The sequence below is a fragment of the Salvia hispanica genome, chromosome 3 (genome assembly GCF_029641045.1).
Source record: "Salvia hispanica isolate PSC_SH4W2 chromosome 3, Shi_PSC_v1, whole genome shotgun sequence".
NCBI classification, from domain to species: Eukaryota; Viridiplantae; Streptophyta; class Magnoliopsida; order Lamiales; family Lamiaceae; genus Salvia; species Salvia hispanica.
In genome coordinates, this window is record NC_142694.1 from 21,395,803 (window position 1) to 21,522,418 (window position 126,616).

The window sequence follows — 126,616 nt, forward strand, 5'->3', positions numbered from 1 at the left end:
TATACATTACACCAAAAAGTAGTTTTACTCCAACCATTTACACTAAATTTAAAATTTACACCATTTTTGGATTTGTCTCACAAAATTTTTGTTGTAACACCATATTTGGTGTTGTTTCACAGAAAACACCAAAAATGAGTTTGAGTTTGGTATATGGTTGAAGAAGATTTATACACCAAAACTCATTTTTGGAGTACGATTTGAGATGGTCTAAGACATACAAAATTAACAGAATGTATCTCTTGTTGTGAGACAGTTGTAATAGTAATCTTTTATTAAAATCTGTAGAGACACTCTACAGGTAAAAGGAGGAAATTGATGGACGTTACAACATCACAAATCACTTACTCGAAAATTTCTAACCATTTATTGAATGTTGGCAACCACTGTTATTGTTGTTGCTACTCTCATTGTCTGTAAAAACGACCTCAACATCACAAATCACTTACTCGAAATTACACAATCGATTGACTGATCTGATCACTTGCATCAATTTCCATCTCCAAAAAATTTAGAGATGGAAATATATGTGCAAAAATTTATTGTTAATCAGTTGCAGTCACCAAGAAATCTTGACTAGTTTTCACTAGCAACGAACTTCTTCAGCCTCTCAAAAATTCTTGCACCTCCAATTTCCAATCCACTCCCTCCAATCTGCACCACAACTCCCAAAAGGCCAAAACATTATCTTTTTACAAGGGCATGTGTAACACGTGACACAAATATTAAAATAAAATATGAAACACTATTGTGAAATAAACTGTCTGTCCACATTGGTACGAGTTTTAAGAAAATTTAAGAAATATCTGAAAAAAAATAAATGTGGAATGTGAATATAATAATGTGCTAGTTTTAAGAAATATATGAAAAATAAATGTTGAATGTGAATATAATAATGTGAGAGTTTTAAGAGATAGTATATGAAAAAAAAAAATGAATGTGGGATGTGAATGTAATAATGCAGTAGAGTCTGAGATCAACTTATCTAAGATAAAGAAAAAAAATGTAGACATTATTTTGTGGACAATCCAAAATAAAAATGTGAAGATTAAAATTTATCCCTTTTCGATTACCTCGGAATACACATTGTGAAATACGGTCCCGTCCAGCACAGAGAGAGCCGCGTTAGCAACATCAGCACCTTCCTCGGTTAGAATCCTAATAATTTCCTTGAACATAAACCGGTGTTCGACTCCAGTCACCAAAACGACGTCAAGAGTCGAGCCGTTGGCATGAACTTCGAGGGACGACGGTTGGTTCGGCCCTCCACCAGCTGCATTGGACTCACATTCACCCCTGAAACTAAAACTGGAGCTAACAGATTTATGCACCTTCAAATAATTTCTCTTCTGCTTCAGCACCTCCAGCCTCTCTTGCAGCTCATTTATGTACATTGCAGCTTCTCCTAATTGATCAGACATGCTACCTATTTCCTACAAAAAAAAATATTAAATTAGTTTTAAAAAAGAAGAATAAATGGAGAAATGATGAATACCTTTGAAGACTGGGGAGGAAGGAGAGAGCAGAGTTTGAAGTAGAGAGCTTTCATTTGATTTCTTCTGTTTTTTTCAATAGTTTTTCTATCATATGTGGATGGGGAAATGGGGTATTGATTCATAATTTTAGGCTTGATAATTTTCTAGTGACTGTGGGAGGTGAAGTGGTAGACGTTGTGCAACATTTATATACTTGAAAACTAAATTTGTTTGGGTTTTTTCAGAAAAGAAAACAAATTAGTTAATGTCAATTTTGGAGAAAAAAAGGCCGTGTGTCTACAAAAGTTCACATGACAATGTGTATATTCACTTGAAAAATTGTGCATATTTGTAATCGAATAAACGTAAAATTTTCCCCAGTCTTAATAATAAGTGGGAACGATTAGTAAAAATCATAGGGATTGAAAAAGACTTTTCCTCACAAAGTAATTCACACACACTATCTTGGATTTATACTAGAGTATATTTAAATAAATAATTCGAAAAGATAATTTATATTTCGATTAGAGTCGGACAAATTATTTTGATGCAAAATTTGAGATTTTCATTATAAAAAGGGAAAATTAAATGGAAGCCACCAACTATGAGGTAGTCATTAAAAATTATACAACTTGTACGAATAGTCCTTTTTTCGTACAATTCTAGTAGATTGTTGAATGTCACGATAATACTGAGGTAGTTTTATTCTAAAATTATACTCTCCTCGTCTAAAAAAATAAAAAATAAGGACATTTTTTTATTTGGGATGTCCCATAAATATATCTCTTCTATTTTTGATAATTCCTTTCTTTTTAATAAGGTGAACCGCATTCTCTACTAACAATACTATAATTAATTTTTCTATCTAGCTCTTTTTTACTTTACCAATTTTGCATTAATTTTCGTGGCATTTTAAATGTTCATATTTTTTAAGGACGGAGGTAATATGTAGTAATATTATGTAGAGTTTATTAAAAGTAAAGATCAATGAACGACATTTCATTTCTAATTCCCATTTTAAAAAAATTTCATCATTTATTAGCTCATTTTTTGAAGTCGGTGAGAATTGTAGACGACTTTAATAATGTGGACGGTGGACTATCATAATTTAAACGTGCGACTATTTTTTGTCGTAAATGTTGGACTAACATAATATAAACGTGCGACTATTTGTTCTGTCGATCCTTTAAGCATTTTGTACTAATGTTATCTACCAAGTGTGAAATCTAAAGGATACTTATAAGTAATGCTCGTGGAAGTAAATACAACCACATCTTAAGAAAAAAACATTTAATTTTTTCTGGCTTCACGTTCCAAATTTGTGAAAAACATTGACAAGTTGGCCTCGTCTAATTTTTTTTATATATCTGTTTCCTAACTAGATATTTTATAGTGTTCTCTTTTAAGTTAAATGAACAAAATAAAATATGAGAGAATAAAGTATAAAGAGTGATGTTTTTATATTTAAAATTGTATTTTTTTCATTTCAGGGAAGATGACTCATTCTTTGGGTAGCACGAGTTTTTATGTAATTTTATTTTGTGTGTTAAGTGAAGAGAGTAAAGTAAGAGAGGATGAATAAAGTAGCGATAAACGTGTTTTATTTTTAGTAATGAGTCATCTTAGTTAAGATAAACCAAACAGAAAAGTGGATCATATTTAGTGAGACAAAGAAATTATCACTTTTGAGGGAGACATTCAAAAATAGAAAATGTAGTAGCTAGAGAGGGTCTAATCATGTCGGAACGACAAACATACTAAGCAAGAAACATAACATGATTCGAATCAATGAATTAGTTTAATGTCAAAGCCCACTTAACACAAATCACGAAGATAGAATTGTACGTAGTATTCAGACACTTGATTTGCACGTACCATTGACAAATTGAAAACAATTTAGCAGTAGTATATGGGTTTTAAATAGTGAGCAAGATGATAAAAATATTGAAAATAATATAGTTAGCAGTACTTATCTGTGTTTCGAATAGTGTGTAAGAAATATTAAAAACATTTTAATTAGGGAAGCCAATCGGGCTAATTTGTTCGGGTTCGGACCAATCCACTCGAGTTGTCAGACTATTTAGGCGCGAGCTATTCGGATTATAACTTTTTCGAGGTATAAATTTTCAAATCTAATACTAATCCACTAGGTTTCGGGAAGACCCATCGGGTTATTCGGCGAAAAAGCTTTCGAAAACAAACTTTTGGAATCAAAATTTTCTTCTGTAAATTGATTATAATTTTTTTTTTCTATATTTAGTTTTAGAATCACATAATACCTTCAAATTTTCATGACTTTCACAAAAATAGTATTGGAGATGAGTCTTTCATCCTAATCTACTATAATATAAATAAAGTTAAATTAAAATTGGAGCGATCGATTTGAATGTAAAGTTTTAATTCGTGTCATTATTTTGGCATTAATGTTCATAATCATTGTTATAACGATAAATAAAGTTGAATTTTGATGGGTTATTTATCAATTTTGTATTGATTGGCTTTGGCGGTGGTCCACCATACATACATCCATTTATGTCATTCGCATGTCGTTGTTGTTTTTCTTCTCCCTTATCAAACCGCTCCCACACGATAATCACCGGTGTCTAATTTTAGCACTCGTGTTTCAACAACTAAAAAGCAATCGAGTTCAATAATGAACTCCTAATGTTACCATTACTACAAAGATTTTTAGATAAAGTTTGTTTAGCAGATGAGTTTCTGAGCTAATTACGTAATTGCATAAACAAAGTTGATAGGTTTATTTGAATCATATGTTTTCAATCACTTCTGTACTGTAATGGAATATATTTACATGTGTAGATGCGAGTTTTAGTGAGAAAATGGCAAAAATCCGCAAAGAATACAAGTAGGAATGTAGAGAGTAGAGAAGATGAAAAAAGGGTTCTGCAAGCTGATGAGAATGATCAATTGGTTCTTGATGCCCATGCCACGAAGTTAGATAATTTGCGAAGATGAGCTAAACAAGTCAAGGGTTCCATCCGTGGACAGAAAAGGAAGATTTTTTTATAGAAGGGGTCATTTACTAACACGTGTCGCGCGTATGGGGTACTATTCTGCTGCTTTGTGGAGTTAATCTAGTTTAATTTTAGCTTTTATGTTTCATTCCTTAGTTCATAACTTAATTTTCTCTCCATTGTTTGTTTTTACTTTCAAATTATATGTCTCCTAGTTCTAAAACTCTCAAATTTTGTTTTTAGTTAAATTTCTGCTTTTGCTTATGAGTGTGAACGCCTATCTACTTTGTTGTTATGAGTTTATGATGTTTTTGCTTTTGAATTTCAAGCACATTTATGGTTAAGTAGTTAGGTATGTTGTTGGTGAAGTAAATATCTGTAGCATTTACTCTTCTTATTCCAAGTGTTCTGTCTCGTTAATTGTCCTTCATTTATCTCTCAATACCCTTCTTAAGAAACACAGTTGTTCTTCATTTCTTATTCACCAAGTTCATCTTTATCCTTGTTTAATACTCCCTCTGTCCTACAATAAAAGTCACATTTTTTTATTTTGGTCTGTCCCACAATAAGAGTCACATTCCACTAACTCATTTCACTCACATTCTATTATAAAACCAATGTATAAAAGTGGATCTCATATACCACTAGTTTTTTCAATCCACTATTCTTTATATTTCTTAAAACTCGTGCCCACACCAATGTGACTCTTATTGTGAGACGAACGAAGTATTAATGTATTGTAATCGGCATGTTTCGTGCACTTTCTTAGACCTGGAAAATATTATAAATCAAAATGAAACTCAGATTACTCGTTATTTTGGAATCAGACAGAAAATCAATATTATTTATACAGTGGTACGATATAATATTCCATTGCATATATGTTAAATTATGAGTTTAATTAATTTATATTCAATGGGTTGGCCCAAGTTCAACCTCTATGGATCTCTAACCTAGCATATATTCAACTCTATAAATAGGGATGGAATGGAGACAGAAATATAACATCCACATTGGAGAGAAATCCTAGTGTGTAGAGAGTAGAGAGGCAGCAACACTATTGTGTGAGAGAGAAATTTTGATTCTCTCCTGATTCATAGGAGAGACGGAATTCTTTTGTATTCTTCTTTACTAGATATAAGTTCTTGTCATCATGCCCATCAACTCATATTTAATCTGAGATTTGCCTACGCAAATGGATGCACATAAGTTTGGCAATACGTTAGAAGTTTGCCTACGTAAAGTACCGACACGATACGTGAAGAAGGTGCAAATCAAAGGTACACATTCATATCTAATTAATTTGCCTTTGTGTAAATTTCGTGTGAATTTATGTGATATATGTTGTGATTTTTATGGTGCAAAATAAGTATACAAAACAAGTAATAAATCCCTAAAAATACAACCTTTGCAAGGATACAGACGTGCAATGCAGTATAAAAGGTGTCGAACCCATAGGAAGGAGATTAATTGCTAAAACTAGTAAACCTAACTAAAAGGCAGTAAAATAGTTGAATTTTGGGTTTTTGATCAAGAGGCGATTGAAGTACGAAACGAGAAGAAAAATACAAGGGAATCACGATAAAGAGGGAAGACTACTCCTAGCTAGTTTTGGGTTGCTTGTTCACATGAATCCTAAAGTCTAATTACTTTCCGTTATTTATCAGAATTGTGTTAATTTTATGCTCTCACGCAACTATCATGGAGTTTTACACCTAGGATAAGCTGATCACGTCTCATAGGCTCTACTCACCAACCCCTCACTCCTACAGTTGCATAGTAAGCTCGGGATTGGCTTCTACGAGGTTCAACACACAAGATCCACCCCGGACTATCCACTGATTAGTTTTAGCCTAGCTTATCTATGTTAGCTCACTACTCCAAGTTAAAGAGACATTGAAGTTAAGGCCATTACCTGATTAAGTTTTCTAGAAAAACCCAACAAGGATTGAAATAAACACATAGACAAGAACCAAAATACGGAAATCAATCAAAACACAATCATGGATTCATATTTACAAGCATTTCTAACTAACTAGGAGTAATCCCTAAAATCTAGCCACTCATAAAGGACAACAATACAGGAAAACAAGTAAATGCTACCATATGGGCAAGATTAGGGAATAATTAGCCTCAAGCTTCTTCTTCTTCCTCCCAATAATGGACTTCAAGCCTCTTTCTCTCTCTAAAAATCACCTCCAGTCGCCAAAAGATGCTTTGGAATTCAAGCCCTAGCTATTTAAATAGTTAGGGCTTAAAAAATAGGTCCAATAACATTTGCCCGGTCGGGAGTTTTGTTGCTTAGAAATCGCCCGATCGGGCATTTTCTTTTTTTGTATCGCGATTTGCAAGCACAGTTTTTGTAAAACAGTTGTATCTTCTTCTACCGGACTCCGATTGAGGCATGCAAGGTATCCACGTGAAGCTCTTTCGACGGTGAATGCAATGGTAGCCTTGTAGAAGCATTTTAAATTAATCTTGAAGGGCTGATTAATGTTCAGATTTGGACTTTTTTTTCCTTTCTCCTCTCTCTCTTAGAGCTTGGTCTTTTGTCCTACAATATAAAAAAAATGAGTCCATTTTTCATCTTAAAAAATGTGTTAAAATAATACAATAAAGGACTACAATTTGATTCACATCAATATATTCGTAGATCTATGTATTTTACACGTAAACCGGTTTTATTCTCATAGGGATCTGTTTGCTTTTGGCGTGTTTCTGTTGTGCAACACTAACAGGATTCACATCACATTTTCCTTAAATACTCCTCCAATCCTAGAACAGTACCACGTGCACGGCACATATAAGTATGTAGCACGCTCTTTAAGAAGTAACTTTTCCGTCTTTCGCAAGCTGGAAATCCCTTCATTTGTTTATTGTAGGCCCACAGATGGGCCAACTTAGGCAATATGGAACAATTAGATCCATCTTCACAACTGCGCCACCCTTCTTCCAACTTCTCTATTTCATGCGCTCCCGCTTATCCTTACCAATATCACACCGAATCCCTGCCAGAAATGCATCTACACATACAAACCAACCCATAAAACATATAGAAAGTGATCGAAAATACGTAACACAAATCAACCTATCGAAGCCTCAGAGAATCTCAATGCACATATTTCATATTCAGATCGATATTCATGACAGAGTTACAATCTCCAGTCTTAATTTTGCCACTGACAACGATACTTCCAATTCGTACTCATGTTGTGACAGTATTAATTCCAACTCTCGTGGAACTAACAAAGACACCTATACCATATGTCATTCCAGACTTCGTTTCTCTAAATGCCAGAGTTCGAGCTATTGAATAGAAAAATAGATCGAACCAAGAAGAAAGGTTCAATGAGATGCCCTAGTCTTTCAAGATGCTCATGAGATGTGTTAAGATTCAGCTACGAAAGTTATATATATGTAACTTGCATGTTAGAGGGCCGAAACAAGACAAATTATTTAGTTGAATCATGAAGAAGTATTTTGGTCGCGATAAGGAATACTATACATGGTTTGAGGACAACTCATTCTGAAGAAACGAGTAACGATGCATACATAGAAATTAATTAGATTAATATTCTTCCCTTCTATAAATTAGCATTTCCGAAATTCATTAATTGTTTTGGTATTTATTTGATTTTCTAAATTGTAGAGATATTAGTGTTGGCAACAACATAATGGAGGGTTAAGAATAGGCTTTGGTAGATCGAAATTCTACCTAAAGATGTTAATGATGCACTTTTTATTAGAACTAAATAATCCTGCAAGTATACAGGGCATATATAGCATAGCTAAATGTTAGTATCGGATATCGAACACAAGGAACACGAACACAAATTGACTATCTTCTACCAGGCTTCTTCTACTAGTTGGAAAAACAAAAGGTTTTGGAATTTTTGAAAATAAAACTTGTAAAAACAAAGATAATACGAATATAGATAAAACACAAAGAGAAATCAAATGAGATAAGGCAATTACAGGATGTGCTTTCACAGTTATAGTTATACAAATTCCAACTACAACACCCTAGCACAATTCATACTTCACTAGAACGAGTCACTACTATATTGTCCGTGCGGCACAAAGTGGATTATAAACACTAGGGTTGTCAATCCTAGATTAATAACTCTTAAAAGCTCCTAAGCCTCTTAATGCTCTCGCTCTCAATTAACAGTGCCGTTTTAAGGGAAGCTAATTGTAACGTCAACTAAGCTCGTCTAGTTCGACAACCACCTCTCACGATTATGTAGCAAGTCAATAGATCATCGCAGAATGTGTCACTCAAACATGAAGCAATTATCCAACACTTAGAATAAAAGCGAAGTAATGAACAAACAAATATTAAATAAAAAGGGATTGTATAACCAAAGTCGCTACTAACACATCCCTAGAATTCTATGAATTTAGTTACACATGGCAGAATAATCTAAAAACATAGTTTGTAGGGTAAACAAAGAAAACAGAAGAACTAAATTGATAAAACCCAAAGGTTGAATCTTTGTAGCCTTGATCTTCTCTTGAATTCTTCTTGAAACACCTTGAACTTGATGAACAATGGAAGAACTCTCAAAATATTCTTGTTCTGGAATTATGCTGCAAAAGATCTCTATTGATGTCTTTCTCTACTTAACACACAAAACATCTCTTAAAATCTCGTGTCCTCACCCGAATATGACATCTAGTATGAGACAAATGAAGTATTTAATCATGTTTGAATCTAATCACATACCCAAAACTATCATTATTAAATGTTTACAATTTATAATGTCCCTAATTTTTATCATTATGTATCAGCCTGATGAGCTAGCTCGGCACGCAGACATTTAAGGTTAGGATTGAAAATTTCCAACTCGATTAGCTCGTACATGACTAACCCACAATCCGAGTAGGGGTGACCCAAAACTACTGGATTACCCGATTTATATCCCTCTATCCTTGGATATATTAAGGTTAGGACTGAAAATTTCCAACTCAATTAGCGATTAACCCACAATCCGAGTAGGCTGACCCAAAACTGCTGGATTACCCGATTTACATCCCTCTATCCTTGGATATATGCAATTAGTTCGGTAAATTGTAATTATTGACAGCTTAATTCTTACTCCCTTCGTTCACCGATAAACATTCCGTTTTGCCATTTCCTCTGTTCACTAATAAAAGTCTCATTTACCTTATTTTATTTTTGGTAATGGACCTTACATACCACTACTTTTTTTCACTCATATTTTATTATAAAACTAATACTTCCGTCGTCCCATAATAGATGACATACTTGGGGAATGACATGGGATTTTTAGAGAGATTGTTTTGTGGGTTAGATGGAGAGAGAAAATAGTATATTTATATTATTGTGAGGGAGAGCTATTTTCAAGAAAGAAAATATAGCATCTTTTGTGGGACAAACTAAAAAGAAAGTATAACATCTACTATGAGACGGAGGGAGTAAATAAAATTAGTAATCACCATTCACTAAGGAGTATCTATATAATCTTTACTCTCTTATTTAATCTGTTTTCACCTTGAATCCAAACAGTATGAAGTTAGACTATGTGTAGTAATGACAGAAACAAAGCCACGACATAATCAAGTTCAACCCATACATTTCTCATATCAATAGCTTCTTCATCTCTCTCCATCTCCAACTGCAAACTGATACAGTTAAAGAAATTTCGATTACGTTCAAAACTCCAATCAACTGCTACTCTCATCCTAAAATCTCGCTTAAAAATCTCATCTTGATAAAAGGGCTTCAACCCAAAATCAGGTATATGGGCGGCGAAGGAGAAGGGCCGCCGCCGCTGTACCAACCGAAAGACGACCACTGGACTCACTTCGACAACTCCGTGAATGCAGTTTCTTTCGGCTTCATCGCCACCGCCATTCTCGTCTCCATGTTTCTTCTCATGGCCATTTTCGAGAAATTCCTCCGAACCACCTCTCCGGAGCTCTCACCGTCGCACCGCCGCCGCCGCCGCTCTGTAATTGAAGCCCAGAATCATGTTGCTGCTTTCAATGCTAAGCTCAGCTCATCTCACAAAGTGAGTTAACTATTACTACTAATTATTCGCTCCGTCCTTCAATATGTGTTCTACACTACATTGATCCAGCACGAGAAGAAAGTGAGTTGAAAAAGATAGTGTTATGTGTCCTACTTTTATCAGTGTCTCACTTATAGTGGGTCGATCCAAAATGGAATACGCTTTATTTATAGTGAGACATAAAAAGTATTAGTTTTATAATAAAATCTAAGTGAAATTAAGTTAGTGGAATATGAAGAACATTACCAAAAGTAATAAAAAAAGTTAGTGGAATATGAAGAATATTACCAAAAGTAATAAAAAGTGAAGTGAGACAATTAATAAGGAACAGACCAAAATGGAAAACTGGAACACATAAAGAGGTACATACGGGTAATTTTCTCTTAAAATCATTTATAGTGCATATTTAATTGCTTGCACTATTAATTAATTAGATAAAGTAATTTAGGAAATTTTATTTTATACTCCTAACAAAGAATTTTAATTAGAATTCATCTTATTGCATCAGATAAGAGGGAATCCGAACCTATAAAGATCCCAAATCTTACTAAGAAGCTACACAAGTACCAACATTGTTGAAAGATTAAATCCTGCAGCATAAACATGGGGCATATGTAGACAAGTAATTAAACAATGGAACTTTGTGTTTTAATTATTGTTTTCCATGTCATAAAGCTCACATTTTCTTGGAATAAAAATTAATTTCATGTGCTTGACCATGTGATTCTAGTACAGTGGGAGTCCTCTTTGTATATGTTAGCTTATAAAATGGTCCCATCTGCAAGTTTGGTGGTTTATTGGTCCCTACCCGCCTTTATAGTTCTTGAATGGGGATAAGCCTCGCGTTGTCGTACGTGACCTCTCTATTCCTCGATCGTTTACTCATTTATGATCACGATTGTCGATCGCCCCCTCCTTGTTCCGGGGACAGGCTACCATGGCTTTAAATTCAATTGTTTCTTGCTATGGAGACTTTGTTTAATTTTATTTGGACTTTGATATATATTAATTGGAGAATGATAATAGACAGTGAGACAGTCTTAGTTGTATGTGTTTGCTAAATGATGGTTGTTGAGATAAGGATAACACTTTGCTTTTGTTTATGTTGGCTTATCCTAAAATTTTAAAGTGTCTTAGGATTATAGAACATCTTGGACTAATTGATTCTTCAATTTGGTGTGATTTATTTCCTCACCCATCATTTTGTACTTGTAATCTTGTAATATATTACGTGTATTGGTATAATTTCTTGGGAATTTGGAACTAAATTGCAATAGTAATCATGTAAATGCGTAGATAGTTTGAACTTTGAGGTCTATTTGATTATGTTGGTGACAACCTTAATATTTTAGTAAATGGTGTACAATTTATTTCCTTAGGCCACGGAGGTTTCTGTGGTGATGCCGGGTGAGAAAGTGCCGACCTTCATCGCTCAGCCAGCTCCGGCTCCTTGCCCTCCGGAGCGTGGCCCATGGCCTCTGCATAATCCCGATGCGCCTGTCCCCGACTAGGTAAAATGTCAAGACTTGTAGAGAGGCCTAATTTCTTTAATTTTTTTTCCTATGGTGTCACGGAGAGAAAGGGTTTTTGTTGTGTGTGTTTTTTCAGATGTTTTTTACAAGTATTTGGCAAATAAATATAAGCATTTAGAAATTAGAGGGTACTTGTGCATAAAAACTATGTATTACTATTATTGCTCATTTTTGTGGATCATTTTTGGCACTTCTTTTCAAGTGTTTTCATATCAATTTCAAGTGTTTTCATATCAAGCAACTTACAGCAGTATAGTTTATTTTTCTTTCATTGGTCGTATAAATGAATATCTGGAGTCAAACTTCATTCCTTTAGATCTTATTTCGCTGTAAAACTAGTTGATGCAAGTATTTTGTTTTAAGAGGATCACAATTCACAAGCCTGTTTAGATTTCAGTTCAGATATTTGCTTATTGAACCAAATTGAATTGAATTTATATTTTTGATTGATGAGTCTTTTGAAAGCATTTATAATTATCAAAAAGGGATTACGATATGGAATGTGACCAACTTTTGGATAAGCAAAATAGTTATATCAACATACTCTCCTGTCTTCAAAGAGTATGAATAATGAGTTCGGCACGAGTTTTAATAAATAAGTGGAAAAAGTAAGAGAGGGAGAGAAATGATAGTGGAAATAATGTTAGTGGAGAGTAAGGTCCATATTATTATAATGATATAAGTTGTTAATAGTAATGGTATAAGTTGTAAATAAAATGATGTGTAGGAGTAGTATATTGTTTGACTTTTTCCAATTAAGAAAGTTCATACTCTTTAGAGACGGATGAAAAAGGAAATAGTTCATAATCTTTGGGAATAGAGGGAGTGATACTTTATCCGTTCTATATTACTTGCACTTTTCTGTTAAGGTTCTCCCCAAACTATTTACACTATTTCCATTATAAGTAAGAATTAGAGTATTTAATGGAGTAGATTATACTCCATCTGTCTCTGAAAATTTATCACTTATTTCTATTTCCGCCCATCACTAAAAATAGTTCCCTTTCACTTTTAACATTTTTGGTAGGGACTCTCTACGTTCCACTAACTCATTCCACCACATTTTATTATACAACTAATATATAAAAGTAGAACTTACATGTCAGTGACTTTTTCAACCCACTTTCTATTACATTTTTTAAAATTCATGTCAAGTCAAATGATGGCAAATTATCTGGGACAGAGGGGAGGGGATAGTTATAAGAGTTTCCTTATTAATTGATTTCTCATTAAACTTAAAGTACTACAGTAATTTATTTATGCAAAATAATCAATCCCAAATTTACGATCTAAAAAAAGTGCTAATAACATGGAACGAAAGGAATAAATCCAACTGGGAAAATATAATGTCCGATTAAATACGTTTGAAAGTTCAATATAATTCGAATTCGAGAAAAATAAATTTCTATTCTATTACTCCCTCCGTCCCACAATAGAAATCACATTTGATGTGGCCACGGGTTTTATTAAAACGTAAAGAATAGTGGGTTGGATATTGGTTTTATAATAAAATGTGAGTGAATTGGTTAGTGGAATGTGTGACCTACTTATCATTTATATAAAAATAAAATAAGACTCTTATTGTGGGACAGACTGAATGGCAAATAGTGACTCATATTGTGGGACGGAAGGAGTAGTACAAATCAATAGTAGTCGTACGGTCTCACCGAGCAACAAGTTCTAGGGCAATGCTTGCGGGTCTAACCGAGCAACAAGTTCGAGGGCAATGCTTGTGATCCAAAAAACTCATCAAGTCTTCAAGTACCATCATGTTCATGATCACTACATCCATTAAAAACAAAAACTATTTTGACCGTGAAATATTCTCCCATTTTGCTACTTTGGTATGTCTATGAACTAAAATTATATTTGCCTTTATCCATTTTTGGTAAAGGAACTCGTCATTCACCAAACTCATTACACTCACATTCATTTATAAAATTAATATATAAAAATGGAGTCCTCTTTCTATTTACTTATTTTCAACTTTCCTTCATAAAATTAAATAATTTCTTAAAACTTGTGTCGAGTCAAAATAAAGAATATAAATGGTAGACCTAGGAGTATAAGCAAGAGGCACATCCTAGCCTTCGAATTATATAAAACGAAAAATATGTTATGATGAGATTCACATGAAACAAAATTTTATCATAGCTTTTCTTAAATGAGAAGTCATAATGGCTAGAATCAATGCATATCTCATATCCTAAAATCCCAAATTCCAATAACTTTAATTGAACTTTACTCCATCAAATAAGGAACCACATATAAATAGTTCTCCGATCCACACATAAATCTTTTTTAGCCGTCTCTAACTTTCATATACAATTTTCAAGGAAAACTAGAAGATTGTAGATTTTTGTAGGGCAAGTCCTATTGAAATTCACCTTTAGGATTGGTAAACATGCATGCATGAAAGAATACGTAAACTGGCCAAAAACATTCTTAGATTATTCACGTGTCATTGAAAACTTAATCCAAACATTCAAAACCTTAACCCACTAGCTATTGACTAGTGTAGGAAAATAAGGATTGATCCCACAGATACAAATGAATTGTAAATACATGTGGAATGCCATTTTGGAAGAGGTTTGGCAGCCGCCTCGGACCAAGATGGGGTTAAGAATTAAACTACTTATGTTTCGACTGAAAACAAGGGACTAAACCGATCAGTTGCCCAAAAGGGTAACATGAGAAATAGATTTGCTAAATACTCCCTTTATCCATAAAAAATAGACCATATTTTTTATTTAAGATTGTCCCTTAAAAATAGATCAATTATATTTTAGCAAACTTTTTCTCTCTAAGAGCATCTCCAAAAAGAAAAGGTAAATGAAAGAGGTATATCCTTTATTTACTTTCTCAAAAAGTGAAAATACCTTTTCAAAAATTGGCACATTTCAAAGCAAAAAGGTATATAAAAAGGTAAATTATTTTCTAAAACAGAATAATAGTACAACATGCATTCCAAAACATAAAGTTGTAATACCTTCTCAAATATCTTCTCCCTTGGAGAATAATTTTTCATGAAAAGAAGACAAATATGGTAGTTATAGGATGTTACCTCTCCATTGATGGAGAGGTAAAGGTACCTGATAAGACTCATTTCGTGCATTAATTGGTCGTGACATCCTTATATCAAAATATAATTTATTAAAATATCTGATCATCATTTTATATCTTATTGTTATTTGTATTATCGATATATTAAGCGAGTATCACAAAGGATAATATTTAGTGTTATGATCAAATCAATATAATAGAATATACTATAGTTTTGAATTCTTAAAAGTGCTTAAAAGCAAATACTATAATACATAGAATGTGTAATGCATATATAATACTTAAAATATTAAATAGTTCATTTAAGTATTTGTATAATGCGTGTATGTGCATGGTATTATTGTGCATGAAAGTATATATATAGGTATGTATATGTATTTGAACATAGTGATTATTAAATTAATACAATAGTATAAATAGATAAGTACCAAATGAATTTAGTTGTAGATAAAATAATTCTAAATAGAATAATAGTAAAGGAGGAAAATGTATGTAGAGCAATAATAAAGAAAAGGATACAATTACACGTATTCAATTGGGTGTATGCGTGTTTACGCGTATCACCCATGCAATAATATTATTCTTTAATAGTACCCTTTTTATTTAAAAGTATATAACATATATTTTCTCACCAGTAGTTTTAACCGACTTGGAGAATTTATATATAAAGGGGGAGTTAGGTGCAAAAGAGAAAGGAAGGGAGGTATCGAAAAGAGAGGATATATATTTCAATAGTGGGAAGTAGAGTACGTAGTAGGAAGAAAAGAGAAAAATGAGCGGTGAGAGTGCTTAGAGTGTCTGTTTCATGTTAAAATATAGAAATTGTGACGGAATAGACGAAATGAATAATTTGGAATGGAAATTCACGGTGCAATAATAAGGAGCATGAATTGTAAAGCGAGAAGCAAAATCAGAAGTCAGATTATATTATTTTTCATGATCGGGTGTGTGTATAAATCACACTCTTATTTTATACGTGTTATGCTATTTCATATGTGTTATGCTACTCTTTTGCTATATGTATCATTAAAGTAATTTATTGGAGTATAAAGTGGGTTAGATGATGTGAACTTAATTGGTGATGTTATTTCATGTGTTATGCTACTCTTTTGCTATATGTATGATTAAAGTAATTTATTGGAGTATAAAGTGGATTAGATGATGTGAACTTAAGAGCATCCCCGTCCGTGCTCTTAGCTAAGAGCACGGAGGTGGGCCCGGATCCATTTTTACTCCTTGTCTTTAGCTAAGAGCACAACACCCACATCCATGCTCTTAGCTAAGGACAAGCTCAAGGGTCCCACCATTCTATTATTCAATTTAAATACTCCAATTATTAAAAACATTTCTACATTATAAAAATACATTAAAAAATAAAAATTACATAATTAAAATCCTAAAAAATAAAAATTACATAATTAAAATACTAAAAAATAAAAATACATAATTAAAATCCTAGAAAATAAAAAATACATAATTAAAATCCTACAAATTAAAAATTACACACGTGGAAGACTAGTCCTCTACCCAATTGTCTCTTGAGACCCCGGATCATTTGCTCATGTGTTGCAAGTTGATCCGGAGTCATCCGAGACGTATCGTTCATATATAGTTGACTCAAGATGGCCCACAACGTGTTGTTCGAGGGTGGAGGAGGCACAAAGGGAACGGGGGCGGCGGGGGCGGATGGAGTCGAGGCGCGACGGCGCGGGCGGTTGGCTGCCGCCTTCTTCCTTCCTTGCGGGTGGGAACTGCTCGGGCCAGCGTCGGGGCTACCCAAGTTAGCTCCGGCAAGCTGGGTAGCCACATCATCGAAGGCGCCGTCGGATAGGGCAACCGACCTGGACCGTTTGCTAGAGGAGCTGGACGAGGATGCTGCTATGCCGCCCCTATACTTCGGATGTTGGCGCCCCTCCTGCCAACAATTGAGGTACTTGAACGGTTTGAACTCCTCTCGTTGGTATGCCGTCAAGGCGGCAATGATGATGTCGAGCTCATTCGTGCCGCTCTCCGCCGACCGCTTTTCCTGGAGGTAAATCCCCTGGAACTTCCCGATTGCCTCGTTGCATCTGTAGATGCAATTGCGAACCATACTATCATTGCGATAGATGGTTCCCGCCGGCCGGGTTTCATTGTAGAGGCGAGTGATGCCACCAATACGTATCCCCGGTTTGGTTCGTGCCGACGTCCGGATCTTCGGAGACTGCCAAGTAGGCTTTGAACATCGCCATCATCTCACCCGGAGTGTACGGGATGCGGGTGCCACGAACAGGAGGAGTAGGAACAGAAGTAGGAGTAGGAGTAGAGCTGTTGCTCCCTCCCGATCCGGGTTCGGGTGCCCACCTGAACCCGGGGGCGTTTAGGTCGTGCAACGGGTAAGGACGGTAGCCACCCGGAGCTTGCGAACCTTGGGTTTGAGGAGGGGCCGTAAATTGGGTTTCCGGACTATATCCGGCCTCGGAGTCGAACCAATCGTGGTTCCAACCGCGATTGCCGGAGGGGTGATCGCCGGAGCCGGACATTGTGTAGTGTGGTGGGAATTTAGATGAGAGAGTATGAGGAAAAAAGATGAGAGAATGTAGATGATGATAGAATAGATAATAGATGAGAATGTGATTTTTTTTGTGTTGGAGTGAGGGTATTTATAGATGAAAATGTGAATTTTGGGGAAAAAAATTTGAAAAATAAATTAAAAGTGGGTAGAAAACGGATATATTTTTTTGGGAAGTGGGAAAATATTTTTTTTAATTTAAAAACATTTTTTAAAATAAATTTCGAATTTAAAAAAAAAACGAAATTGCCAACGGCTATGCCGTTGGCCAATCAGAAGCTGCCACGTAATGTTGCTCAGCGGCACGGACGTGCTCTTAGCTAAGAGCAGCGCCGTGCCGTTGGCACGGACGGACGAGGCTCAACGGCGGACGGACAGCTATGTGCTCAGCGGCACGGACGGACGAGCACCGTCCCTGCTACCACTGCGGATGCTCTAATTGGTGATGTGTTATTGAATATTGATAGTGAAATATGATATGGATATGTTATTGATGCAATTGATATAGTTTACATGGTATTAGAATTATATGAATCATATGATTAAAAAGGATTTGTGACAGTCTCGCTCTGGATCTGAAATCACAATGGAACCTTCGGGTCAATCATATTGGGACCTTTGAGTCAATTACAATGGGACCCTTGGGTCAATCATATTAGGACCTTCGGGTCAATCATATTAAGACCTTCGGGTCAATCACAATGGGACCTTCGGGTCAATCAAATTGGGACCTACGGGTCAAATCACAGTGGGACCTACGAGTCAAATCATATTGGCATATTGGAAATCCTGGGCAAATACCGGGCTTGATTTGTCACAGAATAATAAATTGGACAGAGATGCAAATGCATATGGATCTGAAATTGTTTATGATATTTGATGTTTATTTATGTGTGCGGATTTATAATATTTGTAAATAAGTCTAATAAATGACGGAATTTGCAATTATAGTATTTTGGATTGTGAAATGATTAATATGTAATTTCTTTACTTTAATTTGTATTTGTTTATTATAAATATATACGTAAAATAGGAGGGTGTGACATTGGTTATGGGGTATATTTTGGTGATTTCAATGAACTAACACACGTTTATAAATTTAGGTGCATAGCGAATCTGCTGGACCCAGGAAGCTGATACAAATTTACCAGGCAGATGGAATCAAAGGAAAATCGAAGTGAAGTATGCCAACTCGCAGCCTGACCTAGGAGATCACAGGAGCGATGGCGGGAGCAGTTGTGAAACAAAGAGCAGCTTTTGAAGGATCTTTTAGGAAGGGCAAAAATGAAAAATCAGCGAGGAAAAGCGCCCTAGGGATCCGAGCCGCAACTATAAATAGAGACAACTATCTTGAAGAGAGGCAGCTCCACTTTAGTTTTTGTTCTTAGCTCACTACTCTTCATAATTCACTTTACAATTTTCTCCGTGTACTTAGCTAGAATGGGATGATAATCTGGGGGTTTTGGTGGTTTCCGTTCAGTTTAGTTGTGTAAAACAATCTCGTGGAGGCGAAGATACAATTTAATTTCAGTTCTGTTGTTTCACGACGTGAACTTCATCGTTTTAGAAGCTCGGCGCTGAATAGTTGTGTTCTGAACTTGATTATGATATTATGGCTATTTCAGTTTTTGTTTTGCTTGATTCTGGTGCGTTGACGTTTGGTTTTTACTGATCTAGATGCGTTTAGCAATTGATGGAGTTTGGGTTTTGAATCGGTGAATTCGAGTTGGAGTTTTGTTTATCTGAAGGAAGTAGGGCGAATCTGATGGTAGTGATGTGTAATCCGGTTGAATTGTGTTGTTTTGTATCTGAATTGTGTTGTTTTGTATCGGAATTAAGTTAAAGTTGGTGGATCTGAACGTCTCTGTTTTGTTTCTGCATGATTATGGTTGTTTACTGTTTGTTTTCGATTCTGCTCGACTTAGTAGGTTAGATTTGGTAGTTTTCCGTTTAATCGTCATGTTTAAGTTCGGCTCTGCAATTACTTTGTTCTGATGCTCTGTTTCGTTTAGTTTACTGAAGAAGATGAAGTTAGTTGGTTGTTATAGGTCAGATCTACCTTTTTGCAGCTTTTTTGTCGCAGTAGTCGACTCGGGAAAATGGTCCCCACTAGTTTGCGCAAGTTTGTTCAACCGTTTTAGAAAATTCGCAACATGACCCAGTAGTTGTAGTTGTTTAGATTTCTCTAGTCAAGTTCAAGTTCCTCGAGTCATGCATGCATATTTACGTTCCATGTTTCCTAGGTCTAATAGATACATTAGTTGTCTTTCATTTCCTCTGAGTCTAGTAGTTAAAAAACTTAACCCATGAGTTGCATGGCAGCAGCCAACCCTTTTCCAAGTCATCTTAATACTTTCTAAACTCCCCCATCTCTGTGGGATCGATCCTTACTTCCGTATACTAGCCAATATTATAATGGGTTATGGTTTTGAAGTGGTTTGAGAGTGCACCCAACGACATTCCAGATAGGTTTATGATCTCCTAGATCCTGCGATTTAGTGATTTCCCTAGACCTGTTTGCCTGCTAACACGTAACAACAATCACAAATCCCGAGCACTTCAATACCTCCTCAAAATAGAAAATGTATAATACCTTCTCAAATACCTCTTCCTTTGGAGAATGAATTTTCATGAAAAAAAAGGTAAAATTTTACCTCTCCCCTTGGAGATGCTCTAAGGAGGTGGGTCGCATTCTCCACTAACAATCCTCCAATCACTTTTTTCTTTCTACCTCTCTCTTAATTTAACAATTGTATATTAAAACTTGTGTCATTTCAAACGTTATCTATTTTTTAGGGACGGATGAAGCAATAAGAAAAACAAGACTTTGGACTGGACAAAAAAAAACAATTTACCCGACACACAAAAGTACTAAAAATCAAACAGAATCAGACGAGAGCACCTACTCTAACAAATCTACAAGAATTTATCGCGAATAAACCTACAAGCTGGAAAAATAACTTTGGACACTTAAAGGACTAAAAAGCTGAAAAGCATGCATGGTACATAAAGCCTAAAGTAATTTCAGGGATGATTTATTCTTCTTCAAGTAACAGATACGCTCGGATTTTGCACTATTTTAAGACCGTTATTTGCAAATTTTGGTATTTTGACGTGTTTTGTGAGAAATGTGCATAATTGAGACGAAAAGGGAGCCAAAACACAAAGTCTGGAAATCTGGAGTCAGACGGCGACCGGTGACCGCCGCGAATGTGTGCGGCGACGGACGGCGCCCGGTGGCCTGATCAATGCAGCGGTCCGCCTCGGAAAAATACGCTTGGAAGGGAAGTCTAGCCCGGCGACCACCGGAAGTCGTGCGGCGGTCCGCCCGAAGAGACAGACCTCTGGACTCCAACGCGGCGACCGCCGGCCAAGATACGGCGGCCCGCCGGAGAGGGGCGGCGAATCCGAGATGCCCTGGATTTGCTCCAAGATTTATCATATTTTGAAGATCTTTTCCTTCTACAACAAGGATTGGATTTCCCCTATAAATAAGACCTCAAGCTTCATCAAAAATAGAGAGCTTCTACTTGCAAAATAATTCATAGAGATCAAGAGCTAGAGTACTTCACTTGTGCAAGGAGTTGGAGAAGGATTTCAAGAACATCAAGAACGACAATGATTCAACCTACGGGTTTTATTTGCTTTAGTTTTATGTTCAAATTGTCTTCCCTTTAATCTATGTGTTTAGCTTATTTCATTATGTGTAACTAAACTCATAGGATTCTAGGGATGTGTTAGTAACGACTCTGGTTATACAATTTCAATTTTCTATTTAATATCCGTTTTGTTTTTACTTTTTTTCTTTCCTAAGTTAGTCTTGATGTTGCATGATTGAGTGACACAATTGTGTATGATTTAATATAACTTGCTTCATAACTGTGACAGAGTTCTAGCGAGTTAGATCCACTTAGTAGATGCTACAGTTAGCTTCCCTTAAAACGGCACTGTTAATTGAGAGTGAGGACTTTTCAAGGGTCTTAGGAGCTATTTGGAGTTACGTGTTAGGACTGACAGCCCTAATCATGTAATCAACGTTTGCATCGCATGAGCATAAGCTAGGTGACTCGTCCTATCAAAGTAATAACTGTGCTAGGGTATTGTAGTTTGGAATTTGTATAACCATAACTGTGAACGCACATCCCTAGGATTCCCTTATCTCTATCGATTGTCTCTGTGTTTTATTCGCATTTAGTTGTTAATTGCTTTTTATTGTTTTCTGTTTTCAAAGTTTTCCAAAACCCTCTGTTCTTCCAAATAGTAATTGAGTCTTAGTAGAGGATAGACACTTTTTGTTTGCCTTCCCCGTGTTCGATATCCCGATACTGACCTTTGGCTATACTATATATACTTTGTATACTTGCACGTTTATTTAGTGCTAAAAATAGTGCATCAGTAACCACTAAAAACAAGGAATATGAGCGCCATGGATGAACATAAAAAAAGATAACAAAGCTTACTTCTACTAAAGAGATAAGACTCGAAAGTGGAACACCCTCTAACAGATCTACGCAAATTGACCAACTAGCATGGCGAATGGAACTAGAATGAACTCTAACATGCATCCAACGTTAAATAACTCTAGATCTAACTATTGAAACAACTAACAATTGCAAAAGGCATATAACAAATAGAATTAAAACAACACATTTTGAAACAAACATAAACTTCCAACCAAGTAGCAGCAAAATAACTGAAATTCAAAGCTCTAGAAACATCTAACACTTAAACTACTTGGAAAATGCAAATAAACATGCGGAACTGAAACAAAAAGATTGTATCTTTGCTCCTAATAGCGGTGGAACACCGATGGTGAACTGGCAACGGAAAGAACCTCCCTTTCAAGCTAGGAGGCAGAGAGCATTTTAAGAGTGAAATGAGAACCGAGAGTGTAGACAGTGTATCTTCAATGTTGATTCCCCTTTTATAGGACGTCTCTAAGAAGAAGAAGAGGCCTAGATTCATCCCAACGGAAAAGACGGACTTCCGAATCAAAATCCTATCCCTTATTATCGAGATGAAAATACTATATTTCCCTCCCTTTCTACAAATACACTACTCCATCCGTCCTATTGAAATAGGCTAATTGGGGATGACACTGGTTTTAATGCATAATTGGTAAAATAAAAGAGAAGGAAAAAAAGTGGTTGGAATAATGTACTGGATAGTGAGGCCCATAAATGATTAGGTAAAAGTGAAAGAGAAAAAGATTTTCATACATAGATTTTATGAACTAGTATTTCTCTAGGATGGATGGAAAAGAAAATTCGGCCTATTTCTATGGTACGAAAGGAGCATTGTTTAATACTCCCTCCGTCCCAATAAATATGAAGCGTTTGCTTTTTTGCACAGGATTTTATGTAGTGTTGTTTTGTGAGTTAAAGAAGAGAGAGTAAAGTAAGAGAGAAGTAAAAGTAGAGATAAAATTATTTCTATTTTAAGAAACGTTTCATTTTTAATGAGACGACCCAAAAAGGAAAACATTTCATTTCTAGTGGGACAGAGGGAGTACTTTTAACATAAAAACATGAAGTGGTCTAGTGGAAAAGTATTAATACTCTGATGCATGAATCGATTTGTTCAATTCCCACTTTTGTCATTTGATTTTATTATATTTTTATTTATAATATATTTTATTTAAGTATTAAAATGAATAATACACTCTTCGTCCCTAAAAGTATAAACATTTTGTTCGGCACAAATTTTAATGTATAATTGGTAAAGTGAGAGAGAGATAAAGGATACAGTCACACCCCAACCCCTTTGCCGTAAATAAAATAAACAAATACAAATTAAAGTAAATGAATCATATATTAATTACTAGGGCTGGGGAAAAATACCGAAATACCGGCCTTATCGTATCGAAAAAATACCAAAAATACCGAATTTTCGTATACCGTGACTTTCGGTACGGTATGATACATTACTGAAAGATTCTGGTAAGGTAACGGTATGAATTTTCAAATACCGCGGTATACCGCCGCATACCGAAATTCGGTATATACCGTAAATTAAGGCATATACCGTAAACTAAGGTATATGCCACAAAAATATAAACACAATTATATATAAAATATATTTTATATATTTTTAAATTATAAAATCTATTGTGAAATATAAATATAATTATGAATAAATTATATTTAATTTATTTTTAAAATTATAAAATATAAATAATATTTTAAATACTCTAATTTTCTATTTTAATTGATGTTGAGAGTCAGGTATACCGAAAAAGTAAAGTATACCGAACTTCGGTACAGTATACCGAAAATGAGGTACGGTATCGGTATGAAAATTCGTCATACCAAAAATAAGGTATACCGAAGTTCGGTATACCGAAAACTTTGGTAAGATAAAGGTATGACTTTTTCGCATACCGTATTTACGGTAAGGTATACGATATGGTGGTTTCGGTAAGGTATACCGTACCTACCCAACCCTATTAATTACATCACCATTAAAATTATATAATGACAAAATGCATCATTATCAGCCTTATTTACAAATATTCTAAACCAACATATATAACCATAAATTTAAAAAACAATTTCATATCCTTATGCATATGACTCTTTGTTCAATTTATTATATGGCTGACAATTTTCGACACGACACGATAATCCGACACGAATCCGCACGAAATTATTGGGTTTAGGTCAAGCCTTATTGGGTTCATGTCATTATCGGGTTGACCCGTTAAGAACCCAATAATATTATTATTTTTATTATTATTTAACAAAAATTATTTTACTTTAATTTTTTTAATTCATGTAATTCAGGTTTAAATGGTATAAAATGGATTTTAATTGTGTAGTTAACGTGTCGTGTCAACCCATATTATATCGTGTCGTTAACGGGTTCGTGTCGGGTGCGGGTCGAGTTCGGATTTGAAGGTAGCAGGTCGGGTTCGTGTTAGGATTTACAGTTCCCTTGACATGTTAGGTTGGGGTTATGCCTTATTGGGTTGAGTAGTTATCAGGTTGACCCGATAAGACCCAATTCGCACGCTGTAATTTATTATTTTGTGACAGATCAACCCTGATATCTACCAGAGATTCTCTCTGACCCGAAGGTCCCTCTGTAATTGGACTCATAAGTCCCTCTATAATTTGATCTGTAGGTCATCTATAATTGACCTGAAGGTCCCTCTGTATTTGACCGGTAAGTCCTTTTGTGTTTGACCCGAAAGGTCTCATTTTATTTGACCCGAAGGCCCATCTATAATTCCAAATTTAGTGCAAGACCATCACAGATCCTCTTTAATCATATGATTCATAATTTTATATAATTTCAAAACTTATCAATAAAACATATCAATTGCACCAATCACATATTCCTATCATATTCAACTATTGAGATAAAATAATACCCAATCATATGAATATTTACTCTAATTCAACACCTCACAATCAACCACATAAAAGAAATAAAATAAAAAATGTGATTTACAGTTGCTAATTAGTCGCAGACTATTTACCATTGCTAATTTGTTGGTAATTTAGTAACAAAATTTTATGTTGCTACCTACTAGTGAAAATTATTCTGTTTTTACCAACAACATTCTTATGTTGCTACTTACTAGTGAATATCAATTCGCTGCAATATTGTTGGTAATTTATTACCAGTGACATTTGTTCGTTACTACTTACTCCCTCCGTCCCAGATTAAGAGTCACTTTTTGCCAAAAAAGTTCGTCCAAGTTTAAGAGTCACATTTAGAATTTTCCATATTTGGTCATACAATTTTACCCCATTGTTCATCAAAATGCCATTATCTACATTAAAATAAACCAAAACAAAAATAAAAATTCACAAAGTCAAACGGAACTCACCTTCAACTAACTCACTTCATTTATTACACACTTCACCATCTCACTTCATTTATTACACACTTAAACTCTTTCTTAAAACCCGAGTCATAACAATAAGTGACTCCTAATCCGGGACGGAGGGAGTACTAGTGAAAATTAGACTGTTGTAATTCTTTTGGTAATTTATTTACATTTGTCTGTTGCTACTTCCTAGTGAATATCAATCCGCTGCAATATTGTTGGTAATTTATTATCAGTGACATTTGTTCGTTGCTACTTAATAGCGAAAATTAGACCGCTGTAATTTTGTTGGTTATATATTACCAACGACATTTGTCTGTTGCTACTTACTATTGAATATCAATCCGCTGCAATATTATTGGTAATTTATTACTTGAGACATTTGTTCGTTTGAAGATATTACTCCCAAGTGAATTGTCTTCCCCGGCAACGGCGCCAAAAACTTGATGCACTTTTTTTTAGCACTAAATAAACCTGCAAGTATACAGAGTATATATAGTATAGCTAAAGGTCATTACCAGGATATCGAATACAGGGAAGACAAACACAAAGTGTTTATCCTCTACTAGAACTCAATTACTATCTGGAAGAACAGAGGGTTTTGGAAAACTTTGAAAACAGAAAACAATAAAAAGCAATTAACAACTAAATGCGAATAAAACACAGAGACAATCGATAGAGATATTAAATAGAAACAAAACGGATATTAAATAGAAAATTGAAATTGTATAACCAGAGTCGTTACTAACACATCCCTAGAATCCTATGACTTTAGTTACACGTAATGAAATAAGCTAAACACATAGATTAAAGGGAAGACAATTTGAACATTAAACTAAAGCAAATAAAACCCGTAGGTTGAATCCTTGTCGTTCTTGATGTTCTTGAAATCCTTCTCCAACTCCTTGCACAAGTGAAGTACTCTAGCTCTTGATCTCTATGAATTATTTTGCAAGTAGAAGCTCTCTAATTTGATGAAGCTTGAGGTCTTATTTATAGGGGAAAGTCAATCCTTGTTGTAGAAGGAAAAGATCTTCAAAATATGGTAAATCTTGGAGCAAATCTAGGGCATCTCGGATTCGCAGCCTTTCTCCGGCGGGCCGCTGCACCTTGGCCGGCGGTCGCCGCGTTGCAATCAATCACTTTTCTTTACTGTTTTATACATGTCATTCCATCAATTTTTTCATTATTTAATTATGCTATATATATAATGTGTGTTGATGCACTTTTTATTAGCTCTAAATAAATATGTAAATATACAGAGTATATATAGTATAAATAAAGGTTAGTATCGGATATCGATCATGGAGAAAATTATTATAGATTTGTTGTCATCTACTAAGCTTCTTCAACCATTTGGAAAAACAAAGGTTTTAGTTTTGAAAAGTAAAAATTTGTAAAATAAAGTAAGCAAATAAAAGATCCAGATTGAATCATAAAGATAAATATATGAGATAAGGAAATTTCAGGGAGTGCTTTCACAGTTATTGTTTATACAAGTTCCAACTACGACACCGTAGCATAGTTCATACTTTACTAGAACGGGTCACATAAATATTGTCCATGTGGCAGAAAGCAGATCACATATACTAGGGGCGTCAATCATAGATTTGTAACTCTTAAAGGCTCCTCAGACTCCTAATGTTCTCGCTCTCAATTAACAGTACCGTTTTAAGGGGAATTAATCGTAACGTCAACCAAGCTCTTCTAACATGCAAACCTCCTCTCACTATTATGTTGCACGACAATAAATCATCATAGAATGTGTCACTCAAACATGAAGCATTATCCAACACTTAGAATAGAAGAAAAGTAATAAATAAAACAGATATTAAATAAATAGGAACTGTATAAACCAAAGTCGTTACTAACACATCCCTAGAGCTAGAAGTCTATGAATTTAGTAGGGAAAACATAATAACTGTAACAATAGAACCCAAAGGTTGAATCTTGTAGCTTTGATCTTCTCTTGAATCCACTCTTCAAACTCCTTAAGCAATGATAAACAGTGGAAGGAACTCTCAAATATTATGCTCCGAAAAATATGCAGCAAAAGGTTCCTTTAATAAAAGCTTGAGGGCGTATTTTAGCCTTTAAGTCGTGTGTCATAATATGATAAATATTCAGCATAGTATGGTAAGTCTTAGAGAGAAAATAGGGCAATTTCTGTGTGTCGCGTTTTTCCAGCGGGCCGTTGCACTTTGTTCAGCGACCGCTGCTAATCATTCTGTAGCTAATGTATCTCGATTAGCGGTCGCTGGCAATCATTTCGTAGCTACTAGATCTAAATCAGCGGTCGCTGGGCGTGTTCTTCTTTTCAGCTCTATTTTCCAAAGCGGACCTCTATAAGGGCATCTGTAGATGGCGGCCAGGGTTCACTGGCAAAGGTGCATCGGACCGCTGGCAAAGGTGGAGCAGACCGCTGGCTGGCTCAAATAGTCCAGATTTCCATCTTTGACTTTTTGCTATAATTTTAGGCTTTATTTTGCATATTTCTCACAAAACACGTCAAAATACCAAAATAGATAATATATGCAAATAATGGACATGTAATGCAATTTTGACAGTCAAAACAGAAGTCTTAATTCAGTGCAAAATCCGAGCGTGAATTAAAACTATAACTATGTTGAATCGATCAGTACGCTAAATATAACTTTAAGGTTCCCACTAAATATATCTATAACATAAGTGAAAATACAATATACAATAACAGTAAAATATGTTAATGTGCAAAATAATACATGTTTCGGGTTAGGATGTCACAGGTACTGTAAGAAATGTTAATGGATAGTGAGCTCCACATCATTAGTAGTATAGTATAGTGTAATGGTATAAATTGTAAATAAAATATTGTGTAGGGGTACTATATTGTTTAACTATTCTAAAATTAGAAAGTTCATAATTATTTAGGGATGGACTAGTAAAAAAATAGTTCATAATTTTATAGGATACTTTTTAGAGGATGAAGTATATTCTATTAGAATTGAACTTTAACCAAATCGGTTCTATTTTTTTTTTTTTTGACGGATCTCATATATTATCTAAATAAAGTCTTATCAAACTTCTACCCAATTTGCTAATTTTAATTTTATTTTTCTTCTAACAATGAGTGATTTTCCTAATTCCTTGTGACTTTTTTCATTTTGAAATAATTTAAATTATACTTAAATCTCTAGATATGGTGTTATTCATCTTTATTTTAATTTATGTAATTCATAACACATCTTATTATGTACTAAAATAAATTCTTAATATATTTTATAAGAATTAAATATTTACTATATTACTTCTATTCATACTTTTATTTTTTACGGATCTTGTATATTAGGCAATACTAAAATCTTATCAAACTTCCATGTAATATACTAATTTTAGTTTTATTATTCTTTTAATAATTAATGAGTGGTTTTAATTCTTTTTAAATTTTACTATTTTTTTAATATTTCTTATAATTGTATCCTAGTTTTACATTTTACTTACTTCAGTCACATTTGTATCCTATTTCTTCCAATCTAACAAGATTTCAATTCTACATTATTTGTCATAACTAATTTTGCTTTTTTATGTAAAACTTGAGAGTCAAAATCATTCTGACTTAATATTTAATAACTAACTAAACTAAAGTTAATCTGATTCAATACAAAATTATAAAAACAATCTTGGGCCGATTGGCCCAACAGTTGTCCCAAAATTAGAATTTATTATTGAAATGACCTGCAATCGGATAACCCAGTAACCCAAATGGATTGGTCTCATTGGCATCCCAACGGTAATTTCTGCCCCCGTCATTTTCCGACTATGAATCCGCCACTAAGAGGATTAGCAATGGTTGGCCGATGGAGAGGCTCTCCCGATCGGCCCCATCGGTCAACCATTGCAGGAAGAGGGTCGATCAACCGTCCCCCTCCCAAGGGATGATACATCGGTCAAAGCCAATGAAGTGGAGCAATGATTGGCCATCCATCATGGAAGATGGGCTGAGGCCTGTTCCCTTCTTTTTTTTTTGTTTATTCCATTTTTTCTACTATAAATATTGCAACATCATATCTTCTCTCATTGTATTTCAATACACTTTTGTCTCTCTAGTACAGTATCAATGTCTTCCGATAGCGATTCCGACGACGAAGTCATAAACCGAGTGGTGCAACGCGTGCTTGCAAGGGCGGCACGACGTTGTGAAGAAGCAAACCAGGAGGCGGTTCAAAGGCCAATCCGCTGCCGCCAATCGGTCGACTGTGACCCCACAGTGGGGCCCGACGTTTTTCCATCAGTATTTCAGAATGCGGAAAGAACTATTCTTGTGCATCATTAACGGGTTGTCGGTGCATTACCCTGACTTCCAACAACGTTGGCACGCCGACGGCAAGCCTGGACTGTCACCATTGCAGAAGTGCACAACTGCAAATAGGCGGTTGGCATACGAGGATGTGCCGACATGTTCGACGAATATCTTCACGTCGCTGGCACCACTTGTCGCGATTGTTTGAAGAAGTTTTGTAAAGGTGTGATTTAGACTTTCGGCCCCACCTATCTGCGGAAGCCGACCCCACAAGATTGTCAGTTCCTGCTTGATTTGCATGGGAGGGTGCACGGCTCCCGGGAATGCTGGGAAGCATAGATTGTATGCATTGGCAGAGGAAGAACTGTCTGACGGCTTGGAGAGGCCAATTTACGACCGGGTTCAAGGGCACACACACAACCATCATTCCGGAAGTTGTTTCCAACCAAAGCCTGTGGATTTGGCATGCGTACTTCGATGTGGCCGGGTCGAACAACGACCTAAATGCCTGCACTCCTCGCCTCTGTTCAACGACCAATGCCAGGGAATAGGCCCCTTGGCTGACTTCACCGCCAACAGCAACCAGTATCATATGGGGTATTACTTGGCCGACGGCATATACCCAACTTGGCCCGTTTTTGTGAAGACGATAAGTTATCCAACTGAATCGAAAAGAACTTATTTTGCCCAACGGCAAGAGGTGGCGTGAAAGGATGTGGAGCGGGCTTTCGGTGTGCTCCAATAGTTTTGGGCATTGGTCAAAGGTCCAGCGCAGTTCTTCTATGAAGTTGATATCACTAATATCATCTACGCCGCCATCGTATTGCATAACATGATAGTGGAAAATGAAGTTGAAGACGCCGGTGACGTCCTCGTTGAACACATTGCAGGCGCTAGCCACAGTGTTGCTAGCGAGTCCCACCGTCAGGGTGTCCCTCACGAATCGCTGAGCGTCTTCGGGCATTTGTTGATATGCGCCAAAAAGAAGCCCACAATCGTCTACAGCACGATACGATTGAAGAAATTTTTGGCATAGAGGCATAAGCACTGTTGCTTAGTTTAGTTTTATGTAAACATGCATCTCGATGTATTCTTTTTTCCAATATTGTAATACAACGAAGATTTGCGTATTAATATTTTTTGCATTTAAATCTATTTAATTTGATAACATATTAAATATAGAAGTGCTAAAAAACTAAAACAAAATAGCGATGATATGGAAATGAAATGAAATGGGAAGGTCCTATGAAAGAACCCTTCCATTGCAGGAAAATAGACCCTTTGGACAAATGCTGATGTGGAATAGGAGGTCCTCCCCTTTCATTATGAGTGCTCTAACATCAATCACACGAGTCTTGCAACAATGTTAACATGGTAGCAAGAAATCCATCTAAACTGATTAATAAAAAATTCATTGAATTTAATTACTGTACTATTTATCTTATAATATATTTTTATGTAATATATAATATATACTCCATTCATCTCAAGTTATTTGAGTCGTATTCTTTATTGGATTGTCCTAAATTATTTGAGTCATTTCTCTTTTACTAAAAAAAAAAACAAAACATCTAATTACATTTACTTTATTTTTTTCTTTTACTTTACTCTTTCTCTTCTCTCTTATTTTATTCTTTCTTCTTCTTTATTTAATTCTCTAAACACTATTTTCTTAAATCTCGTGCCGAAAAGAAATGCCTCAAGTAACGTGGGACGAAGGGAGTATACACTATTAAAAAGTAATGTTTCACGATGAATGATTGTATATCTGTTAGGTCGCCACTATAGCATATCCGTTAGATCGTCACTATAGCAATGGTGAAAATATATCTTTGTAGTAAAAAAATTTCATGTGATCACTTTTAGATATGGTGGTCAGTAGGGAACAACTCTCATCTATCGTCTAGTAAAAATTTTAAGAAGTAATATATTATTCAAATTTAAATGTTTTACTATTATTAATTTAAATTTTTTGCATCAGCTTTTATAGATTTCTGGATCAATCACTATTTTGTTTACATCTCTCTAATTCCTAATCTTTTATCAATCCTTACTAATAGTGGTTATGTCATCTTCTTGCTTATATCTATCCTCATTCGGTAGGCAGAACACTATCAAATAGAGTAATTGATTATTTTTTGTTCACCTCCAAACTTGTTATTTAATTTCGAAGTAACTTTTATTGGTCGCATTTCTTGAATAAATTAAAAATCGCATCAATAAAATTATGTCAATCTCCTAAGTCCTATCATATGTTCTTTTTATTTAACAATACATTCGGCTTGACGAAAATACATTGCTAAAGCTAGTAAGTGGATTCGGGCCCTTATCTATAAAATGATATTTAGCGTGGCATCTCAAGAATTATTACTTTATTTAATTTAAGCACCACAACTATTTTATTTCCAAATAGTATCTGGTGGCCACATCGTATTAGATCTACTTGCGGAATCTTCATGCAAGTAGAATTTTATAAATTTATATTTTCAACAAATATAGTAAATAAAACCGTGATGAACTGGCTTATATTATGAGTATTTACTATCTAGTGAGACTCTTACTATGGTGTGCATACTTTCAAAGTTTATTAAAGTAGATTGATGAACATTAATGGGTCGATAAATCAAATAACATGGATGCAATTAATTACACATCAATGACATTAATATACCTAAGGTCCCAACCTACATAATTTTGTACTATGATATACTCTTATGTATAAGCATCTTAAGGTATGAAGCTGTAAAACTAACTTATTTAAAAAATAATTGAGGTTGTGGATATAACACATAAAAACAAAAGGTCATTCATTGCCTACTCATTCCACCTCACGCTACCAAAAGAAAACCATCGTTCCAAGCACCAAACTCCGAGCAGGGGCGGTCGCAAAAAAAAATATCGATAGAGACAATGATTTCTAAATTTTGTTCCAAAGTTAGATTTTTGGTATTTTAGACTTTTATACAATAATTTATATTAAACTTAGATAAATTTCAAATAATTATAAAAACAAAATGTTTAAAAAATATTTTTATTGAGGGTTTTAACCCCACCCTACTTCTACATGGGTCCGCCCTTGCCTCCGAGCACCTAGACTGCTTGCAAATTTTCAACAATATTTTGAGCACATTGCGAACAACAATAAACAATAATACTCCCTCCCATTATAAGAAATTTCTTTTATAACAAAAGGCAACACTCTATTTCTTTTATATTTTCTCATCTCTCTTTTATATTTTCTCCCTATTTATTTTCACTCCAAAAAATTTGTGCCTAAAAGAAATGTGTTACATGGACGGAGGGAGTAAGTATTTTCCAAGCGTAACTATTCCGAGTACTACTATAGTGTTTAGAAACCGTTTCAGCGTGATTATTTTATTGATCAATAAATAATCAATTGCATAATCTACACTTTAACAGTCAATAGACATTACATTATATAGTTGTTTGTATAATACTCCTATAAAATGAAAGAAAACATCTGAATGACAAATCAAGCAAATTCAAAACCAATTTTCACCAATCATTGAGCATATCAATGTATATACTGATATTGCGACAAAGTTACATGTTTTATTCATTCATTCTACATAAAGTAGAAATTGAATTACATGATTAATTTGACATAAAATAGAAATTGAATTAAATCCATTACAATGATGAGACAGTAGTAAATACGAGGAAATGAATAAATCTTTCCCTCCAAAGATTTATCTTGATTGAATTGGAAAGTAAAATGTCCGCCGACTATGCCAAAGATACCCCTGATCCGCTATAGAAAAATGAAACACTCCAAGGACACAAGAGAACTTTCCAGCAACTCAATATTTGTCGGTGGGATCCTCTCCTCCTTCCTGTCGCCCGACCCGTAATCCGCCCTACCCGGATGACAACCCTTTTTCACAGGCGATCTGCGACCCGTTTTGGATGACCCGGAATCCGACCTCGGCCTCCCCCGACCCGGTTTGGCATCGGACTTCGCCTTCTCTCTCTTCAATTCAACATTTTCGTTTTCTCTGTAATGAAATGTTGGAATGGGGTGTAGGGGAATCTCGGAGAGGACTTGTTTGACTGTTTCTTCGTAAACGGGCGGAGGGGATTTGCTGCCGCCGTCGACGGAGGTTGTGTTTTTGGGCGGCGGCGCGGCGGAGTATTTGCCGAGGCAGCTGCCCATGGCGGGAGTGATTGTAAAGAAGAGGTTGTGATGGCTTTATTTACTTGAAGGAGCTCAGCTCAGCTTGGTGGGTTTGGCAGTTGGGAGAAGAGACAAATTCATAAAGTTAAAATAAAGACATTGCATCCTTTTTTTTGTAACGTTTAGCGTGAAACAATCCCTTAACCTTAATCACTCTACACCTCATATCATCAACTATCCTATCTAATATTCCTTCAATCCCATCTAACCAAAACACGTTACTCCAATTAATAATTTTAATTAAAATATCCTACTTTTCTTTATCTCTTCGTTAACCAATTAATCATAAAATTGTGTCAACTAAGAACTAATGTCATTTTTTACGGGATGCATGGAATAATGAGTCATATTTTCTACTAATAATACTTCAACTATTTTTCTTTTTATATTTCTCTTAATTTATTAATATATAAATTTCAAATTTTGTTCCAGGAAAATGCTCTTTGCACATTTTAATTAGACCCTAAATTAGGAATAACATCTCTGAAAGTCTTTAAATTAGAAAAAGTATCATTTAAGGTCATTAAAATTGAAATATTAAATTCATATTTGAAAAGAGTCCAGCATCATTTAGTTTAATGAATGATATTATTATTATTATTATTATTATTATTATTATTATTATTATTATTATTATTATTATGTTTTTGTAGTATTTCTTATTCTTTAAGCAAGTATAAGTGTAAAATCGTGTATCTATTTACATAATACTACTACTATTGAGACATCTAAATTGATGAAGGGTAGCTAAGTTTAATTTGGATTGATAGTTTTCGCATTTATAGTAATACTAGTATCTAGTTAGTATAGGTGTAATTCAAACTATTTTGCTTTCTCTTCAGTATATTAATGACAGAGTAAAGGCCAAAACTGGTCCTAAATATATGATATTTTAATATTTTGGTCATAAACTTTATCTTTTCGATTTTTTGGTCCTACACATTTCAAATCGAATCACAATTGGTCCTCCATTTGCAATTCCGTTAATTTTATAACGGATTTATAGTACTAAAATTATAAAATTGAGTTAAATCCGTTGACCGTTATAAAATTAACGGAATTGTAAATGGAGGACCAATTGTGATCCGATTTGAAATGTGCAGGACCAAAAATCCAAAAGAAAAAGTTTATGATCAAAATTGTAAAATGGTCATATGTTCAGGACCAATTTTAGTCTTTACTCTTAATAACAATACCAACTGCAATTATCAATTTTAGAGACCAACCAAAATCACAACAAATACAAAAATCATTAGGCATGTATTGGTCTCATGGCCCAAGGCAGTAAGTATCAAGATAATAGACCAATATTTCGTCGCTGTCTGCAAATTAAACCTGAAACTTCAACGCCCCAAAATCAAATTCAAAATTTAAACGAGAGTTTTATTTGTTTTCCCATGGAAGGAAGCTTTATCAAAAATCTCTCTACACTCTGCACAATAATTGAAAAGCCTACTGCATTTAATTGGGAAGTAAATTACATTGAACATTCCCGTGATCTTGTTTTCTGAATGGCAAGCCCCCCTTTTTAAAATTTTTAAATATTAAATAATTATTTATACACGAGTCGGATAATATAAAAATATGTATTCTTATTCGACCGTGAGAGCATTACACAGGGGTGAAAGAAAAGATAACAAGTATCCGATATCGAACACCTAATCCGATACCCACATTTATAAGTTCGGGTAGCACTAGGGGTGCTTAAACGGTTCTCCGGTTCTCGGTTAACCGGAACCGGAACCGGAATCGGAAAATTCAGTTCCGGTTCCGGTATCGGTTCCAACTTTTTAAATAACACCGGTTCCGGTTCGGAACCGGAACATACCGGTTCCTAACCGGGAACTGGATTATAATTCAATTTTATTTTTTTATAATTTAATATACTAAAAAATCTAATTTATTGAATTAATTTTGAATTAAAGTAAAATAGTTTGAAACATTGAGTGATTTTTAGATTTAAATGTTTAATCTGTGATACTTTGAATCTATAATTATTTCCCTAATCCATTTTTTATGAACTAACTACAATGAGTAGAACATCGTAAGTTTGTTTTTAGTTTTCAAAAGAACTTATACAAATACAATATCATTTCATATGATATATTTATTACAAATTTATGTAACAATTCATTTAACATACGATGTTAACATATTTGTGAATAATTTGTTAAGTGTTCTGGTATAAACCAAATAGTCACAACAATATCAATTAGTATTGGAAATTCCAATGAATACTATGTTTAGCCAAAAAAGGGAAAATGAAATTCAATTTTAAAACTCTTTTTTTAAAAAAAAAATTTGCTAAAGTTTAGAACTCCTATTTTTGTATTAGTAAAAAATTGCCAACATAAACTAGTCCGACCCGACCTACTACACTTGGCATCACTCTTATCCATATATGAATATTATTGTATTGTTGGTTTGTATTTTGTGTATTTATTTTAATTTTTAGGTATTATTTGTTATAATTCTAGATGTTGGATTATTATTTTTTTAGTATTGAACTATTTAAAATTATAAATAAATTCGGATTAAAGTTACACATCGGTTCCGGTTCTTGAATTAATGAAAATTTAAAACCGGTTAACCGGTCAACCGGTCCGGTTCCGAATAAGCAGGCCTAGGTAGCACATTGGTTAGAAAGATTTAGGGTGTTTCGGATACTGATGAATAATCCGATCGGATATACACAAACCAAAATGACTCGTTTATAATAGGACAGAGGGAGTATGATTTATCATCTATATATACCCCCGGTCACTTCCAACTTCCATTTCCCTCGGTTAATATAAGGATGATTTTTTTTTCATTTCCCCAATTTTACTGAAATATCTATAATGACATTTTTATTATTTCTCTCAAAACTCTCTTTTATATATGTATAGGTATAATATCAACTATGAAAAATTAAAATTGAGATGTTACAATTACTTTAATTTTGGTAAAACATATGCATTTTATTTTATTAGATTCATTGAATTTTTTATATTATTTCTGGAAATACATGAAAATGTTAAATAAAATACCAAAAATGAGTACTATAAAGACCGTCGGATATGGTGTGTTCGACGTGCAACAAGGAATTCGGCGACAGAGGCGATGCTCATGACTTCCGTGACCTCTGATTTAGATACATTTTCTGCTATTGTAAGACGGTGGCAGCAGTCCGTATTCTCACCAGCCAAGGCAAACCTACAAGAGGGAAGCTTTACTTTGTATGTGAGAGGAATTAAAGCAGTTTCTTCATGTGGTGCAAGTCAATTCACGAGGTCAAAGCATGTTCTTCGTCAACCTCAGTAGGTGGTTCTGATTTTAAGGGTTTAGCTTTGAATTTATCAGAAATTAAGAACAAAATTCAAAAATTAGTGAATGTATTGAGTTATGGTCTATGTTTTTTATGCATTTTTTGTTAGCACTAAAAATACCTGCAAGTATACAGGGTAGATCTAGTATAGCTAAAGGTCAGTACTGTACTGGGATATCAAACACGGGGAATATAATTGCAACTGGCTATCATGTACTAAGCGTCAAATACTATCTAGAGAAATAAGACAATTTTGAATAAAAACAATTCAAAGTATGTAAACAACTAAATGCAATTAAATCACAAAGATAAAGTATGATAGATAAGAGAATTCTAGGGATGTGCGTTCACAGTTATGGTTATACAAATTCCAACTACAATACCCTAACACAGTTTATACTTCGATAGAACGAGTCACACTAGTTATGCTCATGCGGTACAAGCATAGATTACTAACACTAGGGTTGTCAATCCTAGATTCGTAACTCCTAAAAGCTCCTAAGACCATTGAAAAGTCTTCACTCTCAATTAACAGTGCCGTTGTAAGGGAAGCTAATTGTAGTGTCTATTAAGTAGATCTAACGCCAACCTCCTCTCACGATTATGTAGCAAATTATATTAAATCTTCATCGAATGTGTCACTCAAACATGAAGTATTACGGAACAATTTGAGGAAGAAACGAAGTAAAAACAAAACAGATATTAAATAGAAAAAGGATTCGTATAACCCAATAAAAGTTACTAACACATCCAAAGAATCCTATGAATTTAGTTAAACATAAATGAATAAGCTAAAAACATAGATTGAACTGAACACAAATTGAACATAAGTGTTAAAGCAAATAAAACCCAAAGGTTGAATCCTTGTAGCTCTTTGATGATCTCTTGCTTCTTTCTCCAACCCCTTGCACAATGAAGAACTCTCATATTTATGCTATGGAATTAACAAAAAGAAGATCTAGATGAAGAACTAGGGTTGGAGGAGGAGCCATGAAGGCTCCCCTTTTGGGCGCTATGGAAGGGTGAATTCTATGAATGAGGTTATGGGGTATATATAGGCATAAGGAGGATTTAAATTTGGTAAAAAAGTCTCCTCCAAGCAATAAGAAAGATGGAATTTTCGTTCCCCATAGTAGAAGGAAAAGATTTGGCTTCACAAGGTGATATCTTCTTTCCTTCTTTAAAATTTCCGCCTAGACTGCATTTGACAGCTTTGCGCGACTTTGGTAGAATCGTCATACCACTCTCCAAAGAACTCCGATTGAGGTGATCTTGGTACCAACGTGAAGCTCTTTCGAAGAAGAAGATAAAGACATATAGAACACCCTGATCGGACTTTAGGATCGCCGGAAAGTTGAGTTTGAACACAACTATCGTGCGTCGCATTTTCCCAGCGGTCGCTGGCAAGGGTGTAGCGACCGCTGGAGAGAGTCAGAGCCCTCTGGAGTCTTTGCAGCGACCGTTGCGTTTGTTCTAGCGGCCCGCTGGGTGTCTCTTCAGTTCCAACTTCCGGAAATTCACCTTTTTATGCCCTTTTTCTGCTCTATTTTGCACAGTTCTTACAAAACACGTCAAAATATCAAAATTGATAAAATATGCAAATAATGGACATGTAATGCAACTTTGACACTCAAAACGGACCAAATAATGGCCTTAAAACCGTGCAAAATCCGAGCGTATCAGTTTTATTGTTGTACACTTGTTTGTATGTTCAAGTAACTTGATAGAGTGAAATGAAAACCCTAATTTTTTGTTCCAATTTGAATTTTGAATCTGAAAAAAAATTCTATAATATATGTTGGTACATTAGGCATTATTGTGGCAAGTTAATGTGATTGCTTCTTCGTCGACAATGAGACAATAATCTATATAAATAAACTGATATCAAATTGAGCCAATAAATGGACAATAAATTACAAGACAAAAATAGTTCTTCATATTCATTATCTACTTCGAATTGATCCTAAACATTTAACCACACCCAGTGCCGAATTACAGCAAAAAAACATGTTGTCATGCCCACCTTTCTTCCTCTTCTTTGTCATGGAGTTCACCGTCATCGGGCTTAGTCTCGTCTTCAATTTCTAGACTCGAAGATGGATGGACTTCCGCGTGGGAGCTAGGGTTCGGCAAACCCAGATACCCCGACACCGCCGACGGGCCTTCTTCGTTTTGCTTCGAAGAATCGAGCCCGTCCTAACTAAGGTTTGCCGACGAACCTTTTTTGGCTTCATTTCCATGCGGATGGGGTGGGTGGACTTCCACTTCTTCACATATGTGGCTTTCACGTTGACGAGACTGCCGATGGAACGAAAGTCTGGGTGCGGCGATTGCCAACTAATGGCAACCAACGCCGTAATCGGTCGAAATCGGGCTGATTCTTGGTCGGAATTAGGTTTCCTTAGGAGAGTGATGAGAGAGAAGAGAGACATCAACGTTTGGTTTTTCTCTCAAAAGAAAGTGCATAATCGATTTTAAGAAAAGAGATTTTAATATTTGTTGGAAGATTTTTTATTCACATTCAAATATTAAAAATTGAGTTTTAAGCAAAATAATTAGAACATAATTATGTGACTAATAATCTCATATTAAGGCTAATTGAGTCATATTTTCGCTAGTTCATAATTGACTGTCAGAAATTGACGGAACAGTAAAAAAAGGACCAAATCTATAGTGTTTTCGTACGTTTGGGAGTTGATTTCAAAAAGTGGATTTTTTGGATCAACGCCGTATTTTGGTCATATGTTTTGGACCAAAATAATAGTTTACTTTAGATTTTAATTAACTTTTTTGTTATTTATATTTATTTATTTTTCTTTTGGTTCTCTTATTTATTTTTTAAAATGAATTCAGGTATAATATCAACTTAAGAATTTTAAAAATGATTTATGAATTGATAATGGACTATATTAATAAATTTTTCATTTTTTAATGATTCTTGAATTGATATTATAACTGAAAATTTCAAAGTAAATTTAAAAAATATTGACCGATAAAAACAATTAATTAAATAGTATCTCTTAACTTAAAATGTATTTGTACAAAAAATTATTTAAGGAGCGAATGAATCAAAATGAATTGGTACACAGATCTATTAAACCAATAATAAAATAACCTATATATATACAACCTCTAATGTATTTTATATTTATTTGTTTTTTATTTGTGAGAGATGGGTAAATTTCATAGATTTTGAAAAAAGAGTAAATTTACATTTTATCTAGTACTGAATAATTAAATAATTTATTTATTTTAAACTATATTTTTTATATTAATTTGGAATATTATACCTAAAATCATGAATTTGGGCTAGGTTTTGGTATTTATTATAAACTTTAAAATTAGTCTAAAATATCACAAACTTTACATTCTGTTTGTTATTTTTCACACTGGATCATTCATCATATTCGACTAACGTACATGGCGTTTTTTATCCTACCAGGAACTACTAACTCAACATGATTTTTTTTTATCATATTTACCACGAACGTAAAGAGTGGTTTAATATAAATGTTTCACAATTTCCCACGAGGAATAAGTTTTTCGCTGAAAATATATTATTTGAATCGAGTTGGAAAATAAGATAAATGATGCAAAGTTAGTGGATATGTTATACTCCCGTCGCAACTAAGTTGGGTCACTTTTTTTGGATACGGAGATTAAGAAAATGTGTTGCATGAGTTAAATGATAGTAATAAAATAAAATAAGAGAGAGGAAAAAAAATAGGAGAGATAAGTGAGAGGAAAGTAGGTGATAAAGTAAAGTAAGAATAATTAGATTTGTTTTTTATCAAAAAAAGTAAATGACTCAACTTTATTGGGATGTCCTAAAAAAATATGACTCAACTTAGTTTGGGACGGATGGAAGTACCAATTTTAAAGTTAGTAAAAAATACTAGAATTTGACCAAAATTTATAGGAAAGTTAGTGGAAATACAAGAATTTAACCAAAGTTTATAGTTATAGGAACCAATATACCATTAATTTTAAGTGGAAATTATCATTTACTCTCTCCGTCCCAGATTAAGAGTCACTTTTTGCCATAAAAGTCCGTCCCAGTTTAATAGTCACTTTTAGAATTTTCTATATTTGGTCATACAATTTTATCTCATTCTTCATCAAAATTACATAAAAATGCCATTATCTACATTAAAATAAATCAAAACAAAAATAAAAAATCAAAAGGGACCCACCTTCAACCAACTCCACCATCTCACTTCATTTATTACACACTCTACCATCTCACTTCGTTTATTACACACTCCACCATTTCACTTCATTTATTACACACTTCAACTCTTTCTTAAAACCCGAGCCATAACAATAAGTGACTCCAAATGTGGGACGGAGGGAGTAAATCAGAAATTTTGGTTCATTTCATAAATCCAATAACTTATAAAAAAAGGTTTGTGTTAAAATGACAGCACCTCTTAAAGTGACACCGTGACACCACATATCCAGCAATATTATAAATGCTACACAACAATTATATAAACGCTACACAGCAATCTATAGATTGTTGTATAGCGTGTTGGATATTGTTGGCCGAGAAAAAATTGTTGTATACAGTGTTGTATATTGTTGGCCGAGATTTTTACACTTGAGAATTTTTTTTTATTGCCACATGGCAACTTATTATTCGTCCACGTCTACAAATGATTGGTTAAGAATGGTGGTATGATGTTATTTTAAGAGATGTTGTCATTTTAACGCACCCCTACTACTTAAATCATAATTTTTGTACATTTTTTAAGTATCCCATTCAATTCAAATTTTAATATAGTAAAATTTATTATTTGATTTATAATTTTTACTTAACTTCTGAATAAATTTAACATCATTCTGTGATGATTAATTTAGATGATTATTAGTTAAATAATGAAGATATAATAGTAAAAATAAAAATAAAAATAAAAATAAAAATAAAAATAAAAATAAAAACACATCTAATTTCATCAAAAGTTGAAGTGCATGGATAATTGAAAATTGTACGAAAATTGAGATTTAATTGTCCACTCCTACCACTTATAAATGAGACTGACGAGAAGTTAAAATTAAGTGATTTAAATAACAATTTTTCCTAATTTTAATTAACTAACCAACTGAACTAAAAATCTTATCCCGTTTTGCACCTCCTACGACGTCGTTCCATATGTCCTTCCCCGCCTCTGCAAAATTTCTCTTCTCCACTTTCAGCCTGCTTCGATTGCAATTACTGGAATTTCGGCGAGAGAGAGAAGTGTGAGAGAGGAAGAGAGAGAAGGTTGTCTATGCTCAGCCTGAAATTTTCTCACTCTTCAGGTACGCTATGTATGTCCCTCGCACATCACGCCTATGGGAAGAATTGCACGTTTATGAGATTTCAACGAGCTCATGTATGTAATTGCTGATTTTTTCTATTCCATTTCGCTTATAAATACGAATGATAACGGCGGTGGATCACGTATTATGATACTTATGCCATGTTCCCTCTGAAACTTCGCAGTTATTGTGAATTCGAGTGATTTTAGTTTAATTAGGGTTTATCTTTCTCGGGTTTTACCATCGCAACATTGTGCGTCTCTTGTTTCATGGTGGCAGTTTATCATGCACTTGATTTTTTTTATGGTGTTTTAGTTATTGAAGGAGAGGACGTTGTTGTAATTCTGATGCAATTATCTCATGAATTACAATTATAACTATCTTGGTTAGGGTATTTTGATTTATCAAAATCACACCTCATTTTTTTTGTCTATTTTGATGCTACTGATTTGAAATGTAAGAATTCGTTTGTTGGTGATTTTGTAGAATAATTGTCAATGGATCATTCACGTTCCATCTCTGGGGGAGGCGAGGACAATGTCGCAATTCCCGATGATTTGCGTTGTAAGAGGTCTGATGGGAAACAGTGGAGATGCACTGCCATGTCCATGCCTGACAAGACGGTATGCGAAAAGCATTACATCCAGGCGAAGAAGAGGGCAGCTAATTCCGCAATGCGTGCAAGTATAAAGAAAGCTAAGAGGAAATCTGTAGATGAAAATGATGTATACTTGGAAAGCAAGAGTGATGATATGGATCTACCACTCAGTTCTCAATTTGGGGATTACTCTGGGTTGTCTGGGAAGAAGAAGAAGGATAAATCAAAAGCCCAAGCCAGTTACTCACCTGAGATGCCTGCTGGTAGGAGTCTTTCGGGTCGAAGCTCTCTGAGGTCAACTGATGATCTCGATGGAGATGGGTCTGACTATGAGGACAGTAGAAGATCGTATAGAACGCCCCCTACATCTGCTGCAGTGGATTCAAACAGAAGCAGATCGCAGAAGATGTTTGAGAATAGTCCTATGGTGAGTAGGGAATAAGCTGACAGCATTAACTCCAATTTTCTCTCTGTTATCAGTCTTTCATGGTTTTGAGGCTAAGTCTTTACTTTTGTGAAGTGCTAACTTAAAGTCTCTAGTCAAAATAGAAGATGACAAATTTTGGAGAAGCTCAAACACATTACCTCAAATATTACTAGTCCTCCCAATTATGAAAATAGACAAGGAAATGATGCTTACCTGCATATTATTTGTCATCTTCTTTTGGGTAGGGTGTGGTGAGGTGGGGTTGGAGGTCTTATGTTGTGACTTAGATAAAGAGATGATTCTGGTTTGGCGGTTGCCAGTTTCTGATGATGGAGATTGAAACCTAGTTATTTGGCTGGGAAATACATGTTACCTGCTGACTTGAAGCTATTGCTTTCTTTTAACATGTTGTGTGATTTTTGTAGGAGACTTCTGATGTAATTTCAGAATCATCTGATGATACTGAGGGACAGCCTTGTCATCAATGTCGGAGCAATAACAAGGATAAAGTGGTTTGGTGCCTTAAATGTGATCAAAGAGGGTATTGTGAGAACTGTATTTCAACATGGTGAGAGAAAATATCATCTGATAGGTTTATCTTTTTAATTTTGTTTTTATTCTTAAAAAAATAGATCCTGAGATGGTAATGTGATACATCGTCTCCTCAGGTATGCGGGCATCTCCATACAGGAAATTCAGAGGATTTGTCCTGCATGTCGTGGTACATGTAGTTGCAAGGTGTGCATGCGAGGGGATAATCTTATTAAAGTATACATCTTTTCCCTTTTTGTTTGACTGTCAGTAGATTTACTTTCCAGCTAGTTGTAATTTTTTCTGTTAAAGCATACTCTTATGTGAATAGATTTTATATTTTCCTCTTACAGGCAAGGATTCGAGAGATATCCCCACAAGACAAATTGCAGTACCTTTACTGTCTTTTATCAGCGGTGCTCCCAATTGTGAAACGGATCCATGCAATGCAGTGCTCTGAGGTTGAGCTGGAGAAAAGGCTTCGAGGTATGCTATTATGCTTGTCCAGTTGTTGGAATTAGAGTTTTCATGAATTTTTGCTTACATTATTGACTTCTTTGTTGTCTTTCAGGAAATGAAATAGATCTTGTCAGAACTAAATTAAATGCTGATGAGCAGATGTGCTGGTGAGATACGTTTTTGTTGATTTCCATAAGTTCAGTTATTTTCCTTATCAATGTCCATCTTGATTCTTGACATCCTTATGACAATGGGAGTGGCTGCAGCCATAAGTCATTCTCACTATTGTGTCTTTTTTTTGTAACACAATTGAAAAAATTATGATGACTTGTGCTCTTTTCCTCTCATTGCAGTGATTTCTGCAGGGTACCTATTATTGATTATCACCTGCACTGCACAACATGCTCGTACGATTTGTGCCTTAGCTGCTGCAAAGATATCAGGAGAGCATCCAAGCCTTCTGTCAATGAAGAGTTAGATGATATTTCTCTTGCAACGAATAATAGTGACAAAGAGCCTAAGTCAGCAAGATTAACACGGCTAAATTTCATCGAAAAATTTTCCAGTTGGAAAGCTGATCATGATGGAAGTATCCAATGTCCCCCAAAGGAAAATGGAGGCTGTGGGTCCTGCATTTTAACTCTAAAGCGTATCTTCAAGATGAACTGGGTTGCCAAATTGGTGAAAAATGTTGAAGAAATGGTCAATGGCTGTAACATAAATAATTGTGGTGATTCAGAGGAAACTGGAGGTAGTCTCAATCTTCTCCAGGCCGCAAACAGAGAAAATGATAGCGATAACTTCTTGTATAATCCATCTTCAGAAGATCTGAAAAGTGAAGGGATTAAAAATTTCAGAATGCAGTGGAGCAAACGGAAGCCTGTTATTGTTAAGGAGGTTTTTGATGACTCTGCAATGACAATGTGGGATCCTATGACTATATGGAAAGGAATTAAAGAGACCGCAGAAGAGAAATCGAAGGATGCTAAAAGAGTTTTGAAGGCTGTTGACTGCACTGATGGGACTGAGGTGTGCCGTTTAATGTTGTAAGCTGGCATTGGTTTAGTTTTTCTTACCTTTTAGTGGGTTTAGGGTTTAGTGCATGATGTGCATCTATGCAGAATCATGTTTAGTTCCATACTTATGATGTTTCCTCCAATATGTACCTCTGCGTATTTCGGTTGACATAATGCAATTTCAGGTAAATGTAGAACTTGAAGAGTTCATAAAAGGTTACTTCGATGGTAGAGTTGATGAAAATGGGAGACGTCAGTTGTTAAAGTTGAAGGATTGGCCTTCACCTATTGCTTCAGAAGAGTTTCTGTTATATCAAAGGCCTGAGTTCATCAGTAAACTTCCCCTGCTTGAGTTCATCCATTCCAAGTGGGGTCTTCTAAATGTTGCGGCAAAATTGCCTCATTATTCCTTGCAAAATGATGTTGGTCCTAAGATATTTATTTCTTATGGCAATGTAGAAGAAATTGGCAAGGGTGATTCTAGGAATAATCTTCATCTCAACATGCGCGATATGGTATGGACCAATGCCTATTTTGAGCAGTATTATAGGTTTTTGCATTAGTGTGTGAGTATGCTGTGCGCTTTATTGGGGAATTTTGTTGTATAATTGCGATTGAGGTCATTCACAAACATTCATTCTGATAATCGTGTCAATCTGGATATATTAGAATGACACTATCTCTTTTAATCAGGTATTCCTTTTGGTGCATTCATTTGATCCGAAGTTAAAAGGTCTGCAGAGTACACAAATCGATGTTCAAAATACTGTGATTCAATCTGATACAAAGGAATTGCACAGTGATTCTGAAATTCACCTGAACAGCGGTGGATTGCCCAAATCGTCACCTGATGGAATGGATTTCTCTGTGGCCGATGCACAGTCAGATAACTCTGAGAAAAAGGATGATAAAGGAAATGAAGAAAGCAGCATAGTTGAAGAGAAAGGTGACAATGATTCTAAGATTAGATCCAGCGATAATGTTCTGGTAAATGTCCAAGCAGGAGCTCACTGGGATATATTCCGCCACGAGGATATAACCAAACTAATGGAGTATGTAAGCTTGCACAGGGAAGATTTTGGGAATGCTGATGTTATTAATGATAATTCTGTAAGTTACTCTATTTTTTTAGATATAATTAGATCCCTAGTGTTACATTTTTTTCTCTTTGTCGCTGAAACTGCACTTCAATATCATCAGGCATCTCGGCCTCTATATGATGGGGTAGTATTCTTGAATAGGCATCATAAAAGCAGGTTGAAAGATGAATTCGGTAAGTGCAAATTATAGTTGTTCTTTATGATGTTCTTCAAATAGACTTTGTAGAGCAGATAGCAAACTTGTTTCAGTTTTTTGCAAGTATAATTAGCCCCGTATTATGATTCTTTGATAGTACATCAGTTGAACTACTGAAATTATGATATACTCCTATTAAAATTATTCAATGATCGTATCTTTTTATTCTTGCCCCCAGGAGTTGAACCTTGGTCGTTTGAACAGCATTTAGGAGAAGCAGTATTCATCCCTGCCGGAATCCCCTTCCAAGTACGGCATCTTCAGGTGAGTTACAGATAAACACCCCTTAATGATTCGCTTGTTTACATGGTGAAAAAACATTTGTAATTCTTACCGTCTCTGTTTCTTTTGCCTCTTGAATTTCCAGTCCTCGGTTCAGTTGGGGCTTGATTTTCTCTCTCCTGAAAGTCTGGCTGAATCTATGAGACTGTCTGAGGAAATCCGTGGACTTCCACACGATCATGATTTGAAGCTTCAAAAACTGGAGGTCAGCCATTATTCTAGTTTATTCTGCTCTCAGTCCCCGGTTTGCTCATTGTTATCCAATGAAGTAATCTGCTGGTTGATTCAGGTTGGAAAAATATCATTATATGCAGCAAGCTCAGCCATTAAAGAAGTTCAGAAGCTGGTTCTTGACCCAAAGTATGCGACTTATTTTATCATCTTCGCACATAATCTACATTGGCCCATGATGACGTGTAATTTACTAGTAACATAGATTATCCTAGCTCTCTGCGTGCTAGTGTTGCTTAATTATCTCGATAATAATGCAGATTTGGTCCAGAACTTGAATATGAAGATCCGAATCTGACTACGTTGGTGTCGAAGAACTTGGAGAACATGGTGAAGCGCAGACAGATTTCCTGTAGCTAAAGAAGAAACTCATGCTTGTCGCTTCAAGAAATGCCTCGCTCGTGTATAATATGAAACATGATCCGACTCTATTTGTGTTGTACCGTAGATCATTTTTAAGTCTTTCAAATATTGGCCAAGAATTTGTTCAACCAAGTCTTATATAATACCGCCGTTTCACTTTATGTTTGGCTCCTGATTTTGTAAATTTCCCACATGTCAGTTTTCATTATTGTTTGTGTATATAAGTTTGTGTTTTGTATAGGCAAAACACATCTATAAGCCTTTATATTAATACTCTCTCCGTTCTACTAAATACTAAACATTTGCTTTCTGACATTAGATTTTACGTAGTGTTATTTTGGGAGTTTTAATGGGATAATCTATTTTTCTGTGAGAAAATAGAGTTGATATTGGAAATGTTTCCGTTCTAGTGAATGTCATTTTAATGGGAGAGAATATATTTTGTTTTATTAAATCATTCTACAAATTTTTTATTCATTAGATTTTTGTACTTTCGCATTTTGTTTATTAGATTTTTTTAATTTTATATTTTTATTTAAGAAGTTCTTTGGTTGGATCACTATTTAACAACATCAGAATTCAATTAACTTTTTTTTGTTAATTAAATTTATTTATTTTTCGTTTTTCCTCTTATTCATTTTGAAATTATTTAGCTACAATACAGAATTAAAAACCATTGAAAAATGGAGTAAATTATAAGATGATGGAGTACTAGACAATATTAATAAATTCTTTTCATTTTTTCAATGATTATCAAGTTAATATAGTAGAATAATTAATTTCAAAATATATAAGAAAAATATAAAAATTTAATCAATACAAGCAAAGTTAATTAAATTCTGAAGTATGTTAAATAAAGATCCAAACAAAAAACCTGTTAAATGAAAATGTATTAGTACAAGTAACTAATAAAACAAAAAAATTGTAAATAAACCCAATAAATCAAATGAAAAATGCATTTTGAAAAAAATGAAAAAATGCATTTTGAATTTATCTCATATATATATATATAGGGGTGCGACCATATCATAACTCATATTTATGTGATAACCTAATAACCCTATCATTTTATGGGTCAAAAGTATCATTTTTACTAAAAATTATATTTATACACGATAAAATGATATTTTTTCAGCATTCATAAAATGTTACTTTTATTCCATAAAATGATATTTTGTTCCATAAAATGATATTTTTCGTCCATAAAATGAGGGTTATTAGGTTATCACCATAAATATGGGTTATGATATGATCACATCTCTCTCTCTATATATATATATATAGGCGCGCGATCGTCCATAAGTGAGATCCTGTCAAAAATCAAAGTGAATCTCAGCCCTTGGATCCTTAGATTGGATGGTTGTGATCATAATATCTAAGCTACATTATTACAGTATAAGCGTTACATTATTAGCTGAGCTACATTATTAGATTACACAATCTACATTTTAGACTAAAGCGCGTTACATTATTAGCCGAGCTACATTGTTAGACTACACAATCTACATTATTAGATGACACGTGACATTAATCTAACGGTTACATCATAAGATCCAATGACTGAGATTTGCTTTGATTTTTGACAGAATTTCACTTATGGACCTGATCACATCCTTCTCTCTCTCTCTCTCTCTCTCTATATATATATATATATATATATATATATATATATATATAGGGATGTATTCAGGTCAGAACGCTAAGTATAAGTAAAACTCAAAACACTTGCAGTCCATTGGATCATATGATCTAATGGTTAGATTAATGTCACGTGTCATCTAATAATGTAGAATTTTAGACTAATAATGTAGCTCGGATAATAATGTAGCATTTTAGTTTAATAATGTAGCATTTTAGTTTAGAAATGTACAGTTTTAGTCTTACAATGTACATTTCTAGTCTAATAATGTACCTCGCCTAATAACGTAGATTTTTAGTATCATAATGTAACAAATCACAGCCATCCAATCTAATGATCCAAGGGCTGTGATTTGTGCTGTGTTTTACGCTAAGATGCTGTAAGGACCCTAACACACCCCTATATATATATATATATATATATATATATAGGGACGTGATCAAATGCAAACTCTAAATATTGTACAAACTCCAAACTTTGATCTGGACCGTTAGAAAATATCAACAGATCATGAAATAATAGCAACAAAAAATGTCAACACAATGTCAACGGTTGATGTTGTGTTGAAATTGTGTTGACATTATGTTGATATCAAAATCTTGAAATTTTATACTGTGTTGACATTATATTGATATTGTGTTGAAAGAGTTTGGAGTTTGTACAATATATGGGTTTGCATTTTATCACTATCATATATATATATATATATATATATATATATATATATGTTTGTGTTAAAATGACAGCTCCTCTTAAAGTGACACCGTGACACCACTTATACAGCAATATTATAAACGCTACACAGCAATATTACAAACACTACACAACAATCTATAGATTGTTGTATAGTGTGTCGAATATTGCTGGACAAGACAAATTGTTGTATAAAGAGCAACAAATTGCTGGCCGAGTTTTTCAGATTTTTTTTTCTTTTTTTGCCACGTGGCAGCTTATTATTCGTCCACGTGTACAAATGATTGGCTAGGAATGATGGTATGTTGTTATTTTAAGGGATGGTGGCACCCTAACATGCCCCTATATATATATATATTTTAATTTATAAATTACTACTATATTAATATAGATCTAACATATATGTACATTAAATATAAAATTGAAGGTTGTTTTTAAGTTATATACATTATAAAATTAATTAATGAAATGTTGAATTAAATGTTAAACATGAAGAAATAGTAGACAATAGTTGTATCTAGGTCCAACCTATGGAGTAAGTCCATCTACGTTCAGAGTAATACTAGTAATATTATAGTTATGCCCACAATAGAAAATAAAATGATAGAATTTCATCCAAATAAATTCCACGAGAGATTTTACACACTTGATTTTCCAAAGATTATCGCTTAGAATTCATTCACTCTAAATTTTCAATATCTTCTTTTAAATGTATATAATGTAACATAAAAGATTTTATTTTATTTTATCAATATTCACTGTTCATCATAAATATAACCATAATATAGTACTCCTGTATCTCTTTGTTGGGTAAGAATCACAAATAATAAACATATGAATTGTTAGCTTAGTAGTACGATATTTTGAAAATGCTGTCAAATCTGAATTTTACTACGGGCCGTTTGATACATAGAATTAAAATTAGAATTCGATGAAATATAACTATAATTCAATTCCACGAATAAAAATTTGAATTCTATGGAGTTAGATTTTATGAATTTAATTCTAAATCCTATGTTTAGTAAAATGAATATACTGCTAATTGATAGTATGAACTTAATTTGAAGAGTTTATGCACACACATGTCATGTATGTTTATACGTGTGTGTGTGCAGTATATGTATTTTATGTATGTTCAATGTGTGTATTTTGTGTATTGTATGTGCAATGTGTGAATTATATGTAGAGGTGCCCACGGTTCAGGAACCGGCGGTTACGGTTTTGGAAATTGTTGAACCGGAACCGAACCGCGGGGGTGTTTCGCGGTTACGGTTCCGGTTCCAAAACCGCCGGTTTCGGTTCCAAACCGACGGTTTTTCACGGTTCCGAACTGCCGATTTTTTGTGGTTCCGGTTTGGAACTGTTCGGAATCGGCGATTCCGGCACGGTTTCGGTTAAAAAAATTTTGTACCTGAACTGAACTACGGTTCAAAAATCGACGGTTTCGGTTCGGGAAAATTCTCACAGTTTCGGTTCAGAACCGTAACCGGCGGTTACATATCGAAAATTCCCAGCAGCCTAAAAGGGCATTTTTGGGTGGAAAAATGTCGAAAGGATCGATTTTGAAATAAACTATTAGTTCATGGACTACTATAGATATTTTTAAAGTTCAGAGACTATTGTCGAAATAAATTCATAGTTCAGGGACTATTTTGTAATTCATTCAAAATTAAAACACGTGCAAAAAATAAATGTTTCCTTTCCAATAGGAAATATTACGATTACTTCTTAAATACTATTTCCTCTGTTCCATAGTTTTGTCATTTTGGTATATTCAATAGTAGTGGAGTTATTTTCTTTTTAGTAAAAGTTAACATATTTCTTTTCACTTACTTTATTCTTTTTTCGTTTTTCTATTTTTTTCCCTTTTCTACTTTATCTTTCATTTACTTTAACTTACTTAATACAATTTTTCTTAATTCGTGACGAAAAGAAATGTTTACTTGGAGAGAGTACAAGCTAAATCAAATAGAGTGGTGGAATGAATTTGAGGGAGTAAAATATATAAACCGTGAGCATACACGCTGTCGCTGACCACAGACCAATCTTCTTTCTCTATTGATTCTTTTCAACCGTTTTGAGTCCCGTACACATTGGTATTCTTCTGTCATAAGCTTTGAGCAATTTTTCATTTTTTCTATTGTTATTGGAATCGCACTATTTGGATCTACAAAATCTGCTATTCAGTGTTTGTGAGCGGATTCAGTTGAAGGAAACAGTCGATAAGGACATGGCAGGCCATTACGATCGGAATCCATTTGACGAGGAAGAAGAAGTGAATCCATTTTCTGTAAGTGTTTCGCCTTCAATTTCCATGAATCGTTGAATGTTTGGTGTCGGTCACGTTTTGTTCTTGCTTTTAATTGTTTGGGGATGTAATTCCGTGTGCTCTTCAGTTGAACAATTTGAATTTGAAGTTGAAGGTAAGGGTTTCGATGATGATTTGACTTAGGTTGACTGATCTTTTAGTGATTTGTTTTAGGGCTTTTGTATGTGTATTACTATCAAATGATTTCACAGTAATTGACTGGATCTAATAAAAATGCAATTAAGAGATTCAGCTGATGCAGTTAACTTGTAGAATATCTGAATTCAAACAATTTAGAATGATGAACAGAGAGCTCTCACATTATTATGTATCAGAAAGTGTTCCAGTGATTTGTTTTTATTATTATTTTAAGTTCTTTGGCATGTTTGTAAGTTTTGTTTACTTTAAAGAATTGACATGCTTGTGTATCTTCTTATATCCAGAATGGAGGGAGAGGAAAGGCATCGGGACAACAATTTAGTGGAGGCTCATTCTATACTGTGAGTTTCTATTAATTCTCTTCCTTTTGGAATTTGGAGAGAGCTCTCAGAGTTCTCCTGCATTTATAATCACACCTCTAGAAGGAAGAGTTCTTGTATACTGGTAGTATGATCTGTTCTATAAAATTTATGTGAACTAAATTCTAGTGCATCACCATGTTTTCTGGCAGGGGCTGGAGATGTGTAAAAATGGTTGTGTTGCATGTGCATTCAGTGAGGATGCAATTTCTGTTTCTAGTTTCTACTCATGAATGATCAAAGCCATTTTTTTATATATTTGGAGTTATGATGAATGAAATACAGCCTATTTATTTGGGGAAAATCTTAAATGCCTGTTTTCTGTATTTAGACATCTACCAGTTATTATTTTGCGATCTAATCAGCTCCCCATCCAGTTAGGTTTCCTATGTGGTGGTTCACTTACTCTGTAGGAGACATACTGTCTGGTGGCAGTGTAATCGGTCTGACATATAGTATCATATTTATACTCACCATCAGAATTTTGGACAAAAATATGTTTGGATTGAATTGTTTCTTAATCATATTAATATGATTTTTTCAGACTTCTGGAAGTGTTCCTCCTGCTGTAAACTCAAGGCTCTCACCCCTCCCTCCAGAGCCTGCTGATTTCTACAATCCTACTGCACCAGTCGATATTCCTCTCGATAGTGCTTCTGTATGTGCCTTTAAGTAAATAGTTTAACATGAAAGCATGCAATGGTTATTTGTTTCCACATTGGAATGTCTTCCATGACTTCTAATGAAAGAATATTTTAAATTTAGGACCTAAAAAAGAAAGAGAGAGAGCTACAGGCCAAGGAATCTGAACTCAAGAGAAGGGAACAGGTAAATATTGATGGTTACCCATGCTCTACTGAGTTGTAATACTATTTTCTTGGTGAGCTAACATTCTTGATGTTGTTTTGGCATGAATGAATGTAGACTAACTCTTCCTGGCCATTAATTCCTTGGAGAAGCAGTTTCTAAATATTTAAGGATTTTTTTGCTGAAGTTTATTTGTGTTTTCTGAACTTTTAATAGTACTATTTTATCAGTCAGGAGTCAGCAAGCATCTCAAACTGCGAGCTATGATTAGTTGTCTTTCTGGGATAAAAGATTCTTCATACATAGTGTATAGTCTAATTTATTCACTTCCACCTTTTCTTCTGAAACCAAAAAAAATTCCGTATCAGTCCATATGCTCCCAAGTTCCCTGCATTTTCTGCAAATCTAATCATATAGCTCTTTGAATGCATTATTTATCTGTGTACAAAAGTTAATGTTTAAGGGTAAGGATCACATTGCCTGTTATGGTTATTCATACAATGTCTTACATGATGCTCGCTGGACACAAAAATGTTTAAGTCCAAGAACTTATCCTCTATTGGACGACAGATGTGCATAGCTATTAGTTCTGAAAAATGTGTCCTAGGATGAAACTGCTGCACAAAGATTGATTTTTGCATTTAATGTTTAAATACTGAATGTTATTTTCAATTTCTGTTGACGCTCTGCAGGAAGTTAGGCGGAAAGAAGAGGCTGCTGCACGAGGTGCTTTATATTCTCAATTTGAATGTTCTTATAACCATATCTCAGCACCATTAATTAAGAGGAGTCTGCTTTTCTTGACCATCTTGTAATTGGAGCAAATCCAAGAGGAGTTCCAGTGTTGCACTAAAGTCTTTTTTTCTTTGCAGCTGGTATTGTTCTCGAGGAGAAAAACTGGCCTCCATTCTTCCCTATCATTCATCATGACATCGCGAATGAAATACCGATTCATTTGCAGAAGATTCAGTATGTTGCATTTACAACCTTTTTGGGTATGTAAACCTTTGTACATATGATGCTCTGTTGGCTACTTGAATTTGTAGCTTTTTCTCGTTTTCTACATCCTTCATTCACAGACTTGGAAAATTAGCATCTTAAGTCAGACAGCTGACTTTTTTCATACAGCTTGAAGTAACCTCCAGAAGATTGTGTTATGGAAATTTAGCATATTGAATCATTGATTGTGCATAGTTAGGCATATAACATTAACTTTTTTTGTTTTGTTTTTTCCCGTTGCATAAAGCTAATGATTATTTGTGGCTGCTAATAACTTATGGTTGTTGGAAGAGTACCTTTGGAATTGTGCAAGTATCTTATAATTTCAAATAAATTAGAGTTTCCAAATTGTTTCCATGCAATACATGACCCCTGTCTCAAAAGGTTATGTTTCCATGAAGTAATTGGTTTAATTTCTTTTACATGTTGCTGGTTTGTTCACTCGGTCTTGGATTTTGGCCCTTGGCATGAGGCTTCTGGTATCACTTCAAAGAAGATCTTCACTGAATATTCTTGTTGCTAATCAGCTAATCATGCTTTTTCTTCCTGGTGAACAACAGGCCTCTGTTTTGCCCTTCTCTGGAACGTTATAGCTGTAACTACTGCATGGATTAAACTGGGAGGTACGTTTTATATGAGCTCATAGTCTTTCCTTTCGGTATGTGTATTTTAAGTGGTTTCCTGACCAGACCTGTATGTTTACTAGATGCAAAGATCTGGTTTCTTGCTATTATCTACTTTATTTCTGGGGTTCCAGGAGCATATGTGTTATGGTATCGACCGCTTTACCGCGCTTTTAGGTTGGTAATATCTGTACCCCTTTTAGTTTTCTTCTTCTTCACAAAATGGGGAAGAGGATATTGGATAATGAATTATCGGAATTCCATCTGATGATGAAAATCGTCTTTTGAGGCTTTGAGGATAGAATGCATTACATCTCATCTCATCTCATCTACATATAGTTTGACTGTATCTATACTATATGTAACAGGACTGAAAGTGCTATGAAGTTTGGGTGGTTTTTCATGCTTTACATGGTAAGTTGATTTTATTATATTCAGAAATGGATTTCCATCTTCTAGTGAACGCACAATCATGTTTGATTAAATTGATTTTTACAGCTGCACATTGGCTTCTGCATATTTGCTTCAGTTGCACCTCCTGTCGTTTTCAGAGGAAAATCTCTAACGTAGGTCGCCTCACTTAATGTGCATAAAATCTGTTAATTTTTCGATTTCATGGAGCCCCATGTGTTTTACGTTTGTCTTTCTTATATATTGTCTTATCTAACCCCGTCTGTTGACAAATTTTTAGAGAATCGGTCGAAATTGAAACTCCAATCTTTTTCTTCATTTGGTAAGTTGTTATCTCACGTTGTCCTCAACGTTGTTTCTGCAGAGGTATCCTCCCAGCGATTGATGTAATAGGCGACCACGTGCTAGTTGGGGTAAGTTGGCGTTATATTATTGTCAATACATACGCTGTTCAGATCTTGAGTTATCAGCTAGAAAATGCACCGCTACTTATTCATCATCGTTTTTGTTACACAGATTTTCTACTTCATTGGATTCGGGCTATTCTGCCTCGAGTCAGTTCTCAGCATTTGGGTCATACAGGTATGAGCACAACATCACTTACAGAAAATGGAACGGTCTCACCTCCTATCTAATAATGCTCTCTCATTTCACAGCAAGTCTACATGTATTTTCGAGGCAGCGGGAAAGCTGCAGAGCTGAAGCGCGAGGCAGCGAGAGGAGCGTTGAGAGCAGCAGTCTAATACCTCAAGTGCCATTTCATAGATGAACATATGTAAATCATATTTTGAAATTTATGGTATTAAAATAATGTTTTTGAGAAGATTTTCTGAGGGAAGGACTAGGAAGGATTAAAATTTTTAAAAAATATTGGATGTAGAAGCTGGATCCACCTGCTCTGAGTTTGATGATTCATAGATTGTTTGTTTGTAAATTCATTCTTTGGCATTTCTGTTCCATTTATGAATACAATTAGGTACACTTTCCTTAGCTGAATTTTCTATACCTAACCACCTCAAAGTAATGCTTTTAGTAAGAAATCCACTTCAGTTAGCCCTAAAACTTGTCATCATCATAAATATTCCCAGAAAATTGCGAAACTGTTCAACCTAACTACTAACTTCAACAAGGCTGCAAGGCCACAAATTTGACCTAAGCAATGTTACTTTTAATGTCTGACGCCTTGTTGAGATATTTCCAGTGAAGAATCAAAACAGCATTGTTGTCCAGTTATGCTTATGCAGAAGTGCTCAAAACCTCATCTCCTACACGAATGGATACGGGAGTGGGTCTGGACTCAGCAGCAGGTGGCATCGGTGGAGGCTTTGTTGGTCTTGCATGAACTTCTTTGAGTTTCTCTTCAGGAACATCGAACTGCAAATCGAAAGAACGAAGCAATACTTGAGGCATTGTGTTAAATATTTATCTTGACCGATTAGATTCCGAAGTGAGCTTTACTTACCTTGTAACTGCAGCCAGATACGCAAGCACGAAAGCATTCCTGAAAGCAAGAATGAAATTAGGCACAAGCAAAAAGAAAGAAATATTCAAGAAGTTGAGGTGGCATGAACCTCTGAGTAGGTGACAGAACCAGGGGAACGATCAATATAGGCGCTCCACTGCTTGTCCTTGAGGACAGGGTCTTTGTAGCATATCTCGTCGCACTCTCCCACACCTGAGTTTATACATCACTAGCATCAGAGTTTCCTACTAAATTCATTACAAAGCAAGAATACCAGTGTGTTTATAAGGAAATAAATACAAGTGCAGATTCAAACTTACATTCGTCCCATGTGTCACCATCAGCATCACATCCCTTTTTGCAGAATACTCTCCCTAAACGAAATCAGTACATGGTTAATCAGATAAAGACAAATTCATACAACAAAAGGCAGGATTAGGAACAGAAAGTTCTACTCGAATACAGGCTACGTTGTATATTAGCTGACTTATAAGAGAATGTTTTCAAACAATGAGCCATTCTACCTATTTTGTACCTGAAACCATTCTCCCTAAACCCTCACATATATGCATCCTTTATCATCGAATGCAACTGACGATACCCAAAATGGTCATCCGAATAATTAAAAGATACCCTAGGGGCAACCATTCAGTTGTTATATGTCTCTTTCAAAAATATATACCACAATTTTAAAGAACACTAATGTGTGCTTCTAAGGATAAAGGCATGATTTAACTAAGATACAGTTAGAAACATCAGTAAATGCCCAACTGGGAAAAATACAATAAATCATTCACCATCACAATTATCCTTCCCAGGCTACAACATATGGGGCTCAAGAGCATCACGATTATTACAAATTTGAGGTTATACATTACAGAAATATATCTATTGTTATGATGATATCTCATAACTTTCCCACAAGCATCAATTTTGTCTCTCTTATACAGAATTAAACCAAAATGGCACTCATTTTACATAACAACAGCTTTTACAATACAACCCCTCAAACACTTAGATCAGAGGTTCTAAAACCCAATAGCAAAATTAATGTTATAATTAACTGTTGGAGGTTATATAACATTATGAAAAAATCATCTACTCTCATCTCACGACAAAAATATCAATCCCCGTTATCTACATTCTTTGAAGACATGATGACTGAAACGGAGAGATCCCTCGCCGGCCCTAACTACATCAAAATTCTCCCACAAAGAGCAATGATCTCTACCCTATAAAGATTCAAAACAAAATAGCCCCTTTTCGCATAAACAACACTTGCTGTCACAATACAACCCTCAAAACACAGTTTTTACACCATTTTGATCAGAGATTCAAAAGCCTAACACTAAAACTAATGATAAACAAATCTCCATCTTCTCACTGGAATCGGCATACATAAACTCATTATCATTAGCCAGAAATGCAACAGGAAATGGATGTCGTTGATATCAAATTGAATCTCACCATCATTCGAGAATAATCTAACAATCTACAACTATGATCTGACACAAACAGGAAAATCAAACATAGAAAAAGTAATCAATTTCGAAAATAGAAAAGAGCAAAGCTTCTTAACCCTAACATCCAGAATCGACATTAACATGGAGAAAAAACAAAAAAATTAAAAATTATTCAAACAAAAAAAAATATACATGGAATTTGAACGAGAGAAGCGTATTTGTGGGTGCATTGAGAGTTGCATGGAGGCGCCCATTGTTCTGGAATCATTTCTTCGAAATTGAATTTTTAATATTTTGTTGTAATGAAATCTGTATTTCTTCTTCCATAGCGAAGAATGAATTGAAGAAGCAAAGGCTAATTTGGTAAGTTTGCTTGTGCTTTTAGCTGGGCTTCTGATTGGGCTTGATCGAAATGTTCTTTTCCGGCTTAATTTCATTTTTAGCAAATTGACACAAATATCACCAAATTTAATTTTAAAAATTATGTCATAATTGTGATGTTTATTTTAATTTTCCTATTAATTTAATTAGAGAAAAACTACACTTCCTCCATTCTCCATTAATTGACATCGTTTAATTTGACACGGATTTTAAGAAATGTAGTTTTTGTCCCTTAGTTTTATTCTACTCCCTCGGTCCAATATAATTTTACACACTTTGACCCAGCACATGTTTTAAGAAATGTAATAGAAAGTGAGTTGAAATAGTTGGTGGGATGCAGGTCCTACTTTTAAAGTATTGGTTTTATAATAAAATATGAGTAGGAATGAGTTAGTGGAATATGAGGTCCACTACCAAAAATGGTAAAAGTGAAATGGGTAGTGAGACGGCCCAAAATGGAATACTGGGTAAAATTATATGGGATGGAGGGAGTATGTGTCAATGTTTTAAAAATCGAACGGGTGAGCAAACCGGTAAAATTACTAATTTACGGTTCAACTGATCTGGCCGATTCAACCACTAGTCTGAACCACAATACTATAACAATAGTATACAATTATATCAAAATTTATATATAAAGTGTTATAAATATTTGGTATATGGTAAGATATTAATGGATTCAGCAGATAATTAGAATAATTATTATAAGCAAGTATAAATATAATTAAATAATATTAAAATATGTAATTAAATATATAGGTATACGAAGGAACTGGCAGCGGAAGCGTAGTCGCGAGTTGATTATCATAATTTTGACAATTATTAATCGAGCAAATAAATCACATAATAATCAGATCTATTTAGCAGATTATTTAGACAAAATCTATTCGCGTAATTCTCGCATGTATCATGCTCATAACTTGAATTAATCATGCTTTAAGATTATTGAAACCTAAAACATGCTTTTCTACGGAGCAGAAATAATACCTAATTAATTCTCCAAAGAATTGAAGATGGCTAGCAGCTTCTCCACGTGACGCTTTGAATACTAGACCACAGATCTTCTCTCTGGTTCCCGAACTGTGCTCTGATATCAGTGTGGGCTGATCTCACCGGAATACTAGGACTTAAATAAAGAAGACAGAAATTCTACTCCTATGAGGAGATGAAAAATTCGAACCCTACTCTATATGGGGGGAACGAAATTTGGGCTATATAAAATTATGATTTCTGTCTCATTTATTCTCCTATTTATATTAAGTTCTTTTTGGACCCAGACAGGGATCTATGGAAGGTTTTGGATATGTGCTCATCCAATTTACTTTTTACTAATTAAATTGAACCCACAATTTAATATAAGCTTTAATTGGAATATTACGAGCAGCCACTACAAAAGTAATATTGAACTCTCCCCATCCAAATCCGAAATTATAAGTAATCCGGGTTTCCGTTTTAACTTTCATTTCCCGCGCTTAAGATAAAAATGTCATTAATTAATTAATGTCTGCTATGGACTTAATTAATTAATTTCTTATTAATTCCAAGAGTGAACTTAGCATGAAACGCTTTTTTATTATTCATAGAGTAATCAAACTCCAACTAGCTAGGTTCCGAATAATAAAACCTTGTTTCGCGCTCCTCTTGAGGACATGATCAAACGAGACTCACCTCGCGCACGATTCAACATAATAGCAATCCTAGCACCGCTAGATATTAATCACCACTACCCAATATATCAGGATTATTGGGTTACGAAAAACCCGCACCATTTGATAAGTCAAAGTAATGCATAATCAATACCGTATGCTCAATGCTAACCTACATTGATTAAGAAACAAATATTTATCAAGACCTCGCCTTTCAGTAGATAGCCCAAGGACAAGTCTTGCTGTTAGATCCGTTCAATGCTTTACCACACCAATGTCATCTTATTTCAGTAAGGCTTAGAAATATGTGGACTGACATTGCAACCTTTCACAATGGATAGTCTAATTCCATCTAGGTTGTGAAATTCTTCTTTTTATTTGTTTAGGACTGACCGTGTTACCTTAAAGTGGACGCCGCCCACAACCGGTCTATTAAAACAAAGACTTAGACTTTGTTAAGTTAACTTATACATTTAAACATGGAATTAATATCCATTAAATGTAAAACATAACGACATTATGACAAAAATAATCTGTTTTATTCATTGGAAAATAAAATAAGAGTTTTACAGTATTCAATCACTCGAAACGTGATTTCTAGTATACAAACTCTAACAGTGTTGATCAAATATATGAACTTGGATAGAAAAATTATTTAAATGTTATGTATCAATAGTTTTTAATCATCTTTGATTTACAGTAATTCAGGCGTGACATTCGCCTATTCGATGGTCTTCTAATTAGGTAGGGAGTGTTACAAAAAGTGTCTCGTTGAAAAAGTTTCCGGTGAAATGACCAAAAAAAAAGAGAGTGAAATCAACATAGCTTCATGTGACCATGTATTTTGGGCAAAAGCAAGAAGTTGACTAATTAATAGTACTTCCTCACTCATTCGATATGGGATGGGTTTGTAACCCAACAGTATAAGACATACGAATTGCTCCAGAGTGCTGACACTTGAATGTGATTTCCTTATGGAAAAGATTTCAGTAAATAACTACCATATTATTATTTATCCTGCCTATTTCATTCCAGTCTCGCTTTCTCTGCTACTCATCGTTCCAGTCTCTGGCTTCGTGAAATCGAGTTCTCGCTTTCTCTCTCGCGAAATCGAATGGCGAAGGTAACCATTCTAGTCATCATTTCCACCATTTCCCTCTCAAGCACCACCCTAGGTTTCCAACAACCTGGTGCTTCTCGCCCAAATCTCCCTGATACCCTTAATCCACCAGTTCTTGGTGTCATCCAATCCCCAATTAACCCAATTCTAGGGCTTGGTCACCAACCTGAAGTTTCTTACCCAAATTTGCCAAATCCACCGGTTCTTGATTTTATGGAAGCCCCAAGTATGCCAATACTTAGGAGCCCAAACTCTCCGATTATTGGTTTCATGGAAACCCCCATTCAGCCTATTCAAGGATTTTGACAAACCCCACTGTCTCACTTTAATGTTGATCAACTGAATCCTATTTTAGTGGAAGATCCTCCATTACCCCCATTTCCTAATTGTGGGCTCGATACTGGGTTGTCTCCTAGTGAGACAATCCATGAGGCCAATTACTTGAGGGATTTTGATGTTGCATATCCTGGGTTTGACAATTTTGAAACAATATGGAGTAGTGAAACTTACAACTTCGAGTCTGATCGTTTTTGTGTCCCTTTAACAATCTCTTCTGGTGTTATCTCCGGTCTGCCTCTAATTGCTCCTTTTGATAATGAAGTTGTACTTCATGAGGAATCACTACCCTCATCCTCCATGCATCTCTCTTCCTCCACTTCCTCCTTCCAATCCACATTGCCAAAGTCGCTTTCGCTACTCGAGGATTCCGATGCTTCCTATTCCGACATGCCACCACTCGAGGATGTCGATGCTTCCTATTCTATTTCGACATGCCACCACTCAAGGATGTCGATGCTACTACACCAATGTCATCTTATTTCAGTAAGGCTTAGAAATATGCTGAGTGACATTGCAACCTTTCACGATGGATAATCTAATTCCATCTAGGTTGTGAAATTCTTCTTTTTCCTTGTTTAGGACTGACCGTGTTACCTTAAAGTGGACGCCGCCCACAACCGGTCTACTTAAACAAAGACTTAGACTTTGTTAAGTTAACTTATACATTTAAACATGCAATTAACATCCATTAAATGTAAAACATAACAACATTATGACAAAAATAATCTGTTTTATTCATTGGAAAATAAAATAAGAGTTTTATAGTATTCAATCACTCGAAACATGATTTCTAGTATACAAACTCTAACATTATATTATGTCAATACTAAAATTTAGTGACTGATACTACTCTATCCGCCTGCCATAAGCGATTCATATTTCATCTTGGAGCGTCCTACATAAGGTTGGTTGGTTCATTTTTGGCAAAATATAACACAATTACCCTATCTTAGTTTATTTGCTCTCCAATCTTATTCTCTTTCCACTTAACTCTCTAAATATCATTTTTCTTAAATCTCACACTCAAAATAAACACATCGCTTATGACAGGACGGAGTGAGTTTTAAATTTTATAATTGATAAAAGATAATTAAATATATATCACACTTAGAAATTAAGGGTTGTGATAAATTGCTAACTAACTAGAAATTCCAAATTAAGATCAATCCTTAGCCATTAGATTTAGAGATATAATGTTTGAAATAATACCAAGTAGATTATATTTTTAAATAAAACTAACCACTTTCTCTCTTCTCAAAATCATCTTTAAACTTTAAATTTACATAATTCTCCCGATTTAAATTATTTTTCATAAAAAATATATAAATTAAAGGTAATTTTATAATAATTCTAACGAGATGTCAATTGCATATATTCCGACGATGATCAGATGATGAATTTAATAATTTCTATTTCCGTTTTTGTATATGTTGATAAGAAGATTTTATATCAATAAATCCATAAAAAAATCTCAATTTAATGCATGTACAATATCAATAAAACTATGTACTTGTGTTGAAAATTTCATGTTATTATGTTGATATTTGTAATACACTGTGTTGATATTTTGTCTACTATTAATTGATATCCGTGACCGTGAACTTTAATCTCATCAACTCATTTTAAGATCAAATGGTGTAGAATTGGTTTTAGTTGTGGATTGGAGTAGTGCATCTAATTTAACATAACCCATAGAATTAATTAATATATAATTGAACATTTTAGTTTATAAAATTATATAATGCCAAATTATTAGTTAATCGATTTGGGCAATAACAAACGACTCAATCATCTCCAGGAGTAGGCCCAACCTCGGCTAGTTTGGGCTCACCGGCTGGGGTACGCCCAAACATGATCGGAATAGGACTAGACTTGGCTGGAGTGGGGCTTTCTGCTTGAACAAGAGTAGGCCCAGCAGCCATGCCTGGATCGGGCTCTCCAGCTAAGATAGTGCCTGACTTGACTACAGTAGACCCGAACATGAGGGGAGTAGGGCTGGACCTAACTGGTGTGGGCCCATCAACTAGGGTAGGATCGGAATTGACTATAATGGGCCCCTCCACTTGAACTAGAGTAGGAGCTGGAGTGGATCTCTCTATTTGAACAGGACTAGGCCCAAATTTGACTCAAGTAGGTGTTTTTACTCCTATTGAAGTATGCTCACTAGCAGAGGTAGATTTGGACCCAATTGCGATTGGGGTGAGCCCCGTGGCTCGGACTGAAACGCACCAGGTAGGGAGTATCATGGCGGTTCAGGCCACGAGGGACCATTTTAGTGCAATCATATTTGAGAAGATTGGAGGGGATTAATGTTGGGAATATTTTTTAGCATGAATTGGGATTATATATATATATATATATAATGAATCGAGTTTAATTAACTAGTAATAGGTTACATGAATTGAAGGTGACTTATTTTTCATGTTCATGGATTTGGGATGCATGGATATAGTGTGTTGATAATATACTTTTATTTATACTTATCTCAATATGGTATACTTTAATTAAAACTCACACCTTACGCCATTTTGCGGTTGAAATCATACATATTTACACCATGCCCATTTTTTTCCGCCAATGTGAAGATTTGAAGATGGATTGATGAGAATTGAAGTTTGAAAATTTTCTTCATGATTTTATTCTTTATAGTTTATTCCATACGTTGTTCTGGGTGACTAATTAAAAAAATACACGTTGGTACAAATATAGGTGGCGTTTTGGTCAGTTTGTGAATTTAATACTAAATTTTTGTGGTTGAAATTATTACAAATTCAAGCTGGGATTGGAAAAATGACCTAAAGGTCTTTGCTTTTAAGGTTGCTAAGATCTAACTAAGCCTGAAAAATAAATTACTTTTTTTCTAAAGTTGATATCAGTATATAGTATACTGTATACAATAAAACTTGTCCTTTTTTAAGATTGGAACGCTTACATGATAATTATATCCAAAATCTGAATCTATGGAATTAGTAAGAAAATTAAAGCAATTACATGAAACTATAATTTCCATGTCTAATTGAAATAACTTTTTCGTCTAGTTCTATTCTATTACTCCATCTGTCCTATAAAAAAATATATTTTGGGTTCTATTCTATTTCTCTCTCGGTTTTACAAAAATAGACATTTTGGGTTGAGCGCGAGTTTTAATGCACAATTGATAAAATAAGAAAGATATTGAGAGAAAAAGTAGTTAAAGTATTGTTAGTGGAAAATAATCTCAACTCATTAGAGAGAAAAGAATTTTTAAAATTAGTAAATTCTCCGTACATATTTTGTGGGATGGATTAAAGGAGAAAAGAGCTTGAATTCTTATCATAAAAAAAAAAAAAAAGAAATAGTATAAAACTAAAAAATACACTTTTCGATAAACAATGACTTTTTTAATAATGCACACTTGGCATTTTTGTCCCAAAATATATCAACTTGCCACATGCATTGTTAGCCATCAAGTCCACCTATTGAATTTTTGTCTCTTCATTTACACAATTCCAAAGTTGGGAATTTCTAATGAAAAATCTACCAAAAGGTGTTAACGTTGAATGTTAAAGTCGCCAATATTAAGTCATAATATGTTGATACAAAATTCACCACATCAAAAAACATTGCATCCCATACTCATATACCACTAATTTACATATTGCAAAATACATCTACAAGTCTTTATTTTAATCATTAGATTCTTTAGTAAAAAAATTTGTTTAATTATATCTGCATTTTTTTATTAGATCTTTTCATAATTTTTTTTATTTCATTAGGTTTTTATAGTAATACATTTTGATTTGAGAAGTTATTTGATTGAATATTTATTTAATAAATTCATAAATTAATGAATTTTTCCTATTTTAATTAAATTAATTAATTTTTTCTCTTATTATTTTGAAATGAATGCAGTTGTAATATCGACTCACACATCATTAAAAAATTAAAATTTATGAATTGACAACGAACAATATCAATAAATTTTTCATTTTTTAGTGATTCTTGAGTCAATATTACAAATAAATTAATTCCAAAATAAATATGAGAAAAAATAATAAATTTAATTAACACAAAAAAGTTAATTAAATTTAGAATTCCATTAAATAAAAATATAACTCAATAAAAAATTAAAGTATAAAACCTCTTAAATCAAAATGCATTAGTACAAGGATCCAATGAAACAAAAAATTTGTAAAAAGATTTAATGAAACAAAATGCATTGGAACATGAATTAGAAGAACCTAATAAAATAAAATCAACTAATACAAGGACCTATAGATGCATTTTGCCATTTGCATGCACTTAATTATATAAGTAAAACATACTATTAAAACGTATATATTACGTGTGCAAAATAAAAGACAGTAAAGTTAACCTAATTAACCTCATAACTTTGTCAAAAGGCCATTTTCATATTTTTCAACCTTACATAAGTTTTTCGAAATTTTTATTTGGCAGCCCTTTTCTTCAAAAGTTTTTGATTTTAGCTCCCTCTAAGATATTTTCCTGCGTCTGCCCCTGGCAATGAGTGGTCATGTAGTGTGAAATGCATCCGAGCAGCCTCATTTCCATAGTCTTGAAATGAGATATTTGCAATTTGAGTTCCATTCTCTCTCTTCTTAGGGTTTGATTTTCTTTCATGAGGGAAGTGATCCCATCCCGATGGCCGCCTCTGGAAGCTTCTAGAAACTGCGGGAACGTGCTCGGCTCGACCTTCTTGCGGCTGATCTCCACCAGCAGGTGCTTGAAACCTTTCAAGAATTTATCGTGCTTGAATTCCCATCGTTTGGATGCTGTTTTCTTGAAGCCCTAGTGTGAAAATGTTAGTACTTCTTTATTCAAAAAGTTGAGAGAAATGCTTTCCCCATGTAACTCATATTTTATGTAGTTTTGTAAAAATATTCAATTTTGTGATATGCAATACAATTATATAGCCGATACATATTAAGTACTAGACAAGAACCAAAAGAGGACTATTATCGCATAGGTTCCTCACCTCTCATGAAGTTACCAAATAGTACTTATAATTTTGCATCTGAAACAACATCAAGTGTTCAATTTAATTAAGAAATCATAGCTTAATATTTGTTACAATTATACTCCCTCTATCCAACGAAGATGACCTTTTTCTTGGGTAGCACATAATTTTATGTAATGTAGTTTTGTGTGTTAAGTGAAGAGTGAACATTACTCCTTCCACTAACTCATCACAAAAAAATAGACAAAGTTGTAAATGTTACGGATTTTAATGCGCAATTGCTAAAGTAAAAGAGATAGAGGAAAAATGTGGTAGAAGTAATGTTATTGGATTGTGGAGTCTACATTAGAATTCTAAAACTTTTCATTTTTAGAATTAGTTCAATTTTGATGGACGGGCCAATATAGTAAAATTGATTTATTTTTTGTGGACAAGGGGGTATTACCTTAAAAATTAATTGGAGTATACAAAAGTATAATTCACGTTCTCTTAACTTTATGAGCAGTTTCCTTTAATAAGGTCAAATATCCATTTTGAGTCAAAATTATGTCTTTACATATTATAGAAATATAGTAACACATATTCCAACTATATGCCCTTCAATTCCAAAGAATGAAAATTCTTTGACTAACCCTAGTCCCTTTATCCAATATACGATTCAAAACAGTAGCATAACTATTTTGACTAAACAATACATTATCTTTCTCCCAAAAACTAAACAAATATAAGACAAATCTATTCGACCATAAACTTAATTTAATTGGGTAAATACATAAAATTAATTAAGAAAAATAGAGATGACTCACGTAGGTATTAAGCTGTCGAACGAAGCTAGAGAAATTGTTGTGTTTGAAATATTTAGGAAGCATGAGTTTGGAGAACTCCGCCGGCGACCATACCACGAATCCGTTTCCTCCCGAGTTCCACGAAACCACGCTGGCCGCGCCACCAGCCTCGGCCGCGTCAAGGAGGTCGAAGGTTTTGGATATAAACGGGGCGGGGCACTTTATTTTTTTGGGCCTTGACCCGACCCGGCAAGCTGCATGTGGAGCGGCCATGCTACCCCTTTTGTGTTTTCTAAAGTGGTGAAACCCCATATTGTTAACTATTTATATCTATATTAATTGCCTCTTTTGACCTTTTGTTGTGTATGGAATTTTTTAAAATATTTAATTTGAAAGATCAATTATATTCCACATTATTGAAACTTGATGGTCAAAATAGTTTAATTAAAATATTCACAACCAAGGAAGTACCGAGGATCACACCTTATAAGAGGGAGGATTATCCATTCATATAAATAGAAATGATCATCACTAAATCGATGTAAACTAAGATTTAAGAGATTTTTAATACGCCCCCGCATGTATGAACCGGAATGAACATCGGACTTGCACAAGTGAAATAAACAAGACAAGATAAAAGAGATAAAGAGATACATAATCAATTTGGGTCCGCTCTAATACCATATTAGGAATAGGCCACTTCGATCAGTCTCATTGTCGGCCGATTAGTACTGTAATAAAAACTCCATTAATCGGCCTCCGACTCCACGACATTAAACTCTACTTCTGCCCCAGCCCTTCCATGTTCAATTTTCAAGATTTCATCATGGTGTATGTCAGGATACATTACAATAAAATTGCAATTTCATGAATAAATATCTATTGGCCATCTTCCGAGATTCACACAATCTTTTGGGATCACCTTAGTTTAAACGACTCTGTTGAATATATAATTTAGTATATTCACATTCGTTTTCATCTCTAATTAGAAGCAACGACACCTTTAAGTGGAAGTAGACATAATTATTCTTAATTTAAGCCAAATTAAAGCTTTCGGCGGTTATGAGTTTTTTCTACATACTTTTTTCATGTGAGAAGATATTGCTCCATACTTTTCTTTTATTACAGAGCTTTTGCACGTGACAGAAACAAAGAGAGATATAACAACGAAAAGGAAAATTACTTGATATTATATTTGGTATGATCTCATTTCACAAAATGCAATTTACGATTTTTCATTTCCCATGTTTTATTTATTAATTTTAGTCAAGCATGATTATTGTTTAATGGTTTCTAATTATTGATGATGACTTTCTCATGACTTTGATTTATATGGAGTATCATTAAGATTTAAATTTTACTACAGTAGTTTTTAAGTTTGTCATTCAGATATAAGCTTTTTTCTGTTGTTTGAAGAGCTTATTTGAAATGAATACGACGAGTAGTAGTTGTGAAATTAAAATGGTTGTATGAAAGTTCAAGGCAGTGTAAATTTACTCGAAAATTTAGTAAACCAAGATAGTATAAAATAGTAAAGTTTTTTGAAACGGATAGAATTGAGACAATTTTGACCAACACAAATAGGTGTCAGCATACGACTTAACTAAAAAAATTTTAAAATATAAATAAAAAGAGTCACATTTGATATAAGCCTAAAGTTTAAAAAAATATTAAAAAATAGTGAGTTAAAAAAATTAATAGAAATTGCAAAATCTAATTGTTATTGTGGGAAGGAGAAAGAATCGGTGGTGACGTCAATCCTAGTTATCTCAAAATTTTATTTGTAAGTAAATGGTAAGTACTATGCTGAGTGAAGATCCAAAAACAGAAACACGAACTGAGACAGCAAGGATGAGTTTGAGTGATGATTAAATCCAAGTTAGGATCAAAGATGAAATATTATAAGAACGCTTGTCAATTAACAAAATATAGTCATTTTAAGCTTTACACAAAAATTATTTTCATCTCATTTTACACTAAACTTCAACTATTTTTTATTGATATCCCTCTTACTATCAATTTTGAATTAAAACACACACCAGCCACTACCAAGACTATTTTTTTAGACAGGAGAAAATAGACATTTACAACAAAATTGCCATTAAAAAGTTTTCCAATTAAGTGCCGACTGAAAACAGTTTGTTCAGGTAGAAAATACATAGATTGTTACAGCCTCACCTCACAAATGTATAACGCCCTCTAATTTGTGCATTCAAAGACAACACTCATCTTCTATAATTAACTTACCATGACAATTGGGGATTCAACAAACGCCTTGATTCTCACTCAGTTGCGCAGCAATTACCTTGAATGTTCCATAGTCTGATGAATTGGTGTGTCCAAGTCCGACCAAATTAACCGCCCTTCTTCTTTAGATCTTTGTTTTGCTTAATGTCCTTGGTTAGCATTCTAGGAGCTATAGCCATAGACATTAGTTCTTGGAATAGCAGCTTGCAAGCATATGGAATATGAACCTGCAACAAATTACGTTTAATATAATCACCATGTATATCTATTCGGAATTAAAAACAAAAAGCTGCGAGATCCAAGTTATTTCTTACCTGTACGATGTCAGTTTTGTTTTTGCACCCTCTGCATTCGAATGAATTCTTCTTCAGGTTAGCGATGGCTATTAATCCACATCGCTCGCATACATGTATCCTGTATGCGTCACTTTGATCAAACAACCTTTCCTTGAGAAAATGAGCTGCTCCATGTGCAATCATGCAGTCTCGTTCCATTTCACCAAAACGCAGACCACCATCACGCGACCTTCCCTCAGCAGGCTGCCTCGTCAGAATCTGAACAGGGCCTCTACCCCGAGAGTGAATCTTGTCATCAACCATATGCTTCAGCCTCTGGTAGTAAGTGGGACCCAGGAATATCATAGACGAAAGACGCCTGCCAGTGTGCCCATTGTACATGGTCTCATAACCACGCATCTGATACCCACACTTGTGAAGGGCTTTGCTGATATTGTCCACGGTTACATCAGTGAAAGGAGTGGCATCTCCCTCCTTCCCCATATGTGCAGCGACCTTCCCCATGATACACTCAATAAGCTGACCAATGGTCATACGGGATGGAATAGCATGAGGGTTGACGATTATGTCGGGCGTGATGCCTTCCAACGTCCATGGCATGTCCTCCTGCGTATAAGTCATGCCCACTGTTCCCTTCTGTCCATGTCTACTACTGAATTTGTCTCCAATTTGAGGAATTCTAACTGATCTCACCCTCACTTTGACAAATCTCAACCCATCAGCATTTGTGGTCAACAGGACTTGATCCACCATTCCGGTTTCACTGTGCCGTAAGCTTGTACTGTGATCACGTTTCGTGTAACGAGCAGCTTGCCCTTGGGCATCGTCAGGAGCTATTGGAGACGTTTTTCCAATAATCACATCCTCGCCAGAAACTCTGGTTCCCGGGGGTGCAAGCCCATCGTCATCCAACTTATCATAGGAGCCGTGGCGCATGCCCATGGTGTTAGTTCTATCAGGACGTCCAAAGTCCTCTTTGACTAATGTCCCCATCTTCTTTTCTTCATCTCTATATGAACGGAAAAATAGAGACCGGAAGAAACCACGGTCAACTGATGACTGATTCATGATAACTGAATCTTCTTGATTGTACCCGGAGTAGCATGCAATGGCAACTATGGCATTAATGCCAGCAGGTAGCTGCCTAAAATGCAAGTGCTCCATAGCCCGAGTTGTAACGAGTGGTTTTTGAGGATAGTACAGCACATAAGCCAAGGTGTCCTGATACAAAAGAAGCAAAACACTAAATACAAGAAATCGTCAAGCTAACAGCCCCGCCGGATGAATTTAATGGAAGATAACTGTACCATTCGAAATTGGTAGTTTGTGACGTAAATGCCCATAGCTTGTTTACCCATAGCTGACTGATATGTGTTACGTGGAGACTGGGAAAGAGGAAACATATCAGCCAACTGAAGAACAACTACAGATGTGATAAGATTGCCACAATATTTACCTGGTTGTGATCCGGGAAGGGAATAATTGAAGCACAAACGCCTAATATCAAGGAAGGATGAATTTCACAGTGCGTATAAGTATCTGAATAAGCCTCCTGCGGTCTTTCCCTTGCTTGAACCAGATCCTAAGAAAAGAAACAAAATTTTCATCATCCCGTGAATGACATCTATAGTATAGAAACTGGCTTGCTTGATAATGGCTCACGTGTATTGTCATAGAAATCATAGTTGTTTCCTCTTCTTCTGTATCTATGTATTCTATGAAGCCCTTTGAGACTAGGTCATGCCAACCACCATCATCAGGAGATTCCTGGGATCAAAGCGCATGATATGACAAACAGCCCATAAATATAGAACACGATAAAAAAATTTCAGATGACAAATAGCCCATATAAGACTGTCAGACATACTCTCTGTTGCAAGGCCAGGATATCCCTCTTTTTTATAAGAAGTCTTTGCTTTTCCACAATAAATAAGGGACGACTGCAGCGACCATAATCAGTGTATATCCTGAGTTCTTTCAAACGAATATCTCGGACCACTCCAACTTCCGTGTTGACATCGACCTGTAAGCAGAACAATAACGTCAACCTCCATTAGCTGGTATATTGCAATAACACTATACATTACATTGTAGAAATCATTCACAAGTGAAACAAGAACAATTCTAGTGAACTAGTCAGGTGTGATAATGACATATGTTAGAAAATACACCACCATCGAAGATCTGGAAGCCAGAATTCTTCATCCTGCTTTACAAATCAAGGAGCCTAAGAACAGGAGACGATGACGAAAAACAGAAGTATGAAAGGAATACTTACACGCCTCCTCAAGCGTCTTAGTGTAGACACCAACATATCAGGGTTGCGATGAATACCAACCCAACAGCCATTTACAAAGATCTTAGTGGCTTGAGGAATGACGGCAGGAGATATTTCCTGAAATATAACCGTAATATATAGTGATTAAAGATATATCGGCATGAACATCATAACCGAAATTGAGCTTCATAATGGCACATTGCACGCAGCACCTCAAAATTCTCAGTTCCCCATTCCTCTAAAAATTCCAAAATTGGATATGCTGCTGAGCCAACTGTAATATAAACCATCAATGCAAGGTTCTTCACCAACCCACATGCCTGTCAGAGGCCAAAGAAAAGGTAGATTCAGAAGGAAACCTCAAAAGAACTATAGCCCAACTAATACCTATGCACAATGCACACTTACCTGTCCTTCAGGTGTTTCTGCAGGACACATCATTCCCCACTGGGAGTTATGCAACTGCCTTGGTTTGGCCAGTTTCCCTACAAAGATAAACAAAAGAGGTTATATAAAAGATAAGAGTAATTAAAAGGAACAACAAGAAGGGAATGACCGCCAAAGCATTTTATAATGAACCAAGATAGGCCAGTTACCTTCACGGCCTATAGGAGAGTTAAGCCTTCGCAAATGGGACAAGGTAGAGGCATAAGTCAAGCGATTTAACACCTGTGACATTTCAAATAAAACAACTCATCCACCTTAGCACTGGATTTGGACCACAGAAAACTAAATGGATGTTTAAAAAATGGCTTGAACAAATGGAAAGTACGCAATTAAACCTGAGATACCCCAGCTCTTGTACCAGCTGCATTTGCTTGGCCCCAGTTACCAGTAGCAAGTGAGTATTTCAAGCCACTAGTGATGGTTTTGGCCTTTATTGCAAATTGTAAATTCACATCCTTGCCATTGTCTACACACTGCCATTGTACAGAAACACGTAAATATATTAAGAAACATAAATTGCATTTGCATTGCTATCCAAGTAACAAAGAAAATCAAGAAGGTAAATAAACCTTCTGCACGTAGGACCTAACATCCCTGGTTAACTTTCTGAATAGCTGCACCGTAGAGAGAAGATCAAACTTCACATCAACACTTCATTTCTAAGGTTAAAAGACTGCAATAAAATGTATATAAAAAAGAAACCATTCGGAAGAGGCCTCCCAACAAAGGACCAGCAAGATCTAGTCTTTTATTGCCATAGTGGTCTCTATCATCCTCTGCTCTTCGGCCTAATGCACATAAAAGAAGCCGATGGATGATATACCTGGAGAGAACAGAAAATGATAATGGTTCAGGAGCAGCAACCACAGACATGTAAACAGAAACTTACAAAAGAACTCCTTACCCAAAGTAATAAGCCTTTTTTGTCTCACAATACTCCCCAACACCAACATGAGGAAGCATTTCTTTCTGAAGAATCTCTTTGGCATACCTGCATAACAATTGGATATATAGATTAGATGAAAATAAAACAATAAGGTGAAGTGTAACAATTTCAGCAACACAAACTTGATTCTTTTCTCTTTGGTGACACCAACAGTGGCCCCTCTTTTCCCAATGTAGTCAAGAGCAACCTGCATTTTGTAAGAAGGTTAGATTATTACAACCCTAACAAAGGAAAAGGTTGAGGCTTATACTAGGTAAAACATCCCTGTACAACAATCAGATGCGGTAAACTAATAAAGTTCTGCAATGCCAGAAAGAATGATAAATGAAAGAAAACGGACTGAGCTGCAGACAGATTTCAAAGCTTTGCAGAAGAGTTCGAATTGAATGTCAGGTTACCCAAAAATGTCAGTACTTAACATTCCAATGCATTCATGCTCCCCCCTACCCAAAAGGAGAGAACCCTAAATCCCTACATGAATTAAACTAGAGGAGAAAATCTATTCTATACAACGACCAGATATGAAGCACCCACGTAGACTAGATGCAGAGAAGAGCAGCTGATGCAACAATGCATGAAGAGTACCTGTTGGTTCTGGATAACAAATGCTTCTTCTAAGGAAGGCCGAAGCAGTTCCATCATTTGAGTATCTTGAAAATTGTAGCAGATATGCTCTAATATATCTTTGTCGGCAACAAATCCTAGTGCTCGAAACACAATAATGATAGGGATCTCAGTGCGTATGTATGGGAGGGTAGCACGTATATACTGGCCAGATGAGCCCTGCAAGTAGAAAAGCATTAGACTCATAAAAACTGTGTTAATAATATGATAACTAACACTTCATTAGAAATGCTATTACCCCTTTGGCACTAGTTCGAGAAAGCATGCGGACAAACATGGTACTGGGTGGCCTGTTTTGTGTCTCCGCCATGGACCTAACTTCAGCCACATAGGCATACTTGTTTGGTTGCCTCTTTTTAAATACATAGACGTGATTAGTGCTCATCTTCTCCTGAGCAATCAACACCTTTTCACTGCCGTTGATGATGAAATAACCACCTTGGTCATATGGGCACTCCCCAAGTTCTGTCAAATCTTTCTCAGAATTCTGATATAATGTGCAATAACTTGACCTCAGCATTATAGGAACCTATACAGACCAGACAAAAACCATGGTGTTACAAAGGCATGTTTACAAGATCATAAAGCACCCCTCATCACCACAAAATGTACCTTCCCAATAAAGACTTTTGTGAAATCCTGAGTCTCAGTAACTTCCTCCCCATCATGACCTTTCTTTATGACTTTCTTGGTCACATCAACATACAATGGGGCTGAATACGTCAAATTCCTAAGCCTTGCAGCCTTGGGAAACAAGGTAGCTGTTTCTCCATCAGATTCCGTCATCATCGGTTTACTGAGGTAAATCTGACCAAAACTGATCTTGTATATAGTCTGCATTAGCAGATTAAACAACATACATTAGTTCCTAATTCTGGAAATCACAAAAGTTCCTCTAGTTGTAAGCAAAATGCAAAATAATGCTCGAACGTTGAAAATAAACAAAATCACCAAGTTTCTCCCAAATTACAAAGAAAGCTACTAGTACTAAATTCCATCAATTTAATTCCAAACTGACAGTTTAAAGTAAGTCCACGGATCATTGCTCTATCAATTCCCCCAACATATCTCTAACATTTTGTTAAAGGACCCCTTTCCACTTGTCTAATTCCAGCAACAACCTAAGCCCGCAGACAGCAAGAGTCATCAAGACATCAAAACCAGATTCAGTAACTAAAGCTTATACGAAGTATAGAATCAATCAGAAATTCAGAACTCACAACAAAAACCTACTCAAACAACCAAAATCCAAAAAATAGTCTCATAGCTAGGGCCTCAATCTCCTTCTGTACCCTTTTCTTTCTAAATCCAGGTCTAAAATTTCAAAGCTAAAGGCAATCGAATCTCAATGGATTTCTCACAATCAAACAACCAATCCAAATCTGCTTTACACCTCTTACTTCCACCTTACTTCAACTCACCAATAACCTTTCTCAAATCGCATTACCACACAACCACTAATTAAAACTCAGCTAAACCCTAACCACTGAACCACTCGCTCTCATCCCCTAAAACCTAACAATTTCCTCACAAACGCAAAATCAACACAACCGCGAAGTAAACAACCTCAGCGAAGTCCGGCTGGTGTCCGGGATTGTGCTGCGACTCGGGACGGATCTCGATATCGGCCGACTCGTCGACAATCTCCTGCATCGTGTTCTGGATAAACTCATCGAATGAGTCGAGCTGCTGCCGCACCAGACCTTTCTCCTCAAAGTAAGCGCTGATCACCGCCCAGGCATCCTCCTGCGTGATATCCTCCTCGCCGTCTCCCTCGCCGTCGTCGTAGTCCTCGCCATTGTTGTAGCCATGCTCCTCGCCGTTGTCGCCCTGCTCGTACTCATCATCCATATACATTTTTGCCGAGTGATTTTAACCGTTTAATCTTTGAGTATTCGGATTTTGGAAGTCCAATTGAAGTCAAGCTCAAAAACCCCTCCGATTTGGGGGAAAACTGAAGCAGTTTCAAATGGAATGAATTTCGAGCGAGGCGGCCCTTTTATAGGTGGAGACTTTAGGGCGGTGAACTGATGCCAAAAAGAGTAATTAAACTATACACTGTTTACAATCCCACTCCACAAAATTCAATTATTTGAATCAGGATTTGAATAATTTACAATCTCACTAAGAAAATTATAAATCACTTAAATTCTTATTTCCGAATAAATGTTCGGTAAAAAAATTTTAATTGTAGTTTTAGGTCTTCATTATATTCGATGTGTTTTTAAACAGCATTTTATACTAAAAGTTGATCATCATTTCTTTATTTACTGTACTCATTTTCGGACAACTCACTCCACTGCTTCTCACCCACGCCTCTACGACTGCTCGTCGACGTCGTCTTCCCGTTCACCTTTCTACTTCATGACCCATCGGTAGGCTCCTGCCCGATGCTAACTCTATATGAAAACTCTCATCTACATCGGAATGAAAATTGACGCAATCGGCGCCCCTGCTTGCTAAGTATTGTCTAAAGGTGGAGGCTTGCGTTCTTATCAGATCAAATTCAAACTCCAATTTTCTCAGTGAACTTCGGGTGATCCTTAACAATGTATTGCATGTCTCGTACTTAAAGTGCTTTTATCTTCTTTACAAAAGGCCTAGAGAGCCTTTTTTTCGTTGATCATCCTAGCTTACATCGCTCGATCTAACTTCTGCAGAATTACATGTGTATGCAATTATGATCTTCTCTAAGAAAACTTTGACCATGCTATCGATAAACGAGTTTGGAGATGTTAACGAAGAGACGTACCACTCCTTTTGTTTGCTCCAAATAATAATTTTTGTAGTTGGTGGTCGGATTATATATCCTTCTTCCTCGTCGTTCTCGTTGTCACGCGACATGGGCCCCAAGAGGCTGAGTGGACTATAATTTGAGCCTGGGAATATATTTGGAATTATCAAAATTTTAATGGTTGAGATTGTTTGAATACATATTACTTTGTTGATAAAACTGCATAAATTGTTGTTGTAGTCTTTGGTCGAGATAGAATTGATAAAATTGTAAAAAAATAAATTCACATAAGAATCTATTTTGGTGATTATTGGATTAAGTCAACTTACATGTAAATCACATATTGCATGTCAAGAACGCAATTCATCCATAGAAATTAAATCCTAAAAATGACTCTATGGAGAAGATAACTTACGGTTTTGATTCTCCAAAGAATTGACAATGACATGTCACTTCTCTACGTGACGTTCTTCGTACTCTATAGTGAATCTTCTGGTATTTGTCTCAACTCCAAGTATAATTTTTCGTGTGGGAAAAATTCGATTGTACCAAAAGGACTTGACCGTCTATCCTAGACTAAAAGTACGAGTAATCCAGACTTCCTATTTCATTTAATTATTTCTCGTGTTTAAGATTTGTATATTCATTAATTAGTCTATGTCTACTACCTACTTAATTAATGACATCTTGTACGACGAGTAGTCCAGTTCATTTTAGGATTTGAGTATGATGTATACGGGTAATGAGTCACAAGCCATTGCATAGAGTTGATGTCACAACCATTGTCAATATGAGTAATGAGTTGGAAACAACTTTCCATAAATGAAAATGTCCATATTTTTGTGGGACGGACAGAAATGAAAATTGCACATAGTTTTATGAGATGGAGATAGTATGTAATTTCAATGTTTCTAAGACCCAAATATGACTCATTTTGAATGTATAACAGCCTAATTCATCATTAAAAACCCTAATTATTTCCTAAAAGGGAAATGACTCTATTACCTTGGAACTTCCTGAAATGAAAAAAACGACTCTATTAATGCAGAATGGAGAGAGTACTTTGGTATTTTGATTTGTTTGTTAAGTTTTGATAGTTGAAAAACTTTTAAAAAGGTAGATATTAACGAATTGGAGCCACTGGTCATACTTAGTTGTCAACTGAGTTCATATTAGCGTAGACTGGTCAACTGGGTTGGGCCAAACCAGGATGGACTAACCATTAAAATAAAGCGGGTCTGGCCTGGACGCATTAGTTGAAGTGGAATCTGATTGAGCCAATTTGTAAACATCAGGCTTAGCCTAGGTCCCATCGGAAAACCCTGTGACATGCCATGCAAACTCTCGTCTTATATAATTGATTTTTTAAATGTAATAAAGTAAATAACCTATATGTAAAAAAATGGTGGTGAAGTTTATCTTTTAGTATAAAATTACTCATGTTTTGATATTCAAAACTCAATAATGAACAATTAGAGGATTTTTAAAATTTGTTAGTTAGTTTATATTTCTAGTATTAAAAATACAATATCAATTACTATGTCATCTTCTACTAACACCGGTAATAATAGTGGCTATTCATCTTGTTATGCACTTTTAGATTAAAAAAAATAAAGAAGATGAAAAATGATGCAAGTAAAAAGTACACAAATGAACCCAAACATTTACTTAAGTTTAGATTTGTGGAAAATTCTGAAGATTTTTATATCTTGCATTGATGGAAAATGAGAAAAGAAAATTATCTAATTTTATCTGCAATAGCAGGAGATCTACTAACATATCAAATGTCTACTGAAGCATACAAAAGTGTTTTTAATGGCAAGGACATTTACGGATTGAATAAAACGATTGACCCAAAATCTATCAAATTTTGCATGCTCTCAAGGAATTGGTTGATAGAGTAAATTGAATGAACATGTCGAAGTGCTAGAATGATCCTATAAAATAGTATAGAAAATTATAATAGAAGATGAAGATGGTGAACCAAATTTAATAATTAATGCACGAGAATATCAAGAGCATGCTATAAAGAGATTTTATTTTTCTATTAGGGATTATCACTATTTTAGTACTCCGGATCCAAAAATTTATTTATGATTGACAAAATTATCCGAATTAACTAATTTTGGTAAGTTTGTAATTTTGCAATTGAAAGAGAACATTAATACCACATATTATATGTTTTATTTTTAGATTATATTTATGATGTTATTATTGAACAAAAACACTCTTTTCGTCTATAGAAAATAGTCTCATTTTGCTATTTTGGGATGTCGATAAAAAATATCTCATTTCTAAAAATAAAAAGTTTCTCTCTCATACTTTACTCACTTTTTCTCACATCTATTATATTTCATCTATTTTTTTTCTATCTTTCTAACTTATATTTTCTCCTTATCTCTTACTTTATCAATTTTCATATTAAAACTCGTGCTGTCTAACTTTTTTTTTGGATGGGGAGTAATAATCATCTTTTTGTTAATTTCATATATTGCACTCATTAAACAATTTTTAGTTTGTTAACACAAAAAATAAATGAGTTTTTTAATATTTTATTTTATATTGTGTGTGCTTTATTTAAAAATAAAAGAAATATATTTATATGAGTTTTGATGTATAATTTTATTAGTGTCTAAGTGATTCAAAAGGAATAATTCTTGTAAACCGAGATGAAAACAATACAGTAATTTTTTGTATAGAAAGAATTTTGAATTGTCTTCAAAATATGGTTACCCAGAGAAAAAATTCCTCAGTAAAGAAATACAAAAGTGACAATACTATTTGGTATATCATATTAATAATTTTTTGACAAATGAAAATATAAATGTCTCCAAATCCAACTAAATATAAACTATGGAAAAATATAACCACACACTATTAAATTATATGGAATGTTTTATTCACATCCCATGTATAATAGTGTAATATAAGCACTGTATTTACGCATATCATTGTATATATTTAGGGATCACAATCACTTTTATTATTTAGTTTTAGTTTTAAAATTTTTAATTTAGTTCTATATCATGTAATCATCTGTCAGTATTTTGTTTAAGAAGTTTTTTCATGATACATTGCAAAATGATTAATATAATAAAATTAATTTTAGATCATCTTATTATTATTAACTGTTTTTATAATTTAATATAATGTATAATATTCATATAATACTGTGCAATGATAAAATAAAACAAGAACTACACTTTATAATTATTGATATTGTTAGTTTAATTTATACGTATCATCCATATTGTTATTTTAATTTATAGTATTCGCTAACAAAACTAAAGTTATAATTACACTTTTATTTGTCTAGATTTCTTTTATATATATATTTGAGTAAAATAATAAATTCCTAAACTCTTAAAATGGGTGACTTGGGGGGTCATTTTTCTATATTTACGTATAAGATGATTGACAATAATTGTAAAAGATGTTTAAATATTTAAAATATATAGAATATTAAATATTTTTCTATTACACATGAATGTGCATAAACTTCCATATAATTTAATTGTGTGTTTTATTATATTTAGATTGTTTCCATAGTGTAAAAATGATATTATTAGTTAGAATTAGGGTCATATATATTTCAATTTCTCAAAAATTAATTGGTAAGGCATACTAAATAGTATTGTCATCTTGGTATTCCTAGATTAGGAAATTTTTTCTCGTTAACCATGAATCAATTCTCGTGCATTACGTTCGAAGAGTAATTAGTTTTTATTGTTATCATTCCAAAAGTAATTAGTTTCATTATTATCTTGTCTACCAAATCGAACATTACCTAATTATGTTTTTACAAAATATATTAGTGAGCTAGCTGTATTTTGTTTTAAGCAGGGTGTCATCCGATCATCCTGAATCGTTTTTTAATAAATAAAAGCTTTTAAGTGAAATTAGATCCCGGATCCAATTAGATCCAATTTAAGTGAAATTACAAATATATAACAAAATACTATATTTGATTCAAAAAAATATTGTGCACGTAACTCGTTCTGGTTGGAACAGTACATACATATACAGAACATGTTAGTTAGTTCAACTATAAAATTCAAGTGGCCACATTGGCATCATAGTAAATAAACTATACCCCAAAATTAAAACCATTTTAATCAAGACAGGTATATCAAACAAAATAGAACAAATTACCATATAGGCTACCTACTTTGCTGCAATTTTGTGTTAAAAAAGAAAATAGGAATTGGTAGTTGGTAGAGTTCACAAATGATATTATCAGTAGGTTACCAAGAACATGGGAACCAAAGACAAACCTCATCTAACACAACCATGTTTCCCAATCATTCTTTACTCCCTTTTTATTTCCCAGAAACTCATCCAAAATCTCAATCAAATTTCACAAAAAATCATGAGTTTATCCAAGAGAATTCCCATGCTTTTACTAAGGCTCATAGCCTTGGGAGCAAGTGTCTGTGCAATAGTGATCATGGTCACGAGCCGCGACTCTGCTCAAGTCTTCGGCATGAGTATCAGCGCCAAATACTCGAACATCCCGACGTTCAAGTAAGTCCCCGGTCAATCAGCGTAGACGCTACACCGTTGTATTAGTATATCATGGTTTATGATTTTGTGCAGATATTTTGTATTGGTCAATGCTATTGCAAGTGCCTACACACTCATATTGCTGTTTATCCCCACCAAGAATTCATGTGGCCACATGATCTTGGTCCTTGATCTGGTAAGAATGATATCTAGCGAAAAAAAAAGATGGGATATATGCTCATATATAGATGATAACTATCTAAAATTAATAACTAACAACTATGTCAATAACCTACGTTATAGATGTCAACATAAAGACATTGTATATCAACAAAATGTAGTTGGCATACTTATGTCTTATGTTGACATGTTGACATAATTATCAGTTATTAATTTAAGATAGTTATCAAATGATCATATATCCCTATGCTCATATTTCAATGAACACATCCAAAACAGATCATATTATTTCTTATACATATTTCTTGATTGTGTCCGGATAAACGAACAGGTCATTGCCTTGCTGCTCGATTCGAGCATATCAGCATGCGTCGCAATAGGGCTAGTGGGGAAGAAAGGCAACACTCATGCAGGCTGGCTACCTATCTGTGGACAAGTTCCTAAGTTCTGCGATCATGTCACTGGAGCCATTGCTGCCGGTTTTATAGCCGCCATAGCCTACTTCCTCGTCGTTCTCTACTCACTCCACAGCGTCATGAACCTCTTTGCCCCCCGGGACTAGAGACGAGTCCATGATCGCGTTTTCAGCAGTCGCTAAGAACAGGGAGAGAAATATGTACTAGTTTTTTGTATTTTCACAGAGATATTTGTCAAAATCTCATTTTAGCTAAATATTCATTCAATTTCATAACTTTCATGCATATACAAGCCCTCTTTTGTAGTATTACAATATGTGAAACTACTAGGTTTCTGTAGTCTGTATGATGTAGAATGTATTCATTCAAACAACCAACATACATTCATAATTTCATATAGATAGCGGAGCAAACATAATAAAACACCACGAGAAACATGGCATAATTTCCCAGATATTGGTAGATAATTATCATGAAACCTGGTCCGAGAAATCAGAGGTGTCGATGCCCTTGCCAGAGAAGGTATCGACGAGCCTGGTGTAGAGCTTGGCGAGCAATATCTTGAAGCCCGTTGAGCTTCCTCTCTCGGCTTCAGGTTTTCCACAGTCGAATGCGTGCCCCATCGGAGCCTAACAAATCTGTTTAATTTGGAGGCGATCCCAATTGCAATAAATTATAAAACTAGATATGGATTTGTTGCAATTACTTTACCATGGAAGGCTAGGTACCATCGGAAAAGTGATGATGCCAATTCTTTATCCATGCCCTAATTACACTTAATAGTTGCCAAACTAGTTGAGATTATTACATTATAAAACTTAAGACTTTGAGTTGTGTGCATAACTAGCAACACCACCAAATTTGTGGGCCAAGTGAAGATTTAAGCCTTTAAATAGGTGAATACGGTAGTTTTTAGTTTTCCAATAGAATAGAGTAAGTGTGTATTGGTCTCAAAAATTGTTCTTAACATTACATATATTGCTTTGAGAACAGAGGGTGAAGTCAATACAAGAAACAATAGTAGAATATACATGAGCTAATGACCACACAACCATCATTCACTTCCATGTAACCACACCAAATGTACATCAAACAACTGAATCTTCCAAAGCTGCAGTAGATATGTTGTTTATTCGAGGATAAGAGGCTTTCTTGTCTAGCTGGTTTTGCACCCATATCAACATTTTCAGTAAGCTCGGCAGCTTTGGATCTGTAGAATCATCGCGCAACACTGGTTAGAGTTTGGAATTTTATGCACTATCATATCCATCACTTCCTCAAAAAGGAAAAACAAACTTTCCTCCAAAAAGCAAGACAACGATAAGTAAACAATCTTAACCTGGAAAGATATGCACAAAGACAAAATAATGTTTTTGCAAGGTTTCAAATTCAAAATTTCTTTAAACGGTATAAAAAAGCTGAGAGCAAGCATAATATATTTTCCTTAACTCAGTTTAGAGCTGAACTAGTTTTAGCAAGTTTCATCAGAAACAGAGCGAAAAGCATAGGCAAGCTGCATTTCAGTTTCATGCAGGACCAACTTTCATACCAGGATCTGATAGTTGCAAAAAGGAACATAAACAGACCGTATATCCATATAATAAATTACATGCGATTAAATTACTAACTAGTCAAAGTTGAGATGCATTCTGACAAGGTAGTATTTCAAATGAACAGCTATCATCATCCCAACACCGAAAGTGTGCAAGCAATCAATATTAGTAGAATGTCCAGCACAATTATAACTCCCTCCGTCCCCAAAAAATAGTAACTTTTGAAACAACACGAGCTTTAACGCAAAATTGGTAAAGTAAGAGAGATAGAATGGAAATTTCCTTAAATACAAAGTTTTTATTTTTAGAGGACGGGCCAAAAAGGAAAGAGTTTCTATTTTTAGGAGACGGAGGGAGAATGTAAGAACTGAAGCAATTATTAATAAAAATAACATCTAAATCCAGATGACAAAAAATCTATAAATCTTGAGAATCTCTAGATGCAGATACAATGTAATCATAGTTATGAGCAAAGAACTTCCACAGTAGATGAAAGCACAAGAAGCTGCTAATGAAAGATATATTAAGAAGAAAATTACATGAGAACAGAGGGGTTCTATTAATTATATGAACTTCCAGTTGTTCTCATCAATTTTTATAGCTTAGGTCCTATTCAGTCTCATCTATAATTTTCCTGCACTCTAGTTAAAATTGAGGAAATTGAATATTGTTTTAGATAGTTAATGAGTATATACTCCACATCATGAATACAGACAGTTTAATGTCAAGACATTGAAGCTCTGGAACTTGGACAGTAATGACTTGGTAATAATAGGGTGTTATTTATGAACCAGATTTGACATTGTAGAAAATGTAATACATCTTCTATTTGCATCTACTTGTAATTTCATGCAGCCGAAGAACTAACCTTTTTCGTGACTTTGACTGGTAAGGATAGCTGCATTGACCTCAGTGGCAGTCTTCAGCCGTTGGGATATATCGAGCAGCTCACTAACAGGACAGTTGGCCACATCTTCAAAGGCAAGCAATGCAACGGTCCTTTCCAACTCCTCTAAAAAGCTTTGCTGCAATTACAGATATTTAAAGTTAAATCAATGTAATAATGAAATTCTGCATCAAGAGTCCCTATAATGATGACAGCATAAGAGTTGGGAAAGTATGATTCCTGTGCAAGTAAAGAATAAAAAAAACAGAATCAGGTTATACAATTTTTCAAACCAATCAAATAAGTACATTTTCCTCTCCTCTGGGGGCAAGTTCCTCTTGTGCAAATTCTAAAGCTGCCTCAACCTTCCCATTCCGGATCAACTCTATCATTCGCTGCTGTTGGAGATGAAAAAAGAGGAGGGGATTTGTATCCAATATCTGCAAGAAAAACAATCAATTTTATCTACAAGTTATTAAAGCAAATTAAGATTGTACTCCATATACATAGCTTATAGCTATAAATGTCACTATCGTCCTTTAGTTCTATTTTCACACGAAGGAGAGAACAAAGCAAAAATATTCGCACCTCAGGGTTCAAATCGTTAACCTTCTCGATAGCGTCCTCCACATTACCACTCTGCACAGCTTTCTTAACTGCCATACGATCAGTAATGGTTGCAAGATCTATCTCCGCTATTTACTAATAAGGAAATCCATATGTGCTTTAAAACTACAGACAAATCATGTAAACACAGAGATAAAGAAAGCTGGGCACTGAAAATTTCAAAGAGGATACGCTCTGTCCCAGATTCAAGTCGAAATTTTTCAGCAACTTCCACATAACCCTCAGTAACAAGAAAGTTCATAACCAATTTATTCATATCGTCTTTTCTAACTCTGACATCATTAAGTTTTTTCTCCCATTCTACTCTGGTTATAACTTTCTTCGAGGTAGCCTGCAAAGAGCAAAACAGTTAGACAAGTAAAAGGCATTGGAACAAACAAGTTTATATAACAGCATAGGAGCTACAGAAAAGAAACAAACCTAACAAATTAAAAGCCCACTATTGCAGAAACGATGAACTAAAAAGTTCATGAGGTGGATTTCCAAGTACATTGCGGGTTAAATTCAATCTAACACATTTATCATAGGCATAATCCAATCCCTAAAAGAGGCGATTTCTTCACATTCTTAAAATAAGAAAAAGCAAATACTTTCAGCACTTTCTTTACAAAGAAACCTAGTTGAACTGAATCATTAGAAAACAGTGCAATAAAAATCCCAAAATTAAAACTAAAATTGAATAAGAAATGCCGCTCAAAATCAATTTGCAAACACCCGCATCAGGCCCTGATGATTTAATCGAACATCATATGAATCCAAAGGAGTAATTTTGATGAACAAGGGGCACATATTAAACCAAAATACTTATAACGAAATGTGAATCTTCTACAATTCGCGAGAAATCAATTTTCTTGGGCGAGGGGAAAGAGAGTTTATTTACCATAGCTTGGATTTCAGCGAGTTCGCGAATGACTATCCAAAACAATGACATCAGGTATTAATCACCACCGCTGTCCACGCCTTCAGCAGCCATTAGTAAAAAAATATAGGGTACAGTAACCCTAATTTTTTCCCCAAATTACCTTCGTAACATAAACCATTCCACCCACACTGTTACTGTTACAATTAATTACAGTATTTGTTTAGAAAAGTTGATTGTAACGCAATAAACAAGCCACTGAATTACTGATAAATATCTGGTACGAGTTTCTAGAGTGGTTGACGCCATTTTTGTGTGATTTTTGCATTAAAATAATGTACACAATTATTATTATTTTTATTTTTTTATTATTATTAATTATTTATTATTATTACTACTACTATTATTATTCTTTTTTAATGATGACTCGCTCTAAATGACACATTTCTAAATATATAAATACTTTATCTGTTTCATAATAAGAGTCACATTTCAATTTTATCATAAATAGTAAGTAGGAGGTAACAATATGAGTAGCAGGTAAAGGGTAATTCCCATTGCAACCTGATACTCGCCGGGTATTGGGTACCCGCTATCCGGCATTAACGAAAAACAGGGCGGGATCATGTAGTATGTTTTAGAGTTTTGCGGGTATACCCGTTAATCCCGATAATACCCAATATTATTAGTATTATCTATCCCCCCGTCCCATTAAATATGCAACATTTGGGAATCGGCACAAATATTTATGTAGTGTTGTTTGTGAGTTAATGAAAAGAGAGTAAAATAAGAAAGGATGAAAAAGTAGAGATAGAGATATTTTCATTTTAGGAAATGTTTCATTTTTAATGCGACAAACTAAAAAGGAAAACGTTTCATTTTTAATGGAACAGATCTTTTAATACTTTATAGAATCTAAGTGTTCTAAGAGATCTTTTAAAATATTTTTATATTTCAACGAATATTCAATTGTAAATTCACCGGAACTAGGCAACTAGCTATAAAGTTTCCCCTCACTTTTATTCCTAATCAATATCAAAGCTTACCATCAAAATAAATAAAGTAAATTAATTAGGAAATCTTGTCAACTATTAGGATTTTCAAATTTTCTATTTTAGTTGATTAGTAACAAATATATTATGTACCATAAATTTATTCTCTTACAAATTTATTTTTTGGTCGGGTACGGGTACCCGCAATGTCGGGTACGGGATACCCGACACGGATAACGGGTAATCCTGATATATTCTCGGGGGGAGGGGGGGGGTATTGGGACAATAAGTTTGGCTGAAATCGGGTACGAGTATCCGACTTGTCGGGTGCGGATACCTGCGGGTAACATGTTTCGCCACCCCTAGGTAGGTCACACATTCCACTAACTCATTTCACTCACATTCTATTACAAAATCAATATAAATAAGTGGACCTCATATTTCATTAACTTTTTCAACCCACTATTCTTTACTGTGACTCCTATAAAAAGACAAATGCATTAAATTAATACTTGCTGAAAGATTACAAAGTGCCTTACTTTTTACTACATTGTTTCCTATTTCACAAGATAAAGTGAAACTCCCTGAATCCTTGTGTTTGACTCGGCTGATGATGAAGAATCCAGCGGGCCGCTGTGAAACTTTCCAGCGGGTCGCTGGGAATGGTCGTCAGCAAGCTCTGAATCGATCTGTTCATTAGCTTTTTCTCTTCTTACCCTGCTCAGCTCTAATGGGTTTGGGGACTCATACGCAGTCCCACTGCGCAATTGCAACGCGTGACAATTCTCTTTGGGATTAAATTTTGGTAAACAGGGAAATTGCCCCGGTGTGTACTTAATCCCTATTGTAATGGCTGGGATCCCCTTGTGGTATTCCAAGTCTCCAACCTGCAAGACAAGGTGAGATAAGCTTTGTTAAAGGAGTCTAGTGTTTCTTTCTAAGTTATTTAGTCACTGGTTGGTCACTTTCCGATTTTCTTGCATTTTTCTAGTAGGTCCTCCCATTTAGAGTGAGGTTCTTCTTCCATATCTGCACATAATTCAATATTTTCTTTAGAACAGTAATCTTGTGCAGAATACAAGTAATCAGAGCAATCATTATAATAATATTCCCCTCATTGGTTGGGATCATAATATTCTTCGTAGTATCCTCCTTGTCGCTCTTCATTGTAATAGTACGAATTTTCCATTCTTGTAGGAAAATCCATTGACATGAAAATTAAATAAAAGTAGTAAAATCCAAATTAGCAAAATGATATGTTGAAAGATATCAATCACGAAACGTGAAAGTAATCCCCGACAACAACGCCAAAAACTTGATGCAATTTTTATTAGCCCTAAATAAACCTGCAAGTATACGAAGTACTATATATAGTATAGCTAAAGGTCGGATATCGATCACAGAGAAAACTATCACAGATTGGCTATCCTCAACTAAGAGTCTTTTACTATTTGGAAAAACAAGAAATTTTGCTTTGAAAAATCAAATTTTTTTAAATAAAGAAATCAATTAAGCAAATGCAGATAAAAACACAAAGATAATCATATGAGATAAGGGAATTCCAGAGATGTGCTTTCACAGTTATGATTAATACAAATTCCAACTACAACACCCTAGCACAGTTCATACTTTACTAGAACGAGTTACATAAATATTGTCCATGCGGCACAAAGTAGATCACAGACACTAGGGGCGTTAATCCCATATTTGTAACTCCTAAAGGCTCCTAAGACTCCTAATGTTCTCGCTCTCAATTAACAGAACCGTTTTAAGGGGAATTGATTGTAACGTCAACTAAGCTCTTCTAACATGCAAACCTCTTCTCACGATTATGTTGCACGTCAATAAATCATCATAGCATAATCTTGGAACATGTATATTAAAAAGCATTTTTCGAGTTTGTTATAAATTTGATAAATTTCTTATATATCGTAAATTCTCCTTTTATGTGAATAATACATGTTTTCTTCATGCTGTGTATTTTACTTTAATGGGCATTGACCGTTTTAATTATGTTCAATTAAACACCGGAAAGTAAAACAGTGTAAGTCTTCTCTTCTTCTTCTTCTTCTACATTGAAGGTTGGGTCGTGGAACAGGTCATCACAGTAGGTGACTCAGTCAGAACCTTATAGAAGTAAAATTTATTCACAATCTAGATAGACTTAGGCTACCTATCGCGAAAGGTAGCAGTGTCCATCCGAAAGTCATCTTTACCTTGAGAATGACTAGTAACATGGGGTAGTACAACATTGAAAGGATCTAAAGTATAGACACGTCTTAATTAATATCTACTGAAAGACGATGTTTTGGAAACTTAACATTTCTTAATCATTGTAATTATATATGACATACGTTATTAATCATTCACAAACAACTTAAAGAATTGCATAAACAAAAATATAACTAACAAAAAAATAATATATCAAGTTAATGTAGAGTCAACAAAATAAATTAATAAAAAAAAACTCATCCTAACAATTTAGTTTTAAAAAATGATGGCAAACAACACCAACACAGGTCAAGTTAATGATGGCAAACAACACCAACATTGGTAAACAGAACAAAAACTGATCCCAAAATAAGTCTAAGATGAACAATCATATGAATTCAAAAAAAGTCCTACAAGAAGTTCAACAAATCCACTAAAACTCGGATTCTGAAAAAAAAGTATTCCAGCCTTGTTAGTTCCCAAATCTTCTAAAGAAATCTCAGCCTTATTTTACTTCAAAACTTCATTATCGCACCCTTCAAAATTCAGATCAAGACATCTTTTGGTTGTGCATTCCTCCATCAGCTAAAACTCAACATCATTGGTTAATGTTGAAGATATAGGAGTAACAAAACTTTCTTCTGCAATCTAACAAACACTGAAATCGAAATTCAGAAGAAACATTTACATATAATTTACATATAGATATATGAAAGTAAGTAAACAACATAGAAAAAGGATAATACCTTAGACAACTCTGATCCAAAACAAAGATCACTTAAACCTATATCAAAAGTATATTCTTGAGAATCCAAATTTGGAGGAACAAACTTGTTAACAATATCAACCAATGTGCCAACTTTATTAAGGTGATAAACCCTAAACTCCATATAACCCTAAAATATCCTGGAAGGAAAACTAAAGCCATAAATTTCAAATAATTGAGTCCTGGAGAACATAATGAGTCGGTATTGATGGCTTGTGGTACGATGTCGAAGCCTATTAGGCCCAACAAAAAAAATGTCTTATGCAAATCAAAATGGCTTCTTTAAGTTTAAGATGACGACGAAACTTCTCAATCGAATTCCTTGGAAAAGTGGCATGTATCCTAAGGGGTGCGTAAAAATACCTAAAAAATTGTATAGCGATCGTATCGTACCGAAATATATAAAAAATTATCGAATTTTCGGTATATAGTAATTTTCGGTACGATATAATACCGTACAGTAAGTTTTCGATATGGTAACGATATGAATTTTCTTATACCGCGGTATACCGTGTTATAATGTAAATACGATATATACCGAATCTTCGATGTATGCCGAAAACTAGTATATGCCTATATACCGAAATAATATGCGTTGTATATATTATATTTAATGTATTTATGTATAAAATTGAATTAAACAGATTAAATAAATAATAGTACATTTTTCTATTTTTAGAATATATGTTTTGGTATAAAGGTATGTGAAATGGTACGGTATAACGGTATAGTGTACCCATGCTTGGCATATCAAAATTCGGTACAATATATCGAAATATCGTTACGATAACGATAGTGATGTTATCCATACCGAAATTTCGATATGTTGAAGTTTACCCTACCGAAACTTTCGGTAGGGTAACAGTACCATAATTTTGGTACGTTATACCGTACGGACCTAACCCTATGTATCATAACACCCTACAAAATATAGATCTAGATGTCTTTTTAGCTTGGTAGAGCATAGTATTTGAAACATTACAAGATATAAGTGTGTGAAGTTATAGTCTTAAGTAGGGATGTCAGTGCAGCCTGCAATCCGTGGGCTGGCCCGAATAGCCCGCTAAATTTAGAGGTTTAGGGTTGGAAATTTCTAGCCCAATAAAATGATAACCTATTTAGTCCGACACCCGAATAGTGTTAACCTGAAAATCCGATATGTTGGCCCAGAAATCCGATAAAATTTCCATTGTTCATTTTGTTTAACTCCTAATTGACACTTTATTGATTATTTTTATAATATAAATTACTTAAAAATAACCTTCAATTTTATGTTAAATATATATACTCCTTCCGTCCCGCGTTACTTGAGGCGTTTCTTTTCGGCACTAGATTTAAGAAAGTTGTGTTTAGTGAGTTAAATAAAGTAAAATAAAGTAGAATAGAGAATAAAGTACTCCCTTCGTCCCATTCAAGATGACCACCTTTCCTTTTTTGTTTGTCCCAATCAATATGACTACTTTCCAATTATGGAAATAACCTCCTCTCTTCTCTCTCCTCATTAAAATATTCAACTACCTTTTTTCTCTCTACTTTAAGCCACCTAACAATACATCCTATCTCGTGCCACTAAAAAATGTGGTCATCTTGAGTGGGACGGAGGGAGTAAGAGAGATGAGAGATGGTAAAGTAAAAGAAAGAATAAAGTATGTGTGGTTAGATGTTTTGTTTTTAGCTAAAAAGAGAAATGACTCACGTAACTTGGAACAACCCAAAATGGAATACGACTCAAGTAAGTTGGGACAACCTAAAATGGAATACGACTCGAGTAAGTTGGGAAGGAGGGAATATATTACTATATACTATTAATTTTTTATTATTACTTTTTTAATATAATAATAGATAAATAAATTAGAAACTTTAAATTCTCTAAAAAAATATTTAAATTTCTAAACATGCTTTAAAATTCTTGAAATATGTTTATGTTTTGCTTTATTTATACAAATCGTAAAATTAGTATTTGATCATGTTTGAGTGTAAGCATGTATATCTTATAATTATCATAATTAAATGTTTTATATCCTATAAATATAACTCATTTTTATCATTATGTATTGGATTGATTATGTGTTAATTTTATCAGCAGAAATCCGATTAGCTCGGTGGGCTAGCTCGAAACCCGAACCTTTAGGGTTTGGGTTGAACTTTTAAACCAGATACAAATCACAACCCAATTAGTCTGCACCCGATTGACCTACAACCCGAGTAAGGTTGGCCAGAAACACGCTGAGCTTACCCGATTGACATCCTTAGTCTTAAGGGCGGGTCGTTGATCCGGTTTCGAAATTAACCTAACCATGCATCTATTGGAATGATAGGTTAGTAAATAGAGCCTAGGAGACATGATCATTTTATTATCGGTGCACAATTCCTCGAACAACTTATCGGCTATGGGGAAGTGTAAAATAATGGTAGAATCCTAGAAAACAAAAATTCATTCAGGAAATATGAAACATAATAATAAGCAACTCGAACCAAATTAGGAGTAGTTCTTCCTTCTTTCGTTAATCACAAGTCTTTGCCTTTTAAAAGCTTTCTAGGTTAATGTCAACTTCTTCAAACAAACGAATTTATTACTTTCTTTTAGTTTTAATAGCTTTTATAGTTATTGTCCTCTATGTGGTCTCGATACCTATTACAAAAATGTCTATTTTAATGTAGATAATGGTATTTTTAGGATTTTAACTATTTGATTATGTGAAACTGAGCTAAAGTATCCTTTATAGCTTATAGTATATACTTCCTCCATTCCGCAGTACTTAAGCCATTTTTTCATTTTGGAACATTCCACCATAGTAATACATTTCTCCCCTCTTACTTTATTCAGTTTCTTACTTTATTCTCTCTACTTTTATCCCTTTTTACATTAATATCTCTTCCCTTACTACATTTAATACTCTCTTTCTTAATCTCTGTATTAAAAAAAATTGACTCTACTATTGCGAAATAGACAGAGTATTAGGAAAAGTAATGTTAAAAGTGCAAACTTCATAAATTTTTTATTTTTCAGGGATCTAAATTTATAAATAGCAAAATTTTGGGATCATTGTAATTTACTTGTTGTGAAATGGCCTAAATCAAATTTTGATTTTGATACTATGAAATATCCAATAACTTTATATTTAGCTTGCAAAGATTCCATACGACAGTAGCAAACTGGGAGGAGAGACAAGTAAATATTACAAAATCAGAATATTAATTCACATGCCCCCTCTATTCCAAGATTATTGAGCCATTTCTTTTAGATAATAAAAAATGACTGCGTCTCGTCTACTTTGAGAATCAGTGCAAAAGTCAAAAGCAGTTCCCTTTATTTATTAGGCCAAACCGCTCCTTTCTTTTTTTTTAAGCCAAGTTGACAAGAGACACGTGAGGCTCATGCGTCTATTACTTTAATAAGTACTTAAACAAACTTGGATTTTAAAAGAAAGTTTTCCGACAAGAAAGAATATCAGTGATTGAATGCTCTCAAAGCAGAATTTAGCCCGCAGAGATAAAGAATCTAGCTTTGAATAGAAGAATGTACAGTTGCAGAGAGAGATGATGATTTCACAATGCAGTCTTCCTCGAAGAAATGCAGTTCAAATTGAATATGACTCTGATTTTCTTATCTCCTACTTTCCTAATCCTTTCCAATTCCAAATGTGACCGCGCTTCATCGATCCCCTTTTCTAATTGATTGTCCGTTACAAATTCTCTCTCTCCTCAATTTTGTACCGACACTTCCTAATTCCGCGTTTTTGGTGGAAATTTAGCTGTTGTTTTTTTAATCTCTAAAGAAGAAAGGTGAGTTTGAGGTGATGATGGTGGAGGAAGAAGGGGGATCGCCGGAGAAGGGGGAAATTGGGGACGAGTTTGATTTATTAGAAATTGATACTCTTTGGAGAATCATGGAAGAGCCTTCTAATCCTCCACTGGTTAATTCTGTCTTCATTTTTTCACCTTTGATTTTATTGGTGGAATTTTGCTGAAATTCTAAATGTAGCTGTAAAATTGAAGGGTTTTGGGGTTTGTGATTTGGTGTCAGTGAATAGCTTGATTTGGAACTTGTTGTGATATGTGAAGTTTGGTTTTGGTGCAATTTTGTGAATGATGTTGCAGGATTTCTTGTTTCCTGAGTTCATAAAAGACCATTGCATTGTGTTCAATCCAAGCTGAACAGTGTACCATTTGCAAGATCTAGTGGCGACATTTTCCGACTGAATTGGGGCATTCGTTGGCCCGTCGGGATAGTGTTCACAAAACTGTCTCAAATGGCTTTTCTGCATTGTTTCCCATCATTTTAACATCTGGTTTTTCCTTGCATTATGACTCCCTGCCATGCTGTTAATTTTCACGGTGGCATGTCAATCATATGATCTTATTTGAACATAGAATGTTGTTTTGATTTTAACAATGTTACTTACAATTTGCAGGATAATAGGTTGGCTAATTTATCTCGTGTTAATGACTTTACAGGTTGGTAAGCATATGTTTCTCTTCTGCATCTCTTTATTCGAAGTAATATTTGGTTTGTCTTCATATTTGTAATGGGTGTGGTTGGAGTCAGCGGTTCCCTTTGGTTCTACTTGCGTTTTTTTGTCAATAAGGTTAAAGATTCTATCTTCATGTACCTCATTTCATCCTAGTCAAACGATCTAATGTTACTTTGATAGGAATGCAAACTCCTGAAGACATGTTCTGGGTTAACGACATGCATAACTCTGAAGCCTCGGAATCTAAAAGGGGGCTTTTAGACGGTTTTGTGGAATCTGCTTGGAATCCCTGCAATCCGGATGGTGAAATGCTTGGACCTGCACCCCAGTTTAGTCAAGGCAATGGCTATTTCGATGTGCCTGAGATACTGTGTGCAGAAGACAAGATTGGGCCCTCAGAATCTAGGTGGGAACCTTCCAACAGTTTAGTGAAACATGATTGGAATTCCAGCTTACGTTATTCTGAAATGCTTGAGCCTTCATCATCCCAGATTAGTCACGATGATAAATTTTCCTATACGGATATGCATGGTGGTTTTCACTATTCCTCACCTTATTACAACAACAATTCCGAGGAAGCTCCTTTTGAGACACCAAGTCACAGAGAACAATTTGATTTGAATAGTCCTTATATTGTTCAACAGTCTTCTGATGAAAAAGGAGATGACTTAGCTCCGGTTGAAACACCCAACTACACTGGAACATCTTCCTGCAATAGTTTCCGTAATGCTATTCATAACCATGATTTTTCAGATTTCTGCCAAGTGAATCGTTTTCAAATAAAATACCAAGATATGCCTGCCAGTGGAAATGAGACCGAAGATCCTTCTAATATCGTTGCCAGAGCTTCTGAAGTCAATTATGTCAGTAATGGGGGCCAAGGCACTGAGTGGTCATCATGTATGAATTACGGTATCAATTCAAAGGTTAAAACAGAGGAGCTTTTTCAGTTAAGGAGAACTCACCCTTCTCCTGGCATGTCTGGTGCTATTTCTGTTAAAAGTTCTCCCGCTGTTGCTAAAAATCGGAAACCTGGCCTGGAGGTTTCAGAGCATCCTGGAGTTATGCCATGCCCATCAGTCATCCCAGCAACTAATATGATAAAGATGGAAAAAGAGGTGCCAAAGTTCCACGACTGTCAGAGTAAGACATCTGATCAAAGCAACGCTGATGATGATTCTGGTTTGCGTGTTCTTGAGGATACGAGTGCTCCAGCACGTCCAAATCATGTTGCGATGAATGAAAGCTCGGTCGGCACTAAACAGGTTATGACATCTAGGAGCCCCTGCACCCAAATGGTAAAAACACATTCAAGGCGGAAACCAACTGACGAAAGAGTAATTTTCCGAGTTGCAGCGCAGGTGAATCTCTAATCAGCCTTGTGCTGTCTCTGCAAGCTTACATTAAGTTGTTATACTGTTAACTTTCTTTCTCTGTACCTAACCACTAGTTCTACTATATCTATATTGTAGTTATAATTTAAAGCATCAAGAGATATAGTTATTAGTGGATGTTCTTAGATTTACAACTGAATGAACATTTTATTTTTTGGTCTCTCAGATGTACACTTGAATTAACATTTTGTCTTTTCTGAGTTCGTTGTTGCCATCATTATGTGGCTTCTAATTCATATAGTTCCTCCGTCCATGAAAACTATATAGATAGCATTTGCCTCATTTTTCGTCCACAAAAGTTTTTTTTTTTTTTCTCATTTTAGGACATGACCAAACACTTTACTACTTCATATTTTCACTTTACAAACATTTCTTATTCATAAAAAACCACACTTGTGTCTACATAGTGAGATCCTTCTCTTCTAAATACACATCCAGCAACATCATTTTAAACACCTGTTCCGGTCAAATGTTACTCCCTCTATCCCAAGTTAATTGATTTGTATTCATTTTTGAGACGTCCTAAGTTAAATGTGTCATTTCCTCTTTTAGCAAAAATCAACACTTTTAATCCCTCTTATTGTATTGATTTATTCTCTCTTCATTGATCTACTTTATTCTTTTCCTAATTTATCTCTCTCCACTTTACTAATTAAACATTACTTTCCCAAATTCCATGCCAAAAAGATACGCCTCGATTAATTTGCTATGGAGGGAGTATATATTTTTTCGTAGACAGAGGAAGTATATCTTTTCTTTCCTTTTACCGGAACATAGTATAACATCTTATGCAATACTCTGTTTAGACTAGGTATTTTGTCTAAAGTAACAATCATATTCTTCGACTACCTCACATTTGAACTAAACAAAACAATTTTGATGTGTTATTTAGTTTGTGGAGACTTCAACCTTAGGATGTGGTTATAAAAGAAAATCTAAGTTAGTATCTTCTTCTAAAAGTTTTGAACTTTATCAAGCTTTTAGTTGTTGGTATTGATTGCTATTATTTGGACTTCAGTCTTGGGATATATATCTAAGCTGCGTTGTTGCTGTATTTTTCTCGTACTGAACTTAATGGGTAAAAAGCATGAAAATTCGTTGTGATAGTAAAATATTGCATGGACCAATTGTGTTAAATACATAGTGCCAAATCCTCTTGTATTTTATACAGAAAATTTGTGCCCTCAATTGGAAAGCCTTTTTCGGTTGAAAAAGGGAAAGTAGAAGTGCTGCATATTTTTCAGTACAGCATTCCTATATTACAAGGGATTCATTTTTCCCATACTTGCTCTGACAACATTCCATTTTGTACTGACATTATTTTTCCGTTATTGGCTTTCTGAATACTCAGCGTTTAATTTCCTGGTGTGATAGTATTTTATTGGTTGCAGTTTCATGGTTTGACACTGAGGTGTGAACTTGCTGTACCTGAAAAATAACATGGGACATTTCTTTGAGAGTGTTTGATCTTGAGTAGTTTGAGATAATACTTATACAAGATTTTGTTCCATTTCAGGATCTTTCGCGGCAAAAATTTGAAGCTTGTCCACCAGATGGTGCTTTATCTGTGTCCCTGCTGAAACACCAGGTAACAACACATAATTTCATGTTTATTTGATGACAATTTTGTTGTTTTGTATTTTTGGTCAAGGAAAAAGCTGCATGTAGAAACTGTGTTGTGTGGGTATCCTTATCATGGATACTTTCGTGTTGTTTATATTTTTCCAGTGTGTCTTCAACCTCAACCTCAAGAGAGTCTGATGCAAATTCTTAATTTATGTCCATTTAAGAATATTGTTGAAAAAAAATCTTTCATTTCACCAAATGTTGCTGTAGTTAAGACCCATCACTTTGTAATTGTCAGGCTGTCAGGAATTTGATTCGAAGTTTGACTCTTTATGGTAGAACTATCTTGGTTTTTAGACTGCCAAAGATAGGGGTGACCATGAATATCTCCTGTAGTTAAAAACTTAAAATACTACTGCATCTCTTTAATTGTACATTAAATTACTACTGATTTTATTTGAGTTTCCTTGCAGCGAATTGCTTTATCTTGGATGGCTAAGAAGGAAACAAGGAGTGCGTGTTGCTCTGGTGGGATTCTTGCCGATGATCAGGTTCCTTTGGTGGTGTTACTTATTTACTTTCTGGGTATATCCCGTGGTAATCTCCATGAAACCATTCTTATATTTCGATTTTGGCAGGGACTTGGAAAGACGATATCGACAATTGCACTCATTCTAAAGGAGAGGGCCCCTTTGTCCAAAGCTTCTAAAACTAATGTGAAACAAGGTGTGACAGAAATGTTTGATTTGGATGATGATGATGGCGTTCTTGGAAAGGGCCATGCTACCGAAGGAGCTGAGCATATCGTGGTTAATGGATATCCTATCAACAACTGCAAGATACCTGTGCAAGCAAAGGGCAGGCCTTCTGGTGGCACCCTTATTGTGTGTCCAACGAGTGTTCTCCGACAGTGGTCTGAAGAGTTGCACAACAAAGTAACTAAAGAAGCTGATCTCTCTGTTCTAGTATATTATGGAAGCAATCGTACAAAGGATCCACTTGAGCTGTCCAAATACGATGTGGTGGTTACAACATATGCAATTGTGAGCATGGAGGTGCCAAAACAGCCTGTTGTTAATGAACATGATGACCTCATAGGTTCCTCATCATATAAAGACTACTCATCTGGTGGAAAAAGGAAGCTTCCTGACAAGAAATCCTCTAAGAGCAAGAAGAGTCGCAGTGGAATCGACAATGAATTGCTTGAAAATGCATCTGGACCTCTTGCCCAGGTTGGATGGTTTAGGGTTGTACTGGATGAGGCTCAGAGTATTAAGAATCATCGAACTCAGGCAGCTAGGGCTTGCTGGGGTCTTCGTGCTAAAAGAAGATGGTGCTTATCAGGGACTCCTATGCAGAATGCAATAGATGATCTTTATAGCTATTTCAGATTTCTTAGACATGAGCCGTATGCCGTCTTTGGGACTTTCTGTGAGCAACTAAAGGAGCCAATCAGTAAGAATCCGAGGGATGGTTACAAAAAGTTACAAGCGGTGCTGAAGACTATAATGTTGCGTCGAACAAAAGGTAAAAGTATCTTTGGATCTGGTTTTACTGTAAGTTAAGCTGTCTGCAGTGATAAAAAATTGTTTGTCTTCCTCCATAGTATAGATTATACTTAACGGGTGCATTTGCTTTGAGGTATAAGGAAAATGAGGGATAAGAAAATCCTCTCCCTTTAAATTCCTCTCTCTTTTCTAAATTTATCTACGAAAAAGGATTTCACCCTTTCCTATTTCATCCTTTTTACTCCAATGGGGATAATCATGCGCTATTGGCGATAATATCTCTCTCTTTGGACTTTGGAGTGAAAAGGATGAATAAGAAAGGGTGATATCTTTTTTATAAGGATGGAAAAGAAGGAATGGATTAAAGGAATATACACCCTACTTGTTAACCTATAGGATTGGTTTTAGGTCCACGATAGCCTGAGCATGATTAAACACATCTATTTTGGCTTAATATTTGAAAACCGTGCTAGCTTTATTTGGTGATACATATTAATGGATGGGAAATCAGTTCTTCAGTTCGAAGGTCCTGCTTGGCTCTGCAATTATGAACTATCTTTAACCGGATGTCATCCTTCTAGAGGTTGATATTATTTGGATGTATTCTTTTTTATCCAGGTACTCTTCTTGATGGGGAACCGATTATTGATCTCCCGCCAAAAACTATTGAACTGAAAAAGGTCGAATTTTCTAAGGAGGAGCGTGATTTCTACTGCAGCCTCGAGGCTGATTCACGTGCTCAGTTTGCAGTATGTTTTTAAACTTCAATCAGACCTCTAGTTACACATATATTAAGCTGATATAGGATATTAACCTCTTTTTCTATGCATATAATAGGAATATCAAGCAGCTGGCACTCTGAAACAGAATTATGTCAACATATTATTAATGCTTCTACGACTTCGACAAGCTTGCGATCACCCTCTTCTTGTTAAAGACTACAGTTCTACTGCAAAAAATACTTCATCAATTGAGACTGTAAAGAAGCTTCCTCCGGAAGAACAAAGTTTCCTTCTAAATTGTTTGGAAGGTTCTTTGGCAATCTGTGGAATTTGCAATGTAAGCAATTTTTTGTGGGTCATTTTGTTATCTAATCTTTCTCATTTGAGGTTCTGGTCATTTCCTTATTAAAAAAATGCTTACTTTTTCTTGCTTTCCTTGTGCTTCATGGTTGCTATTGTAGATGCACTAGTTTGAGTTTTCGGTCAGACTATCTTCTTTTAAATGGTATATGATGCCAAGCTAAAACTGCTTGTTAGATTTTTCTTTATTTAGGAAGGTACTGGTAGCTTGCGAGCACTACTAATTTACGAATCTTCCTAAATCTCTGTTTATTTTATGATGAAAATCTACAATTCCATTTTTTTTTTCAATGGACCTCGATTCTGATCCTTACATTGTAGTGTATTACAGATGGTTCTCCTGTTATATTTGAACCAATGAATCCTATCTTCCATTCTCAACTTAATGGTTCCAAAATTTTGTCTATATTTATTTTTATGTTATTTGTAGACTACTCGGCTTCTCTTAATTACTAAAGTTTAAAGTTGAGCTTAAAACGTTACTCTTTCAGGATCCCCCCGAGGACGCTGCTGTAACTGTATGCGGACATGTCTTTTGCAATCAGTGCATATTGGAGCGTATATCAGGTGACGACACCGAGTGTCCGGCCAAGAAATGCAAAAAGCCTCTTAATATGTCTAAGATATTTTCTGTAATCACACTACGGACTGCTATGTTTGGTCAACTGAGTACAGAAAGTACTGCCGACTGCCCTGGTTCTGGAGTCGCTGACTCTTCTGTACCTCAGATATTAAGAAGTCCTCAAGGTTCTTCCAAAATCAGGGCTGCTCTCGACATCTTGTTGTCCCTCTCTAAAGCACATGATTGTGCCACAAAAACGGGTTCCTCAGATAATATCGGAGGAGGCTATGACTCAGAAAATTCGCGTAGTGATTCTGGGGATGATAGCAGAACATCGAACGTACGTAGAGACCCGAACAATTCGGTCGAGGCTGTGGGGCAGAAAGCCATCGTGTTCTCCCAGTGGACTGGGATGTTGGATTTGCTAGAATCGTGTTTAAAAAGTAATAACATTCAGTATCGTAGACTTGATGGTACAATGCCTATTGGTGCTAGAGATAGAGCCGTTAAAGACTTCAATCTTCTTCCCGAGGTTTGTATGATTATTGGCAGCCTGATAATTGATTCGCCTCGTGTCATCTTGATTTCAATTCTGTAAATAAAGCTTCTTTGTTTCAGGTTTCTGTTATGATCATGTCTCTGAAAGCAGCGAGCCTCGGACTGAACATGGTGGCAGCTTGTAATGTGCTCCTTTTGGACCTATGGTGGAACCCGACGACTGAAGATCAAGCTATAGATAGAGCGCATCGTATCGGGCAGAAACGCCCTGTTTCAGTTTATCGGCTAACTGTGAAGGACACAGTGGAAGATCGCATTTTGGCCCTACAGGTACATTTTCTTTTCAAGATTTTGTTTTGGATTGTATGTTTGATCATGTCATCATGTGAAACTAACTCTTCATTTCTTTTATGCAAATATTTTGGTCTTCTCCAGCAAAGGAAGAGGAGGATGGTTGCATATGCATATGGAGAGGGCGAAACAAGCACGAAACAGAGTCGACTCACAGTGGAAGATCTGAAGTATCTGTTTAGGGGTGATTAGGGATGTTATTGAGGTTGGCTCGACTCGTATTCTTTCTGCGATTCCTTCTTTATTGGTTAACGACAGCTGAAGTGGTAATGAAGCTCTAGCATACTGGGAATATTTTCAAAGATTTTGCCAGGACTGAGATGATCTGATTTTTTGGCCCACTGATTTTGCTTTTGAGAGTTCACTATGTATATGAAATACTACTAGCTTAGATGCATATCAATTGTAGGAGTACATGTCAGTCAGTGGCTCTTCTTCTTCCTTGTAGGGTGGGAAATATACTCATTTTTGTTCCTTGTACTGGATATTTGGGATGCTTTTTCCTTATTGCCCTAGATGAACTTGATTTCACATTTTCACTGTGACCCTCGATTGACTTTTAAGAGCTAATATATGATTTGAATGTTTTTATTAGAATATTAAAATTCTTATTAGCCATTGAGCTGATAATTGATAATAGTATGACGATAAAAATATAAATAAAAATAAAGTAGGTTTAGTTAAAAATAATTTGTATTTAAATATATATGTTCAGATGAACTAATGTTAAATGTGAAATAAATTCCTACTCAAAGAATACCAAGATAGCAATCCTGTTCATACAAATAAATCTTTAACAAGAGGAAATATATATAGCACATTTCCAACTAGATATAGATCCAGTGGAAACTCTCTAAATATACCAACATAGCACCTCTTAAAGTAACATCATACCATAATTTCTAGCCAATCATTTGTACACGTGGAAAAATAATCAGCTGTCATGTGGCAATCATAAAAGGTGTGTAGTGTTTTTAATATTGCTGGATACGTGGTGTCACAGTGTCACTTTAAGAGGTGTTGTCATTTTAACACAAACCTATCAATATATTATTAATTTGATAGAAAATTTCTCCACATTCCATGTATAAATATTGGGTTATACTAAATTGATAACCACAATTTTTGTTCCATGGATTTTAAAGTTGGTTTATACGGAAATTGGTCCGAAAAACAATGAACTTAAAAAAAATCTGATATTTCCTACAACCTTTAAAAGTGGTAAAAATCACCAACTTTTCGAATTGTGCGGATTTCTCACACTAAAGTTTCTGGCATAAATTTTGCCTACGTGGAATGCTGACACTAATTCTAAGCATCCATATTATCATCAGTTTCATCTTTCCAAAAAGATGGAATATAGCTTTGCCTATTACACATACTTCTCCCTCTGTTTCTTCATAGTTGAGTCATTTTTCCATTTCGGTAAGTTTCTTCATAGTTGAGCCATTTACATATATGCTAACTTTTTTCTCTTTCTTACTTTATTCTCTCTACTTTATACTTTGTTCTCTCTATCTTTTCCTCTCTTTTACTTTTTTATATATTTATTTAACACACCCAATATTCATTTCTAAAACTCTGTGCTAAAAAATTCCGTCTCAACTATGAAGAAACGGAGGGAGTAGTTTTTTTGACATTCCACGGAGGCTAAATTTATGCTGGAAACTTTAATATGAAAATTCGCACAATTTGAAAAGTTAGTGAGTTTTAAGACCACTTTCAAAGGATGTTGGAAATACCAATTTTTTTGTGAAAGTTCGTGATTCTTTATATCCATTAATGTGAAAGATCATCCAACCTGACCAGTGATCACAAATGGAAAAAACATCACATATTCAATATTTTTGGAGTTTGATGACTTAAATGGTACTCCCTCCGTCCCAATGAAGATGATCCCTTTCTTGGACGGCACGAGATTTTATACAAATTTATTTTGTGTGTTGAGAGGAGAGAGTAAAGTAAGAGGGATGGAATAAAGTAGAGATAAATGTGTTTTCATTTTAAGTAATGAGTCATCTTAGTTGGGACAAACTAAAAAGGAAAGTGAGTCATCTTCAATAGGACGGAGGGAGTAAAACCTAAAGATTGGTGAAAGAAAACCACTGACCATGTCATTGGTCACTGACTCACTATAAGTAGAATTAAAATTATTCTTGTTATTATCTAATCTTAAATTAAAATTATTTATTAAAGAAAGATAAAAGCACATACCTATCTTCACAATTTCACCAACTCTTTGTTGATGAGAGAGAGAGAGAGGTGGTTACTTTTGGTGGTCACCTATCTTCAAAGCAGGGGATCCTCCCTCCACAGTAGGGGAATCCAAGCCCTATATAACTCACATTTACCTGGGATCCGAGCTCTATATAACTCACATTAACCTCTTAACACAGTGTCTGCACCTGCTTATGATGGATCCCACCACTGTCAACGGCTTCTACAACTTCCTTACACGTGGTATAGTGATGCGGTATTGGGGTCACCCAGTGGCGGATCCAAGATTCATGAACGCAGGGGGCGAAATATATACTAGTAGGTTGGTTTAGGGCAAAAATGACAATTTTTTTCGATTTTCGGGACGACGTCGGTGCAAACGGAAAGGGCGGATATGGTAATTTTACGTCCGGATAAGAGGAAATTAGTCGCACGGAGGGGGCGACCGCCCCCTCCTGCCCCCTAGATCCGCCAGTGGGGTCACCGGAGGGTAGAACAACAACTCGAATCGCACCTATACAAAAGGAATTGCTCGTAGAAGACGAAGGAGAGGAGAAGGGAGAACTTTGCATTAATTCATAATATGATCTTACAACCGAAGGGAAATTATGTTCTTATAGATGAGCAAAAGCAGATCTAACAAACTATCACCAATCTAACTTACTCTCATTCTTTATCATGTGCGTCATGTGTGATTTAATCCCCTGCTGAGCCACGTCTACATGCACCCATCCATCGTGTTTATTTAGCTATCTACCTCGACGCTTATTCTTCACGTACACGATCTTGAGAGAGACTTCATGTCTAGCAACGTCATGTCGATTCAATTCTTCCAAAGAGCCCTTTCTCTCGTCAGATCATTCCACACACAATTGACCTTACTTGTGCCGAAACTTCACCTCCCAGTAGGTGAGAGATGGCTGGATGAATACATGGACGAGAGCTCCAAGCTTTGGGAAATCTGCCTCGTGCTGAAGCAGGGCATTTCGAGAATGCAGAATTACTACTCCGACGGCCTCAGCATCGCCGCCTCCCTCGACAACCACAACCGGCTCAGCCCGCCGCTGGCCCGCCAGGTGCGATTCAAGAGCATCCATATTGTCTTTTAAAAATGGTAGAAGTTATTAACTGATCGAATGTGTGGATTTCCCATGCTAAAATTTCCGGCACAAGTTTTGCCTGCATGGAATGCTGACACTAATTCTAGAGCATCCATATTGTCTTCAGTTTCATCTTCCCAACAAGATAGAATAAAGCTTCGACTATTACATGTAGGCAAAATTTATGCCGAAAACTTTAGTGTGGGAAATTCACGCAATTTGAAAAAAACGTGATTTTTAAGAGCACTTTCAAAGGTTGTGGGAAATATAAAATTTTGGTGAAAGTTCATGGTTTTTCTTTTACCAATTTTCTATATGTAAATTGCTTTATATCCAATACTGATCCATTAATGTGAAAGATCATCCAGCCTAACCAATGACCACAAATGAAAAATCCGTCACATATTCAATATTTTTGGAATTTGGTGACTTAAAACTGAAGATTGGTGAAAGAAAACTACTCCACTTACCATGTCACTATAAGTAGAATTAAAATTATTCATGTTTTTACCTAATCATAATCTTAAATTAATACTACTACTAAAGAAAGATAAAAGCACATACCTATCTTCACAATTTCACCCACTCTTTGTTGATGAGAGAGAGAGATGGTTACTTTTGGTGGGTTAAAGGTCCATTTTCGTTTGAGTATTCTTGATATTAAAGGTAAGATTCCTATCCAACGCTCCCCATTTTAACTTTATAAAATACTACAAAACATGTGTATGTGTGTGAGAAGAGAGGTGAAGGTAGCATGTTGCATGTGAGCTAAAGTGAATGGGAGAGAAAGGGCCATTTCACCTCTTTGCTTTCTTCACACACACTATATAGATAGCAATCCAACTATATATCAAGAACATATCTGCACAAGTCCCAAAAAACTTTTTATCTTTCTCCTTCTTACTAGAATCAGCCTTCATCTTGATCTGCATAGCAATGGCCTCCAAGTTTCTGTTGGTGACAGTTTTCGTGTTCGATTTAATTGCTTTTTCACTTGCTGTTGCAGCTGAGCACCGCAGATCATCTGTCAGTCTTTCAATCTTGCTATTATAAGGGAAATCTTATTATTACTTTTTTATTATAAATTCTTCGGACTAACATCCACCGTCTCTTCAGGCAAGCATTGCAACTGAGGCGAACATGGAGTTTTGTGTTTATGATTCGGACATAGCCACCGGCCTTGGAGTGGGCTCGTTCTTGTTCCTTATGGTTAGCCAACTAATTATCATGGCTGCAAGTAGGTGTTTATGCGGTGGGAGAGCTCTCCAACCGGGTCGTTCTAGGGTTTGGGCGATTGTGTTGTTCATCTCCTGCTGGTATATTTCGTATCAATTAGCTTCAACATTCATTACTCACTCAAAAAAAGTGTTTTTTCCTAAATTCCACCGGCTGCTCTTGATGCAGGGTGGCATTCTTCATTGCTGAGGTGTGCTTGTTAGCTGGCTCGGTAAGAAACGCGTACCACACCAAGTACAGGACATACTTGTCGGCAACTCCTCCCTCATGTGAGACGTTGAGGAAGGGAGTGTTTGGAGCCGGGGCAGCATTCATATTCTTCACCGCCATACTCTCTGAACTTTTCTACATGACCTATTCCAAAACCGGTGACGTATCTCTCCCTATGAGAGGGGACACCGGAATAAGGATGGGATAGAGGAGAGGTTTTCGTTCCTCGTGGTTAGACAAACATATCTAAATAAATTTGCAGTGTTGAACTGAGATTTGCACAGACAATGTATGTTTTGTGGCATATACAAGAACCTTGTAGGTCTTTGGTTTTGGGTAGTGGCTTGTTTTGTAAGCACAGCATTCATACGTTAGAGTTGAAAATGTAATTTTGTAGTGTTATTGACTGATGAATTGTATGTTTCCTGCTTTTTTATATGCCTTTTAGATTTGTTAAAACCTGTATGACCTCTTACAACTAGAATTGACAATTATATATGAATAAAAGAGTGCACATAATAAGAAAAAACACATGTAAAGGTGTCCAAAAGAAATGCCCCAACAGTGATGAGACGGAGGGCGTATTGTATACAACCAGACAATAACCAATGGTTCAGAAAGATGACTTTCTTAATCATCATAATTCTTTCCTCCAAAGCAACTTCTAGTCTATTGATTTAGGATTGTCGAAGCATTCAATTATATCAAAAGATGTTTTAATTTGAAGGTTGTGTATCATAACACATAATAACACAAGTTGAGCAAAGAATGAATCATGATTTGCATCAAAAACAGGGGTTATTCATGTACACAAGAAAGGATACATATTGTTGATAATCCTGTACAAGTGCAGAGACATGAACAAATTACAATTAAACAGTGTTGACTTTGTCGGCCAGGCATCGTAGTATGCATCCCAATCCCGCTCTTTCTGTAAGTTTTTCATGAATTTTTAGGCATTGGTCACACGTGGGACGATCTCCAGTAGATAAACCTCTATATAAGTACCTATTAATCACATAGATGGATTTGTTTATAATAAGATTGATGATATCTATGCAACAGAGAAACTTGGATGACTAGAAAGATTATCTTAAGAAAGGAAAGTTCCAAGGATTCATCACATGACCATGTTCAGGAACAGAAAACACAACTATAACATTTAGATATCATTCCACTCAGAGTAGAGGCATACGTTCCATGACTTCTACGTTCATTATGTGCACCTTTAACCATAGCCTACAAGATGGTATCTACTATGACTGCTACAGGCCAACCTTCTTCACTAAGGTGATATAAAAATATCCTTAAGGAGTCCAGAGGCTGCTTAAGGGTGGTTTATACCGGGCTCAACTCTCGAGATGAAATCTGAGCACAATAGTAAGACGTCTTCAAACCTTTCCATGAACTAAATATTCAAACAATACCACAGATCAGGTCATATCATCTACAAGACTCCAGCATTTGTATTTCTTATAGTAGAACTTTCTATATGAATCAGGTTATTAGTTGCTCCCTGACATGATGCAGAGTACGTCACTTGTCCAAGTTAAACCTGTTTCATGAATTCTGCTACATTTCTAGATGAAATTGTGTCCAAAGGATCTGTAAACAAAATAACCTACTTCGGCTTATCTTCTCATTTTGTGCAGTTGTTGCAAAAGAGCATATCATATCAAGTCAATTACAATAGCTATCAGGATATGCACCAGTTCCAATTCTATTCCATAGCATTTGCATCTCCTTGATTCTTTTACCTCTCAGCAAGCTCAATAACTTTTCCAGACATGATTTAACATCTAGAGTTATTGTTCTTTCCCCAAATAATAGATTTAACCATTTTAAAAAATTCTCCCAGTCATCCAAAATTCTAAACCAAACAGATATTTATTAGATGATGTCTGGGTAAATCCAGCAACTACCAGATACACAAGCAAAAAAAGAAAGAAATGCATTTCATAGGTAAAGCCTGCAACTTCCATCACAGAGTGATATCTGAGTCACAACTCACAAGATAAAATCCGAAACCATCAGAATATCTGATATATCAAATTTAGAACAGCACCTCATATTGCTAAACTATTTCTGAATAAGCAAAAGAGGGAGATCAAACTCCTTATGGAAAAATCTCCATAGGAATACCATCTACAGAAACTATCCACCAATGGTAATTTGGATAAACTATGATGCAAAATCAACAAAGATACAATAATTTCACAAACAAAACACCATAAGAAAAAAATAGTAAGACAAACACAAAATTAAGGGGTTTAGACTTACTTCATCAGAACATCGTAGTACTCCAGATCAAGAGCTGAGAACAAACTATCGATATCTTTTATCGCCATTATCGCCCTATGCACCACAATCCAATTCGCAGACTTCAAAAGGCAAAATCAACACTAATTTAGCTCAATTAATGAAATCACACAAAAACTGTGTATACTGAAATAAAATGATTAATTAATTCATACCTTGCAACGCTCGTCTTTGGTGACGGGGGGCGAGCCTTCAAGAGCTGTCTTCAAAGCTTCAACCGGTTTATACCTGAAATTAAAACCATTATTCACAAAACCACCAAATGCGATAGCAAATTTGTAAAAGATTTTGGCCTACTGTTTGAGTAGGCTCTCGATCTTGCTCGATTTGTGCTCGATTCGTGTGAAAATGGCTTCTGCATTATCTGCTTCCACAAATTCTGCCATTGTTTAGGTCTCGATTAAAATTTTCAGCTGCTGCTTTAGGCTTTACGGAATCGGTTCAAATTTGGGGGTTAGAGTATTCCAAAGTTTCCAACTAATTACTATTCCTTCATTCCACACGTGTAAAAAAAATGCATATGTGAAGAGGTAGGGAGTACAACTCAAACCCATTTTAATACGGAGTACTCCATATTTCACTATTTATACTAAATTTAAAGCTTGAAGAATATATAGTATTACTATTTTATCAAATATATCAACTGTTCTTTTTTAATCACAAAATTTATAGAAGTAATTTGTATTTGTTTTAATGTAAATTTAAATTGAGAACTATTTTACTCAAAAAATTTAAATAGAATACACTTTAGAGTACCATTAGAGCTAATTACCTACTCCCTCCGTTCCACAGTAACAAAGACTTCGTTTTGAGCACTCATTTTGAAAAAATAATAATAAATAGTTAAAGTGAAGAAAGAGTAAAGTAAGAGAGAATACTGTAGATAAGACTCTTCACTATATTATTCTCTCTCTTACTTTACTCTATCTCCACTTTAACTATTTATTATCATTTTTTTCAAAACGAGAGCTCAAAACGAAACGTCTCTATTATTGTGGAACGGAGGGAATACTTTCTTTTGAATTTTAGAATATCATTGAAGATGGTTTTACACGTTAGAGAATACTACTCCTTTTCTAAAAAAATAGAAACATTGAAAACGTTATAAATTAAGAAAATTAAATTTAAGTAGTTGAAGTGAAATTAAATGGAGAGACATGTATAGAGAAGTTAGCATTATGGCTTGACGCAGAAAAAAAGGAAATGAAGATGTGATAGACTTGTTGAATTACCTATGGATTGAGTCTCTGATAAATTTATTACTCCTTCAATCCACTCAAAATGACATTTTTATAAAAATGAAAACATTAATATATCTACTTTATTCTCTATTTAACACACAAAACACCACTATACAAAATTTTGGGCCAAATTTTTTTTTTCCACTTTAAATTGAATAGAGGAAATATAAGAAATTAATTTCAGCAATTAGCCATGGATATCCAACTGACAGATCCGTCGTAATTTTTGTTGTTATATTAATTAGGTTACATGGAATAATTGAGAATTTTAATAAGCGTGAGTATAATCCAAGTTAGACTTTTTAACTTACAATTTTTATTATATTGCACTCTTTCTCGCTCACATTAATTAGGTTACAGGGAATAATTGTTGGGTAGTTGCTGTAGAGTTATGTGGGACAACGGCAGCGTAAACGGTTTGAGCAACGAGACATGAATTACGTCATATATGCGACTGGCGAAAGGGAGTTGCAGGCGATATGCACACACCTATCCTTTCCTTGATTTCATGTGGCCCATAGTATCGTCTCCCTAGTTTTGCTAACATTGGCCGTCTCACCGAGACTTGACGGTACGATTGTAGTAGGAGCAAGACGTGATCGCCCACACCGAATTCCAGTGAAAGATTCTTCCTCAAAATTTGTAGGAGAGTTATCCGATCACCTAAATTTCTTGCGACCTCTGCATTCTTCGTTGGGGCAGCCGGCGTGCAGAATATATCAGGTGGGTCTCGTAGTATAGGGCCTTGAAAGGTGACATCCCTATGCTAACATTCACACTACAATTCATTGCAAGCTCGACCCAAGGAAGGAACTCGAACCATTTCAGCGGTTGCTCAAAAGTGAATGCACGCAAATACTGCTCAAGGGCCCGGTTCGTTACCTCGGACCTCCCATCTGTCTGCGGGTGATAAGCGGTCATAAATTGTAGCTTTGTAACACTCATGGATAAAAGCTCCATCCAAAATTCACTCATAAAATTGTGTCACGGACCGAAAGTAACTTTTCCGGTAAACCGTGGAATTTAACCACTGTGGTGACGAACAGTTTGGCTATTGTAGGGGCGTCGAACCCTGGTTTCAATGCTACAAATTGTAGAAATTGGTAGAAGGGATTAATCTTATTCAATGTATCGACAATGTAGAGTTTACAAGAATATATAGACTAGAATTTTCTATACATGGTAAACCTAGATTACACTAATTACTGCAAAATATTCTCCCATATCAATTCCTGATTCTGTGCAATATCTTCTAACACTCCCCCTCAAGCTATGTAACGGGGTTGCCGATACTTAGCTTGCCAAGTACTTCATGAAACGATTTCGAGTTCACTGCCTTTGTCAAGATATCTGCTAGCTGATCTTCAAACTTGACATAGGGCATTTCCACCACCTTAGATTCCAAATTCTCCTTTATGAAATGTCGATCCACTTCCACATGTTTGGTTCTGTCATGTTGTACAGTGTTTTCTGAGATACTAATGGCTGCCTTGTTGTCACAGAATAATCTACAAGGTAAAGTAGAGCGAAGGTTCAACTCTATCATCAACTTCCGTAACCATAATATCTCAGTCAATCCACTCTTAATTCCTCTAAATTCTGCCTCTGCACTCGAGAGTGCTACTACCTTCTGCTTCTTACTTTTCCATGTTACAAGATTTCCTCCAACAAAGGCAAAGTACCCCGCAGTTGACTTCCTGTCGTTTGGGTTTCCTGCCCAATCAGCATCAGTAAGGCCATGTATCTCCATGTGTCCGTGTTTCTTAAACATGAGTCCATGCTCGGCCGTTCCCTTCAAGTATTGGATGATTCTCAGCACTGCCTCCCAGTGCTCTTCTTGTGGTACGTGCATAAACTGGCTCACTACTCCAACTGCGTATGCAATATCTGGTCTTGTGTGGGAAAGATATATCAGCTTCCCAACAAGTCTCTGGTATCTCCCCTTGTCGGTCGGTTCCCCATTTTCCTTAATTTGCAGTCCATGGTTTTGTACCATAGGTGTATCTGTTGGCTTGCAATCCAGCATCCCAATTTCTGCCAATAGATCAAGTATATACTTCCTCTAATTTATGAAGATCCCCTTTTTTGATCTTAGTACCTCGATTCCCAAGAAATACTTGAGAAGACCCAGATCCTTCATCTTGAATTCCTGGAACAGATTCTTTCTAAGCTCAGCCATTTCTTCTTCATCATCTCCCATAATGATCATGTCGTCTACATAAATAATCAGACACGTAATCTTGTCCCCCTTCTTCTTGAGGAACAGAGTGTGATCTGAATTACTCTGTTCGTACCCATACTTTTTCATAACCTCTGTGAACCTTCCAAACCATGCCCTCGGAGATTGTTTTAACCCATATAATGTCTTCTTGAGTTGACAAACTTCTCCTGCTTGAAACTCCTCGGCGAATCCAGGTGGAGGTTCCATAAACACAGGTTTTGGTAGTTCCCCATGTAGAAACGAATTCGTCACATCGAACTGATGAAGTGGCCAATCTTTATTTGCCGTGATCGAGAATAACACTCTCACTGTGTTGATCTTGGCTACTGGTGAGAAGGTTTCAGCATAATCTACCTCATAAGTCTGAGTGTATCCCTTTGCCACAAGTCGTGCTTTATATCTCTCAATCGTCCCGTCTGGCCTTCTCTTTATTGTGAACACCCATCTACACCCAACTGTCTTTACTCCATCAGGTAGTTTCCTTTTCACCCATGTATTGTTCTTCATCAGTGCCTTCATCTCAATCAGCATGGCTTCCCTCCATTTCTTATGTTTCATAGCTTCTTCGGCTGATTGCGGGATTTCTTCTTCTTCATATAGTGCAGCCTCAAAAGCTTGTGCCATTTTGGTGAGATTTCCTTGCACAAAATTCGCCACTCCATATCGGCTTTTCCTCCCAATCTTCTCGGGGGAGTATCTTTTAGGCGGAATCCCCCTTGTACTCCGATAAGGAAGTTTGTACCTCCCAGTGTCTCCATCGATGGTGTTATCTTCTTCTCGGGGTTCTGTATCAATAGTGTCAGGGATAATTGTACTTTCAAGTGTCAGATCAGGGATTACCTCGGATATCTTCGGAGGAGGATCACATGGGGGCGGATGAGATGGCCTTTGTGGAGAGACCTGCTCGGCGGCAGTGACAACTGACTCGGGTGGATCCTCAATTTGAGAAGTTGGAAATGGCACAAGCCAACTTAGGTAGTCCATAGAACTATTTGGAACACTCTCCCCCTGACTACTAAGGTGAGTATGATAAATTCGGTTTCCAAGAAATTACAGTTCATGGTCGTGGTGATTTTTTTGGTTTGAGGGTCAAAGCACCTGTATACCTTCTGGTTTACCCCATACCCTACAAACACACACTTGGTTGCACATGGCGACAATTTGGTTCTCTCATGTTTTGGGATATGGATATACACAGTACAACCGAATACCTTGGGAAAGAGGTTCATATGTTCTGGAATGTTGGCTTGTTTCGATATTCTATCGAGGGGGGTTTTCATGTGGAGGACTTTGGTTGGTAGGCGGTTGAGGAGGTAAACTGATGTGGCAATGGCTTCTGGCCAGAAAAATTTGGGAACTTTGGATTCAATCATAAGAGCCTGAGTCATTTCTAAAATAGTCCTATTTTTCCGTTCAGCTACCCCATTTTTTTCGGGTGTATAGGCACAAGAGGTTTGATGGATCACACCGTTTTCTTTACAAAATTGGTTCATGGGGTTGTTAACAAATTCCCTCCCATTATCGGACCTAAGGGTTTTGATAGTGGTACGAAATTGTGTTTGTATCATCTTAAAGAAGGTGGTAAATTTGTCAAAAACTTCAGATTTGTGTTTTAAAAAATAAATCCAAGTCACTCTAGTGCAATCATCAACAAAAATCACAAAATATCGAAAGCCATTCCCCCCAATAACCGGTGCAGGGCCCCATACATCAGAATGCACTAAAGAAAACATGAATTTCATACGAGTGTTTGTAGATTGTCTGTGGCTCTTTACCAAAACACAAGTTTCACAAGAAAAATCAGAAGGAATCGAAATGTTCGGATAAAGCAATTTAAAATAACCAGGGGAGGGGTGTCCTAGTCTTCTGTGTATAGCCAAGTTTCCTGCTTCGTGGATCCGTGAGCCAGCATCGCACTACCATGTTGAACTATCTCGTCCACGTAGTAGAGTCCCTGCTTCTCAGTGCCACGCCCAAGAATCCTCCTCGTCTGAATATCCTGCAAGATACAAAAGTCGGGGTACATCAGGAGTGTACAATTTAATTCCTTAGTCACATGACTAATAGACATCAGCCTCTGAGATAAAGTAGGAACGTATAGGCAATTTTTAAGATGGAGAGTAGGTGAGATTTCAATGGTGCCAGCTCCCATAACACTAATCAAATCCCCGCCCGCAGTTTTAATATAAGATCTTGGAACATCACTAAAGTCAAGAAAATCATCTCTATCAGGAGTCATGGTATCAGTAGCCCCAGAGTCAAATATCCAGTCCTTGGAATTTTTTTCAGTAGTATCAGATGCATGAAATGCAGCGGAAAAATCTCGTAGGGGTGTAAACATATTTTCTGACTCAAAATTGGGGCAATCATGCAATTTTCGAGAAGGAAGGAGTGCATTTTTAATTTTCTGCAAGTCAGGGGGGTCAAACTTAAAGAAATGGGGTCTTTTTCGATAATTATCAAAATTCTGGGGTGAGAAACTATAATTCCCAAACTTCAATTTAGGGTTTGGATAAAAACCAAACCCTTTACCTGCGCCACCAACGTTTTCCACAAAGTTCCCGGTGCCTCTCACTCCTCTGCCGGCCGGTGAGGCTTCCTGATGCGTCCCGGCTCCAGTTCTGGTCGGTACCCCATGATTCCCGGCTTCAATTCGCCGTGGCCCTCCATCTCCGTTCACCCCGATCGCGATTTTCGCTTGGGCCTGTGACGCCCTTGCTTTCTGTCGTTCCTCCCACCATTCCGGGTATCCAAGTCGTTTGAAGCAGGTTTCCCAAGTGTGTTTCTGTTTTCCACAATGGGAACACCACAATTTTGATGTATCGGGCCTGTTTCCCGGTCGGTGGTTGGTAGTGGAGCGTGGCGGTGGTGGTCTGTTACGGTGAGGAGGTCGCTGAGTCTGTGCGGCGAGCCCCTGGCCGATTTCCCCAAGTGATGAATCGGTGTTTCCACCGTAGGCTTCTCCGGTGGGTGGAGGCGACGCCGGTGGCATGATTCTACATCGAGCCGCCTCCGTCTTTACCCGTCCATACGCTGCCTCTACTGATGGGGTCGGCTCCTCCTTCAAGATCTCCCTCCGAATCGAGTCATATTCTTGATTCAGCCCGGTCAGAAATTTGATTAAACGCTTCTCGTTTGAGTGCGTTCGGAACTGGTCAATCCCTTTGTCGCAGCAGTTTATTGGCTGTTTCTGGCTTCTATCAATACTAATCCACAGCCCGTGGATCCTTCGGTAATACGTCTCTAAATCGAGGTTTCCTTGTCTGATGTTTATCGCCTTTTCTTCCAGGTCGTAGATGTGGTATTTGTTGGCTCTCATTCTCGATGTTGTCGACGATCCACGAGAAAACCACCAAGTCATTCTCCTCCCACTCGTCGAACCCCTTACTTCCGGGTTCTGGGGGTTCGTTTCGGATGTACGAATAGGCTCCTCGGCCTCCGATTTTTACCTTGATCAATCTTGACCACATGGGGTAGTTCTTCCCATTCAATTTGAATGCGATTGTGACACTTTTGTTGTTTCTCAAACTGGTTATCTGCTCTGGTTTCGTATCTTCATATGTATCTGACATTCTTGCTGGCTGTAGGGTTTGGTTTCTGGTCATTGGGATGAAAAAAAAGGTCGGGAAAGGTATTTTAGGGCTATGATGAAAATTTTCTGAGCCCGGATCGTTGCTGCTCTGAGGCCATGTAGAAATCGGTAGAAGAGATTAATCTTATTCAATGTATCGACAATGTAGAGTTTACAAGAATATATAGACTAGAATTTTCTATACATGGTAAACCTAGATTACACTAATTACTGCAAAATATTCTCCCATATCAATTCCTGATTATGTGCAATATCTTCTAACACAAATGCACATATTTGGATAGACATTTGACCACAACCATAAACGTGTAACCGTGTAAAGGCGGGAGTCCCACAATGAAATCCATGGAAGTCGCGGCCCAAACCATGCCCATGATTTGAAGAGGTTGTAACAACCCCAATAGTTTATCTGTGACGTACTTGGTTGCTTGGCAAGACAACACAAGCAGCTACGAGCTTGCGGATGTCGGACCGCATCCCTGGCCAAAAGAACGACGTGGCGACTCCCGCGAACGTTCGCTTAGAGCCTGGATGTCCGGCCGTCTTTGAACTATGTGCCTCTTCCAAAATGTCGGCCCTAACTGATGAATCTCGGCTCATATAAACCCGACGCTTGAAGAACATAATAATACCATTCGTGGCAGAAACATGTGCGGGAGCTGTTCCAATGGTTACAGCAGCATGGAAATCAACCAAATCGAGCAAAGACTCATTACGGCGATGGTCGAGAGTAAAGGGTGAGGATTGTTGGCAAATCAGACTGGCCCGTCTGGATACCTTAGAAAAAGAGTGTCGACCACGCGATTTGATGCACAAGACTTGTATTCGATCATGAATTTGAAGCCCATAAGCTTGCGAGTGTAGAATTATTGGTCCGGTGTCTGAACAATTTGAGACAATAGATCCTTCAAACTCCGTTGATAGCTTCGAATAATGAACTCCCTACCCAGAAGCCGCCACTTTTGCACTGCTTCCACTATTGCGTAGAGTTCTTTATGGTATGTTGATGGATCGATTAGGTATAAGATCTCTGCAATGACCTAGAAGTCGAGGTGGCCGAGGCCATGGCAGTGGAGGATGAATTATTTGACGGCATTGTTGTCGCCGTCTAGGGTTTTTAGGTTTGGTTTCGGTGATTTAGAGTACGAATTTGGCGTTCTCTGAAGGTGTGGTTGTGCGGCGAGTGGCGGTGGCGGAGGAAGTATTCTACGGTGTTTAGGCACCGCTAGGTTTTCCGTCTCATTGTCGGTGGGTTGTTTGTGAATAATGAGCATTTTTCCTTTTATATTCCTGATACGCTCAGATTTTGCACTGTTTTAAGTATATTATTTGATTCGTTTTGATAATCAAAGTTGCATTACATGTCCATTATTTGCATATTTTATCTATTTTGGTATTTTGACGTGTTTTGTGAGAAATGCGCAAATTAGAGCCTAAAAGATAGCTAAAAGTCGAAGTTGGAAATCTGGAGTTTTCGAGCTATCCAGCAGTCCGCTGCGACACAGCCAGCGACCGCTGGCCGCTAACGACCGTTGAATAGATAGCGGGGTCCGCTCTGGGAAAGTTGTGCTGAAAAGAAGAACACGCCAATGACCGCTGGGGTGTGCGCAACGACCGCTTCAAGAGATCCAGTAGCTACGAGATTATTGCCAATGACCGCTGAAACAACGTGCATCGACCTCTGTTCAAGAGGCAGAAGCTACGCAACATTCCACAGCGACCGCTGGCCAAGGTGCAGCGGCTCGCTGAGAAAATGCGGCGCACAGATTTGACCTACTTTCTCCTCAAGATTTACCATACTGTACTGAATATTTACCATAATTATGGTACATGAAAATTAGGCTATAAATACCCCCTCAAACCTCACCAAAACATATCTTCTTTTGCTGCATAATTCCATAGCATAATATTTGAGAGTTCTTCTTTGATCATCAAAGTTCAAAGTTTTAAAGAAGGAATCAAGTGAAGATCAAGACTACAAGGATTCTACCTTTAAGTTTTATGTGCTTTAGTTTTTATGTTTTCATTGTTTTCCCTAAAAGCTATGTCTTTAGATTATTCTATCATGTGTAACTAAATTCATAGAATTCTAGGATGTGTTAGTAATGACTTTGGTTATACGGTTCCTATTTATTTAATATCCATTTTGTTCATTACTTCGTTTCTATTCTAAGTTCTGGATAATTGCTTCACATTTGAGCGACACATTCTATGATGATCTATTGACTTGCTACATAATCGTGAGAGGAGGTTGGCGAGTTAGAACGATTTAGTTGAAACTACAATTAGCTTCCTTTAAAATGACACTGTTAATTGAGAGTAAGGATTTTTCAAGGGTCTTAGGAGCTTCAGGGAGTTAAAAACCTAGGATTGACGCCCCTAGTGTATGTAATCTACGCTTGTGCCCCATGGGCAAAACTTAGGTGACTCGTCCTACTGAAATATGAACGTGTTGTAGTTGGAATTTGTATAACCATAACAGTGAAAGCACATCCCTGGAATTCCCTTATCTCATATATGTTTTATCTGCTTAGTTGTTTATTTCTATTTTTACAAGTTTTTATTTTCAAAATTTTTAAATCTTTCGGTTTTCCAAATAGTAGAAGAAGGTACACAATTTGTGTTTGTTTTCCCTGTGTTCTATATCCTGTAGTGACCATTAACTATACTATATATATTTTGTATACTTGCAAGTTTATTTAGTGCTAATAAAAAATTTCATTTGGGCCTATTTTATTGTTATTGGGTTGCTATTTAATTTACAATTGGTTCATGGTTTTCATCTATTTGGGCTGTTTTAATATGAGATTTTAAGTTATTTCATACTCCATTTGCACCATTGATTTTAATATATTTGGGTTGTAGTTTTATTTCTTATATTTGGGAGGCTTTTATATTTCTTATATTTCAGGCATGTTTTTATTTAATATATTGTATATAAGAATATTATGAGATGTTTTTTTAAAATTATCTGCATTATTTTTAAGCAGATAGTTTGTTATAAATTAAATTGTAGATCACAAATTTCGATTATAATAATTTTGTGTTTGAACTTACTAATTTTAATTTATTTTTGTGTAGCTAATGCAGGTGTATCGGTTCAAAGTTCAATAGCTAAGAGTGGTATTGTTCCTGATCAAACTAATTCATGGACGGGACCATATAGTATCATTTGTTCGTCTATCGTTAATCAAAATGGATGTACATGGATATATTTTTTTTATCACATTTGTTGAGATATTTGCTTATTTCAATTATATGATTTTTACACTTTGATCTTACTTACACATATTTTCTATCTATTCATTTTATTGTATATTCATTTTTTTAAAATTCTTATATCCCGTGCATAGCACGAGTGTTAATACTAGTTATTCAAAACGTTACTAAAGGATACTGTAATAGTAATATTAACGGGCAGTAAATCGAATTATACATAAATCGATTTTCTTTTCACTAAACCAATTTATGGCCCGTCATAATGTGGCCACATATAATTACCTATTTTTTATTTTTTCAATTTGTTCCAGAAAGTTTAGAGTGTTATTTTCCTAGATATGTTGCTATGTTAAGTATTGAGTTTGGTTTTCGATGCTATGCTCCACCCGTTTTTTAATTAATTTTTTTATTTCCACTAAATTTTGATAGTGTAAGCCCTTTTTATTCTATTATATACTCCTTCCGTCCACAAAAAATAGATGAATTTTGTCATTTTGGTTCGTCCAACAAAAATAGATTAAGTTGAAAAAAAAAAATTTCAACCAATATCAACCCTACGTATCATTTTAAATATGTACCCCACAATCCATTAAAACTCGTATCATTTACAATCTTGTGTATTTTTCGTAGATGGATGGAGAATATGTTAACATTTAATTAAAATTGTTGCAATATTTAGATGATTGAGCTAGCTAATGATAGAATCATAGACGTTGTAAGAGTCTGAAGAGTCACTAGATAAGAATCATAAGATATTTTCCTTATTCCATTATGTTAAAAAAATACACTTTTAAAGTAGCAATTTTTTAGATAATTTTTTATTGAGTTTTTCCATAAGCTTTTTGGCCCGAATAGTGGATTAGGGTTAAAAATTCACAACCTAAAAAATTTGCCAAAGCCCGCACCCGAGCAACCTGATAACCCGAGTGGATTGGCCCGTTTGACATCCCTAAATTTATGCATGCAGTTGGGAGTTTGTATTTTGGGAATTTTGTGTTTATTCCAACAAACTATAATTAGGGAAATATATAGAGAATGAACTCTAGAATATAAAAAGTAAATTTAATATCAAAGTACTTCAACAATGAAACAACAGTGAAAATCTTAAAGGGCAAATTGCCTAAAAAGTTATAAACTTTGGAGAAAGTTTGGTTTTTCCCACAAACTATAAAAGTTGCGCCTAAAGTCACGAACTTTATCGGATCGTGCAAATTTCTCAAACTACCCGACTCGGTGGCATATTTCCGTAAAAACTTATCCCATGTGGCATGCCGAAGGCATGACTTGGCAAAATTTCTGGCTTAACCCTAAACTCAGCTAATATACATCATGATCGGCACCGCTCCGACCGTCAGTTTGTCATTGGTGATTGGGTCTATTTGAAACTACAACCCTATAGGCAAAATACGTTGTGTGACCACCAGTTTCTGAAGTTAAGCCCATGATACTTTGGTCCCTTCAAGGTAGGACTGTCAAATCATACGGATTGGCTCATTATCGTGTCAACCCATTATCGACTCAACCCAATCGTGTCCCAACCCAACCCGAACCATCGGGTTCTTATCGTGTCCCAACCCAACGGGTTCGTGTCAGGTTCGTGCGTGTTATCGTGTACCCAAAAAAAGTCATATCTGTTAATGATAGTAAGTTAGCTTGACACGACACGATAACGACTAAAACATGATGTTATTATACTCCCTCCGTCCCGGCTAAGATGAAACATTTCTTAGCTGGCACGAGATTTTAGGAGTTATTGGTTAAAGTGTTTAATTGGAGAGAGAAAAGGTGGGTGTAAATATTAAAGTAAAGAGATAAAGAAAGATGGATATTTTAATAGGAGTGAGCAAAAATGGTTGAGTGTATTAATTGGAGAGAGAAAGTTTCCAAAAAAGGAAATGTGTCATCTTAGTTGGGACAAACTAAAAAGGAAAACGTGTTATCTTAAGCGGGACGGAGGGAGTACTATTTTCATCCATAGCTCAAATATCTAAGCGATAATTACGAACTAAGTTTTTATATTGTCTCCATCGATTAGTCCACAACTTATGAAGCTAATTTCTTAATCTTATCGTCACCCATGTTGTGGGGACAATAATCCTAAGAAATAGCGAGTTCGTATAAGTGAACTTCTCATATGTAAATAGTATGGACTAGAAAGTAGTTTCCAATATTATCGCCACCCATGCTGTGGGGACAATAATCCTAAGAAATTACGAGTTTCAGAAGTCCAAACAGAACTTACGAGATAGCTTGGTCTAGTTATCAATCCATGAACATTGTTATGGGAGTAGGTTGTAGAAACAAGATTCTGTAATGCTAAATCTGATGGTCGTGCTTAGGCAACATTTGGCGGCCATGCCATGCTGCGGTCTCTGGACTATTCGTCGGTGTTGTGACAAGTAAAAATGTTAAAATTTTAATGCGTATTGACCTTTGCTTGAGGGTACAAAATTTTAATTTTACAGTTGTGAGAATTTGAAAAGTTTTATGGTTAATCTCTTCAATTTCATTACATAAGTTTATGACAAATAGTAAATATTCTGTTTTGCAGTGCAAACTAAATCGTCAAAATGTCACTCAATCCTCTTTCTGCAATTCTTAAGAAAAACAAACTCGAGGGCCAAAATTACATAGAATGTAAACAAAATTTGGACATCGTTCTCAAGCCTATATAGACCCCATAACCTAATTCATAGAATTCACCCTTCCATAGCCCCCAAAAAGGGGAGTCTCCAAGACTCCTCCTCCAACCCTAATCCTAGAGCTTCTTTTTGCAACATAAATTCCCAGAGATTAAAAGATAGAATACGTCATTGTGCAAGGAGTTGAAGAAGGATTTCAAAAACATCAAGAACGACAAGGAGTCAACCTACGGATTTTATTTGCTTAGTTTTATGTTCAAATTGTCTTCCCTTCAATCTATGTGTTTAGCTTATTCCATTATGTGTAACTAAACTCATAGGATTCTAGGGATGTGTTAGTTTTGGTTATATAATTCCAGTTTTCTATTTAATATCCGTTTTGTTTTTACTTTGTTTCTTCCCTAATTAATCTTGATGCTACATGATTGAGTGACACAATTATGTATGATTTAATACAACTTGTTTCATAACTGTGAGAGAGTTCTAGCGAGTTAGGTTCACTTAGTAGACGCTACAGTTAGCTTCCCTTAAAACGACACTGTTAATTGAGAGTGATGACTTTTCAAGGGTCTTAGGAGCTTTTTGGAGTTACGTGTTAGGATTGACAACCCTAATATTGTAATCAACGTTTGTATCGCATGAGCATAAGCTAGGTGACTCGTTCTATCAAAGCAATAACTGTGCTAGGGTATTGTAGTTTGGAATTTGTATAACCATAACTGTGAACGCACAACCCTGGAATTCCCCTTATCTCTATACTTTTATCTCCGTGATTTATTTGCATCTAACTGTTATTTGCTTTCAAATATTTTCTGTTTTCAAAAGTTTTCAAAATCTTTCGGTTCTCCAGATAGTAATTGAGTTTTAGTAGAGGATAGACACTTTGTGTTTGTTTTCCCCGTGTTCGATATTCGGTACTGACCTTTAGCTATACTATATATACTCTGTATACTTGCAGGTTTATTTAGTGCTAAAAAATAGTGCATCACATGACAATCATTCATTTCATGTCGAAGCATTTAAGCATCATTGGGTACAAAGCCCATAACTTTTCATGAACGATACTTAAAAGAAAGTCTACTTCGTTCGCTAACAAGATCTCGCAACTTGATAGATCCTTGTTCTAAAATTAGAGTCTCACAAAACAATTGGCGAGAGAACTACTAACACCACAATTAGCGCGAGAGAACTACTAATTAGCATGCATACACCCTAATTAAAGTCTTTTATCTCGTTTCTCATTTTTTGCATATTTTTTATTATTCGGCGGCCACCCAAAGCGTCGCGTGCGACGCCGGCCGCTTGCGCCTATAATTCGTATGTTGGCTCCTCATATTTTCCACCACGATGTCGAAATAAATTTCAAAAATTCATATAAGCGCATACTTAAGATTTCAGTTAGTTAAAGTATAAAACAAGAATGGATATAGTGAAAAAAGAGGGAAAGAGAAGGATGACAATATAAATAAAAAATAAAAAATAAGAGAGAATGATTAATGAAAGGATGCTGCGTTTTATTCCTAAACTTTTGTGTGTTAAGAGCATCCACATCCGTGCTCTTTGGCAAGAGCATGGACGTGGGCCCGGATCCACTTTTACTCCCTGCTCTTAGGCAAGAGCACAACACTCATACTCATGCTCTTCTGCAAGGACAAGCTCAAAGGTCCCACCATTCTATTATTCAATTTAAATACTTCAATTAATAAAAACATTTCTACAATATAAAAATACATTAAAATATAAAAAATACATAATTAAAAATCTTACAAATTAAAAATTACATAATTAAAGACTAAAAAATACCCTCGTGGAAGACTAGTCCTCTAGCCCCAATGTTCTTCGGAGACCCCGTATCATTGCCACATGTGTTGCAAGTTGGTCGGGAGTCATGTTAGACCTATCGGCCGTATTGAGTTGACCCAAGAGGGTCCACAACGAGTTGGTCGGGGGTTGAGGTGGCACAAAGGGAGCAGGAGCGGGAGCGGGATTGGGGGCGGATAGAGTCGGAGCGCGACGGTGGTTGGCCATCGCCTTTTTCCTTCCTTGCGGCCGGCGAGAACTGCTCGGTCCAGCGTCAGGGCTACCCAAGTTAGTTCCGGCAAGCTGGGTAGCCGCCTCATCGGAGGCGCTGTCGGATAGGGCTACCGACCTCAACCGTTTGCTGGAGGAGGATACTACGCCTCCCTTATACTTCGGATGATGGCGCGACTCCTGCCAACAACTGAGGTACTTGAACGGTTTCAAATTCATGGATTGGTAGGTCGCCAAGGCGGCACTGATGATGTCAAGCTCGCTCTTGCTGCTCCCCGCCATCCGCTCTTCTTGGAGGTAATACCCCTGGAACTTTTGGATTTCGTCGTTGGCTCTGAATATGGCATTGCGCACCATTCTCTCATTGCGCATGATGGTTTCAGCCGGCCGGTATACATTGTACCGACGAGAGACGCGCCACCAAAACCTATCCCCGGTTTGGTTCGTGCCAACCTCGGGATCTTCGGAGATGATCAAATAGGTTTTGAATAATTGATCCATCTCCGCCGGAGTGTACGGGGTTCGGGTGCCACGAGGAAGAGGAGTAGGAGTACGAGGAGGAACAGTTTGAGAGCCGCCCGATCCGGGTTCGGGTGTCCACCCGTATCGCCCATCGAGGGAATCTTGGTCGTCCACTGGGTAAGGCCGGTAGCCACCCGGAACTTGAGAACCTTGGGTTTGAGGAGGGGCCGAGAATTGCGTTTTCGGACTGGGGAATAACTCTGAGCTGAACCAATCGTGGTTACAACCGCGGGAGCCGGAGGGTGATCGCCGGAGCCGGATATTTTTTTGTAAGAGTGAAAGATTGAGAATTGATGAGAGAATTTAGATGAGAATTGTGTAGTGTGGTGTGAAATTTTTGGTGTGGAAGTGGGGGTATTTATAGATGAAAAATGTGAATTTTGGGAAAAAAAATTGAAAAAAAAATAAAAGTGGGAAGAAAACGGATATAATTTTTTGGAAAGTGGAAAAAAAAAATTTGATTTTTTAAATTAAAAACGAATTTGAAAAAATGCTGAAAATGCCAACGGCTATGCCGTTGGCCAATCCCGTTGCGCCACGTCAGTGTGCTCAGACGTGCTCGATGCATCGAGCAGCGCCGTGCCAGCGGCGAGAGTGTAGCGGCGGAAGCACGGACGGCATCTGTGTCAACGAGCAGATGCTCTAAGCACAACATTCTATGTTGTGATTTAAATCACAGTAGGGGATCCACCTCCAGAGATTAACGGGGTGAGATCCCTGCTGTGTATTAAAACACAACACCAAATATTGTGCTCAAAATGAACATATATTTGAAAAAAACGCAGCTTCTCTCCTCTTTCTCTATTTTCCTTTTTATACCTTTAAAAATGAAGATATTGATAGAGAGTAGAGACGCAATCTTCTTCACCTCCTTTCTTTTTATTTGGATATATTTATTCTTGTTTTTATATTTTTAAAAACAAGAATACTTTAGATATATTTAGATATTAAGTATATAGTAATTATTCTTGAAATTATTATTTAGCTCATAAGATCTGAAGATTTCACAAATATTTTAGTACTTGAACGAAAGAATAAAATAAAATAAAATATTTTAAATATTTTAGAGTTTATTATTCGATTCATATAGTGGCTTCATTATTTAAAGTATAAAAATAAGAATAAAATATTAAAAAAATGGAAGATAGAGAAAGAGGAGAGAAGTTGCGTTTTGTTCATATATATATATGTGAGCGCAGCATTTGGTGTTTTTATACACAGCTGGGGATCTCACCCCTTTACGGAATCGGTTCAAATTTGGGAGTTAGATACTTAGAGCATTTCCAATTAATTACTACTCCCTCTTTATACGTATGCATTTTTAATTGATACACGAGTTTTAATGTATAATGTCAAATAAGTGAGATATTAAAAATAGAGTAACTAATGTATTGTCAGTAAGAACGGGTCTCCCTTATAGAGAGGAAAATATTTCCCAGATAAGAAAATGCATACTCTTATTAAACAGATTAAAACAGAGAGAACTTTCGTAGAAATGTGAACAGAAGTCTCATTTTTTCTATTTTAGTCCTTTGCGAATAAGAGCTCCAGTTCATAATTAGTATAAATGGTAAAGAGATCCCACCACCCACTAACTCTATTCCACTCATATATCATTTAAACCTTACAAGTGGACGGAGGGAGTAGTGAATAGTGCAAATTCATTGGAGAGATGTGTATAGAGGGTGATAGCATTGTGATTTGCCAATGTCATGGGAGAAAAATAAAAAGAGATAAAGATGTGGCCGGACTGAATTGACAACTTGTTGAATTACCAATGGATTGAGTCTATCGATAAATTTACTGCTCCTTTAGTCCCACTCAAAATGATATGTTTCTAATAATAAAAACTTTATTCCATTTGCTATTTTATATTTTTCTCTATTTTACACACAACTCAACTCTATAAAAATTTGTGCCAAAAAAAATCCACTTTAAATTGAATTGAGGAAATATAAGAAATTAATTTCAGCAATTAGCCATGGATATCTAATCGACAATCCGTCAATAATATTTGTTGTTATATTAATTAGGTTACAGGGAATAATTGGAAATTTTAATATGTTTAAGTCCAGTTGTATTGTACTCTCTTTGTCTCATTAAAAATGAAACGTTTTTCTTTTTAGTTTGTCCCAATAAAAATAAAACGTTTCCTAAAATAGAA

At 35.5% G+C, this 126,616-nt stretch overlaps 13 protein-coding genes and 1 pseudogene across 27 annotated transcripts in view; 6 read left to right on the forward strand and 8 right to left on the reverse strand.

The window, feature by feature from the left end:
* The window catches only part of LOC125216382 (transcription factor bHLH162-like), a 2,442-nt gene extending 725 nt beyond the window's left edge, over positions 1 to 1,717 (reverse strand). Inside the window, exons 1-3 of the mRNA XM_048118074.2 lie at positions 1,496 to 1,717; positions 1,074 to 1,433; positions 1 to 654 (exon numbers count right to left, since the gene is read on the reverse strand). The exon at positions 1 to 654 is cut by the window's left edge and continues 725 nt beyond it. Coding sequence (XP_047974031.1) covers positions 577 to 654; positions 1,074 to 1,433; positions 1,496 to 1,618 — 561 coding nt within the window. The 5' untranslated portion in view covers positions 1,619 to 1,717 and the 3' untranslated portion in view covers positions 1 to 576. The remainder of the gene's footprint in view (positions 655 to 1,073; positions 1,434 to 1,495) is intronic.
* An 8,263-nt stretch (positions 1,718 to 9,980) lies between these two features.
* On the forward strand, positions 9,981 to 12,303 carry LOC125210525 (uncharacterized). The gene is made up of 2 exons (XM_048110068.2): positions 9,981 to 10,485; positions 11,865 to 12,303. Exons 1-2 carry the CDS (start codon positions 10,216 to 10,218, stop codon positions 11,994 to 11,996), a joined length of 402 nt encoding a protein of 133 aa, XP_047966025.1. The 5' UTR covers positions 9,981 to 10,215; the 3' UTR covers positions 11,997 to 12,303.
* A 30,073-nt stretch (positions 12,304 to 42,376) lies between these two features.
* On the forward strand, positions 42,377 to 47,911 carry LOC125214350 (JmjC domain protein JMJ24). Of its 3 annotated transcripts, none has more exons than XM_089068925.1 (14): positions 42,377 to 42,621; positions 43,034 to 43,572; positions 43,998 to 44,140; positions 44,241 to 44,340; positions 44,457 to 44,589; positions 44,675 to 44,729; positions 44,916 to 45,591; positions 45,764 to 46,093; positions 46,272 to 46,688; positions 46,779 to 46,851; positions 47,053 to 47,138; positions 47,242 to 47,361; positions 47,446 to 47,516; positions 47,648 to 47,911. In XM_089068925.1, the coding sequence occupies exons 2-14, from the start codon at positions 43,045 to 43,047 to the stop codon at positions 47,745 to 47,747; spliced, it is 2,832 nt and encodes a 943-aa protein (XP_088925051.1). In that variant the 5' UTR covers positions 42,377 to 42,621; positions 43,034 to 43,044; the 3' UTR covers positions 47,748 to 47,911. The 3 variants fall into 3 exon arrangements, with proteins under 3 accessions (XP_088925051.1, XP_088925052.1, XP_047971297.1); XM_089068926.1 differs by having other exon boundaries at positions 42,377 to 42,556; XM_048115340.2 differs by having other exon boundaries at positions 42,378 to 42,547.
* Positions 47,912 to 52,045: 4,134 nt separating this feature from the next.
* Positions 52,046 to 56,682, forward strand: LOC125213757 (secretory carrier-associated membrane protein 5-like). Its single transcript, XM_089068211.1, has 14 exons — positions 52,046 to 52,178; positions 52,270 to 52,372; positions 52,834 to 52,890; positions 53,453 to 53,566; positions 53,674 to 53,736; positions 54,408 to 54,441; positions 54,588 to 54,710; positions 55,275 to 55,337; positions 55,421 to 55,514; positions 55,706 to 55,751; positions 55,836 to 55,903; positions 56,113 to 56,161; positions 56,265 to 56,330; positions 56,405 to 56,682. Exons 2-14 carry the CDS (start codon positions 52,313 to 52,315, stop codon positions 56,489 to 56,491), a joined length of 924 nt encoding a protein of 307 aa, XP_088924337.1. The 5' UTR covers positions 52,046 to 52,178; positions 52,270 to 52,312; the 3' UTR covers positions 56,492 to 56,682.
* Positions 56,683 to 56,798: 116 nt separating this feature from the next.
* LOC125213758 (uncharacterized) lies at positions 56,799 to 59,017 on the reverse strand. The gene is made up of 5 exons (XM_048114482.2): positions 58,866 to 59,017; positions 57,531 to 57,584; positions 57,320 to 57,423; positions 57,211 to 57,249; positions 56,799 to 57,122 (listed from the first exon to the last, which is right to left on the reverse strand). The coding sequence occupies exons 1-5, from the start codon at positions 58,939 to 58,941 to the stop codon at positions 56,985 to 56,987; spliced, it is 411 nt and encodes a 136-aa protein (XP_047970439.1). The 5' UTR covers positions 58,942 to 59,017; the 3' UTR covers positions 56,799 to 56,984.
* Positions 59,018 to 66,383: 7,366 nt separating this feature from the next.
* Positions 66,384 to 68,174, reverse strand: LOC125217066 (heat stress transcription factor A-2b-like). Its single transcript, XM_048118889.2, has 2 exons — positions 67,923 to 68,174; positions 66,384 to 66,947 (listed from the first exon to the last, which is right to left on the reverse strand). Exons 1-2 carry the CDS (start codon positions 68,172 to 68,174, stop codon positions 66,606 to 66,608), a joined length of 594 nt encoding a protein of 197 aa, XP_047974846.1. The 3' UTR covers positions 66,384 to 66,605.
* Positions 68,175 to 69,996: 1,822 nt separating this feature from the next.
* Positions 69,997 to 76,713, reverse strand: LOC125215808 (DNA-directed RNA polymerase II subunit RPB2). Of its 2 annotated transcripts, none has more exons than XM_048117369.2 (19): positions 76,306 to 76,713; positions 75,352 to 75,573; positions 74,978 to 75,268; positions 74,701 to 74,898; positions 74,238 to 74,302; positions 74,074 to 74,160; positions 73,872 to 73,992; positions 73,739 to 73,783; positions 73,505 to 73,642; positions 73,319 to 73,391; positions 73,131 to 73,207; positions 72,935 to 73,042; positions 72,723 to 72,839; positions 72,312 to 72,467; positions 72,107 to 72,211; positions 71,901 to 72,026; positions 71,752 to 71,829; positions 70,463 to 71,665; positions 69,997 to 70,375 (listed from the first exon to the last, which is right to left on the reverse strand). In XM_048117369.2, the coding sequence occupies exons 1-19, from the start codon at positions 76,594 to 76,596 to the stop codon at positions 70,256 to 70,258; spliced, it is 3,621 nt and encodes a 1,206-aa protein (XP_047973326.2). In that variant the 5' UTR covers positions 76,597 to 76,713; the 3' UTR covers positions 69,997 to 70,255. The 2 variants fall into 2 exon arrangements, with proteins under 2 accessions (XP_047973326.2, XP_088923921.1); XM_089067795.1 differs by having other exon boundaries at positions 72,107 to 72,217.
* Positions 76,714 to 81,761: 5,048 nt separating this feature from the next.
* LOC125209043 (CASP-like protein 1C1) lies at positions 81,762 to 82,880 on the forward strand. Its single transcript, XM_048108626.2, has 3 exons — positions 81,762 to 81,997; positions 82,070 to 82,172; positions 82,488 to 82,880. Exons 1-3 carry the CDS (start codon positions 81,843 to 81,845, stop codon positions 82,716 to 82,718), a joined length of 489 nt encoding a protein of 162 aa, XP_047964583.1. The 5' UTR covers positions 81,762 to 81,842; the 3' UTR covers positions 82,719 to 82,880.
* A 636-nt stretch (positions 82,881 to 83,516) lies between these two features.
* On the reverse strand, positions 83,517 to 86,706 carry LOC125210845 (protein GID8 homolog). 3 transcript variants are annotated; one of them, XM_048110449.2, is made up of 6 exons: positions 86,519 to 86,706; positions 85,810 to 85,969; positions 85,600 to 85,706; positions 85,320 to 85,451; positions 84,994 to 85,150; positions 83,517 to 83,782 (listed from the first exon to the last, which is right to left on the reverse strand). In XM_048110449.2, exons 1-6 carry the CDS (start codon positions 86,567 to 86,569, stop codon positions 83,661 to 83,663), a joined length of 729 nt encoding a protein of 242 aa, XP_047966406.1. In that variant the 5' UTR covers positions 86,570 to 86,706; the 3' UTR covers positions 83,517 to 83,660. The 3 variants fall into 3 exon arrangements, with proteins under 3 accessions (XP_047966406.1, XP_088923113.1, XP_047966407.1); XM_089066987.1 differs by lacking the exon at positions 86,519 to 86,706 and adding an exon at positions 86,347 to 86,442; XM_048110450.2 differs by lacking the exon at positions 86,519 to 86,706 and adding an exon at positions 86,059 to 86,253.
* A 7,134-nt stretch (positions 86,707 to 93,840) lies between these two features.
* LOC125213563 (helicase-like transcription factor CHR28) lies at positions 93,841 to 102,435 on the forward strand. Of its 10 annotated transcripts, none has more exons than XM_048114179.2 (11): positions 93,841 to 94,383; positions 94,882 to 94,924; positions 95,122 to 96,302; positions 97,852 to 97,923; positions 98,375 to 98,452; positions 98,540 to 99,428; positions 100,028 to 100,158; positions 100,247 to 100,468; positions 100,983 to 101,585; positions 101,672 to 101,881; positions 101,987 to 102,435. In XM_048114179.2, exons 1-11 carry the CDS (start codon positions 94,267 to 94,269, stop codon positions 102,092 to 102,094), a joined length of 3,654 nt encoding a protein of 1,217 aa, XP_047970136.1. In that variant the 5' UTR covers positions 93,841 to 94,266; the 3' UTR covers positions 102,095 to 102,435. The 10 variants fall into 10 exon arrangements, with proteins under 10 accessions (XP_047970136.1, XP_088924016.1, XP_088924017.1 ...); XM_089067890.1 differs by having other exon boundaries at positions 93,842 to 94,807; XM_089067891.1 differs by having other exon boundaries at positions 93,842 to 94,804; positions 94,882 to 94,928.
* A 3,519-nt stretch (positions 102,436 to 105,954) lies between these two features.
* On the forward strand, positions 105,955 to 107,101 carry LOC125212651 (protein MODIFYING WALL LIGNIN-1-like). The gene is made up of 3 exons (XM_048112874.2): positions 105,955 to 106,245; positions 106,336 to 106,535; positions 106,624 to 107,101. The coding sequence occupies exons 1-3, from the start codon at positions 106,156 to 106,158 to the stop codon at positions 106,871 to 106,873; spliced, it is 540 nt and encodes a 179-aa protein (XP_047968831.1). The 5' UTR covers positions 105,955 to 106,155; the 3' UTR covers positions 106,874 to 107,101.
* Positions 107,102 to 107,422: 321 nt separating this feature from the next.
* Positions 107,423 to 109,493, reverse strand: LOC125212713 (actin-related protein 2/3 complex subunit 5A). Its single transcript, XM_048112949.2, has 4 exons — positions 109,282 to 109,493; positions 109,140 to 109,212; positions 108,946 to 109,046; positions 107,423 to 107,673 (listed from the first exon to the last, which is right to left on the reverse strand). The coding sequence occupies exons 1-4, from the start codon at positions 109,368 to 109,370 to the stop codon at positions 107,538 to 107,540; spliced, it is 399 nt and encodes a 132-aa protein (XP_047968906.1). The 5' UTR covers positions 109,371 to 109,493; the 3' UTR covers positions 107,423 to 107,537.
* A 2,002-nt stretch (positions 109,494 to 111,495) lies between these two features.
* LOC148930363 (secreted RxLR effector protein 161 pseudogene) lies at positions 111,496 to 112,221 on the reverse strand (annotated as a pseudogene).
* Positions 112,222 to 114,304: 2,083 nt separating this feature from the next.
* Positions 114,305 to 115,765, reverse strand: LOC148930364 (uncharacterized). The gene has a single exon (XM_089066443.1). The coding sequence runs from the start codon at positions 115,763 to 115,765 to the stop codon at positions 114,305 to 114,307; it is 1,461 nt and encodes a 486-aa protein (XP_088922569.1).
* Between the last annotated feature and the right edge of the window lie 10,851 nt (positions 115,766 to 126,616).

Coding starts and splice junctions, on each gene's coding strand:
- LOC125210525 (XM_048110068.2), top strand. CDS start 10,216: ATGGGCGGCGAAGGAGAAGGGCCGCCGCCGCTGTACCAACCGAAAGAC. Junction 10,486..11,864: donor AGCTCAGCTCATCTCACAAA/GTGAGTTAACTA, acceptor TTATTTCCTTAG/GCCACGGAGGTTTCTGTGGT.
- LOC125214350 (XM_089068925.1), top strand. CDS start 43,045: ATGGATCATTCACGTTCCATCTCTGGGGGAGGCGAGGACAATGTCGCA. Junction 44,141..44,240: donor GAGAACTGTATTTCAACATG/GTGAGAGAAAAT, acceptor TCGTCTCCTCAG/GTATGCGGGCATCTCCATAC. Junction 47,139..47,241: donor TCCAAGTACGGCATCTTCAG/GTGAGTTACAGA, acceptor TTGAATTTCCAG/TCCTCGGTTCAGTTGGGGCT.
- LOC125213757 (XM_089068211.1), top strand. CDS start 52,313: ATGGCAGGCCATTACGATCGGAATCCATTTGACGAGGAAGAAGAAGTG. Junction 54,711..55,274: donor TGCATTTACAACCTTTTTGG/GTATGTAAACCT, acceptor GGTGAACAACAG/GCCTCTGTTTTGCCCTTCTC. Junction 55,904..56,112: donor TTCAGAGGAAAATCTCTAAC/GTAGGTCGCCTC, acceptor TTGTTTCTGCAG/AGGTATCCTCCCAGCGATTG.
- LOC125213758 (XM_048114482.2), bottom strand. CDS start 58,941: ATGATTCCAGAACAATGGGCGCCTCCATGCAACTCTCAATGCACCCAC. Junction 57,424..57,530: donor TGGTGACACATGGGACGAAT/GTAAGTTTGAAT, acceptor GTATAAACTCAG/GTGTGGGAGAGTGCGACGAG. Junction 57,123..57,210: donor TATCTGGCTGCAGTTACAAG/GTAAGTAAAGCT, acceptor TTCGATTTGCAG/TTCGATGTTCCTGAAGAGAA.
- LOC125217066 (XM_048118889.2), bottom strand. CDS start 68,174: ATGGCCGCTCCACATGCAGCTTGCCGGGTCGGGTCAAGGCCCAAAAAA. Junction 66,948..67,922: donor TTCGACAGCTTAATACCTAC/GTGAGTCATCTC, acceptor TTTTCACACTAG/GGCTTCAAGAAAACAGCATC.
- LOC125215808 (XM_089067795.1), bottom strand. CDS start 76,596: ATGTATATGGATGATGAGTACGAGCAGGGCGACAACGGCGAGGAGCAT. Junction 73,993..74,073: donor AAAAAGGCTTATTACTTTGG/GTAAGGAGTTCT, acceptor TGTTCTCTCCAG/GTATATCATCCATCGGCTTC. Junction 73,208..73,318: donor CTCTCCTATAGGCCGTGAAG/GTAACTGGCCTA, acceptor TTATCTTTGTAG/GGAAACTGGCCAAACCAAGG.
- LOC125209043 (XM_048108626.2), top strand. CDS start 81,843: ATGAGTTTATCCAAGAGAATTCCCATGCTTTTACTAAGGCTCATAGCC. Junction 81,998..82,069: donor TCGAACATCCCGACGTTCAA/GTAAGTCCCCGG, acceptor GATTTTGTGCAG/ATATTTTGTATTGGTCAATG. Junction 82,173..82,487: donor TGATCTTGGTCCTTGATCTG/GTAAGAATGATA, acceptor ATAAACGAACAG/GTCATTGCCTTGCTGCTCGA.
- LOC125210845 (XM_089066987.1), bottom strand. CDS start 86,427: ATGTGCCCCTTGTTCATCAAAATTACTCCTTTGGATTCATATGATGTT. Junction 85,707..85,809: donor ACTTGAATCTGGGACAGAGC/GTATCCTCTTTG, acceptor ATTAGTAAATAG/CGGAGATAGATCTTGCAACC. Junction 85,151..85,319: donor CCCCCAGAGGAGAGGAAAAT/GTACTTATTTGA, acceptor CTGTAATTGCAG/CAAAGCTTTTTAGAGGAGTT.
- LOC125213563 (XM_048114179.2), top strand. CDS start 94,267: ATGATGGTGGAGGAAGAAGGGGGATCGCCGGAGAAGGGGGAAATTGGG. Junction 96,303..97,851: donor TTTTCCGAGTTGCAGCGCAG/GTGAATCTCTAA, acceptor GTTCCATTTCAG/GATCTTTCGCGGCAAAAATT. Junction 100,469..100,982: donor CAATCTGTGGAATTTGCAAT/GTAAGCAATTTT, acceptor TTACTCTTTCAG/GATCCCCCCGAGGACGCTGC.
- LOC125212651 (XM_048112874.2), top strand. CDS start 106,156: ATGGCCTCCAAGTTTCTGTTGGTGACAGTTTTCGTGTTCGATTTAATT. Junction 106,246..106,335: donor CTGAGCACCGCAGATCATCT/GTCAGTCTTTCA, acceptor CCGTCTCTTCAG/GCAAGCATTGCAACTGAGGC. Junction 106,536..106,623: donor GTGTTGTTCATCTCCTGCTG/GTATATTTCGTA, acceptor CTCTTGATGCAG/GGTGGCATTCTTCATTGCTG.
- LOC125212713 (XM_048112949.2), bottom strand. CDS start 109,370: ATGGCAGAATTTGTGGAAGCAGATAATGCAGAAGCCATTTTCACACGA. Junction 109,047..109,139: donor CCAAAGACGAGCGTTGCAAG/GTATGAATTAAT, acceptor TGCCTTTTGAAG/TCTGCGAATTGGATTGTGGT. Junction 107,674..108,945: donor TACTACGATGTTCTGATGAA/GTAAGTCTAAAC, acceptor TGTGATTAATAG/GTACTTATATAGAGGTTTAT.
- LOC148930364 (XM_089066443.1), bottom strand. CDS start 115,765: ATGAGAGCCAACAAATACCACATCTACGACCTGGAAGAAAAGGCGATA.